The 144179-nt window shown below is 34.6% G+C and overlaps 6 protein-coding genes and 2 long non-coding RNA genes across 16 annotated transcripts; 4 read left to right on the plus strand and 4 right to left on the minus strand.

The window, feature by feature from the left end:
* Positions 1-27998: 27998 nt before the first annotated feature.
* Positions 27999-30326, minus strand: LOC130010282 (angiopoietin-related protein 1-like). The gene is made up of 3 exons (XM_050558410.2): positions 30146-30326; positions 29814-29908; positions 27999-28563 (listed from the first exon to the last, which is right to left on the minus strand). Exons 1-3 carry the CDS (start codon positions 30243-30245, stop codon positions 28015-28017), a joined length of 744 nt encoding a protein of 247 aa, XP_050414367.1. The 5' UTR covers positions 30246-30326; the 3' UTR covers positions 27999-28014.
* A 5543-nt stretch (positions 30327-35869) lies between these two features.
* LOC126828566 (angiopoietin-related protein 1) lies at positions 35870-38337 on the minus strand. The gene is made up of 3 exons (XM_050558411.2): positions 38169-38337; positions 37613-37707; positions 35870-36453 (listed from the first exon to the last, which is right to left on the minus strand). Exons 1-3 carry the CDS (start codon positions 38266-38268, stop codon positions 35905-35907), a joined length of 744 nt encoding a protein of 247 aa, XP_050414368.1. The 5' UTR covers positions 38269-38337; the 3' UTR covers positions 35870-35904.
* Positions 38338-44529: 6192 nt separating this feature from the next.
* LOC126828568 (uncharacterized) lies at positions 44530-49516 on the plus strand. 3 transcript variants are annotated; one of them, XR_008788900.1, is made up of 3 exons: positions 44530-44548; positions 48689-48762; positions 48998-49516. It is a non-coding gene; the product is annotated as an uncharacterized LOC126828568 (long non-coding RNA). The 3 variants fall into 3 exon arrangements; XR_007683152.2 differs by lacking the exon at positions 44530-44548 and adding an exon at positions 47415-47900; XR_008788899.1 differs by lacking the exon at positions 44530-44548 and adding an exon at positions 47912-47930.
* Positions 45006-51534, minus strand: LOC126828567 (protein CFAP276). 2 transcript variants are annotated; one of them, XM_050558415.2, is made up of 4 exons: positions 51317-51533; positions 50325-50557; positions 46916-47034; positions 45006-46684 (listed from the first exon to the last, which is right to left on the minus strand). In XM_050558415.2, exons 1-4 carry the CDS (start codon positions 51401-51403, stop codon positions 46614-46616), a joined length of 510 nt encoding a protein of 169 aa, XP_050414372.1. In that variant the 5' UTR covers positions 51404-51533; the 3' UTR covers positions 45006-46613. The 2 variants fall into 2 exon arrangements, with proteins under 2 accessions (XP_050414372.1, XP_050414373.1); XM_050558416.2 differs by having other exon boundaries at positions 45012-45885; positions 51317-51534.
* A 248-nt stretch (positions 51535-51782) lies between these two features.
* On the plus strand, positions 51783-86758 carry LOC126828561 (endosome/lysosome-associated apoptosis and autophagy regulator family member 2). 5 transcript variants are annotated; one of them, XM_050558404.2, is made up of 23 exons: positions 51783-52023; positions 54873-54996; positions 55198-55399; positions 67002-67149; positions 67643-67732; positions 68009-68120; positions 70088-70237; positions 70993-71078; positions 71401-71686; positions 72209-72426; positions 72752-72816; positions 73104-73298; positions 73745-73963; positions 74179-74317; positions 74672-74722; positions 75707-75810; positions 76650-76769; positions 77516-77758; positions 78349-78418; positions 78822-78904; positions 79867-80047; positions 80378-80436; positions 83008-86758. In XM_050558404.2, the coding sequence occupies exons 1-22, from the start codon at positions 51928-51930 to the stop codon at positions 80414-80416; spliced, it is 3021 nt and encodes a 1006-aa protein (XP_050414361.1). In that variant the 5' UTR covers positions 51783-51927; the 3' UTR covers positions 80417-80436; positions 83008-86758. The 5 variants fall into 5 exon arrangements, with proteins under 5 accessions (XP_050414361.1, XP_050414360.1, XP_050414358.1 ...); XM_050558403.2 differs by having other exon boundaries at positions 80378-80412; XM_050558401.2 differs by having other exon boundaries at positions 80378-80401.
* A 948-nt stretch (positions 86759-87706) lies between these two features.
* Positions 87707-98615, minus strand: LOC126828562 (uncharacterized). Of its 2 annotated transcripts, XM_050558407.2 has the most exons (5): positions 96644-98615; positions 96130-96178; positions 95018-95138; positions 94194-94488; positions 87707-93311 (listed from the first exon to the last, which is right to left on the minus strand). In XM_050558407.2, exons 1-4 carry the CDS (start codon positions 98513-98515, stop codon positions 94215-94217), a joined length of 2316 nt encoding a protein of 771 aa, XP_050414364.1. In that variant the 5' UTR covers positions 98516-98615; the 3' UTR covers positions 87707-93311; positions 94194-94214. The 2 variants fall into 2 exon arrangements, with proteins under 2 accessions (XP_050414364.1, XP_050414363.1); XM_050558406.2 differs by having other exon boundaries at positions 87708-94488.
* Positions 98616-109563: 10948 nt separating this feature from the next.
* Positions 109564-120301, plus strand: LOC126827373 (protein lifeguard 4). The gene is made up of 8 exons (XM_050556667.2): positions 109564-109668; positions 113644-113787; positions 114770-114878; positions 115225-115330; positions 115609-115642; positions 115909-116026; positions 116243-116288; positions 117249-120301. The coding sequence occupies exons 2-8, from the start codon at positions 113673-113675 to the stop codon at positions 117450-117452; spliced, it is 732 nt and encodes a 243-aa protein (XP_050412624.1). The 5' UTR covers positions 109564-109668; positions 113644-113672; the 3' UTR covers positions 117453-120301.
* Positions 120302-130061: 9760 nt separating this feature from the next.
* Positions 130062-131953, plus strand: LOC126827834 (uncharacterized). Its single transcript, XR_007682887.2, has 3 exons — positions 130062-130201; positions 131124-131204; positions 131771-131953. It is a non-coding gene; the product is annotated as an uncharacterized LOC126827834 (long non-coding RNA).
* Positions 131954-144179: the final 12226 nt, after the last annotated feature.

Raw genomic sequence — 144179 nt, forward strand, 5'->3', positions numbered from 1 at the left:
ACAGCGGAATTAATGGAAATAAACTTATTAAGAGCTAAATCAGCTAATTGCAGGTCTTTGTCTTGACTTCAAATGTTATGTAAATCATCTTCTACACATTTATCAACATGACAAGCCCATAATCAACTTGCTAGATCATCAGATGGTTGAGATTTAAATGGATTAAAACACCCACGAGATTTAAAAATTTAACGATAACCGAGACAGCTTGGGTTCTCAAGTACTGTTGCTACGATGATAAACAATCTACGCAATGTCTTCAAACGGTTATAACTTCGCTCAGATTAAAGTAATTTGAATGAAATTTTCAATATAATCATTTTTCATTATCTTTTTTGAACTATTATAACAAGAACGATCAGCTTATTATCTAAATCTTACATAATGCATCTTTAATTGGGGTAATTTCCAAGAATTAAATTTTATTTCTCAATAACAGTGTAGCAAGCTCTAAATGATTAAATTTTTGTTTGGATATATTAAGCGGTATTCAGTTTTTATTTCCTTATGGCCTACACTGTCGAGTGTGATACACAAAATCAGCTATATCTCGCTCTGGACTCATCCTAATGTGGCGTTTCTATACTCCCACTGAATGTAAAATCAGCAGTCACCACGCCCATGTTATCATTCCTACTCAAAATCCCGAATATGCACCAAAACATGCCAGAAAATTTAAATTAAAACAACTTTCCTTCCGTTTTAGATCAAAAACTTACGTAAAATTGCAATGGCAAAGGGATAAAAAGAGCAAAATGAGATAATTTCTATAGATGGCCGAACACCTTTCGCAATTTTTTTGTATACTCATTTTTTTGCGTGAAAATTGGCAAGAATATATATATAAGAGAGAGAGAGAGAGAGTGAGAGAGAGGGAGGGAGAGAGGGGTCAATAATCTTAATATTACTTCACACCTATTTTATTATTATTAAAACCAGTCCTGCACGAGTGATTCACGCGGTTATTGTTCGCTATTTTATAGTTATAAATCATGACTATAACGATATGATAAATCAGAAAGTAATACTGGTTGGGGTGGGAACGGTAGATTACAGCCAAACCATATTTTAGCTTTCCCGTCAGGCGAAAACCATTATTTATACATAGATCGAAGTCGTGATATCACGAAACAGCACTTGGTAGAACGGGTAGCAGTTAGTTATATTATAGTAGCCTAATATGCTAAACTTAGAAATTACTTATGATCCTCCCAAACTCGTTAAGAAATCTATTGACTATTCTTGTGTGAATGGTCTTAAGATGGATAAGAACAGCCTAGATAAGCTTAGTAATTGAGCAGCCACAATCAGAACATCTCTAACAATCAAAGAATCATTTACACCGAAGTAATAATTGCTACAAATCAAATTATTATAGATAGTTGTCAACTCGCCAAGCGTATTTTCTCACATATTTTCCTTAATATAGATTACTGTCTCTTTCTGCGTGACTACCAATCAACTAAGGTAGATTGATATTGAGGATGGAATCAGACAACAAGAACATGTTATTATTGTTATCAATGAATGGGGTCGATTGATGAATTAGATTGCATGGTTTCTTTTCTCTGATAGCTAGGTTGTTGATATACTTATACAAGTGTTTATAATATGTATAAAAGGTGCAGTTTATTTATACTGAAACGGGTAGTCTAGTGCGTGGGCTTTGGATCTTAAGGTCTGTCATTGAGTCAAAATTTAAATGGATTGGTTTCTATCCCAAGCTTGTACGTGACAAGGAGTAGTGCCGCCTGCCCAAACGCGTGGGTTTTCTCTGGGTTAAAAACATTTCTTTGAAGATATGTGATCTTGGTTTGAAATTAGTCGCACTAAACCAGATTTCTGTCTGTGATTGATGGGCCTGGTAAGCCAACTAACGTTTCAAGAACCATGTAAAAGTAAAAAGAAATACGACTAGTATATCCATTGTTGCCTACGGCACGTTCTTCGAATACAAGGACATTTCGTCATGTTTTGGCGTTTTATTGGCATACCTAAACCTTTCTTGGAGACCCGATGAAAACCGCCCCGTCCCACCCCCACCCTTGCCTTTCAGTAAATGAAAGATATGTAAAAATGTATTTCTAGAAGTAATAAAACCAAAGGTTTAGTTAAAACTTAACTAAATAATAAATAATTTATAACACAATTTAAAACATAAGGTTTATATGTAAGTACAAACTATCGATGTGTTCTTTTAAAATTATGTTGTGGACAACCGCCTACTGTTTTTCAAATGTCATGTATTCAAAAGTATCAAAGGAAGAAAAAAAACCTCGAGAGTTAAACATTTATCCAATGTAAATACGTTATTTATGGACTAACATACATATGACAATTATTTTTTTATGAAAATAATAGTTTCGGTGCAGAATACGCTAACTGTGTGTTTTGCAGTTAGGTGAACGTAAGAAAGTCTAGACATTCGGAGAGAGAAGAGAGAGAGAGAGAGTGTGTGTGTGTGTGTGTGTGTGTGAGAGAGAGAGAGAGAGAGAGATGGGTTTAACGTCCACTCGACACAAACTAGGTCATTCCGGGACTAATATATGGGGTCTTTAGCAGTGGGAGGAAACCAGAGAAGCAGGAGAAACCCCACGAGGTTGGATAGGCGTCCCAACTCCTTGTCACGTACAACTGAGGAATCGAAACCACGCCAGTTGACTCAATGACGGGCCTTATGATACAGCGCACACCTGCTAACCATTCGGCCATCCACCCACGCCTAGACATTCGAAAGACGACCTTGACATGTACAACCGACGGAACAAAACAGACAGTTGCCGAGATGGTGAGAAGAACTTGGAAAGAACACTACCGGTCTTTGCCCCTTTTTATTTTACGTTGATGGAAAACTGGTTAAATAAAGATGCACGAGAATTTATCGTGAAATAAATATTATAGACCTACTTTATACATCAGCAGACATGTTACTCAACAAAAACAAGATTCATTGCTTTCTCCCTTTTCTTATTTAAAGATAGCTTAACCGATATTATCAAAAAGAGATTTCGCTAAATTTTAAATAAATCTATTCAACAATTTAGTTGCAGTTCTTATTGATATACACGACTACATTAACATAAACTCTCCCCAGACGTACACAGCCAGACCAGTGGGTAATTGACAGAATTCCATCCAAATTCTTTAAAGTATATGTATATTTCTTCCTGGCATTAAATTCATGGCATTCAGAAATTGAAAACAGCTGAAATCAGAGTCCTAACTATCGCTTTAATCAGCACAGAGTCTCGTGCACGTTACATGATATGTTTGTTATACCGAAAACGTGTGATAACCATTAATGTATCTGGTATATTTATTTCTGAATGAAATTTAGCTGTTATTCTAGGTAGGGTGGATCAGGAGATAATTGTTTCTAATACTCTAAATATACCACACTAGAACATGACGCATGCAACACATTTGTAACAAAACACAAATTGTTATTGTTTCCGTCAATTGATTCCTGTAAATCTAAAGTACATCACAATATTTAATTATTCTGTTGATACCGTGTTAAGTTTATTTCAATAACGCAACTTTTCATGTTACGCTATAATTTCTGGATAAATCTAATTTTACACAGTAAATTGACATCGTGATTAATTTGATTCTTGTAGAGATTGACCTTTCTCTTGATTTTAACAATGAAAGGTCAGAAAGATGAAGAGAAACAGATTATGTGGTGTTTTCTACAGAATTGTGTGTTAATCTAGAGAATATGGTGTGGGGGCAATCTGGACTGTTTTTCTATATAATATAATTGATCGGTATGCCATAAAGAATTAATACGATATGAAACACAAAACTTAACAAAAAAGGAGTTAATCTGAACAATGGGACTCTGTGTGAGCTAAATATATTTGGCACTAAAGTTAGATTGTACTTCACATATATCGTTAGAATGTAGAAATGTATAGAATGTGATTTGTGTGTGTGTCTGTGTGTGTGTGTGTGAAAGAGAGAGAGAGGGAGCACGTTAATCCAAACTAGGTCATTTCGATACTAAGATCTGGTATAATTCTTATTTCAAAATGCGCCTGTGCGTAGGGGTGTTTAGCAGTGGGGGAAACCGGATGACCACCCGGTGATAAGCAGGCGACCCTACCCCTTGTACAGACAAATGTGGGATCGAAAGCACGCCACTTGACTCAATAGCAGGTCTTAAGATCAAAAGCGCACGCGTTAGACCATTCGGTCACCCAACCCCAAAGTCCTTACGTCTATATTAATATATTGTTTCATGTTAATTTCCCATTTTTCAGTACGTCAGTAAACCCTGTGCCCTTTGAATTGCTGTTAAAATAAACTGAAATGAAATGGGGGTTAACGTCCTACTGTTCCGCACAGACTTGGCTATGAGGGAAATTATAATAAGGTCCATGAACTTACTTAATTAAATATTCCCAAATTCTGTAATATAGACATATAATTAATTATAACCATCGTACGTGATTTACCATATATACTAAGCAGCAAAAGAAACGTCAGGTTGGTATGTTACTCTGAATAGACGCATTGCATAAAACTTTCCAAATGTTTTTATTGTATATTTGTGACCACATCTCCAACTTTACCTAAGCAATAAGGCTCCTTCCCAAACACAGAATTGAACCCAGGAAATATTCTCAAAAACGCAACCTGACTTCTGAGATGGTAATGTGTTCTCCATGATTTTCATGTAACTCATGCTGCAGGTGCTGTTCCCCAGCCCTATAAAATGCACCCCCATACCTAGATGAATCATTCACACTACAACGTCAGCAGCATGCCACGACTCACAACTCAGAGGAACCAGGCGCTTGGAAAACTCGACGCTGGCCACGCTGCCCAAGCAGAATCCCTTCACGTCTACAATTTGCCCAACAACATCAGAACTGGCTACACAGGCAATGGAGAACTGATCTATTCACAGATGAGAGTCGGTATTGCGTATCAACTGCAGATGGCAGGACCAGAATATGGCGTCGACGTGGCCAGCGTTATTCTGACCAGCATACTGGTTTGGGATGGAATCGGTCTGAACCAGAGAGTGGGTCCTGTGGTGTTCCAAAATTTTGGTCCAGGGAGAGGAGGCGGCATCAAAGCGGTGCGCTACATCGATCAAACTCTCAGACCCCACGTCATACCACATTTCGCACGTCATCGAAACAACGTTTTCCAGCATGACAACGCCCGTGCCCACACCGCCAGAGTTACTCGGGACATTCTACAGCAGAACGGCGTCAGCGTTATGCACTGGCCAGCCCTAGACCGAACTTAAACCTGATTGAACATCTTTGGGATGAAATTCAAAGGAGACTTAATAACGTCGTACGGAGACCAAACACAGCCGATGGATTAGGTTCCAATGGCGTTCATCAATCGTCTGGTCCACTCCATGTACAGACGCTGCGCTGCTGTTATTGACACTCGCGGTGGACACAAAAGATACTGATGTATAGATTGTGTACGGACTCTAAACCTTCTCGCAATGTCTTGGAATTGTGATGAATTAATCACTAATGTGTCAACATACTGTTCACAAAAAAATGCATTGATCCTTTTAATAAGTCGTTTTCTAGAATGATTTGATTAAAGTGCCTCTCTGATTTTGAAATCGTACTGACGTTGTTTTTTTTTTGCTGTTTAGTATATTAAATCTCTACATGTATGTATATATTGAATAATGTAAATTTGAACATTCATGAATTGATATCTCCCACTTCGGTTTAGTCAATTTAAAAAATCTTATTTCACCACATCTAGATTAAAAGAAAAAGAAAGCTTGTGCGTTTGTGGATGCGTGGGTTCGCTACAGGAAACCAAACGGACAAAATGATGTAATTGACAATTAATGACGTTAAAGCTTAGAAAAATTGTGGAATATATCATAATTACCTTCAAGAAAACTTTTTTTATTTTAAGGTAATATTCTTAACTTAAATTACAACACTCGTTTACAATAAAATATATTTAAGAAACTTAGATATAAGGTAAATATACCTTAAATGTTCTGGTTCAAAAAGAATATTAAGGAATTTATCCATTCATCTCTTTTTGCGTTGCTGTTTATCTAGTTGTTTATTATTTTATATAGTAAGTTGTGATTAGAAGAGTGGGTGGAGTAGATAGACCAGCAAGCGTCTAAATAACTTCAAGTCTTTCGTGTCTGTACAAAAGGTTCGCGTTTGCAATCGGATAAAGTTAAGAAGAAAAAGTTAATCGAAATGTTGGCAAGAAATATTCTCGTGTTATTATTGTGTAGTATTATCCAGACTAATGTAATAGATGTCGTGTTAATTATGATGATTTGATTATTACGTTTAATCTTTGACGTTTCCCCGGTAGAGATTACCATTACACTTAAGTTCGATAACTCTGTCTGGCTGGTTAACCTTTGATATTTAATGTTACTAGGGTATACATGTAGATTGGGATTATTTATTTCACGTTATCTTTTACGTTACCGATATGTTCAATTAATTAGGTTGCTATTTGATGCTCCTTTGTAAAATTGTAAGCGTTCATTTGTTGAAACTGAAGTCAATTTGCGGTCCAAATGCTCTCACTATAATGGCCAAAATAGAACATTTTAAGACTTCATGGGATATATTGTTACAACATAACTATGTTTCCTGTTCTTTATATATTTTAGATTTAGTTGATTAATATGTGCCATGTTCTTTGTATATTTTAGATTTAGTTAATTAATATATGCTATGGTCTTTGTAGATTTTAGTTGATTAATATGTGCTATGTTCTTTGTATATTTTAGATTTAGTTGATTAATATGTGCCATGTTCTTTGTATATTTTAGGTTTTAGTGGATTTATATATTAAGCATAATATATACATGTATGTGCCCTAATCGTTACATATATTAGATTTTAATTGATTAATAAATTATAGCGTGTATCCCATTCTTTGTATAATTCAGAAATGTGTAAGTTTGGGATTACTGCACCATAAAGAAATACACAGGGCCCTATTAAGGCCCAATAAGCTTAGCTTTAACTTCGCTTCTAATAAACAATAATTATATTCCATAGCTAAGAATGGACTTGGATTACAGAAGTTGAGATTACTTGTTAACTGGTAACCAAGAAGAAATGACCAGCAGCAATGTGATAACAACCAAACGATTCATAAAGAGAGAGAGAGGGAGAGAGAGAGAGAGAGAGAGAGAGAGAGAGAGAGAGAGATGGGTTTAACGTCCACTCGACAGACTAGGTCATTTCGGGACTACCATATGGTTTAATTTTATTTCAATAATTCGTTTTTAGGGGTCTTTAGCAGTGGGAGTAAACCGGAGGACCCGGACAAAACCCACGAGATTGGACAGGCAACCCTACTCCTTGACACGTACAACCGGGGATTCGAAACCACGCCAGTTGACTCAATGACAGGACTTATGATACAGCGCGCAAGTGCTAATTAGTCGGCAATTCACCCCCCCCCCCCAATTCATAAATATTAATGATAACAGGATGTAGACATGATTGTATATTATAGACACAGAGTAGATTTAATTATCTAAACATCAATATTAATAAACGTAATTCATATGAGATTCTATTTCACACTTAGTGGTAAGTAAAAACAAACATTATCAACAATTTGTTGGAAAATGATGGCGTGGTAATAATTTGAATAAAACACATGAAAATCAACATCAATCTCAAGAACCTTCAATCCTTTATCGGAAATAGTTGTCTGGATTTGGGGAAATTACACAAATCTTGGGGTAAACACCGCTTCAGATCGTCACGAGTATTAAACTATATGAAAAAGAGAAATGCTCATAAGAAAAACACGCCGATGGGGCCGTTTGCCAATATCTTTTTTCAGCGTCTAGACTTCATTTTGAATCATAACCAACTTCAGACCTAGCAAATTAATCAATTATTGCCGTTGATTAAATCTTACGGCCATGTTTCGTTTCATAATCTGTGTTCTATCATGTTGATGAGTCATAAAAAGGGGGTGAGTAGGCTTAGCCCTTGACATACCTCTAAAATCAAAACAGGTAAACACGAACCTTTACGTCAGACATACTCAAATTATATTGATGAACCAAACAAACATATTAGTTATAGAGCTTTCCAATCTATTTAATTTCGCAATTTAATTCTGATCTTAAAGATGCATTATGAAGATTATCATGGCAATGGTACTTGACAGTCGAGAATATAATCGTTCAATCGACAATCGTCCGAGACAATTTAGACTATAATTAACTATTGAGTCTTGTCAAATCTTCAAATATTCATAACTTCGATCAGAATAAAGATATTTGGCAGAAATGTTTTGAAAATGAATTTTTCAGTAAGAGTAAGAACAACCAAGGACAAAATGTGACACGGACAAATCGGACATGGTCAATTCTCAAGTTTTATACCAATACAAGGGTGTTTTACGTATTTCTAAAGGAATTAAAATTGTTGCATTAATCCCGACGCCCACCCCTACATCACATTTCTATTTATAAATTTACAAATTGGTGAGAGTGTACTGATGCACACCCCAGTTCTAAGTATAAATAGACGCATTGGTCGCAACGTCGATCCTTAACGATATAACACTATATCGATCCTTATATCACAATTCTGTCCATAATTATACGGATTGACCACATCTCCCATTCTCACATAGCAGTTTTTAGCAATTTCGCCCATCCCTATTCTATTGAAAATAGATTAGAGCTCTCCCATCCTTACAACACTAGTCTATCCATAATTAAAAGTATTGATCTTGATCACATCGTTCATCCTTGATCACATCATTCATTGAAGTTCCCGCTTTAAATAGAATCGATGCTCGCCAACAACTTGTCTGCGATATCACACCAACAACTTGTCTGAGATCACAGTTTTAGTTAGAAATAGACACAATGGTTTTAAGACATCTTAGTAAAAAGAAGATATTCGATTCAGTCTTCATTATAACGACTATGTCAATGCTTAGCAACATCTATTAGATCGTGGGAAGTTAGGAAGAGGTTATAGGTATAATTTACGTCCCCTGGGAAACATTTCCACGGTTTCTTCAAACCAGCATTGTCCCTTGCCAGTTGGGGAGTTCGTCTTTATTTCAATCAATGTGTGATAACTGTCTTCGTACCAGAATACAATAGGCTGAAATATCACCAGTCTAAAAGGAATTTTATCCAATACAATAAATTAATTTAAACCTTATGATTTTCTCACTGACGTATTCATGGTGGTTCAATGAATATGGTGCTGGTTCACTAACTGGAACGTCCCAGTTCGACCCTGTTGTGCATTGTTGTGCATTGTCAATATACTATATAGTTCTTAGTGAGGCGGCCGAGAAAGTTCATTCAGATTTTCCGGCGTGGTTCCCCCTTGTCAGTGGTGCAGGACGGAAGGCCTGACACGGACAGCTGTCTAGTCGTTCGGATGGGACGAAAAACCGGGGTCCCGTGTACACATTGACGTGCACGTAAAAGATCCCGTGACAGTTGGAATTCGATATAAGAGTAGGCCGTAGTGCCACTGTCCGGGCAAAATTGGTCCATGCGCAAATACGCCCGCGCATGGACCAAGCAGGCGTTGGCACAGTCAGGCGTACCTAGTCAAAAGTGTTGTCATAGTTATATTTAATGGTATCGTTTAGTGTAATTTTACCTTTACCTGCAATTTCCCAAATAGTATGCCATTTGCTAATTACCATACCTCAAAAAAAAGGAACGTCAACATTTAAGACTTTTCGGTTTCATGCAAAATAAACATGATGTTATTCTTATAAACGACAATGATTACTTATCTCACAATCATTGATGATTTTATAATGTCAAAAACATACTACTTTACAAAGAAGAATTCAAAATGTGTTAGTGTTCCAGTGCAATCGATAAAAAAGTCCTGTCATATTAGATAACGATATTGTCTGAGAATGTTGTAATATACTGTTCTGCCAATATCATACATCTGACGCGCATCAGGCGGGATGGGGCGAATGGTATTACTGTGATGCCACTATCTTTCCATTTGGCGTCGCGCATCTTTATTATCCTGGTCAATGGTCATCACCGTTGCCAGGAAAGCCGGTGATCAGGACGTATACTATACTGCACACTGGCGCAAAAGGGGTCACGAGAGTCTACAGATCCATCGTTTCGATTATGCTGAGTTAAACGGTTTCGAATATTTATAGTATGTCCTACATATGAACGTTGTGGCTAATTAGATAGACGAATCCAGTGATTTCATTGGCTGATAAGTAGGCCAGAAGTTATTTGCCAGTTGTCATCGCTGAATCCGCGACAAAATAAAATCCTAAAATAAGAAAATAATTTTGATATTTGTTTTGCAGGTTATTCGTAGGTATGAGCTCGTTTCGGCAAAATGGATGATACTTTATTGAATTTTTAAAAATAGTTTTAGCCGGAAGACTGATGGGTGGAACAAAAACATGGACAATGCTGTGAAGAACAAGAAATAACATTTCCTAATACAAACAAATCACTACACCCCAGGATGGACATAGGGTTTAATATCTAGACAACATAAACTCTCGGCTATTTTGAGACTAACAAATTATATGCTTATATGCTTGTACCATTGGAACGACTATAACAATTTCCCATTTCGCTCCACATTCGCCATCCCTGACTAATAGGAAACAGGCTTAAAAACATTCTGAATATTCTTCCTGGCCGCAACTTACAAGACTTGAGATAACCCAGACCACCATATCTGATTTTCAAAGTTAAAGAGCAATACTTATTGGAACAGCGTAGGCCTATATAGTGAAATAGTAGATTGTAATTCATTATTGTTAATCTTGTAGGATACAGTCATTGATATATCATAAATAACCATATTTTCCCTATAGACAATTACTAATGAAAGTTAATCACTGTGTCTATCCCGTCCATTATAATGATCATTAACACTAATACCCAAAAGGCGAACAATCCGTTTTGCCAACTTTCACCAATAGACATAAGAGACATATTATATTTTACTTTTAATGAAATCAGTAATAAATATAATACTCTAGGCATTTGACAACATTGTTCAAGTTAAAGTGAGTTATTCAGTAGATACAATTTTGATAATTAAAATTTCCTTTATTTTTTGTGGTTCTATTAAGACTATGGTAAATGTAGATCGTCGGGCACTATACATGATGTTATGCTTATATTATCCAATAAACCACCAATATCACTTTCCATTAATTTGGGGTGGGGTGGGTGGCTAAGTTGGTAGTCTGGAGGTCGCGTGTTCGATCCCTGCATTGGCCGAGAAAATTCATCGGGATTTTCCGACGTGGTTTCTCCTTGTCAGTGGAGCAGGAGGGAGAACCTGACAAGGACGGCTGCCTAGTCGTTCGGATATAAGAGTAGGCCATAGTGCCGCTGTCCGGGCAAAATGTCCCTCATAGCACACTGTATGGTCCAGTGGGATCAGAAAAGTCGTACGTCAAACCCCATTTCATTTCGTTTCATTTTTGCCCGGATCGGACAGCAGTATTTCAGGTTGCTCTTCGTTGAATTAGCCCTGTCAATGGTTCTTTTACGTGCAAGCCAACGGTTTTCCTGGCCAGACCCTCCGTTCTGCACCACTAACAAGGGGAAACACGTTGAAAAATCCAGAGGAACTATCTCGGTCAACGTGGCTCCTATATTAAATATAAGGACCCTATGAAGAGGAAATGTATTTGATTAGAAGTATGCATTTGACTGTGAATTAGTGCTGGGTATTGCGACTGCAGTCACGATACGGTATTGCGATTCATGTGCCACGATACGATACGTATCGCGATTCATAACTAGTTCATAGATTTATCAATAAAACAACAAATAAAATATGTGATTGTGTTTTTAATGAAGCTCGAACTTCACTGCAGGTTGAACTGGCCGTCTTCTTAATCTTAGCAGACGAACTAATAGACAGTCGCCACTATGGTGTCTTGTCAAGTGAGTGCTGAGATTGGTTGTATTACAACAATATTTTAGAATAGTTTTGCATATTCAACAAACAACTTTCGTTGTGTCACCTTTTAAAAAACCAAAGTTTTCCCAAAATTTAGATTCATATTTCGTTGGAGGATTTGTTATTGTGACTGTGTTTTCCGCCATTTTGATTTTTACAAGAGCTACTATCTATTATATTTACGTTCTAATTTTATAAAATTCTAGCGTAAAATTCCGTTTTATGTATTTAAATATGTGTGTTTTATTAGCTAAGCCTTATAACAAACTTTAAAATTCGGAAACAAAACGAAAAGGCGTTAAAATGTTGTTAATCTAAACCTACGAAACTAACGGTAATTACGGTAGTGCGCTATTTATTGTAACACACATGTCAAGACTACTGGACATCGTTTGCGAAGTGTCATTGTTTCAAATAAAATTTAGTGTATAATTTAAAGTTTTTAAAGTTCATAATATATTTGAGAAAACGCAAAAAAGAATCGTGAAAAATCGCTTCGGCATCCCGCGATTCAATACAGGTATCGTGAGACGGTGAATCGCGATACATCGATTCAACGATATATCGTGCCAGCACTACTGTGAATATTTATTTTACTTATCTATCATAGTTTTGTCTATTGTTATTGACGTTATTAGGAAGCATGTCTCTTCGTGGTATCTGTGGGGAATTTATGGGTAAAATTTGAACCCCTGGTGCTTTTAGTTGTTCGCAACTTAATAATATTAACGAGCCTTTAGAGATTTATTTAATGTTTATAAAACAGCTGAGTCGAATTTTAATTAATTGGTATTACACGACTAGGAATACTTCTAGTTTCTATTAAACCTAATGGTGAATACAAACCTGCACAATTTACATACATATATGTCGTACTTTGATACGAGTATCTAATATTAAAAAAATACATTGATTGGACTATACAAATTACAAATATGGTGGTCACGGATGTCTTTAATTAAAATATTATGCAGTCAAAATATTAATATCAGAGAGAGCGTGTCTTAAAGGCAATACATAATGGCAATAAATTTTACAATTAATTTTACCTCAATGGGTTGAGAATAAGTTGAGATAAACGTATTTCTAGAAAAGAGTATTCAGCGAATATTTTTGTTGCACTCGGACGTGAAGCTTTTATTTGAGTTATCGCTGCGAAAAACAACATGACAACAGTACAAGTTCTATGAACGAAAGTCTTTTAAGAAATATTCCACTCAGATCATTAAGGAATGTGTATGCGTTAAGCTTACTCTACAAAAATGTATTGCATCTAATTAGAATTCCCTGTGTAATTATCAGACAAATCATTATTCTTACAAACCATAAGGATATCTGGGATTTATCAATATTCACGTATGTATATATGGGAAACCCCCGTTGTCAATGTTCTCCTTTACCAACCATCTCTGCAGGAAAGAACCCCTCAACACTGTCCAACAACATTGACGTGCATTCGAGACTACACGTCGGATATCAAAAACGTTTAAGCCCTAACACCCATTGAAAATTTAATATATAGGACTATTATCTTTAATAAATAATGAACTTTTTTGTGTTAATCAGTTATACCGACGAATAAAAAGCGACCTGACTGAGTCCATCCCATGATTTAGAATCAATTTTCTTTTGATTTCCAAACAGATGTTTTACCGTTAGATGGCCCAATGAAGGACAGAAGTGAAAACTTAATTAATAGACGATGTTCATATTTGAGTATTCTATACACGACCACATATAATATCCGATCCTTCAAACGGTCAGTGGATTTTGACCCCGCATATATTCCGAAATCTTAATAGTCTTTCAATTTATTAATACGTATCTTACATACCTTACATACAAACTAAAATTCGTTGGTGTCAAAATGCGTGTAGTTTTTTGTACACTAAAAGTTTCGAGTACTTGAGTCTTTCTATTGACGAGCCCAAAGTACGCGGGTTCTAGACCATGACCTAAATGGTCCCATATGACGGTAAAGCTGCTGTTTTATTTCATTATCATCAAATGTTTTTGATTTATGCATGTCTAGCGTGGTTACCCAGAACAAGTTATTAATAAATAGTTCATTTCTAATCCAGTTGTTCAAAAATACTCCTGGTGCGACTGTTTGAAAATATATCATTTCTCCACTTTTATCCCAGGCTTGTCTTATTCTGTCCAACATCACCCAAACATAGCGTGATACAATTTAAAGATGCATATTTTCCCCAAGACGGGATTCATGACCGAGTTTACTTTTACTCATAAATACGTGGACCTGACTAATTACAGTCGTCTGTATAGTTGTAATTAAGCAAGTTGAAACGTCTAGTTCCCCAAGAATCCAATCAATCAAATAATTCCACGACGGGTCTTAACATCTACCTAATAATTAAACTATGGTGGAAACGGTCTCGGAAATGTCGAGAACACTCTATAATTAAAAACAATGTTCTTCAAAGTCAGTTAAGAAATATTAAAATGTCAATGAACACGAGAAACAAAGACAAAATAATAACATGGTTGTTGGATTCACAAGAATATATTGATTGTCTTTTCAACATTATATAACCTGCTCCTGATACATATGTTGGTTAGTATGGTAGTTGATAGCTGCTCTCTTGTTCTGATATTTCTCGATGGTGTTAAATAAATGGGGATTTTTTCCCACAATAGTTACAATGCAGCAAATCACAGAGGCGGTGTGGTGGAGGTGGGGTATGTCCACACAGATGTGTTCGTCTTGGTTTCTACAAATTTATGCTGTGTAGATATTCTCTACGCGTACACGGTGAGTTCACGATACACCGGTGTTTCTTGCGTTATTCACATGGTAGCCGTCAATCTGTATCACAGAGGTATTGCGGAAGCCCCCTTCTAACTCTGTATGAGATGAATGATCTTTATAAGTTCAGATGCCGTCTACACGACTTTGAACATTTGCTCGATGGCGCATGCACTGCTTACATACGACGTATGTGCCTTTTACTCATTTTATATACCCATTTATATACTCATTTTATCCAGTATACTGCAAACACCATCATTTATCCTTCAAATACTTTAGAAAAAAATTGACATAGAATTCAATTTGCAAAAGGAGAAAATGGAGAGAGAGAAATGGGGTTTAACGTCCACTCGACACAAACTAGGTCATTTCGGGACTAACATATGGTTTAATTTTATTTCAATAATTCGCTTGCGCGTAGGAGTCTTTAGCAGTGGGAGGAAACCGGAGGACCCGGAGAAAACCCACGAGGTTGGACAGACGACCCTACTCCTTGTCACGTGCAACCGGGGATTCGAAACCACGCCAGTTGACTTAATGACAGGCCTTATGATACAGCACGCTAACCATTCGACCATCCAACCCCCAGGAGAAAATGGTAATATTGCAACCTAATGTAATGGCCTAGTGAATATTCACTAACAGTGTGGCTAACCGTCACACTTAGTAGGATTAGGAGTCACTGAAATCGTTTCTATGTGCGTGATCGGGGGCTCTGCGTCACGAATACTGGCCATACCGACGTAAAAGGTATATATGGGACCCCTGGAGCTCCATGGGCCCGGGAGCGATCTACTGGCTGTACCCCCGTCTCCTCGGGCCTGCTCTTGATTAAGTGCGAACATGGCTTGACAAATCCTTTCGACCCATCCCGGTTTCACGATTTGATTGGGGGCTCGCTTTAATTCGGTTCCATTAAACTGCTACAAAGTAACGACCTTAACCTTGACATATTTTTGAGCAATATGGAAGATAACATACTTTATTAGACCCCGAGAGTAAGAAGTGCAAAACATTAAGATATAAATAAATAAGAAAAACAGCACGAAATCAAAGGTCTATACTAATAAAACAGCACTATAATAGATCTAGTAGAGAATAAACTAAAGATAATGAAAAAGGAAAACGAAGAAAGGAATAAATCAACGATCGGCTGCTATAGATATATGAAAACGCAACCGAGGAGATTTCCCTCGAGTCTCATGAACAAGAAACCCAGTCAAACTGTGACAATTATTCAAATTATCTAATTAAAATATGATTTTATTTTGTTTGACATATTTACGGGCACGTAAAAGAACCCATGGCAGTTGGAATTTTTTCATGAGTACGCGAAAACGGCGGAAAGTAAAAGTAAATGGAGTTTAACGTCCTACTTTTATTCAGAAATCGGACATAGACACTACGGCCTACCTTTATTTCGAATTCCAACTATCAAGGGTTCTTCTGCTAGCACGCCAATGTATATATGGGACCTTGTTTTGCATTCCAATCCGAACGGCTAAACACTGTTCCACTTGCCTACCCTCCCTACTGGCAAGGGGAAACCACGAACGTACCCGCGAACTCCTGCTTAGCGAACCAGCGCCTTACACATTGAGCTACCGCGGTCGGCCTACATTTATATACATTGTAGACACATAATTAAGAGCATACATCAATCTTATGATTTTATGTATATCAGAATGAAGAAGTAAAAGGGGGTGTATTTCTATTTATTTTAATTTTTATAATTACTATAATGCGGTAATGACATTGAATGGAAATATCGGTCTATTTCAAAGCGACTGTGAAAAGTGTATTTATAAACAGGTCTTCTCATTCATCACCTAAGTTTTTAATAATATTATTTTTGTTGCATTCCCAAATCCTAACATAAATAGTGTTGAACCTTTATTTGAAACTAGGAACTGGGCTCATGCTGAATATTCACTTTAGGCCTACTATTATTGGACAAAGAGTATGGTAAGTGAACATTCATTTCATTCTCTTTTTTTTAATAATATTGTTGTTCACTTATTTTAGTTAGATCGTGTCACGTATATATGTTACAAATGGAACAAATGATTATTTGAATTTTATCGATTGGTACGATCCAGATTCATCCATGACAATTAATGAGTTACTCGCGTTCGTGAATGACAGGAAAATGAGTTACTCACCTTTGCATATTTGAGGGGAGGTAACTCTCTAGTAACTTCCGGCAATAGTTGAAGTTTTGAATGAACGATAAAAAAAAAACTACAATTATTCAATTATTCGAATTAATTTATGTAATTTTATTACACCCGAACAGAGATTTCTCATTTCATCAAGGTTTGTAAAGTAATGTAAAATTTCTGCATCGATCGACAACGGATGGTAACTAGCTAGACTAGGCCTAGCCCTAAAACATTGTCATTAAACAAGAGAATCGACGTACAAACAATTACAATAATTATAACTTGAAATACAATACTCTGTCTCTAGACTAGAGTCTAGCCTAGTGTTTAGTAATACTAGTCTAGGCTACACGTACGTAGTCGAAAGGGAACGCAAAGGCCAAAGGTAAATGAAAAAAGTAACTTAGGGAGCGGCGAAGATGATAGTGTAGTTTGTAGACGCCGTACCATTTATGCGTATGGACTATAGTATATTTAAATCCAAAATGATAATTGCCCGTTGTTACGCCAGTAGTTACGGCCTCAACTCCAGTCAATATAATGGCGGTGTATCGAGTTCAAAATGCTATAATATAGATTAAAAAGTAGAAAATCAAAAGTAAAAAGGGGAAAAGTGTATTTTTATGATGGAAAATTATTATAAATTTGTATGCATTTAATGTGCAAAACCATAAAGGTTTTCAACTTTAAAGGCCTAATTATAATGGGCATGGCACATTTCACATGATCGATACATAATGTTCAAGGCAATATAAACATAGGGCCAATTTAAAACTAAATATATTTTACTAACCAAGGTTTTATTGCCTTTCTTTCCTGTTTGCATCATGATTTGATCTGCGGATGTCGAGCCCATCTCCTGTATTAGAATTTTAGACTACGTAAAATACAGTAGAAAAGTTATAACACGCGATTTAATATCCCTTGGTGCAGGGTAAAATCTACATGTTTTGTCTTAACATTATGTTTCTCATACAAACGCAATATGGTTATGGTTGACTTAGGTCTTGGTTACTATGCTAAAATCAAGGCACGCCAGTCGATGATAAATCATATTTTTAATTTTGAAATTCTTATCATTCAGAAATGTAGTTCTGTTTAACGTATCATTTCTGAATTGACAAACCCCTGTCTCCCATTTATTATTTTAATAATACCCCTTTAAGTAATATTTTTGTCATAATTTTGAAGTGATGTCTGATTTTTTTTTTTTTTTTTTTTTTAGAGATAACTGTGATTTTAGGACAGTTTTGAAGCATAATGACACCATATGAACTAATCGCAACGTATCTCCTTCTACAATTATATGTTTGTCACGGCCAAAGATGGCCATTGTCAGGATCATGTTACCCGTGTGATTGTAAAATTATCCAGAAGTCTTCTGGGCGTGTTAAATATGTGAACTGTTCAAATCTTTCACTGGAGAGGATACCCAGAAATCTTCCGCTAGATTTACATACATTAGACTTGTCACACAATGAACTTATACCACAAGATTTAAGACAATTGTGTACATTTAAATCTATGCAATATGGTTCTTTATCTTTCAATGGACTTACTGAAATCCCAAAGTATACATTTGATACATGCCACGACCTATTACACCTGAATCTAACAGGCAACGTCTTTAACAAACTTGAAAAGGGTAGTTTGGTTGGATTAGGAAATATAATAGGAATTTATGGTCTCGAAGTAAACGAAATGGCTGATGACGTTTTTAGAGAAATGACCAAACTAAAAACCCTAGAAGTAATTTATAATGGTCGCACATTATCCGATTCTATATTTAATGGATTGCCCATTAACGAAATGAAGCTAGTTGTAACGAATTTACAAACATTATCGAGCAATATGTTTCAGTTCGGAATCAAAACCCTAAACGACCTGAGTATCATTGGTCCAGAAATAACTTTCCTTTCAGAAAATTTATTACACGGGTTAGGAGTTTTGCGTAAAATTTATTTAGATTTCAAAAATTTATTAAGTCTTCCAGAAAAAATATTTCACAACAATGGAAAGTTAGATGTTGTTTCATCCAAACCGGAGAACCTTCAAGAAATATGGATCCTCAATGTGGCTGCTATCCCTCTCAATATTTTCAAAGATTTGGATAATCTGCATAAATTAATTCTACGCGGGATCCAATCAGTACCAACTGAGGGTTTATTTAATGACTTGTTAAATGTGGAATATTTAGATATAACTGACTGTAGTGTAAACCAAATATCTCAAATCTGGCTAGCTGAACTCTACAGTCTTAAAACACTGAAACTACGTCAGACTGGAATAAGGAACATAGAACCAGGAGTGTTTACGGGACTTGTAAATCTTCAGGAACTGGATCTATCGTACAACGTCTTGAGAGACGTGAAGCAAGAAAGTTTACAACCTTTGGTAAACTCTATTAAAAAGCTTAATTTAAATGGAAATATGCTGAATGAAATTGACAGTAACCTCTTTCAACGGATGTATAACCTTGTTTCATTGGATGTCAGCGACAACAAACTGGTTTCCATAGCAAAAGACGCATTTTCAGATCTTCGACAACTTGTATTTTTAAATATTAATGACAATAAATTATCCAATCTTCCACATGGTCTTTTCAACAGTCTTCGAAATCTGCAGACTTTGGATTTATCTATGAACACTTTTACTAAGTTTCCTGGTGCACTGGATAAGCCCGGCTACCTGTTGAAACTCAATTTATCCAGTAATCGTATTATCAAATTTCCGGAGAACTTCCTTGATAGTTTTCCATATTTGGAATATTTGAATCTATTAAATAATCAGTTATACTGCGACTGTGACAATTTAGAAATCAAATATCTTCGACCGAATCTGAAAATAATTGGGACGTGTTTCTTTCCCGATAAATATGCCAGGAAAAATATAGCTGATATTGAGGCAGTGGAGTGTTTCGGTCATACTGTGTCTACCTCCAGCGCCATGGTAACGACCCCTGTGTCACCCATTCTGCCAAATTCCACCTATTTGATAAATACTTCAAGCATAACAGCTGAGGTTCGTTCCACTTTGGTCATATTTAATTCAAGTGAAGGCTTCGAATCCCAAACGTTATTAACGCAAAGTGATTGGACAGATTTATATCCATCTACTACATTTCAATCAACGCCGCCATTAGAAAATGTCAACGGGTCACTGGTCGCGCCATCTATACATTTTAATGATTTAACCGAGACGGTATCGAAGGAAACAACATCATCCACCACCAGTGTTAACACCACGTCTCACGTTCCACCCATATATAAAGCGGAAACAAACGAAGAAAAATTCTATGACCATCTTATTTTTAGAATTACGATTGGAGTAGTATCTGGTGCCTTATTTGTGTGTGGTTTTATGGCCTTAGTTTTGTGGAGAAAACGAATGAAACGAAGAGAAAGATATGACGTTACTGGTACTAACTGCTAGTACCATTGTATAAATTGCCTTTTTTTTAAAAAAAAAAAAAGAGATATTTTATTCACTACAAATGAACGGGAGATGGGGAACAGGCAAAATGTCTATGTCAGACCTCATCCCTAAATTGTATTATAGTCTGCATGAATTTTATGACATTTAAATGAATAAGAAGCCATAGTAGGACATTAATTGTATTGGGCTATAATCTATGTTACTAACTGCTAGTACCGTTGTATAAATTGCATTTTTCTTTGAAAAGAGATATTTATTCACTATAAATGAACGGGAGATCGGGGAACGGGCAAACTGTCTGTCAGTCTTCATCCCTAAATTATATTATAGCCTGCACAAATTTTATGACATTTAAACAAATAAGAAGCCATAGTACTAGTAGGACGTTAATTGTAATCTATGTTACTCGGCTCAATCTTTACTTTTCAAATGGTAATCAGTGTGAAATTTTGAGGTTCTTACGACATGTATGACATTTAATCGAACACGAAGCGCTAGTAAAGAGAGCGATTGTATTTGGGCTGTAATTTATGAAATATGTAACTCGGTCGTTAATCTGTAAAAATTTGAGGTGTTTAGATTTATTAGTTTTTGCGGATATCGCCATCTGAATATCGGTTTGGTAATATAGTAAATACCACATGATAGTAATTCTTTTGCCACTAAGCACTAGTGAGTTACTAAAGAAATATCAACAAACGCCAGTATTATGTTCAATCAGTTTCTTAATATAAACAAATGAAAGCTACAAACGTATGGTCGGGGATCGAGACGGTCTGATTTAACATGATGCAGCTTCTTAAACATGCATTATGCAAGAGCTAAATCTGCCTATTGCAGGTCTTTCTTTAGGCCTGAAATGTTTTCTAAAGAATTAATTAGACATTAATTAAGTGATCCAGGCCTTAATCAACTCTCGATGGCATCAGATTTCTCCGATATTAAATAGATTAGAATGGTTCAGCGATACTTTGATTTAATCAAATATGGAGGACCGAGACTTAGCTTCGATCAACCAGTACGGTGGTTGAAATTATTGCACACGTCTGTCAAACCTTCAAAGGCTAATATCTTCGCTTGCAATGGAGTAATTTGAATGAAATTTTCAAATTATTCATTTTACATCATCTACTATCGAACTATTATAGCAAGAATGGCTAGTTCTTTATCTAAATCTTACATAATGTATCTTCAAAGATTGTCCATTTTATCGTTAAATGTTTAAATCTCGCGGGTGTTTTAATCCATTTAAATCTCGGCCTTCCGATGTTCTAGAAAGTTGATTATAAGCTTATCATGTGAATTGATGTCTAAAAAATAATTTACATAACATTTGAAGCTACATTTTGTCAAAACTTCAAACACTAATAAGTTCGAACAGAATAAAGTAATTTGACTGCAATTCTCAAGAACGGCCATCTCTCTATCTCAATCTTACATAATGCATCTTTAATATTAAAAAAAAAACATAGGAAAATCATATTTGTTCGTTTATCTATGAATGTAAAGTGTTGGTAGATGAGTTACCCTTTGATGTAATAATATATATATCTGTACATGTATATTATAGGCGTAATTAAATGATTGTTGGATAATGAATTTGTTAGATATTTTTATCAACTATTATTTAATATAGGTCAAATAGCCTTTTTTACATGTAGCTACATCACCTAATTCAAGCCAGCCAACAGTGACTATTATTTGTTGTACTTTTGTATATATTATATGTAATGAATTATTCAGTTATGTTAATTAACCAATTTTCCAGCAAGTATATACTGTACAACTGAATAGCATTTGTTACAATATAAGTAATCCCATGGCATATATTGAATTATCAGTCTTGCGTTTCGTTGATTTGCGAATTAAATAAGCATCCGAGCAATCTGAATTCGTCTAGCAAAAACACTTACGCTACCTTAGGTTTTAGTTGGATCTGGATGTGAGAGCGGATTATTTGTACAAGCGATGTAATAATATTAGTCTAATAACTCTTCGTACGCTGACCCACTCCCCTCCATAATAGAGAGTAAATAGTTTTAGGTAAGGCTAGCAAGAATCAAAGCTGATATACGCCAAGATCGATGAGACAATACATAGAAAATGTTTGAGCAGATAGCTGATACGGCCATTCAAATCAACACCAACTGTTTCACTTGACGTTTCTTTTTCAATTCAAGTAATTGATGACGTAATTACCGTCTGTCAGAGATAGATGGTTTGTTGATATTATCAATGATAAATAAACAGAAGAGCATAGGGGTTGCTCGACCAGGTCGTCCATGCTTAAAAAACTATCGGTCTATCTTTGTTCAATTGTGATGAATGTATCAATAAAGTGTTGTCTGGTCGTATTGATGTTTAAACCATGGAAGATTTCAAATATCAAATTGGCGCTGTCTCCCTTTGGAAAATCAACCGGTGGTATAATTAGGTCCGCGTTTTAATAATCTCACCAAAATATTCTTTGTTGCAGATGTATGTAGCCTTCGTTCAGTGGGTCGTAGCTGTGAAGCATTTAAAAATAAATGCAATATATTTGGCACCACTGCATGGGTTGTTTAATCCAGAAACCTGCGAGAAATCCCCATACTTTCCGTGTACATGAAAATGTGTTACATTAGCGGGGTTGTAATTGTAAAAAGCATTAGCCTGCAAACTGTTGATGTGTTTTTTAGTCACGATCATAGACCCACACCGTACTGTCCTTGCCCAGGGTATCAGACAGTGGGCCGAGGGGAAGGTCAATAATACACTTTTACTCTCTATATAGCACCGAGACAGTTTCAATGGCGTCGGTAATCCATGAATGTTCCAGGGAAATTGTCAGGTTCTAGTTGTGAACAGTTACCTCTCGTCAGTGGTGATATCAATCAGGTCTGTCAATAACAAATTTGAATAAAGCGCTCTAACAGAGTTACATAAGCTTCCAATAAACTGTTTTTGTGATAATAAATTTTCAAATGACATTGGGACAACACTTAGTGAACAACAAACGTTCTACTCGGCGATCAAGTGAAACCGATACTTCTCCTTTATGTTGTAATGGGATTCACGGTGGCTCAGTGGGTAGAACGCTGGCTCGCTAACCTGTAGGCCCCGTGTTCGTTCCCTGCCTTGGCCGAGAAAGTTCATCGGGATTTTCCGATGTGGTTCCCCCTTGTCAGTGGTGTTGGACGGATGGCCTGGCAAGGCACAACGTATAGTCGTTCGGATTGGACGAAAAACCGAGGCCCGATATACACATTGGCGTGCAGGTAAAAGAACCGCTGACAGTTGGAATTCGAAATAAGAGTAGACCGTAGCGCCACCGTACGGGCAAAATTTCCCTCATAGCACATTGTATGGCGCAAGCCCGTCTTCATTAGCCCAGTCTGAACAGAACAATAGGACGTTAATCCCCATTTCATTTTATTTCATTTTATGTTGTAAGTTGACAATAGATTACTACATGAAGATATGATATCATCAAGATGGCTGAAACATAAAACTTTGATAATTCGTTCTCTATGGCACTTTAAAATCTGATTATAACAATAATCTCCCACATCGTTTCGTATACACGATAGATGCTAAAAGTATAATACTGTAAGAAGTATGGCCAGAAACAGCTCAAAAGAGTAGACAATCAATATTTTCATCTGGTTCCATTCCTTCTTCTTTGATTCCAAATAATCTCAGAATGAAATCGACGTTATAGGAAAGCAAGAATTTTTATTTCACATTACTCATAACACCCAATATATGGTCGACTGAATATTTTTACAAAACGTGGGACGCACGGGAGACATTGGAGAGGATAGATTTGAAAGTAAGGGATTAGATTCCTATTTCAACGATATTAATCAAACGTTCCTACACTTGTGAAACAGATACCAGTTAGATTATATTAGTAATATTTGCCCTTTGAAAACATTCATTATCTTCTCTTTGCGCCCTGGGATCCAACGCGAGCAGAAGACCAGTTTTCAATTAATGAAGCTATCATTTTATCATTGCTTCGTGGCATCTGTGTGTTTAAATAACACAGTCAGTGAAACAAGCAATCTTAACTTGGAAGAATGAAAGTCTTCTCTTTAAACCTAACCCGAAAGTTCAAGCTTGGGTTTAGCTAATCAATGACAATTGTCGAAAAGCCCAAAAACTTGTTTCCCTGGTATCCAATTATACACAGTCTTGTTAATTGGAAGCAAAAATCTCGACGGTTAACATTGCTAACGGTTAACGCATTTTCTCGTTACGTTAGATGGTAGGCCTGTAGTGAAATTCAAATCGGATTCGTTTCAAACGTTTTCGAAAGGGGGTTAATTTTTATTATCTCGAAATGTATTTTATTAATTATAGAGGCATTATGCAAGAGCTAAATATGCCAGATTTCAGTTCTTTTTTTTTGGGGGGGGGGGTATTATTTTGACAGTTATTTACAAGACAATCCCATAATCTATTCTCTAGATCATCGGGTGCTTAAATTTTGAGTGGATTAGACAATGCCGATCATATCTGAGTTAAACAAATGATAATAAAGGCACTCATGGTGATGATCGATTGAAGGACTGAAAATCGAGACTTCGTTTATTATCGTTGCAATGGTACTTGACAATCGAATAAGAACTATCAATCGGCAATTTATCGTCGGACACGATTCGGGCGATTTCTTGTCACAACTTTAAACATTCATAACTTCGCTCAGAATAATGTAATTTGACTGAAACTTTCTATATATTCTTTTTTTCATTATCTATTTAAAACTATTATATCAAGAAAGGCCAGCTATTTATATAAATATTACATAGTGCCACTTTAACTAAGATCGAGTTATTGTTAAAGCGTATCACTGTTGCAAAACTAAAACTCTATGAACCTTAACTGGTGCTAAATTTTCATTATAATTAGGTTGCAAAATGATCCCGTATCAGTGTTGCAAAACTAATCCTCTATGAACCTTAATTGGTGCTAAATTTCCATTATAATTAGGTTGGAAAATGACCCCGTATTAAAGGCTCAATACCACTCTTGTTGTAACTGAATAATATGTCCCAATCTTTATTCTGGTCAACAAATTGCACTATTTTACAATATTCCAATTAATTGATGATACAAATTTCATCTTAACACACCTAATTTAAAACATTGGAAAAATTCAACTAAATGATTTGATAAGCCTGACGTAAAGCTTTTCAAATGTGACTTGGATTTAAAAATAGTTTTGAATAGGATTTAATGGATAATTTAAACAACAGGTAGGACACTAACACATCTAGTACTTAGAATAAGGCTATTTTTTTTATTTTTTGGAGCTGTCAAGCCATCAAGAGTGAAATTGTCCCTTTAACCACTATATACAAATTGTAATTAGAAACAATGCAACCTGAAAACATATTTTTGAAGCTGAACTCGAATTACACAACTACAGAAATAATTAAATAAAAAAGGAAAGTTAACACCCTAAACAGTCGCCATACTTGTTTTCGATTTGTAGAACAAACACGTCGACTGATTTGGGCGTATAAGAAGAGAGGCAGGCCACGCCCACATCCAGTATATGCCTTGTCAAGCACAGTGTCCACATCCGGCTAGCTATATTTCAACTACCAATTATCTACTACACGCTCGACTGACTGACGTTTTTTTCACTATCAGCTTACTGAAAATATTATTGCTGCACAATTATTATGTCTTATCAGGTACATATTATTTTGCTACTTAGATAAAATTGGTCAACCACGATGTACTTTTGCGCTACTCTTATATCGAATTTCAACTGACAAGGGATCTTTTACGTGCGCGCCAATGTGTACGCTGGACCTCGATTTTTCGTCCCATCCGAACGAACACATTCAGATGAGAGAATAAAACATCTTATTAAAATATAAACGATGTTGTGCTCTCATCGGGCTTTCAATTTTCATTTTTTTTTATTTTCCCTCAAACTTCATTTATTTGATATCTGAATCATATAAAAAGGATGATCCCTGGTGGCTCGATCGGTGCGTAAGAAGCTGGCTCGCTAACCAGGAGGTCATGTTTCGCTCCCTGTGTTTGCTCGTAATATTCCGTCGTGGTTTTCCAATAGCTTTGGTACAGGATGGAGAGACTGACAATGAACAGTGTCTAGTCGTTCGGATAGCACGGAAAACCGAGGTCCCGTGTACACACTGGCGTCAGTGCCGGATTAAGGCTCTGCTGGCCCTAAGGCATATTTTGATAGGTGGTTTGAAAATACAGATATTTTGGGTTCACCGATAAAAGGAAGAAAGTTAAATTTAACAACAGAAAATTTATTACAAAAAAATTCAGAATCATTTTTTGGGGGGACAGTAGGCTACTGTAATTACTATAAGATTACAGTAGCTAGATTACAATTTTTTTTTTTTTTTTTTTTTACTTTATTTTTTTTGTGGCCTGGATTTTTGGCTGGTCCTATAGCTCGTGCCTTATTTACCTAAATTTAATGGTGCACGTAAAAGAACCTTGACAGTTGGAATTCGCAATAAGAGTAGGCCGTAGCGCCGCTGTCTAGGCAAAATTTCCCTCATAGCGCACTGCATGGCATATGGCTGTCTACGAAATGTCTATTTGTTCCGATATCAGAGCATCAAAGTATTTAAAAATGTGCTATAAATTTCCCCTAATGAAACTCTAATAACCAATATTCTGTATCAAGGAAATGGCAAAAAAAGTTGAAAAATAAACGAATCGCTTCATTTAATCAAAGGATGTGCTTCAAATGAAATGAAAGAGTTTATGTTCAAACCAAAGGCAATCAAGGGGAGACAACTTCTTTTAGGTACTTTATATAATTCTAATAAGCTCTTGCGGTATACCGTCTAACGTATAGTAAATATTTGGGGTCGTAACACATATTCTTTCTTCATAGACTTTAATCCTAATACATTTTTTTTCCTATATCAAGTTTTAAAATTGATAAAACGATTATACTTTAGAAACATAAAAGAATACCCGTACCCGAGTTGAATATCCAGGTTGTAGACCAGGTGAAGTATAGAGCAATTATTGATTAAAATCAGATGTTTTTCCTTTGTGTTATATTTCGTATTTTCTATTTTACCGGAATCAATTTTAATTAACATCCAAGAAGTATAATCATTTTGTGTCGTGTTCTTGCCCATGTACTGTAAACAGACAATGAAAACGCAGCTGTTTCAAAACAGTAGACTGGTCAATTTCTTCTAAACTAACATAAGTCTTGTGGAGAACACACGTTAGTCTTCTAAACAAAACCAAACGAACCGTGATAATATTTCTCTTATGTATGATAAGGTACATTTCAGTAAAACTTTGATGGACAAAAGGGTATGGCAGATTATATCATCCATTTTGAAAATATCACTTTCGATCTTTTAACATACAGATGAATGCGCTAGTCTCGGTGAATTGCCGCAAACTTATGATTTGGGGTACTATGTGCATCAGAACTGTCCGGATTTTTGATGGCAATTATCTTTTTATATCATTTATAACCCATACACAAATCAAATAGTAAATATCTTTGTTATCATGATAATTGAATCTATAAGAATAAGACAACTACACATTAAACGAAATCGTGCTGCCTTGTAAACTCTGTTATCTTTCAATCAATTAATCATATAAAAAATAAGTTTCATACATAAAAAATAGTACATGATTTGTGTAACATTAAAGATGAATAAAATGAAATTTGTGAAATGTTTGGGTTGAATTTTTATTGATTAGATAAAGTCAAACTGATAAATTTTAAAGAATAACCATATCCTAACCAATCTTTCCAATAAATACCATCATAATATCCACCAGATGGCGTGTAAGGTCCTCCAGGATAATACACGCCATTAGGGAGAGCATAGGTACAGTAATTGTACCACCATCCACCTTTCTGATAGCTGGCACAATGATTGACATCAGGCTTGTCATATGTAGCAAATGCATAACCATTATTGAACGACAAGTCATCGGCGACATCAGTTGAATAAAATCCACCAATATTTAAGACAAAATGGATATTATCCATTAATCTAAAATATGAGTATCTAGCGTTTTTATTATTTCCACTCCAGTCCTGCATCTGTACAGTTAGAACATTATTACCAGTTGATGTCAGATGATATATGAGATTGAGCCCAGCCCAGTAATCTCCTTGTGGGTGACCAAAACCATTTACATAATCACTGAAAGTACGGTAAAAGTTTTCATTTCCATACATTCGCCTCTGTATGACCGTGTAAGCAGCATCACCTTTCATTTGACACTCGACCTTTGAATTAAATAAATGAATTATTATCTTAAAATATACATTTACATTGCATCTTCTTAGCCTATTACGGCTTTGCATGAAGAAAAACCGAAAAGGAGGTTTACAAAAAAAGGTTGAAATGAAGTGGGTTTAACGTCCTCCTGTATTGGATGTTATACCTACTTTCATTAGCCCAGTCGGAGCAGATTAGTTGGGCGTTTAATCCCCATTTCATTTCATTTCATTGTTATACCTACTACTGAAGCAATGATTTTCAGCATTATCTAGTCTCGATCATCCAGAAAAATATTCTACGAATATTAGTCTGGACAGGTTGCCAACATTTGAGAAAAATTAGCTAGATAATCCGGTCTTTCACATTATCATAAACAATGTCTAAGGGAGGTAACTCCTCTTAAAACAAGATGTTTACGCCCATGAAATTAATTTAAGAATGTCATTTCAAAAAATCCATTTGATTGCATGCGAGTTCAATATCTAACACTCTTAATTTTTTATTGTAAAATTTCTCTATTCATGGGCCATATCTATGCTTTTAAAATTAATCCTAATTCATGTTTGTTTATATTAATGCAAGAATTATGGGATTTATTGTGGGAAGGGGCGCAACTCTTACTTGACTTGGCTAAAGAGACTGGATAATCAACCACTTTAAAAACCAAACTCCCGGTTACGCATGGGCAATGGACTTTACGTCAAATATTGACACCGTTCCCAGACCCTCCGTATGTTGAAGACTAAGAGGTTCTGGGTGATCGAGACTAAGCATTATCGGGTGTTAGGTGGCCGAATGGTTTAAAATATAAGATCTGTCATTGTGTCAAGTGGCGTGTTTTCGATCCCACACGTGACAAGGAGTGGTGTCGCCTGCCCAACCACTTGGCTTTTCTGTGGGTCCTACGGTTTTCCCCCACTGCACAACACCCAAACGCGCAAGCAAATTATGTTAACCACTAAAACATTTGGGCGACTCGCATATTGGTAGTTGAAACATATTTAATCTCATCGATAAATCGGCAGATTTGTCTAAGATTTTGAATACAATCTAAATGATATATTTACTAACCGACAAAAACCCTATAGACAAAGTATCGACTATTTTGATTAGTCGACACGCGAACTCGGTATACCAATGTCAATGAAAGTACTCTATGCAACAGGTCGTTAGCATTGCTTTAGGAATTTTGTGGAACGGGGCCCAAGAAACGACCTTTCTCCGGTGTCAACTTTCTTTTACCCAATCTACTTACTGTAAATGGATGAAGGTTGGTATCGTTGGTTTTTGCGTACCATAATAAATATTGGCCTGTCTTCTTATATCCTGCATCATTAATCTTTTGACAATCTAAAATAAAAAAAACAACCCAAAAAACAAATTATTTGCCAATAGAACACTTAATTTCCTTATCGGATGTTAATCCTTATCTAGCAGTAGAAGTATTACGCCATCCATTTTGTCACACATAACAAGGATATACGGGTCTACGCCAACGTCTTACTCACTGAGCCACCGAGGTCCCACAGACAGTGTAGTGTAAATGCTGACACCGTTAACACAGATAATGAACAAAAGAATTATTACCTGTATATTGATGTTTATCAAGATGATTAAATAACAGAGGAGAAGCTAGCGTAGAAACCACAAATACAATTAGTAAAATCACTACCGACATGTTAACCATCTATAAATTACTGCACTCTGACTCACTCCAGATAGTATAAACTGTTGACAATGTGCTGACTTGAATAGTTTTATCTCTATTTATGTGCGTGGGTGAAAGGTTATTGAGAAATAGTCATGTGATAATTCATCTTGACCCGGATATAATTGAATAGTGTATATTATATGCTTCGTGACGGTTTTTTTTGGTTAATTCTTTAAAGAGACAGTACTGTAAATGATAAAATTATCGTACATTATTACGGGTTATTTATAATATGCGGTAGCCTGGTGACACTGGTGTACCTAGGTTGACCTAATTTACGCTTGATATGTTTACTAATGGGACTATGATGTTCTTAACCTCTCTCCCTCGATTTTGTTAATGTTATACTGTGTCGAAGAAAGCTGGCATCCTATTTAATATTTAATTTCAATGCTATACAAGTTGTGCAATTTTGGTAAGTCAGTGTACAAAATAAAGTATATCTCACCAGAAAACAGAAGTGCAAGAGCAAGTGTTACTTTACTTCACTGTTACCGTATTTCACCTTTCTTATAAACTTATAACTGTAGGTTATAGGTTGATATTCGGGGTATATTCTATGCCCGGAATAACTTGCGGTCTGAAAGTCCGGCGGCTTTTAATACATACAGGCGATTTTGGGGTTATTCTTCTGAAAGTTTTTCTTTAAACCTGTAACGGGTTATTTCCCCAAGGTAGTTTTTTTATTTTCCATAAGAAAACATGATATACGGGTTTTTCTTACGGAAATTCTGGGAAATCTCATTTTACGTACATGTAAACATAGACAGTTTATAAGCACGGTAAAGCTTTCGACTTCGATTATGCTGGGGAAGAAAGACTTCATAAAGAAAATTTAGGAATGAAATTTTACCGTAAAGGAATATCCGTGCTGTACATGAGAATAACACATAGAATATGTTATGAAGGTCAGTATAATGTTTTGTTCTATTTTATAGATTTTATGTAATAATTGTTCATGTATGTTGAATAAAAAAACTTTAGTTTATATTCTTTTTTTTTTCATTATCTATTTTTAAACTATTATATCAAGAAAGGTCAGCTATTTATATAAATCTTACATAGTGCCACTTTAACTAAGATCGAGTTATAGACGCTTAAAAGCGTCTCACTGTTGCAAAACTAAACCTCTATGAACCTTAATTGGTGCTAAATTTCCATTATAATTAGGTTGGAAAATGATCCGGTATTAACCACTGTAATTAGATACAACGCAACCTGAAAACATATTTTTAAAGCGGAACTCCGATTAGAAAACTACAGAAATAGTTCAATAATAAAAAAAAGTTAACGCCCTAAACAATCGCCATACTTGTTTTCAATTTGTAGAACAAACATGTCGACTGATTTGGGCGTATATGCCTTGTCAAGCACAGTGTCCACATCCGGCTAGCAATATTTCAACTACCAATTACCTACTACACGCTCGACTGACTGACGTTTTTTTTCACTATCAGCTCACTGAAAATATTATTGCTGCACAGTTAGTATGTCTGATCAGGTACACATTATTTTGCTACTTAGATACAATTGGTCAACCACGATGTACTTTTGCGCTACTCTTATATCGAATTCCAACTGACAAGGGATCTTTTACATGCGCGCCAATGTGTACGCGGGACCTCGATTTTTCGTCCCATCCCAACGAACACATTTAGATGAGAGAATAAAATTTTTTATTAAAATATAAACGATGTTGTGCTCTCATCGGGCTTTCATTTTTCGTTTTTTTTTTAATTTTCCCTCAAACTTCATTTATTTGATATCTGAATCATATAAAAAGGATGAGCCCCGGTGGTTCGATCGGTGCGTAAGAAGCTGGCTCGCTAACCAGGGGGTCATGTTTCGCTCCCTGTGTTTGCCGAGAAATTCCTCGTAATTTTCCGTCGTGGTTTTCCAATAGCTTTGGTACAGGATGGAGAGATTGGCTCGCTAACGAGGTCAAGTTTCACTCCTTGTGTTTCCCGATGGCTTTGGTACAGGATGGAGGGTCTGACAATGAACAGTGTCTCGTTCGGGTGGTACGAAAAACCGAGGTTTGTCGGATGAAGGCTCTGCTGTGCCTAAGGCACGTTTTGATAGGTGGTCTGAAAATACAGATATTTTGGGTTCACCGATAAAGGAAGAAAGTTAAATTTAACAACAGAAAATTTATTACAAAAGAATTCAGAACCATTTTTTTGACAGTACTATAATTTCTATAAAATTACAGTAGCTGGATTACAACCTTTTTTTTACTTTATTTTTTTTTTGTGGCCTGGATTTTTGGCTGGTCCTAAGGCACGTGCCTTATTGACCTATCGGTTAATCCGGCACTGATTAATGTGCACGTAAAAGAACCCGTGACAGTTGGAATTCGCAATAAGAGTAGGCCATAGCGCCGCTGTCTGGACAATATTTCCCTCATAGCACACTGTATGACGTATGGCTGTCTTCACTGGTCCAGTTGGCACAGAACAGTAGGATGCCAAACCCCATTTCCTTTCATTTTATATAAAAAGAGGAAATATGTCAGATATGTAGGCTACATGTGTTTTACGAAATTTTCCGATATCAGAGCATCAATGTATTTAAAAGCTGCTATAAATTTCCCCTAATGAAACTCTATTGACCAATGTTCCGTATCAAGGAAATTGCAAAAAATGTGTAAAATAAACGAATCGCTTCATTTAATCAAGCAAAGGATGGCATTAAATTATGAGACATTTTATGTTAAAAACCAAAGGCAGTCAAGGGGAGACAACTTCTTTTGAGAGCTTTTTATAATTCTAATAAGCTTTTATGGTATACCTTCTATGTATAGTAAATATTTGGAGTCGTAACACATATTCTTTCTTCATAGACTTTAATCTGAATATATCGTTGTTCTATATCATGATTTACAATTGATAAAACAGCTAGACTTTAGATGTCAACATACCAGATTACCCGTACCACAGTGAATATCGAGGTTGTAGACAAGTGAAGTGTAGAGCAATAATTGATTAAAATCAGATGTTTTTCCTTTGTGTTATATTTCGTATTTTCTATTTTACCGGAATCAATTTTAATTAACATCCGAGAAGTTTAATCATTTTGTGTCGTGTTCTTGCCCATGTACTGTAAACAGGCAATTAAAAGGCAGCTGTTTCAAAAGACGAAGTCGTAGACTGGTCATTTTTCTTAAGTCTTATGGAGAACACATCCGATGTTAGTCGTCTAAACAAAACCGCCCGAGCCTTGATAATATTTCTCTTATATGTGATAAGGTGTATTTCAGAAAACCTTTGATGGACGAAAGGGTATGGCAGAATATATCATCCATTTTGAAAATACCACCTTTCAACATACAGAAGAATTGCCGCTAGTGTATTATGTGCATCATATTTCAGAAATGTCAGCATTTATGATGGCAACTATCTTTGTATATCATTTATAACGCATAGACAAATCTATGGAAGCCTATAACTACCATTCATAATTTCTATTTTCGCCCCTTCAGAAGGCGAAAGTCGAAAAGTAGAAGTAACGACAAAATGGGAGGCGACAGCACGCTATACAAGCCAAAATCAACTCGAAAATAGGAAATTAAGAAATATCACACCGCGATAATAGCGCCCCTCGTTTTTTCTTAATTTCTAATTTTCGACTTGCATTTTGGCTTGTATACCGTCTTGTATTTATTGATGTCAGTAAGAAGGCGCCAACACGCATACCAAGCCAAAATGCAACTCGAAAAGTAGAAAAAAGAAAATAAACACAAGCGCTATTAGCGACCTATCATTTTGGCTTGCTGTCGTTTTGGCGACTTTTCGAGTTTCGCCTCGCTATTAGCGACCTATCATTTTGGCTTGCTGTCGTACTATCGACTTTTCGACTTTCGCCTCGGAAGTTGTTGTAGTCTCAATTTTCCAGGTCGCATTTGAATACGTGCAATCAGGGCTCACACTGTCTTTCACTTTTTTCCGTCAAAATGGATAATAATTTTTATATAAAAAAATTGTTTATATTTTTTTTTCCCGCCAACTGGAATATTTTATCTGCCAAAAATATCTGATAAAAAAAAAAACACCTTAGGCAACAACAATTTAATTTATTATGTAGGCCTATTATAAAACAAATTTCCCGTACCGGTATATACAATATACAACAACTTACAAAATCCGTCTTACATGGGTGTTGGGTGGTTTAGTGGTTTAACACGTTCGCGTGAAATCACAAGGTCTGTCATTGATTCAAGTTGTGTGGTTTCGACAAGGACAACTGTCTAGTTGTTCGTATGGGACGAAAACCCTTGTACGCATTGGCGTGCACGTAAAAGATCCCTTGACAGTTGTGATTCGCTTTAATAGTTGGCCGTATTGCCGCTGTCCGGACAAAATTTCCCTTATAGAACACTGTATAGCGTATGCCCGTCTTCATTAACCCAGTGCGGAGCAGAACAGTAGGACGTTAAACCCCAATTACATTTCACTTCATTTCTCTTTCTCTCTCTCATCGCCAATTTTTAAAATAAAATTGCACCATAGTCTCTGAATAACACTTAGTTTGTGTCGAGTGGACGTTACCCCCGCCTCTCTCTCTCTCTCCCTCTCCACAAAATACATTAAGGCCCGGTCCCACTGCACTTACGGATGCAAAGAGGATGTAAAACGGAGAAAAAACGTGCCCTCCGTTTGAAAACGCCATGCATCCGTTGTGTACTCATTGCATACGTGTTTCATACGCTCTATCCATCGAGCATCCGTTCATTTTGATTTCATCCGCGCAAATAAGTTTTGAGCTGCACAAAACTTTTATAACGGATGAACTTTCTGCCAAGTACGATGTAAATGCGCGACATATACGAGCACCAAACGTTCCATGTCCGTTATCATCCTTTAAACGTCCACTGTATCCTCTCTGCATCCTCGCAACTGACATCCGCTCCAGCTGAAAACGGAAATAGGGAGGAAAGATAAGGTACATGGAACGTCTGTACATCGTTAGTAGCACGTAAACAGAAAGGATGTAAGCGTATGCATCTCGTATATAAAGTTTTCAAAACGGACAAAGCGTTTGTATGTAGGATGTATCTAGTATATTGAAGGATGTCTGGAGTTTGCCGGAGCTGTCATCCACTTCCGTCCGCTTTCATCCGCTAGGCTTCCGATGAACATCCATTTAACATCCCCGCTACATACTTCCAACGTTTGTTCTTTTCCGTTCAGTTTTCGAAAGTCGACAAGACGGTATACAAGCCAAAATGCAAGTCGAAAATTAGAAATTAGGAAAAAACGAGGGGCGCTATTATCGCTGTGTACTATTTCTTAATTTCCTATTTTCGAATCGATTATGACTTGCCTAGCGTGCTGTCGCCTACCATTTTGTCGTAACTTCTACTTTTCGACTTTCGCCTTCTGAAGGGGCGAACAGTAGAAATTATGAATGGTAGTTATAGGCTTCCATACAAATCAACTAGTAAATAAAATTATTTTTATAATCATGAAAATTAAATCTATAAGGCGAATAAATGAAATCGTGCTGCTTTGTAAACTCTGTTATCTTTCAATCAATTGATCATATAAAAAATAAGTTTCATACATAAAAACAGTACATGATTTGTGTAACATTAAAGATGAATAAAATTAAATTTGTGAAATGTTTTGGACAATTTTTATTGATTAGATAAAGACAAACTGATAAATTTTAAAGAATAACCATATCCTAACCAATCTTTCCAATAAATACCATCGTAATATCCACTAGATGGCGTGTAAGGGCCTCCAGGATAATACACGCCATTAGGAAGGGCATAGGTACAGTAATTGTACCACCATCCACCTTTTTGATTAATGGCACAATGATTGACATCAGGCTTGTCATATGTAGCAAATGCATAACCATTATTGAACGACAAGTCATCGGCGACATCAGTTGAATAAAATCCACCAACATTTAAGACAAAATGGATATTATCAATCAATCTAAAATATGAGTATCTAGCATTTTTATTATTTCCACTCCAGTCCTGCATCTGTACAGTTAGAACATTATTACCAGTTGATGTCAGATGATATATGAGATTGAGCCCAGCCCAGTAATCTCCTTGTGGGTGACCAAAACCATTTACATAATCACTGAAAGTACGGTAAAAGTTTTCATTTCCATACATTCGCCTCTGTATGACCGTGTAAGCAGCATCACCTTTCATTTGACACTCGACCTTTGAATTAAATAAATGTATTATTATCTTAGAGTATACATTACATTATATCTTCTTAGCCTAATGCGGCTTTACATGAGGAAAAACCAAACAGGAAAATTATAAAATTGGAGGATCTTTCCCTGTACTTGCGTCTTTAGTTTACAAAAAAGGGTAGGGTGAAATGAAATGGGGTTTAACGTCATCCTGTTCTGCCCCGACTCGGATAATGAAGACGGGCATATTTACAGTGTGAAATGAGGAAAATTTTGCCCGGACAGTGGAGCTATGGCCCACTCTTACTCTGTCAAGGATTCTTTTATGTGCACGCCAATGTTTTACGTACACGCCAATGTGTACACGGGACCTCGGTTTTTCGTACCATCCGAACGACTATACATTGTCCCTTGCCAGACGCCCTGTCCTGCACCACTGACAAGGGGGAACCACGCCTCGATTGAACATAGAAACTCCACGTTTGCGAGCTATGCTCACTGAGCCACCTTGGCTCCTTTCACAAAAATAAAGACATCTTCTGAATAAAGCACACAAAATATCAGTCAGCATAATCTTACGTATTGGATGTTATACCTACCTTCATTAGCTCAGTCAGAGCATTAAACCCCATTTCATTTCATTGTTTACCTACTACTGAAGCGATGATTTTCAGCATTATCGGGTGTTAGGTGACCGAATGGTTTAAAATATAAGATCTGTCATTGTGTCAAGTGCCGTGTTTTCGATCCCACACGTGACAAGGAGCAGTGTCGCCTGCCTAACCTTTTCTGTGGGTCCTACGCCCCCCCCCCCACACACACACACACTGCACAATACCCTTAGCTGAAGCAAATTATGTTAGTCTAAATTACTAGAAAACCACTAAAACATTTAGACGACTCGCATATTGGTACATGTAGTTGAAACATTTATAATCTCATCGATAAATCGACAGATTTGTCTAAGATTTTGAATACAATCTAAATCATATATTTACTAACCGACAAAAACCCTATAGACAATGTATCGACTATTTAGATTAGTCGACAAATGAACTCAGTATACCAATGAAAGTACTCTCTGTAGCAGCTCGTTAGCATTGCTTTAGGAATTTTGTGAAACGGGGCCCAAGACACGACCTTTCTCCGGTGTCAACTTTCTTTAACCAAATCTATATACTTACTGTAAATGGATGAAGGTTGGTATCGTTGGTTTTTGCGTACCATAATAAATATTGGCCTGTCTTCTTATATCCTGCATCATTAATCTTTTGACAATCTAAAAACAAACACCCAAAACAAATTATTTGCCAATGGAACACCAGTTTAACAAGTAAATCATAAGGTCTGTCATTGAGTCTCTGTTCACCTTCTCTTTCTCGAATTCCAACTGTCAAGGGTTCTTTTTGTGCATGCGGGACCTCCGTTTTTCGTCCCATCCGAACAAATAGACGCTGCTTCTTGCCAGGTACTGCGCTCTGTACCACCGACAAGGGGAAACCACACTGAAATATCCAGAGGAACTTCTCTGCCAACACCCATGAGCCCCCCCCCCCCCCAACACACACACGGACACGCAGAAAAGAAATAAGATTTAACGTCTCATCGTGTTGCTCCACTGGGCTTATGAAGACGGGTCTACGCCAACGTCTTACTCACTGAGCCACCGAGGTGCCACACACAGACTGTAGTGTAAATGCTGACGCCGTTAAAGCAGATAATGAACAAAAGAATTATTACCTGTATATTGATGTTTATCAAGACGATTAAATAACAGAGGAGACGCTAACGTAGAAACCACAAATACAATTAGTAAAATCACTACCGACATGTTGGCCATCTCTATATTACTGCACTCTGGCTCACTCCAGATAGTACAAACTGTTGTGACAATGTGCTGACTTCAATAGTTGTATCTCTATTTATGTGCGTGGGTAAAAGGTTATTGAGAAATAGTCATGTGATAATTCATCTTGACCCGAGTATAATTGAATAGTGTATCTTAAACACTTTTAGTTGTAGTTTTCTTGGTGAATTCTTTAAAGAGACAGTACTGTAAATGATAAAATTATCGTACATTATTGCGGTCTGTTTATAATATCTGGTTGACCTAATTTATACTTGATAGGCTATAATTGAACAGTTGAAGATTTGGCTTATAGCCTTTCTAACATCCATCCCTTCGTAGAATTAATATAATACAAAAGATATATTTTAGCGAGTCAGTGCCCTACTGAGCCACCACGGCTTCGAATCAGGTTTAGATTTCTATGTAGTTTGCCATACCGCCACTTGAAGGGATTAAAACCAAGATTACTTGTGATCATACTGTGTTATATCTAGATTAAGTGATATATTTGAATATTATCTCCTAGACTATAACTTATAATAGATAGGTGACTGTTTTTGTTTACATCCTTAATAGAATGAGTTGTCAAAGCTAATACGCGACTCATATGCATAGTCTGTTAACCTGGGATTTGTAAGAGTCATATGTCAAGGTATTTTCTGTTTCTCTGCCAGACTTTTGTCATATTTCCTTTGTTATACTGCATGGGATGATAGATAGAATTTATCCGTGGCACTCTTTTACACTATGGTTAGCCTCAGAAAGTATATTGTAAATCTGCATCTCTGATGAGGAACCCAACTTCAGCTTTGTACGAAATTATATCGACATAGCTTCAACTTTGAATTGTTAATCTCTATGTTCGTTAAACGTTATAAACTCTGTGACGCAACTGTAATATTCTGACGTCATCTGATATAATAGTCATAGAAATATATAAATAGACTATTTATATATTTCTATGATAATAGTTGTCTTGCCATTATTTTAAGTTCTTCCATGGTTACTCCAGAGTTGTCGAATTGATGTATCCGCCCGCTGCTGCCATGATAGGGAAATAAAGGGACTTGGTGATAAAATATAATTATAAAATAAATAAATAAATAAAATCTGTTGTGACACTATACATGTACATGCAGATATGAGAATATCGTGAGAGAAAGAGAAATGGAATTCAACCTTAATTTAATACACACTAAGACATTTCGGGACTAACATGTGGTACAATATTATTTCAATATTGATTTTAGCAATGGAATATCATTAATGGGGTATGCATGTCTTACGACACGTCGGTTTAAGATTTCAAGGCAAACCGCTTGATAATAGTTAATTTTAATTTTTTTTATGGTTGTGTTAATTTTTATCGGTTGAAATGATAGTCTCTTTCCAATTATTCTGTACAAAAATAAACGCTTAACAGTATAGATACAACAATTGCTCAGTTTACGTTATAAATTATTGGCAAATATTATTATTATTTTTTTTTTTTTTATATTTTTCTCAAACATTATTTAATAACTAAAGTCCAGTCGTACGTGACAAAGGCTATTACTTGCAGGTCAAAATAGATGTTCTGAAAATAGTCACAATGAACAGTCTTCTACGATGGCATGTTCGCCTACCAAACGCATGAATACATTAAAGGTTATTTTAGGGTATGAACAGAGGCGGAAATCAAGGGGGGGGGGGCTTCCACTTTTAAACGAATTCTTGTTGTTTAGCTGACGGTGCCCTAATCCTATAAAGTGACTATAGGCAGACATCTTGTGGAATCGGCGGCGTGTACACTCGTGCCCATCACCGACGCGCATGTGTGCAACTTCATGTGTGGACAGTACAAAGTACAAGGCTTAAATAGTGAAGTGGCTAGGGAATAGATTCGTCATTTTTCCCATCATAATGCCTCGCTCGCCTTGACGATTTTCGAGTGGCATGTTCAACTGGCTTTTTTGCTCGATTTTAAGGCTCTTTTTCAACGATTTCCGAACGTTTACTTAGACGAAAATATCAGCCAAATAGCTCTTGGAATGGCTACAGATGTAAGGAAATGACGGATAATTTTCTCCGCGGTCAGTGCCCTCATTTTGCGACGCCCCCCCCCCCTTTTCAAAATTCCGAGATCCGCCCCTGATGAATGTCGATCGGCAAGATAATTTTGTTTGCTATAAGTCTTTTTATAAAGCACCATCTGAATAATATAACTGTTTACAAATTTATGGATTTGGAAATTTAAAAATATTGTCAATGTTTACCGCACAGAGAGATTTTTGCAATTATTTGTGGAACCCTTGTATGTAGGGGCGTAGTGGCCGCTGATTTTGCATGAGGAACAAGACTACGTAAGACCCTAAATCCCGATATTTCTATTGATCCATGGCAGAGATCCAGGAATTTTTGCAGGAAGGGGTTTGCCAAGTTTCTGGATAATAAAGATGCAGGACACCAAATGGAAAGATAGTGGCATCACAGGAATACCATTCGCCCTATTCCGCCAGATACGTGTCAGATATATGATATTGGCAGAACTTTTTATCGATTGCACTGGAACATTAACATATTTTGAATTCTTCTTTGTAAAGTGGTATGTTTTTGACATTATAAAATCATTAATTATGGTGAGAATAAAGTAATCATTATCGTTTATAACAATAACGTCATGCTTAGTTTGTATCAAACCTAAACGTCTTAAAAGCTGCCGTTTTTGTCTTTTGGGGTACATGGTATTAGCAAATGGCATACTACATGTATTTGGGAAATTGCAGGTAAAGTTACACTAACCGATATCATTGAATATAACTATGGCAACACTTTTGACTAGGAACGCCTGGCTGTCATCGCCTGCTTGGTCCTTGCGCGGGCGTATTTGCGCATGGACCAAGCAAGGGATGGCTTAATTCGCCGCCTCACTAAGAACTAGTATATTGACAATGCACAACACCAGTACGCCATTTTTACTGGATCCGCCCCTGCATGGATCAACTACATTTACACTAAATACTGATCAGTCTGCAATCAGCACTTTATAAAATAAGGGATCGCCTGGCAATCTTCAAATTACGAAATCTGAAATAAGTTGATGTGACATTAAACAATGATTAGATAAAGAAGGGACAAAGAGAAACCCATCCTTATAATAATCCTCTTCAACTGATAATAAACAAGTCAACACGTACACAGTCAGGCTATTTGATTTCTTCACAAATTGTGCAATTTGGTTTGGCCAATGTACAAATCAAAGTATCATCTGCAAGATCAAGTGTTGTCGTCCGACTAGTGAAAACCAAAGCAGCCCGTCCAAACGAAATTCATAAATACGAAGTGTAGGGGAGAGCGGGCAACATGCAGTGGCATGATTTCTTTTTTTTAGTGAATTGACCAGAAGTGAAATCCTACAGAGAATCAAACTGTGTACTCAGTTGCAGCCAGTCACATGTTCAATTTAACAGTGTTGTTACGGAGTTAATAAATTGAAACCATTTCTGTGTAGATATTGCAATACCGAAAAAGTTTTTGACCCATTATGCCCCATATGTGGGGTACACTTGGTCACACTATGGGACACAGTTGACCATCAAGTAAATGTATAGATAAACATATTGAAACTCATAAGAACTGTAAAAACATTTTTGTTTTAAGACTGGAACACAGATACGCATCTGAATATTTCAACAAACTGCTTAACATTGAATACAGAATTCTTAAACTGGAGAGAAAAAAAAAATCTATGACTTGTAAGTCAGGAAGGATTCGTAACCTTAGACCAATATTGCTTTAAAAAAACAAACCCTGATTCTGTCTAAAATGGACAGACGATTTTTAGCTGAACTAGAAATGCTTGTGCTCAGTGTGTCCCTCTGAAATTTGACCCACTGTACCGCATCAGCAACCACGACAATCAAAAATGACAGGGAGACAAGTGACGGTATTGGCCCCATGTATACAAAACAGAGTTGTTAATGTGGGAAATCCCATATAGATCCCATATTGCATTGGCCCCAGATACAAACACTATACGGTCAGATTATCGATGTAAAAAAGAAGTAACCATTATATCATTTGGCTTGTCTCTGTGATATTAATATATACACAACTAAAAGTATGGATTCAATAATGAACTCATACATAGACTAATAAGTAATCCCATATATATACCATGTTGGCCCCAGATATGCAAAAGTTATATGTAATCCCATACAGATACCGTATTATCCCCAGATACACACACGGGTAATCCCATATGGACACCATATTGGCCCCATGTATACAAAACAGAGTTGTTAATGTGGGAAATCCCATATAGATCCCATATTGCATTGGTCCCAGATACACACACTATACGGTCAGATTATCAATGTAAAAAAGAAGTAACCATTATATCATTTGGCTTATCTCTGTGATATTAATATATACACAACTAAAAGTATGGATTCAATAATGAACTCATACATAGACTAATAAGTAATCCCATATAGATACCATGTTGGCCCCAGATATGCAAAAGTTATATGTAATCCCATACAGATACCATATTATCCCCAGATACACACACGGGTAATCCCATATGGACACCATATTGGCCCCAAGTGTACAAAAACATAGTTGTTAATGTGGGAAATCCCACATTGGCCCCAGATACACAGATACGCATCTGAATATTTCAACAAACTGCTTAACATTGAATACAGAATTCTTAAACTGGAGAGAAAAAAAAAATCTATGACTTGTAAGTCAGGAAGGATTCGTAACCTTAGACCAATATTGCTTTAAAAAAACAAACCCTGATTCTGTCTAAAATGGACAGACGATTTTTAGCTGAACTAGAAATGCTTGTGCTCAGTGTGTCCCTCTGAAATTTGACCCACTGTACCGCATCAGCAACCACGACAATCAAAAATGACAGGGAGACAAGTGACGGTATTGGCCCCATGTATACAAAACAGAGTTGTTAATGTGGGAAATCCCATATAGATCCCATATTGCATTGGCCCCAGATACACACACTATACGGTCAGATTATCAATGTAAAAAAGAAGTAACCATTATATCATTTGGCTTGTCTCTGTGATATTAATATATACACAACTAAAAGTATGGATTCAATAATGAACTCATACATAGACTAATAAGTAATCCCATATATATACCATGTTGGCCCCAGATATGCAAAAGTTATATGTAATCCCATACAGATACCGTATTATCCCCAGATACACACACGGGTAATCCCATATGGACACCATATTGGCCCCATGTATACAAAACAGAGTTGTTAATGAGGGAAATCCCATATAGATCCCATATTGCATTGGTCCCAGATACACACACTATACGGTCAGATTATCAATGTAAAAAAGAAGTAACCATTATATCATTTGGCTTATCTCTGTGATATTAATATATACACAACTAAAAGTATGGATTCAATAATGAACTCATACATAGACTAATAAGTAATCCCATATAGATACCATGTTGGCCCCAGATATGCAAAAGTTATATGTAATCCCATACAGATACCATATTATCCCCAGATACACACACGGGTAATCCCATATTGGCCCCAAGTGTACAAAAACATAGTTGTTAATGTGAGAAATCCCACATTGGCCCCAGATACACACACTATACGGACAGAATATCATGCAGTGTAAAAAAGAAGTAACCATTTTATCATTTGGCTTGTCTCTGTGATATTAATATATATATGAAAATAAAGTGTATTTGCGTACATTTGTATGTGGTAAGATAATATGGGGACCTTGTATCATCTGGCCCCACAACCCATATGGTCCCCATGTGGCAATGTTTATGGGGTTACGTCAAGATTATTCTACTTAATTGGAATAATCGGTGCACGAGATGTCTGGACGATAGTACCCTACTTTCAGCAATTGATGATGGCAGGGACGATCTGTGAGTTGGTCTCAGAATCTTGCAAAATACATAGCTAGGCTACTTAGCCGAATTCTCGTCGTCACCAAATTTATTAAACTACGTCAATATATTAAACAGCGCACGTTTCATAGAACTAAAATAACCCCTATATAGTATTACAGCTCACGATTGTTTTATTTTACTAACATTTGATTACTATGTCCTAGACTATAACAAATAATTGAAGAGACCTGATGATCAAATATTATAATTAAGCAACCTTCCGTTTAAAATCTTCAAGTTTCAAGTGTCTGTAAATTCTGTGCCGAATCGACCCATTCTCGCTGGGAACGGCACTGTTCTGAGTGGAATTGTTTTAATTCGGGTGGGCAAGGTATAGCTATAAATACTATTTTGCTTTAAGAGATTATTGTAATTGCTCTGCAAGACGTCAAATGTCTATAGTAATCCAAATTTTGTCATAGTTTTTGGTACCCATCATAAGTCACGAAAGAATCCCTCGTCTCCCAGCTAATTCTTAGAATAATGGGCAAATAGTTTCCATGTTAGTACATTGTGTTTGAATCTAGGGTAAAGTCTTTGCAGACTGACCAATCAAGTAAATAGTAGGCTACCTGGTTAGTCTCAGGGTTCATTCTCAGACCCATATTAAACTATGGGCATAAAGAATCATGTGTGCCTCATATTGCAAAAGGGCCACATAATGCCTTCATTTGCACACAATTTTGTTTAAGTTGTATACTTTCTTCTGTTATATAGGTAACTGACTGATACTCAGACAAAAAAACCCAAAACAATTGAACATGTTTAATTAATGTATTTTTGATAATTTATTATGCATAATCAAGATAAATATGAATTATATATACATTAAATGTAAGAATATATATATCACAGTGAAAACTTGACAGCATCTACATTATGTAAATAACAACAATTACTAGATAAAATTACAACATCCATAATAGTGTTCTAAATATATAACCAGGGATAATGCTTAGGATTGAAAAATACTGTAGGTATAAAATAATTATTACTTTAAACATTAATTTACCTTTTGGAAGAACCAAGGTTTAATGTATACCGGTATTAAAATAGAAAATAAACAGGGATTCATATAATATGAAATATATATTACTTTAAACATTACATCAAATTGGAAGAAAAATAAGGACCGGAGAAAGGGTTAATGGCCAATAAACAGGGATCTATATATACATGTAATATCAAAAATGTATTTTAAATCAGCTCGTAATATATATATATATAATATAAACTAAATAAGTTCATAAATAAATCAACAATATAAATGTAAAAAATATTTTAAAACATAAATTTTATGAATCAAACTTTTAATACTATCAATTATAGAGAATAAGTTATTGCTTTGTACCCAGACAAAATTCACCATATTTTCTCAGTAAGTCGCAAACCGCAAGATCTTTACTTTTACAAAAAAGAAAACATTACAAATTATTCTCAACGCTCTTCTGATATCCATTTCATCAAAGGTTTCAGATATTTGAATTGGGAGCAGTCATTAAAAAATTATGTTGAAAATGTAATCTTCAGTTCAGAAAATTCTCCAAATAATGCAAAATTCTTCTCCGGTTCATTATAAAAGTTCTGTGAATAAATTTCAAATACTGTAACATCCACCATCATGCTTACGTGAATATCCACCATTTGTAGCAGCGCTGTGAGGACTTTCTGTTAATGGTTAGTAAAAAAAAAAAATAACTAGTTAAGTTAGTTGAACAAAAGAAGTTCTATTTAAAGAGTATCTACTAAAGAACTACTCGTCATTTGTTAAATTTTAATTTAGTTAATAGAAATATTTGAAGAACCACAAGTATTTATGAAAGAAATTCTACAAATGTATCAAAGTTCCAAAATGTATCTTCCAAAATGTTCTAAATGATGTTACTCATTAATATTAATATAACCAAGTATTTTGAGGCTGTTCTTTGTTGAATAGCACTCAGAGAAAGTTATCGCCATGAGTTATTTAGGGGTTAAGCGTTTTTGGTTAACCCTTTAACCAAATATGTATTCTTGTAATTTTACTGTGCATAAACTGATGATATGGAATTTTTCAATTACGATATACAGCGACCCCCTTCTGTCTGCCTAGTAGTCTATTATGGAACTAGACCCACTTCACTCGTCATAATGCATTCATATGTATGTTACATAGGTGTCACTAGGTTGTTATTCAAAAAAGAATAGCCCCAAAGCCTTTTAGTGATATTAACAAAAAGAGTTTGGCACATAGTCATATCATCTACTTACTAAACTCAATTGTCATCTAATTATTTTCATAAGCAGTCAATGTTAGATTGTTAATCTGTGCTCAAAGAATATGTAAATATTTACATAATGCATAATTGATGTGTTTAAAGTAGTTAAACTGTCAAGCTAGTTAAAACATCTAATAATTAAATATTAAAAAAGCCCCCATCTGGCTTTCGGGAATATCCTTTATTAGTTTGTTGTGAATGATGACTCTCTGAAAGTTAATGCAATACATTATATAATAAGTAAATCATGTAAATCTAATTTTTCTATTGTGCACAAATTTACTTAACACAATCACTGATAACATAGCTGTATATACATACAGCAAGTCCTACTGAACCATTTCCGCTATATGAAGCAATCATGGATTCCTTTTCCACAAAAAAGTTAAATACTGTTGAATAACATTTGAAATGCGTGTCAATCAAATTGTAATACATACCTATTGCGTTTTTAACACTATGTATACTATCTTTTTTGTTCTGTTCTGTGACACTAAGTGGGTGGTTCATTCTTAATGGTTCTTTTGGTATAATTACTTCACGATTTTTCAATGTACGACTGAAAAAATATTAAATCTTGCTTAGACTGCATGCATTGCTTCAAAAATCTGGTGTTGGCCCTATCAGTCCTTATTTCAATCAAAATTTTGAAATACAAAGCAGTTGTGGAAGCTTTAGAATCTCTTGTGGATGGTACAAATGAATTATTTATTTTTTGCAAAATAGTTTTTCTAGGCCAAGGTACTTCATTTAAAAAGAAATAGCTAATTACTGAATAAACTATATTTTTAGTACAATACTAAACTGACATACCACTCTAGTATAAAGTGGACAGGGGTTAAAGGGGGATAACTACAGTGAGATTGTTTGGACTAAGACTAGTAATTATTTCCCCTTATTTCATGATGGACGAATGTAGTGCGAGTTATAAATAGACAATTTTTCCCTTAATTTTTTTCTCCCCTCTTCCTGCATTTTTGGGTTGACTTTTTGGTCTAGAATTGGAGAAAAGGGATCAAATTTGCAATTTCATAGCAGTTTTGGGTAATACTAATGATATTACAGCGGAGAGATAGGGGGTGTAAAGTGTCTTTCTGCAGAGCAATCATTGTGTCGGAAGTGAGATTTTCACCCCTGTCAACTTCAAATCCGTGTAGCAAAAAATCTAAACGGTCAACCCCCTACAAAATTATGATGAGGAGATTGCCAAATGTTGTCCCCATTGTGCCTATAAAGATTGGAACCAACGGAATGTTGAGCAAAAAGCTACAGCCTGTGATGTTACAGTCATTTAACATTGAAGTCAATGGGCAAATAATTGCTAGTCTGAGACCTGATGATATAAAGAAGCATGGCCGACTCGGGATGTTGATATTTTTTCAACGGCTTATTTCCTGAAGTTTTGAATGGAAAGTGTCAGAAATGGTAAGAATACTGCTTTTTTATTGCCCAGCAGTAAGTTTTTTGACTATTTGGTATCAAAATAGCCATGATTGGGGGTATCCGTTGGTTAGGTCTAAATATTAAGGCCAACTCAACTCCAGATTTGGTCTAAAGTCACGAGATGTAAACAAGACTGACCCTAACCCTAACCCAAGACCCAGTCCTTACCCTAAACCCTAACCCACAATCTTGTCAAAAAGCATGTAGCCTAGGCCTAAGCCAAGACCTAGTTCTGACCCTAGCCCAAACCCACAATTGTGTCAAAAAATCATGTGCCCTAACCCTATTTACATGTTGTGACCTTGAACCAAGTCTGCAGTTGGCCTTAATATTTAGACCTAACATGTTTTTGACATCATACAATGAAATGTTAACATGTACACTCCAAAATTCACACCTGTGTGACTTTTGACCAAACATGCAGTTGGCCTTAACATTTAGACCTAACAAGTTTTTGACATACAATGAAATGTTAACATGTACACTCCAAAATTCACACCTGTGTGACTTTTGACCAAACATGCAGTTGGCCTTAATATTTAGACCGAACCTCAAAACATGGCATCTACCTTTGAGATTGGCTTAGACTTATGGGACACTCAAGGTTTACTTTTTTACTGATTGTTAACTGGTTTTTTTTGGAGGGCCAGTGACGGGCTGTTCGCGAGAAATAAAGAGGTTTATTTCTATTTCCAGTTGAAACCATATTTTTTTCTTATTTTCTCACTGTTTTTTATTGCATATTTATCCCCAGCCTCCTATCATTTCAGGTGCCAGGGCAATGTTTCATAGAGTGGAATGATTGACCTCAACACAAGTATTAAAAAAAAAAGAAGCAAAACAGGTGAGATAAATGTGCATTTCATACACTTTAAGAAGTACATCCAACCTCATCCCCACTTCTGCTCACTAATAGTAATGGGCTGGAAATTTGGTACTGCACAGGCCTGTCTTCTCCCCTTGACATTTAACTGAATGACAGAATTCCACATTTTGACCATTTTCTGGATGTCAATGACCATTTCCCTGGATAGTATTCGCCCCAGAATTCTCATTCTCATCCAAATTTAACATTTCAGGTCTACATCTCAAAACCTGATCTCTTCCTGGACTGGCTTTAGGAGAACGATGATGCATATCAATTTCATCCCTGATCTCTATGACACCTGTGGTGGAAGTGGAGGGCAAATCGTAATCAGTTTGGGTTCCAGCCCCGAGGACCTCTGTAAACTTTGCTTTTTGGTGATGACTTAATTTCCGAGCTTGAAAAGGACGCTTGTGTGTTTATCATGGCCTCTCATATTGGAAGATAACATTAATGGCTTGTGTTGATCGACGGTTGTGCATATCTCTTGGTCAGGAAAGTTGTAGGCACCATCGCCATTGTAAATCATTTGACAGGCCCGAGTGAACGGGGCGACCTATGATTGGTCAGCAATGTATCAGATTCCATACCGGGGGGTGGGGATGAAAAAACTGTTGTAGTGTTACATAATCAGATTATTTCAACTTACTTATCCTGTGGAAATACAGCTATATAGGAGATATTTTGAAATTCATAGGCACTGCATGTTTCAGCATTTTAGATTTGACCACAATTTGGCACTTGAAACTATGTTAACAGAGAAAAACTGTGTGGTTTTCGATGAAAGTGTTAAAAGTCTAATATTGCATCATGATTACTGTTTTAAAGTATTTTCATGTTTGATTTATATTGAATTCATCTCATCTTTTTGAAGAATGCATTTATGTTCAAAAATAAAAATGTTCTGTGGAATTATAGTGTTTGCAGAATGCCGCACAGCTCATCTGAAAATGCATAGATTTTCATATTCTTTGGCCAGGGAATTGCATATATGTTTGTTTATTAGATAACAACAGATTTGTTTAAACTGCAGAAACATGTGAGGTATATAGGACTAAGACTAGTAATTATTTCCCCTTATTTCATGATGGACGAATGTAGTGCGAGTAATAAATAGACAATTTTTCCCTTAATTTTTTTCTCCCCTCTTCCTGCATTTTTGGGTTGACTTTTTGGTCTAGAATTGGAGAAAAGGGATCAAATTTGCAATTTCATAGCAGTTTTGGGTAATACTGATGATATTACAGCGGAGGGATAGGGGGTGTAAAGTGTCTTTCTGCAGAGCAATCATTGTGTCGAAGTGAGATTTTCACCCCTGTCAACTTCAAATCCGTGTAGCAAAAAATCTAAATGGTCAACCCCCTACAAAATTATGATGAGGAGATTGCCAAATGTTGTCCCCATTGTGCCTATAAAGATTGGAACCAACGAAATGTTGAGCAAAAAGCTACAGCCTGTGATGTTACAGTCATTTAACATTGAAGTCAATGGGCAAATAATTGCTAGTCTGAGTCCGTTTGAGAAAAAGAAATGTTACTTACCCATGATCTAAGTTGAGGGTTTCAGGCTGTAATAAAGTTTCATTTCTATTTCTAAATAACTCAGCATGTTGATCATATTGTGTTTTTAAAATAAAATCAAGACTGTCTCTTGGTGCTGCAGGATCATTGTGATAAATTTCTCTCCGAGAACTACATAAAGTGTGTTTTGAATTTAATCTGTTCCATGGGTCAGCAGTTTGTGCAACATGAGTTGGTTCACTGTATGGTTCTACCTGGAAAATAACAGTTGGTTCACAGTCTTAGTCTGTTGCACATAATAATATTTATTAAATATATCAACAAACCTCAAACAAAAGTTAGAACTCATAAATAATCAAAGTTAATTTCTATATTTTAAACAATATTTTGACACATTTAAACCTAGACTAGAAAGTTTCCTGTATTTGTTGCTACAAGTCAAGGGGTCCAGCTAAGTTCATCAATGCTTTTTGTTCATTGCCGTCTAAACTCCTTACCAGCTTACCTGGGCTGGCTGGGATGCTATTATTACTGACTTGATTTTTACCCTTTGAAACAACCTTTGTGCCCATGTTGCCGTCAACTCCTTACCAGCTTGTAAACCTGGCTGGGATGCTATTATTACTGACTTGATTTTTACCCATTGTGCCTATCTTCACTACATTGTTGCCAGTAAAAAAGTAGTCCAGCATAAACACCACATTTCAAATCAAATCAGTGGTGACATGATTATGGTGCCATGTCATTGTGTGTAGCCTAATCCTTCCACTTCCAACAACAATTGATTAAAAAAAAGGCTAAAAATTAGATTGGCTTTAGGTCTTGTACAAACAATAGTAAAATAAAACAAACCAAAAGACCTAGTCCTGTCAGTAAAAATTTTATAAGGCAAACTAAGTCAATAAGAAAGAATATTCAGAAGAGACCAAGTTAGTAAGACACTCGTCTCAGTCTCACTCTGCCTAATCGAAATTTATTCTCTAGTCTAGTTATACATGTATTATTAGGCTTACCTGTGAAACTCCTGTTCCATAAAAGTTATCATCATTTTGCATTCTTGGAAATGGATAGGGGTCTCTTGTTGACATCATCTTGGCCATGGTAGATTTCTTTTACAGCGCTTTTCTGACCCGAAAAAGTAGAATGGCGTTTATTATTTAGTTAGTTGTCCGCTGTGGTCTTCTTTTATAACCACTTGCCTTCAGATTATTGACACAAATCCCATGGCAACATTAAGTCACGTGCATCCGAGAACAAAACTATTGTCTATTTTTACAGATATTTTCTTGAGTCATAAACCGTTTTTTTCACTTTTTATATTTAGATACAAAAAAATTTCATTTTCAACATGATTTCTTATAATTAAATAAAACCAATAATAGAAATGCCGTAGATTGGCGGAAGTACAGCGGAAATATTTATGCACCGATTGCGCATGCCATAGCACAAATCGTCTATTCATTTCTATTTTTAGAACAGTTTGGCAACAGACGGTCCAGAGAGCGCATTGTTTAATTTGTGAGGACCAAGCGATGAATATGATTGTGAATTGTAATTGATGTAAACACACAGAAAATATAAGAAAGATTGAAATAGAAATAGTGCTAAACAAATTTGATCTAAAATGCACACTCATTTTTTTACATTTTGCGTTGTTACTTTGTGTATCTTGGTGCCAGTGCCACACGTTTCATGCGACGATCTGCCAGCATGTCAACCTGTAAGTATAACACTTTACATTAAAAAGCAGGTGCAGCATTGCACTTGCAGAGATAAACTATAACACATACTTATGGAAAACAGCAACTGGTTAATTTAGGCGACGTTTTGCTTCACATGATTTTGTTATGTTGTATTACTAGCTTGATAACGTTGAGAGAATTCAATAAGCTTGCTCTTCGAAACACCGCCTTAGTAAATAAATCAGTAGCTGTTTTCAATAAACGGTATGTGTTATACTTATAGGCCTACTAATCTAGATGGCACTAAATGATTATTGTAGAGATACTGAATAACCTAGCTGTTTTGGAAAAAAGATTATTGTTTTGAATATTTTGATGCACGGAATAGATTAATACTACTAGTAGTAGGTATGTACAATGAATGCCAGTCAAGTCGTCCACACGAAAAAACGAAAAATCCCATTGGTGGAGTCGTCCACACCCAATGGTGGAGTCGTCCACACGACTTAGTTTAATTTCGGGATATAGTAATACGTTGATAAAGTCGTTTAATTTCGGGATATAGTAATACGTTGATAAAGTCGTCCACATGACATACATGTAGTTTACTTTCTGGACACATAAGGTATTCTTTTCTTAATTAGTATATTCTTTTTTGATTTTGTATATTATTACACCGCTACCATCGACGTCCTTTAAAAGCCCTGATACACTTTTTCCCCTGTTCATATAATTCCCATATTTTAAGAATTTCCCCTGCTGTCGTCTCGATTTTCTTCCTCTGTCGCCGCTTTAATTTGTTTTTTCCGAAACCAATCTTTATAGCTCTTCAGTTTTTGAGTCGTCATGTAGAACTTTAATAAGTAAATAGAATTGAAGATTATTCCTCGCGGCCTTGTGATTTATCCTGTGATGCCATCCTTCGACGTCGTTGTTGGTCCTGATTGGTTGCAAAAATACGCACCAGTTTTCGACCTCCCAGGAATCTATCCAAGTCTTCTGTATGTATGAAAAAAATTGCCTCAATAATTCTGTGGTCGCATATTTTTCCTGAAGTTTTATGAATGTGCTCTGCGGGAAGAAAGGGAAGTGCAAAGATTTTCCGAATGGTGCGGTATACATCATCCATTTCCACATCATTCATGCCACCTTTTTCACCCTCATCCATCTCCACACCACCATCGACCACATCATCCATTTTAACAGCTGCCTCTTGCCCTCTCACCTCGACATCAGTCTCCAGATCACTTGTGAAGGATGGAGCGTTGGGCAGTTCCATCGGACAGTCTTGAAAATAAAACTGCACACTCTCCACGATTTCAAACAGAGCTTATGATATATATCAGTAATAACTAATGAATGTTAAGTTTTACGGTCAATATATACCCAAACTTCAGATGAAGCCGTTTTGCAATTAATATGACAGTGAGTTAAATTTAGCTAATCTTCAAGGGGCGGAGTGTTTAAACTTCAGACAAATTGTGGCTAAAATCATTTTTACAAAAACATCGTTAATACTAATCAAACAATCAAAAATGCTAAAATCATAACGCCAATTTACAAAAAATACAAGTATACTTTATTACAAAATTTGATTATACTTTATTACAAAAACATTGTTAATACTTAACAAACAATCAAAAATGCTAAAACAATATTAGTATACTTCATTGCAAAAACATCGGCGAACAACAAAATAACAAAACAAACTAAAATCATAATGCCAATCTAACATCGGTGATTCGATCTGAAATCAAATAACATCAGTGATTCGATCTGAAATAAAATAACAAAACAGTCAAAGAGTAATAGCTATTTCTTCCATACGATTAAATTGTGTACGAGTCTTATTCTTAGTTGTTGTCAACTTGTGGATGATATCACCAATACATGTAGTTGTGGACGACATCACCAATGCCTTGTGGAGGACTCCATCAACGGGTGTGGACGACTTCACTGTTGACAACTTTGCTTGTGGATGACTTGACTGGCACCCCTTACAATAGCCTGACTTGTGATTATCTTTTGTTTTATTAATAATAGATCGAGCTGGGTTTAAAAAACCCCTGAAAACAGGTCGCATCATCCAACCAACCGGTTCACCCTGGGTATAGTTTATCCCAGGATGGGTGGTAAAGTATAAGATACAAATCTTATTACACTGTAACAAACATTTAATTAAAAGAGCCATCCCAGATTTCACATAGAGAAAGCTTTTACATTGTTAAGAATAAGATGATAAAAATGTGATTCTCAAAAGGCACTACATATACTTTGCCTTTGGAGATTTTTGCCAGTTATTGATATTACATGTATACACTAGTACATGTATTCACTCTACAGTATTTTATTCATGTATGGTGCCAGTATACATCAGGATATAAAGAAAAGCTTTGTATATTTGCTGTAGCATAGTCAAACTTTTGCTTGCCATATTAAATGAATAATAAATTTCATCAACAATCAAAACTTATATAGTCATAAATAGAGCTCTTTTGGGAAATATATTGATAATGTAGTTTTAAGTCAATAATTTCCCAGGGCTAAATCAATCAGATGATAAATGTAGCAATGTGTGTACTGTGGGTGTTACAGGACAGAATACCACAGAAAGGTAAGCTTATAAATGTACATCATATGTTACATGTATGACCACTTTTATTCTTTGAATTTTTATCACAAAAATTGAAAATTATTTGAAATAATTATTTTAGTTGTTTCTGACCAAATGTCCATGCACTACTGCACTAGTGCCTTACAATTTGAACTTCGTGCCGGATACGTATTTAATAATCAACAAAACTGGTTGGGTACATTTCCGAAATTTTCTTTCTTTTGCGCAGTTGATTAGCTTATCCAATTTTATTTTAAATTTTCAATATTACAGAAAGATTTTCATTATGAATACACAGAATGTGACAGTAATGGGGGAAGATGGAGGGTATCTGTACCAGATCCTGACAAATGCACAGGAGGAGCACCAAATGCTCCTATTAGAGGAAAAGATTGCTGTAAGTTTGTTCAGTTTCATGCATTTGAAGCATTCCTTGTGAAAACAATATTGCAACTGTACCATTGAAAAATAAAGCATAACCCTTTCAGTCAAATAATATTACAGTTTTTAATTATGTTTAACTGAAAATTATTTATTTTATTGATTGGCTACAATCTCTAGGTTTAGATTACAGAGAAAATTGATTTGTTATTTACAGCATTTACATGTAAGGAAGGAGAATTTTTAGACATTGCTAACGATCAAGAATGTCACACCTGTCCACCAGGAACTTACTCTCTTGGAGGTGGTGTTCGATTTGATGATTGGGAAACAATACCAACAGGATTTACTGTTTCAACAGAAGGATTTCAACATCATTTGCTATGGAGGAACAATGATCCAGAAACTAATTGTTCAAGGTAAGTGAAAGTCTATGAATTGGAGAGCACAGTCAATACACACATGTAGGCACTGTTATGGTGCTGGAACGCTGCTTAACAGCTGTTTTACTGATGTTGAGGTACATGTACAGTGGACACTCTTCACAGATTTCATTTATGAAAGCTAATAAGTATAAATTTACTTGCTTGATATGCTCACTGCATGTATTTACTTACTATTACTATTTTGTACGTCTATGTATGAATATTGTGCATTATAATAAATCATTATTATTATCTATACATGTGTATTAATACATATACATGTACATAATTTATATTGACTATAAAAAGTTGTACACACTTTGTAAACGTACATGTATGTATTTAAGGAAGCATTATGAAAGATTTTATTGAAAGACTGGCCATTTCCAAATAAGACTTTTTATATTATACTAGAGAGAGAGAGATGGGGTTTAACGTCCACTCGACACAAAGTAGGTCATTTCGGGACTAGCATGGTTTTTAATTTTATTTCAATAATTCGCTTGCACGTAGGGGTCTTTAGCAGTGGGAAGAAATCGGAGGACCCGGAGAAAACCTAAGTGGTTGGACATGCGACCCTACTCCTTGTCATGTACAACCGGGGAATCAAAATATTATAATAGAAGGCTGTGTATAACTTTATTATCAGAGCATTTATCGGCAGTCTCCGTGGGACATGTACATGTACGGAAAGTTTTGGCATGGTTGGTCATATTATTGTTTAATGCAGATATAGAGGGCATTGTCTAATCCACTCAATATCTAATCGATCCGATAGCCATCGGGAGAGTTGATTATGAGCTTGTCATGTGAATAATTGTCTAAATAATGATTTATAATATGTGAATCCAGAATAACGTCCTGTAGGCAATCTCGCATAATACCTCTTTAATTAAGTTTTCGAATAAATATACATGTATATATATATGTGCATTAAATCAGACATACACCAAGCCTATACTGTAGTTCATGAGCAGAAGTAGTGTCAAGAGAAAAGCTTGTGGAGAAAATTATTGATATCTACTTCAACTGATCCTTAAATTGCTAAGTTTATGGCTACTTTATTTGTAAATTGTTCATGACATGATTGTCTATTATAATAGTATTATTGGGGTGACGCATCAGTAACTTTATTTCACTTTCTGTGAATGACATTTACAGCTGGAAGCCAATTAAATAAACACAGTATTAGTCTGATAGAGGTTATTACTCACAGATCTACATGTATGTCACACTATGTACTGTATTTGAAGGGTACACCATTTGAAGACTGAGAAACCCAATCACTAAATCTTGCATACATGTATATGACGGTTATATTCATAATGATATACATCTATATGTACCTTTGTTATAATATACACATACACCGAGATTAAACAGACATATACACAAATCATTTTATTTATAAATAAATATATTACGCTTGTAAATATTTCGTCCCCTTCTATGATAATTCAACACATTATAATGTACTTTTCTCTTCAATTTTTGCTGTCGTCTTGTACTCAATATTAATCAATATTGTCTGTCATAATATTAATGTTTTATCATCAAAAGTTTATGTCTGTGTTTTTAACTTAGCTCTACTGTATTTCTGTCTTTGTGAATCTTGGATTGCAATTGATGGATTATTGATTAGAAAGAAGCAATAAATTGAAAACCCAGAGGCAAGCCATGCTATAATTAACAGTGTAGACTGAATGGGTTTATTCCCACGAAGGCGCAGTTATTGACCGTAACGGATTAAAAGCGAGCATTTTCGACGACTTCGTGGGAATCCAGTTCCTAGGGATTAAAATGGATTAAAATCGTAACAATGGTGTTATAGATTGTTATGATAAGAATTTACACTTTCCTAATCCCCAATGTAACTAATTAACCAACATTTTAGCATCATTTTTGGCATAAGAAATGAAAACATAACTACACTATAACAAAAATTAATTTAATTTCGCCAAATAAGACCTGTCTAAATACTCGACGAAAGTCAATTCCTCTTCCTCGTGTCTTCCTTTTAATTCCTGGGGCTGGCTTTGGAATTGAGCATATTTATATCTCTTCCTTGGTTGTTTGTAATATTTTGTTCTTGTTGTAAAAATGTGATCATTTCAAAAACATTCGGATGGGCTTTTCCAACTAGCTTCTTGATTCTTGCATGCCATCCTTTCAGATGCCATGCCTCTCTTCAAACGAAAGCCGACAAGTCGATATCTGCCCCTTCGTGGGAAGGATTAATTTTGGTCACGCTCTGTAACTGCGCCTTCGTGGGAATACACCACTGAATGATAATGTTACAACAACCGTTTCTTGGTTTTACCTACTGAAATATATTATATTTCTAGCTACATATATTATGTACTGTATGCAACATCCTTTAAAATTAAGATTATGGCATCTTAGGAAGATGTAATTTTGTACACAATTTTGTGAGACATATACAATGTACAAGTGGTTGGAGATCTGAGCTTTGGGATCATATTTTATTAACATCACCTTTGTAAGCAAGCTGTAATCAAAACAAAAGACAATTTTTAAATTGTTTTAAGTTTGATTAAACCAGTTGAGCATTCTGGTAGATCAGTTTTCACAGCTATGGTATGGTGATTACAACAGCTGTTGATGAAATCAGGTCTGCTACACATGTTCATGACTGCTACATGTATCTCAGTACATGTACCATACATTGAACTAAACACTGAAAATCAGTGGTGATTGTGAATAATAAAATAAAACTCAGACTATTCACTTCTTTAATTCCATGAATTTACACAAAGGTTGATCATCTTGACATGTAGTCAGTCTGGTAGCACAGGAAATACATGTACAAGCAAAATGCAAACTGAATCAAACTTTGTGGCATACATTGTACTGTAAATAAAGCGGGTACATCCTTGATATTTATGATTTTTCCATGACCAGGAAGTATTGCCATTTCAGCCATTGGCTAAATGTCTATGGTCACCAATAAAATATACTAAAAAAATAAATTCCATATACATGTATATTGCAAAAATGATGCTCATGGAACAAACAAATACATACATGTACATGTATTCATATGTCGGTCAAAACTTTCAAAACTCTGAGTGAGTAGCTTTTTAGTACCAGTATTTATAGCTGAATAGTTAAAGCATGCACATTTGATCATGTGTTTTCATTACCTCTATTCATTCTTTACTCTGGATAAGATTACCTTTTTAAAACTTTTTCATGATTGCTATTTTTATCATTTTTTCTTTCAAAGTATTATTTTCACCGTTATCATTTTACATGTATATCAACTTTATACTAAGCAGCAAAAGAAGCGTCAGGTTGGTATGTTACTCTGAATAGATGCATTGCATAAAACTTGACAAATGTTTTTATTGTATATTTGTGAACACATCTCAAACTTTACCTGAGCAATAAGGCTCCTTCCCAAACACAGAATTGAACCTGGGAAATGTTCTCAAAAACGCAACCTGACTTCTGAGATGGTAATGTGTTCTCCATGATTTTCATGTAACTCATGCTGCATGTGCTGTTCACCGTGACCAGCCCTATAAAGTGCACCCCCATACCTGGTTGAATCATTCACACTACAATGTCAGCAACATACCACGACGAACTAAAAGCTCAGAGGAACCAGGCGCTTGGACTAGTCGATGCTGGCCACACTGCCCAAGCTGTTGCCAATGTTTAGATCATCTACATAATTCAGCAACGCTTTCGGGCCACCAACACCACGGATGATCGCCCCTGAACTGGTAGACCAAGGGTTACCACAATGCAACAAGACCGCCATGTTGTGCGACAGCATATGCAGAATCCCTTCACACAGGCATTTGAGACAGCACGTCAGACAGGGGGAACGCACAGAAGACCCACCAGTACCGATACAGTGCGCCAACGTCTCACCAGAGAGAACATCCATTGCCGTAGACCGATCCTCACCCATCGCCATCGACGTGAACTTCTACAGTTTGCCCAACAACACAGATGAGGTGGTATTGCGTATCAACTGCAGATGGCATGACCAGAATATGGCGTCGAAGTGACTAGCATTATTCTGACCAATGTATCATGGATAGAGACTCATGGGGAGAGCAGGCGTCATCACAGCAGTGCGCTACATCGATCAAGCTCTCAGACCCCACATCATACCACATTTCGCACGTCACCGAAACAACATTTTCTTCCTGACAATGCCTGTGCCCACACCACCAGAGTTACTCGGGACTTTCTACAGCAGAACTGTGTCAACGTTATGCACTGGCCAGTCCTTAGTCCGGACTTAAACCTGATTGAACATCTTTGGGATGAAATTCAGAGGAGACTTAATAACATCGTACCAAGACCAAACACAGCTGATGAATTGCACCATGCTTTTCTGAGAGTGGTTAAAGGTGTCAGTGGCGTTCATCAATCGTCTGGTCCACTCCGTGTACAGACGCTGTGCTGCTGTTATTGACACTGACGGTGGACATACCAGATACTGATGAATAGACTGTGTACAGACTCTAAACCTTCTCATAATGTCTTGGAATTGTGATGAATTAATCACTAATGTGTCAACATACCGTTCACAAAGAATTGCTTTGATCCATTTAGTAAATCATTTTCAAGAATGATTTGATTAAAGTGCCTCTCTGATTTTGAAATCAGACTGACGTTTTTTTTGCTGTTTAGTATATTTATTACATCTAGATGATTTACTTTAGTCTTATTGGTTATTATTATATCACTGTAATGATAGTTCTTTTAAAGTTATGTAAAAATACTATTGTATATCATGTAGATTGTATTGTTGTTGCTATTCCATTTTGTCGGTAGTCTTGTATCCATCATAGCTTAACTTTACCCAATGGCTTCACTAATACATAGATAATTAGTTTTTGTAAATTATCATCCATTTCCTTTGATCTTGTTGTTGTTCTGTGTTGTTTCATAAATTGTTGTTACACCTTTTCTGTATATATTGGTTTCATATTTTTTTATTACTGTATTACAGTAGCTTGATAACTTTGAGAGAATAATCTTTGAAACATCACCCAAAATGAATAAGTAGCTGTTTTCCATAAGTATATGATAGTTATATTGTTATAGCCAAATCTCTCAAAGGAATATCAACCCAAAAATGGTTCAGTTCCATATTACCCTCCATATCTTCAATAATTTATGATTATTTCTTGTCAAGACACAAAACATTCAGAACTAAGTCACTCAGAGGGTAATTTGACTGAAATTTTCAATCAACATGTACTGTAGCCTATTCATTTTCTATTTTTGAAGTATTAGTATTATAGCAATAACTGTTCTTTCTCGGGGGGGGGGGGGGGGGGTTGGATGGCTGAATGGTTAGCATGTGCACTCTGTATCATAAAGTCTGTCATTTAGTCAACTGGCGTGGTTTCGATTCCCTGGTTGTACGTGACAAGGAGTAGGGTCGCCTGTCCAACCTTGTGAGTTTTCTCCGGGTCCTCAGGTTTCCTCCCACTGCTAAAGACCCCTACGCCTAAGCGAATTATGGAAATAAAATTGAACCATATGTTAGTCCCGAAATGACCTAGTTTGTGTCGAGTGAACGTTAAACCCCATTTCTCTATCTCTCTGTGTTCTTTCTCTAAATCTTACTTGTAATGTTTCTTTAATTAAATATTATATAATCAAATTTGATACATTTTAGCATGAATTAAGTAAGGAGTGAAAAATTAGATATTAGCCTATAAACTTTATTATAGTGTTGTTTATAATTTTGGAACTTTTAAAGCTAAAATTTAATATTGAGTCGTAATTCACATGCCCTTGTAAATGAAATAAATATTTCTGATCATTTCTTCCTGGTCAATATAACCTTTTTTTTTTTTATCTCAGATACTTATTAGTACAATGTATGGTTCATCTGAAATCTGTTCAGTTTTATTCTAAGCACGGAACACATTTAATCAAACTTCTGTACATCAGATATTGTCTGGGGTTCCACAAACAGGATACAAATTCAAACTAATATTCAAACTAATGTATTTTATTTAATGTTCCTATACATGAGATGTAGCCTGCTTTAACATTCTCAAGTTGGTCAAAACAAATGAACAGTGGCTAGTTTTCTGGCTCATATTTATGTTATATTTATATGTAGCACCTGTTGTCAAGTACATGTGTTAGTGTTATAGTTGATCTTATTGTTATCTTACATTGATTATATTATTATAGTGGATCAGCTGTCTCTCTCTCATTATACTTTTATCTAACACCAGTTCTATCTCACAGACTGTAATTGCTTGTTGCACTATTAAATCAATAACAATTATTTGTGTCTGTTTAGCATACAGTAGTCAATACTATATCCTGTTTTGTAAATTATCCAGAGTTGCAGAATAATTAATAACTTCTGCTGTGTAAACTAACATTTATTCAACTACATATTGCTTTGAGATTTAATATACAATGTACTAAATATATATAATAGTAACTGTTATATATTCAGAGCATCACATCGGAGAAAAAGAAATTCTTTGACAAACACATGATCTTTTTACAAGCATATTGAGGATCCCTAAATATAATAAGCATTCTGGTGAATAAGTTTTCTCCGTCAGAGCAGCTAAAATGTGGAATGATCTTCCAAAAACTTTTCAAGAGTCCTCTTCCATTCAGAGCTTTAAGACTAACTTAAAAACATACTTATTTCAAAAATGTTTTTGAACTGTTTTGTTGTGAATGCGCTTAGAAACACTAAAGTGTAATGAAGCGCTATATAAATCGAACAATAATAATAATAATAATTTTGCAGCACATTTTGTGAATGTTGACAAACATGTATAAAATAACGGTTCTGCAGTCAGTAACTACTGCAGTTGGTTACTTTGTCTATTTGTAATGGTATTAGTAATGATGTGCATTTACATGAATGACAAATCTGCTTGTTGTTGTTCTTAGTGTTTAACGTCCGATTCCACCAACGGTTGAGAAGGCGCCCCCTATCCCCAAGTCGCATACCCTCACACCAGGGATCGAAACCACAGCCACAAGCCAGAGGTGACCGGCCAGCTAGAGGTCGAAGCGCGGCACTCTAGACCACTAGGCCATCAAAACCTCCCTTACAAATCTGTTAGTGGACGTATGATGATATATTATATAGCCTATGTTTTCTCTTTTAATTGGAGATTAGTTTCCCAATTAACAAATGGAGTAGTGTCTGGATAACCATGTCAATATAATAAGCTTGCTGTAAAGTGTTCACTCATTTCACATCAATACTAGGGAAACCCAATTCATTAGGCAGTTTTGGCGACCATTTCAGAGAAGGCAAATCAGTCTACTTTTGTATACATGAACCCAAATTTATCATCAGATACAGCTTCCTTAGAGAAGAATACAGAAAAACTTTTTATTATCAAACTCAATTTGAATGATACATAAGCTTATATAAGCCAGTAGATAATCAAGTATTTGACAGATGGTACATAAAATCGTTAGAATATTTCTCCTTTTTTTATTGATCAATAAGACTTATATTGTTTATAAACAGATTTCACATACATAAAGCCAGAAACAAGACTTCAATCTGAATTAGATCCCTTATTTTGTTTGATGGATTTGTTAATGAGGTTATTATATTACAAATTACAGTCATAACAGAAATGATTTTGCAATCATTTTTATATGACTGTGAATTTTGTGGTATAATGTAATACATAGGTATATCTTTAACAATTCAAGACACTACATAAACATATCTAATCTTACAATCTATAAGTTTTAAAGTTATTACGGGTATGTGTTTGTAAGACAATGGCTAGATGGGTGCTAGTGCAACATGCAAGTACTGTATTAGGCTTGGAAATAATGATTTTATACCCAACAAAAGTTCAACAGTGCCTAATGTTGAACCTGACATTTTTAACTTTGTAGTACTAGTACATGTACCAAACTTATCCAAACTAATTCAGAAAATAGAAAAATTTGTTATTGACAAAATGGCAAACACCAGAGGAAAGCCTGAATTTGTTCCTGACAATGTCAGTGACAGAATATGGTTTATTTCCAGGCTTGCTATATCATTGTTGGAACACCCATTGACAATGTCTAAATTCAGCAAAGAAGATACATGTACATATATAATTGCTTGTGGGCTTAGAAGAACCAAGTTATATTTTAACTAGCCTCCAGAAATATACTTTCAAATAAAACTTAAGTTTTGATTGTGAAACAAGATGACCTAATTGCAGATAAATATAAATTATTATTTTCAAAGTCAATTAATAAATTCATCGTAATGACTTTGAATGGAATGACATAGCCCACATAATTTGATAGGCTTGAGTGTTATATTGTCAGCCTGTCCTAAATGTTGAATTTATTTCACAGATGTACAAGTTAAACAAAGCATGTCAATTTATGCTACAGCTGCCTGCTTACTAATTGTTAAAAATCAATAAGTTTACAGATGAAGGTATTGCTTTATGACCAAGACTAGTATAAACTCTGTATCATCTTTTTCAAAGTTAACCTGACATTCTGAAGTAAATGGCATGTATACAAGCATTTAGATCACATCAATAATCACAATCGATTTATTGTCATATAATATGACACAATTTGATAGGTTTCATATTTCATACATTTCTAATATTAGATTCCCAATAGATTAAATCAAGAGACATTAGAAGATTATAGAGAAAACATATAAAAACTCCTAAGATTTCAGTAATAATCTGTATTTATATTATACTGTTGCTAGTAGCTAGATCTGTATTTACATGTAGTAGCATGTCTGATCCCAAATTTAGTGGCAGCTTAAAATATTAGGAGTTTCTGAGTGAATAAAACCCGATTTTATAGCTAGCTTTGATTTACTGTTGAAAATTGTCCATCAACATTCTAATCTTGTTATTGATAAAATACAATTGTCTGACATGATATCGTCTTCCTGAATTTCCAATTCCATTCATCTATCAATTCATTTATATACTGGTACATGTACATGTATGTATAAAGGTCAATCTGATCATTTTAGGCCATATTGAATGTAGGAACAGTGCATTGTTTGGATAGAATTAGATAACTACATTTATGTAGCTTGTTTTGATACCTCTGATAAGCATTTGGAATTGTGCGGATTTTGAGGATATATTTTTATACGTCCACATTCATAATGTGGACGTACATGTATATTGCCGTCGCCTGTGTGTGTGTATGGGTGTGTTTGTGTGTGTGCCTGTGTGTCGCCTACAGGCTACAATTCTTAAGTGATAATCTTGAAACTTTACATACTTATTCCTTATACTCTAAGGATGATCCCTAATGTTTTTGGTGCATGCCCGACCCCCAGGGGCAGAGCCACGTCCATTTTTTGTATTTCTTTCTTTGTCATCTACAGGCCGCATTTCTTAAAGGGACTATCCCGATTTGAACAGAGACTCAAAAATAGATGTCCGAGTACGTATGAAATTTAAGCGCCAAAATATAGAGGAACTGGTGTATTTACCTTGTCTCAAAATTTCAGCTCAAAATATTGAGGTGTTTGGACGTGAACGTTAAAACTGCTTATCCGAGCACGTAACCCTTTTAAGATTTCGGGTCATTTTTTTCGTTGGGTGACTTGATGATCGATTCCCGTTCCTTGATAGGTCTATACAGTGCACGGCCCACGTGCTGTACTTGATAACGAAAGGTAAATTACACCAACACATTATTTATATAAAAAAATCTTATTTTATCCAGATACCACATAATACATCTTGAGACACTGGTCCCCATTTCCAGATGAAGACTGACGGGTTTAAGTTGTTTGAAAAGTATCACGAATATTGAGTTAGTTGCTCGGCCCTTAGGTAGACGATTTTAAGGGATTTTAACACAAAATTAAGCAGTTTTATTCTCCAAAAACTTATCGGGATTGGCCCTTTAACATATCATAATGAAACTTTGCATACTTATTCTTTGTACCCTAAGTACAATCCCTATCGTTTGGGGTGCATGCAGTACCCCCAGGGGCAGAGCCACGCCCATTTTATTTTTGTGTGTCTGTGTGTCGCCTAGAGGCCACAATTCTTAAGTGATCATCTTGAAACTTTACACACTTATTCCTTATACCCTATGGATGATCCCTATTGTTTTTGGTGCATGCCCGACCCCCTGCGACAGAGCCACGCAAATCTTAACAGATCATTTTGAAACTTTGCATACCTATTCCTTATACCCTAAGGATGCCCCCTATTGTTTTTTGGTGATTGCCCAACCCCCAGGGGCAGAGCCACACCCATTTGTTCTTTGTGTCTCTGGGAGTTGCCTACAGGCCACAATTCCTAATGGATTGTCTTTGAACTTGGGATATGTATCCCTTATGTTATAGCCTAAGGACGACAACTGCATGTCCTGCCCCCCCAGGGGCAGAGCCACGCCCAATTTTTGTGTTTATTGTTTACAGGTCGGAGTTCTGAATGGATCAACTTTGTACTTGGCATATGTATTCCTTATAGCCTAAGGGCGTCAAAAGCCGTCAACTATTGATTCAGGTGAATGCCCTGACCCCCAGGGGCAGAGCCACGCCCAATTTTTGCCTTGAGCGCCCGAAGGCCACAATTCTGAATGGATTATCTTGAAACTTGGAATGCTTATTCCTTATATACTAAGGACGGCACCTATTTATATTGTTCCATATTCAACCCCCAGGGGCAGAGCCACACCCATTTTTTGTATTTATCGTCTACAGGCTGCAATTCTGAAGTAGTAAAACTATATTATTGATTTTATCAAATTTCGTAAATGTATAACTTTTCATCTAGTTATCATATTTCTAAGCTAATATAAAGGGGTTTGCTGGTACATGTAGATATTATTTCAAAATGTTGTATAGAGGGCGTTCCATTATTGTTGACACTCTACTGTGTGAAATCTATGAATTTGAAGCAGGTAAAGGTGAATATCTTTGTTGTATAAAGTTGCAAAGAACTAACTTGCTTTCATTTCTTATTTCTGAACTCGATATTTAGCCAGATACTGTTTAAATGGCTACACATACAATTTTTACAGACATCTTTACAGATAAAATCATTTTTACACACAACATTTTGATGTGAAGTTTCTGTACATTTTGATTCTTAAGCTCTATGTGATTTTTAGCTCTCCTGGACAATTTCGCAAAACTAGATACAGCCTATTGACTCCCCACCAATGCAATGGGAAATACCTATTTTTTCTTTTCAAATAGACAACCACATATTTTTGAGACAAATTGATTATGACTGATTTGTGGTTTTGAAAATTTAATTTTATACCTCCCACGGCCATCAAATATGCCTTATTAAAACTTATGAAGGATACACAGTACATGTACATGCTTGAGCAGAAGGTCAAAGCTACAAAAGTTACAGCAAAAGTGTTGCTCCTCCATTCAAACTTATATAATGATGTGTTAGTTAGCTAAACCGTTTTTCTTTCAGACATACATGTGCTATAGAAATAAGATTCCACAACTTGCTCGAAAAGTTAACTGTATTCAACTGCAAATCCTTGAAATTGGGATCTTAATATGTACTTGTATGTAATTAGAAACTGAGATGTCAGAGATATCTTTAGTGATATTCACTGTTAATTTTATTTTTTTTAGGTCCACATGGCAACCAAAAGGAAATTATATAGCTGCATTACCAGGAGCATGTACAACAAGTCTAGTTTTCTCAACCAAATTAGTGACTGCTGGCATGGCCATGTTTGAATATCAATATACTGATCCTGATACAATATTTCATTTTCTGGTAATCTATCTGAGTTCTCTGTTGTAATTAAATGTTTCTGCTTTATGATTGAAAATGAACAAAGAATACAAAGTCACAATTGAAAAATTGTCGAGACATGGGTAGCTTTTTACATGTAGCTAGAATTACTTTATTATTTGATAATGGATTAAACAAATTTTCCACGGACCTGGAGCAAATTTAAATTGGAAATTATCTCTCTTTTAGTTCTGAGATATCATCATTGTTTGCTTTCAAAATAAAGATAAATGCTACCCCTAACACAATTGCTATGAATATATTTTTAATACATACATTAAAATCCATATTTTCAAATAGAACTGCTTTGTAAACTTTGAATGGTTAATTTTGAATACACAAATTAAAACGATTAAAGCATGATATCCACTGACATCTCAGATAAATAGTTTAGGGGAATAAACTAAATTGGGCTGCTTCCCAGTTCCTGATTGTTTTTTGTCTTTGATACAAAGCATTGTATTTCTTGTTTTAGGTACAAAATGATCAATGCCAAGCTGCTGGTGATGATGAATCTAGTCAGTGGCCAAAGATAACAGATGAAGGACAGTGGCACAAACAAACTGTAAGTTACAATCACATCGTGGATAAGAAAAAACATTAATAACAAAAACATCAACCTATTTTTACTGTTAAATTTATCTTTATTTTTTATATACTGCATACATTTGCTTTATTCAATAGGATTGCTGAAAAAACATTTCATTAAATACGAGACTTTAATTTGTATAAAGCTGCAACACAGATTTATTGAAAACCTGCTTTGGAAGAATTCATAATTTCTCCTATTTTAAAGTCTGTAAATTCTATAATATATACTTTGTTTGGGGTTTTTTTTAAGGTAAAATTGAAATCTGGTATGAATGTTTTACAATGGAGAACTATTGGTGTTATGAGTGATATGGCAAAATCTAAAACAGTTCCTATTTTAATCAGGAACATTGAAATATCAGGTATGTCATAAGCTAGGTTTGTCACAGTTAGTAAAACACGGCTTAAAGTTTCGTGCTACATGTATCTGTAAGATTACAACTATACAAGGCCTTTGGAATCCTTCTATAGTCTAAACACTGACCAGTGACAACTCAGATACAGGATTACCTGCCGCTGATCAGCAGATGATGTCTCTGGACTCACAAAGTACTAGTTGCCTTCATCATTAGTAAATCAGTAAACAATGTCATGGTTGGGAGAAAATATCTAATAAAATACTAAATATTGGAAATCCTTTAACTATACATGTACTAAAATAAATACATTTACGTATTTATTAGCCAATGGGAGACTATGTTTCATAACATGTCTTCAGGTCACTAGTACCAGCTTGTCGGTTTTGTTAAAAAAACGAACAGAAGTCGTTGTCAATGACTGGTCGTAGTTAAAGAACTAATCTTTCCGTTGATATTTTTACTGTTAAAGCTTGGGACAAAGTTTATACTTCACAGCCTTTTCCTTTTTTTTAAAACATGTCTTGAGGGATTTGTTGAGTGATTTTAAAATTAGCACAATGTTGCTGTTGGTGGGCATATTAAGTGACCCGAGAAGCTTCTCTCTGTCTTATTATCCCGCGCCGAACGAAGTTAGGGAGGGATATTGAAATGGAGTTCGTCTGTCCGTTTCCCGAGCATATCTCATAAACCGTTCAAGATATCTTTCTGAAACTTTGCACACATATCAACCTATTACAGTAGTTGTGCCTTTTGCTATTTAGGAATTTCTGGGATTTATATTTTTTTGTGTTGCCATGGAAACAAAAATGACTTAGTTTTTTGTGTACAATTTTGTTTCTGGAGCATATCTCATAAACCATTCAAGATATCTTTCTGAAACTTTGCACACACATCAACCTATTATAGTAGTCGTGCCTTTTTCTATTTAGGAATTTCTGGGATTTATATTTTTTGTGTTTCCATGGAAAAAAATTTGACTTAGTTTTTGGTGTACAATTTTGTTTCCAGAGCATATCTCATAAACCATTCAAGATATCTTTTTGAAACTTTGTACAGGCATCTACCCATTACAGTAGTTGTGCTATTTAGGAATTTCTGGGATTGATATTTTGTGTGTTTCCATGGAAACAAATTTGACTTAGTTTTTGGTGTACAATTTTGTTTCTGGAGCATATCTCATAAATCGTTCAAGATATCTTCATGGCACTTATTTTGAATTTCTCAGATTTGATAATTTTATGTGTTTCCATGGAAACACATTTGACTGTTCAAGATACCTTTAAAATAATTTAACCCTTTATTTTATTTTCTGAAATCCAGCCTTCCGTCCTGATTTTGTTTCTGGAGCACATTTTATTATCTGTTCAAGAAATCTTTTTGAAACTTTGTACAAACATTAACCTACATGTATTATAGTATTTTATTTTCTGATGTATAATAAGTTTATTGTTTAACATGCAGCAGCTAATTGAGGTAGGCAAAGGTTGTTGTGCAAACCGAACTACTGTGATCAGAGTATGAAATTCTGTGAATTGATATTCCAGTGTCGGAATATGAGATTTGTCTAAAGCTCCAGTTCCCTCCACTTGCAAAATATCTCTATTTTCTATGTAGTCATGTCTAATTTTTAAAACCAGAGCTTAATGTCATAAATTATCTCAAATCTTCTAGTAAATAGCAATCAGTCATTTGTTTTCAGAAATAGAGAGCAATAACTACTAAACAGGGCCACAATATTAGGACCAGTGACACTGTTTGCGAAATCTGATACATTTTTATATTGATTACCAATAGCATAAACAAGTTATTTTTCCTTACTTCTTCAAAACAAGTGCAAGGGCGCGGGATGTTGATGACTAGTCATCTTGTTTACATACAGTTGATGTTTATGGTTGGCTTGATATTTCAATTTTGAATAAACATATGTGACATACTGTATTTATTGTAATGCTTGTGATTGGTTGTTTCAGGTGTAGCATTTACATCTGAATGTACACGATGTAGAAATGGTACCTATAGTAGTGGTGGAACCAACTTCTGTACTTTGTGTCCTGAAAATACGTACTCAAGTAGAGGAGAGGGACAATGTCATAGTTGTGATACAACTAAAGAATATTCATGTAATTAAAACATAATTCTAGACTCTAAATCATCAAAATTTCATGAATGATGATCGCATAAAATCTTTGTACAAATTTATATAAATATGATATTATAGTGAAATCATCATTCTTTCTAATTTCTCTTCTTTTGAAAATGTTTATAAATTAGAAAGAATTAAACTGTAAAACAAGAAATATTTCTTTCATCAGATATGATTAATTCTAAAAATGCTAGGGACCTCATGTAACCAATCTGATTGAAGTCAGATATGTTTAAAATTGTTTTTTGTTTACTTTGATTTTCACTATTTTATATTTTACCAGACTTAGTTTGTTCAATGTCTGACAACTCATATTGTTGTGTCATGTTCTAAGTTATGTACTGTAAGCCAATCAAAACGGTGCTATTCCCGTCATGCCAAGCTTAGTCTATACATTAACTCACAAAAACCTTGTGCATCCTAACAGCAGCCGCTCTGAATATATATTAGAACTTATTTACTATGAACAATCAGACACAAAACATAATGATATAATTTTTAATTAGATTGCTCTTGTACCTATGACCTCAGCCAGAGCAGAACATGCAGCTATGATTTCATGAATACTTTAGGATCAACACATGAATTTTTATCCAAATTATCTGTTAATAATGTATAAGGCCTACTAATTGGTTCAAGTTCTGATAACTGTAATTTTATTCCTTGTGTACTAAAAGTTCACAGGGAAAAAAACAAACCAACGAAGTCAAACTATTTTTTGTATTATTTTAGTACCAGGATCCAGTCAATGTTTAAAGAAACCAGCATGTGTGGAATCAGATTACTTTGAACACCAGTCACCTTGTACCAATAAAAAGGTAGGCTGTTTATAAGCTTATTATAATGTTTGAAATATATTGCCTAATTCATTGTGTGGGAGGGTGAGTTACTGAAATCATTGAGTATCTACTTTTTCTCTGTGTACATGCTACTACTGATGTTGGCAGAGAGGTACTGATTTGTTCAAGGGTTGATTCTTTGCTTTCAAAACCACTTACAAATGTTTTATTTTAAATGTAAAGAATTTCAATATCTTTTTTTTGGTCAAATTTTGTTAAATTATATTTTAAAAGCATTTGTTTTGCAATTTAATAATGGGTGTAATATTTAATTTGACAATTAATTGGGTTTTTTTTACAGACAATGAAATCATACAGTTGGGTTAAACCTCAGATTTGTAATCCTCAAGATCCTAACTCGGTTACAATACCAGCAGATGGTAAACCAGAAGATTGTCCACCATGTAATCCTGGTATGCATCTAGTTAATGGTTCACACTGTGAGTTTTGTTCTGCTGATACGCACTCTGATGGTAAAGAAGAATGCAGTCAATGTCCTGTATCAACATCTCCATTATATAGTATAGATTATAGATGGTGGAACACTATGCCTCCTAATGTAACATCATCTTGTCTATCTATGACAGGTAATTATTATCTCTACTAAGTTCTATTCCTTTTTTAAAAATAATAAAGACTATTAGAATGTTTTATTCAATTGAACTGATTAATTTTGATTCTGTAAATCTTTTAAATCAATATAATTTCTTGTGAAATTAGATGTTTTCATTTAATTATTATTAGTAAATATTTAATTGGAGACAAAAGCAGATCAAATTTCATCAGTTTAATTGATAATGAATAGTAAATAATCGGTTCAAATAGTCTTGAACAATTATTTATATTCTAGTATTAGTGTTAGCACTAGCTAAGAAACCACAAGAATGGGAGAAATGTTTGTGGTATAATACTGTTAATATTGCTTGTACTAAATAAAATACATATTATATCTGATGAAAGAAACAGGAATAACCCCATTCATAGAGATTATATTCTTATCCTTGTGGCCATAATATATCTTATATTTTAAATGTAAATAACAGTTTTCATACAATAACAAATGAACATATTGTATTAAGAAAATTAATCATCTCTTTTTAAATTTACAGCTACTCAATGTTCTAAACAAGTTGGCTGGTTGACTGCTGGAGATCATATTAGAACTAACTTTGGTCGCGATAAAGAGATATTTATTATATTAACCATGCAAATATCTGGTTTAAGAGGCCATCCTGGTAGTGTTGATGGCAAAGCTACAGTACTTGGTAAAATCTCCTTCATGTTTGATATTGAATGTGTTGGAGATTGTGAACTTGTTTTTCTTTCTGTAAGTACAGTTCGTTAATATTCAAATACCTTTTTTTATCTCTTTAGTACAGTTCGTTAATATTCAAATACCTTTTTTTATCTCTTTATTAAGTAAAGACATTATGAACAATAAAATAAACTAAATTTCAATTTAAATTCTCCTGTTAATTTCCAAAGTTCAGAAGTACAGAAATGTCCAAAGTACCAAAATCTGTAGCTTATTATAATGTTGGTGCTGAATTTTAGTTGTAATATCGTGTATATAATAACATTATTTATGAAGGATGATGGAAGATTTTTTGTTGTGAATGATAAATATGGTAATGATGACTGTTTATTTACAGAATGAGTCCGGAAGAAATACTATTGTTAAAAGCTGGCAAGGTTCAACAATTAAAACTCCTTTTGTGTAAGTTTATTGATATAGCTTTTATATTTTGAAGACAACACGGGGACTGATATATCCTTCTCCATTGAGAATAATCTTCTAATGTATAAAAAAAGATAGGATTTTAAATTTATGCACCTCCTTTTTAGACAAAAAATATTATTTTATTTGGGGGGAGAGGGTGGTTATGCATAAACTTTTTTTGTTTTTCAAAATTTCAACAGTTACATATTATTAGGGCCTTCCCAAAAAACAATTTCAACTTGTTGTGCTTTTTATAAACTTAATGTTTGTTTATATAATTTTAGATATGAACTGCGACATAACTATTCCCAGACATTCACCTGGGCTTTTCAACCTGTTGATTGGGATTTTGTAGAAGAGGATAAAACAAAAGATTATTTAAATAATGTGGCTAGAATATATTCAATAGATGTTACTAATACACTATCAGGTGGAGCTACTGCATGTAAAGCATGTCCTAGAGGTTTACAAAAGGATGGGTAAGACATTTAATTATATACAGGTATTGTACATCCTATGCTATGGCTATCAGTTTGTAAAGATTTATCATGTAGTTTTGTTTCAAGCAATAGAATGAATTAATGTGGGGAATTTTTAGCCTGGAAATTTCTTTTCTGGATGTTTGTATTCTTTCTTATTGAGCATAATCTTTAATCAGTTGTTTTCATTGCAGATTGATAAGTTATGAATGTTCTAACATGTGCTCTTTAGATCATAAAGTCTGCCATTAAGTCAAATGGTGTGGTTTTGATCTCGCACTTGTACGTGGCACGGAGTAGGGTCACCTGTCTAAGCTCCTGTTTTTTTGGGGCGTCCTCCTTTTTACCTCCCACTGTTAGTCCCATAATGCCATCTCTTGCTATTGCTTTTTTTGTAATGTTTGTTGTTATGTTTGATTACAGTTATATTGTATATTTTATTGTAGGTGTATTCCATGTCCTGATGGACATTATATAGATCCTATATCTACAACATGTACACCCTGTCCACATGGTACTGTTATGTCCAGTAGTGATCCCTGGGGAATTAAAGCCTGCCACAAATGTGGTGATGGAATGAAAGCTGTTAATGGACATCACTGTGAATCTGATTGTAAGATAGTTGATAATCAGGGCAAATCTTACGACTTATCAGCACTAGATCGGTATGATATATTTAATATATTTCGCAAAAAGTTTGACAGTCTACGTCTGGGAGGCCGCATCTTAGAATGAATTATACAATCTGTACAATCTGAAATATGTAGTTAATGAAAGAAACACTATAATAATATTCAAGCTATGAGAATTCCAACTGAAACCTGTCTGGGTGATGTTTCTAACACAATATAATATATAGAGTTAATGTTATGATTTTCAGTCTACAGTTTGTAACTGGTACAAGATTATTTACATCTAGTGGTACAACCTATTACCATGGTTTTAATATTAGTCTATGTGGTCATAATACTAATACATTACCAACCTGTGTTAATAATGTTACTGCACAAGATGAAGATGTAAGTTATATTAATGTATCTTTTAGGCATATATTAAAATTATACTAGATCATAGTTGAAGAGTGTTTTATTTCCATTTGCATTGTGATCATGAGAAAACTGTGTTGGGTAATTTTAAACTAACAAAATAAATATAGAGATTTAGGTAACACAACTCAAATTTGGCAAACCAAAGATGGATATAGTGAAACTCTTTTCCTCAAATTCAGGTTGACACAATATAAAAGACGTATGATGTATGTACCGAAGACTAGTTCTAAGATCATAATGGGTGGTATTTTGATGTTTAGCTTTCAGCTTAAACAACTTTGCAATTTTGTGAAATATTTTAACAACAAAAAAATATATTTTAAGGGTGAAAAAGCGACGAAATCTGAGGAATTTGAAGTTATGACTCAGCAGACTGTAGGTTTATAGATGTTGGTGGCTGGTTACTTAAAAACAATTTTTCAAAAAACATTTTGACTGTCTTATTGAAGGGATTGACTTATAACTTAATTTTTTCTTCTAATTTTCTGTATTATTTTCTAATTTTCAAGAATAGATTTCCGTGTTTATTTTATCCTATGTATATTTTATGATTTTACTCTATTTTTCTCTTCTTTTTTTTGTTGGTATATACGATCACATTTAATATGAGAGTATATTGTTGTCAACCCTGTCAATCGGTCTGTCAGTTCACTATTCATGTAAATGCTCAACAGGTTTTTGCAATCTTTTCAAGCCTGCTGAGAAGTTTTTCTTGTTATTATAAGAACAAAATCTTTTGAAATTGTCTGGCGCTGATATTATTTGAAACATGCTATGATTTTTTGACTAGCCATAAAGAGGAGCTTAATTAAAATTAAGATGCACATATTGCCCGTCACTAAAACCTTGTAAACATTCTGCATTGTCAGAGTTTTGACAGCTTTTTTATTCGAATTTGCTTGAGTAGATCATAATATTTGAACATTTTTATTTGATCTTACTTGAAGTAATCGGCTATTTACATTGAGACATCCTATTAAAATTCAAAATTGTGCAGTTGTACAGAAGTTATGTCCCTGTCACAGAAACCCTTCGATTGCTCAAGATGTTTTGAGCTATTTTATAAATCACTGCTTACTATGATTTCTTTGCCTGCTATCACAAAGCTGCTGTGTATAATTGGTGTCCAGAAACACAATGATTTTATTTCTCTTCAATGGGATACACAAATAAATTCACATTTAATGTTCTTGAGAATTTAATATTTTCTATATATGTGTAAAATATAGTGTGTTAGATTATGTTACTGGTATATGTTTTAGATTTTCCTACAAACAAAAGAAATATATTTTTACATCTATTGATAGATCTGTTAATGACCAACCATTGTTATAATGTATGTTTGTCTCTATTTTACAGATGTTGAACATTCCAAGTAAAGTATCAGGAATGATCTGTAGATCTACTTTGGTTCCAGAGAAAGATTCTGTTCAAAATTCTGTTGTATCAACCCAGCCAGTCAGGTATGTTAACAGTAAATAATAATATAACAGTCTAACAGTACCAGGGGGCCGGTCAGACAAAAAACTGAAAAAAATAATTTTGTCCAATTCGTCTAAAAAAACCTTTTCTGCTGAACATTATATGGGGGGGGGGGGGGTATTGGACCGGTCATGGAGTGATGATGATCATGTTGTATGTTGCCGGTGTCTTTAACGGACCGCCACACCATCACTGGAGTCTGGAAGTTGCTGATATAATAGACTTTCTGGGCCGGGTGTGGGCCGGAATTCGGAATCCTGCATAATATTTCGATATGATGATTTCACAGGTTGATGATTGTAAATTACTTGCAGGTAGGGATTTTGGCCTAAATTAATTGATTTATGAGATATACTATTTGACAGAGATTATAATCAGATATGCCACCAAATCGCATATTTGGGGTTCATTTTTCAAAATTTTCACGGCTGAAAGCCCCCGGCCCCCGCGTCTCGGCTCCGCGGTCAGTAAAAAGGGGCCGCTTGGCTATAGAAGAATTTTAAAAGAAGAATGAAAGTATAACAATGCAATATGTATTGACTATTTTACTAGCTGGAAATTGAACTTGGTAGACCATTGAAACAATTACCCATAGTTGTTATCTATTGTAGCATTGCAGTGGCTATTGACTGAGTTGGTAATGCTTCTTACCTCTGCTTTAAAAAAATATGTGAGGTAGTCTACATGTTTACTATTGATCTGCTGATTATGCACAGAAATATGGCTTAATATGTACATGTAGGACTAATAATGGCATTTCACTTCTTTTGAAATTTGTTTGAATTTTTGTATAAAGAATTATTTTTCATTTCTTATTCAGTATTGGTGATCATCTTGTAAAAATAATAAATAATGCTAGTTTAAAGAAACAGTATGAAGAAGAAGGCTTCAGTGTTGATAAGATGCAGAATGATATTCACTTCTATTATAGAGCTGAAAGGTAAAATGAAAAAGATGATTACAAAGTCTCTCAGTCTATTCATTAATCTTCTGTGATCAGTGAGCTGTGACAGTCTGTAATCTGATAAAACTATCTTAGTAATAAATTTTTTATGATTTGCTTTTAATGGGTTAATTTTTCAACCCATATGACAAATAATAGAACAGATCATAATGGAACAGGTACATATATGAGTATGTAATATATAATATTGTGCTGATGTTTAAGAGGTTTTACCCTAATAAAGGCTTTGCATTTTCTACTCTAATAGACATTGTTTCTTCACTATATTTTATTAAACACTTTGCTCACTCATGTTTTCCATTAAAGATGTACTATGTAAGAGCTAAATCTGCCTATAACAGGTCTTTTTAGGGATTCAAATGTTATATTAATTATTATTTAGACATTTATTTACATGACAAGCCAATAATCAACACGTTAAATCAATGAATGGATGAGATATAGAGTGGATTAGACTATATACACCATATCTTTGTTAAACGTTAATATGCATGCCACCTAATAAAAGGACTGACAATCAAGACTTGGTTTATTATTATAATCAGCTATTTCATGTCGAACTTCAAACACTCGTAACCATGGTCGGAATAAAGTAATTTGACGGATATTTTCAATATATCCATTTTTTTTATAGCTCTTCATCTAAATCTTACATAATGCATCTTTAACAGTGATCAATTTACAGGTTCAGCATTTCATTTTTGAAAAATGATTTATTTCAGTGCTACAGCTGCCTGTCCTGATGGTCGTCAGACTATTATTAGTGTAAGATGTGAGGTAGATAAGAAACAGCAAGGTCAAATAGAGTTACCACCTAAATGTTCAGATGGAACATGTGATGGCTGTAATTTCCATTTCTTATGGCACACTCAGCATGCTTGTCCATTATGTCGTGATGAAGATTATGAGATTGTTAATGGTGAATGTATTAATGGAGAACAGACGATTCATTATTATCCTCCTAAGTAAGTTAAACAAATCTTTAAATGGGGATATACTCTTGGACAGTCTGAAATAAGATTCTCTCAGTGAGTGTCAAGTAAAGACCGATAATATCAAGTTGTAAAGTGCAGCCCAAACTATATAAGAAAATATCTACCAATTATTATAAATGAAACATGCATAAACATGCATTGATATATGGTCATGATGAAAATTTCTTAAGATTGATATATGTACTGATGGTCATAATGAATATTTATTGTGATTGATATATGGATGATCTGATCATTGTCATGTTTCCTTTACTTGATATATACACTTGTGATTTTTATGATTGATGGTTATAATTAAAATGAATGTGTATCATGATTGCTATTCTCTGATGGTCGTGTTCAAAGTTTATCATGATTGATATACTGATGGTCATGTTGAATGGGTATGATGGTTTATCATGATATACTGATGGTCATGATGAATGTGTATCATGATTGATGTACTGATGGTCATGTTGTTTCTTTAACTCAAAATGGTATATAATCATATTGTATTGAAAGTTTGTTCTTTGAATTTTTAATGCTTAAGGAACTGATTTGTAAATAACCGATGCTTTCAGAGATTGTTTGTTACCAAGTGTTACAAAACCAAAGAAGATGAAACAAAAATGCACAACCATCCCATTAGTGGTATGTCACATTTCAGTTAATAATCAAGAAGATACATTTGTTCTTGCACAAATAATTGAATGTTGGAATTTAAATAGTTGTTCAAGGCTTTTGGAACTGAATTTTCAGTGTCAAATAATGGAATGTGATTTCTTTTATGTCTATTATGGAATATATACTAATATTAATACAATGAAATCAACTAATGTTTATACAACAGAATCAAGTAATATTTTAAAAAAGGAAATAAACTAATATGAAAGATTTATAGTTTCCAGAAATCTGAAAGTTCACCAAAATTTGATCATGATGACTTTGATTTGACCACTAAGATACATGTATTCTGTGTGGATTATAATTACAAGGATGTGTATTTAGTGGATTTAATTGAAATATGCTAATCAAGAAATTGGTATATTTTTAGATTCAAATATCTATACCAGCAGCAATAGGTGTTGGTTTATTACTGATGATTTTACTTGTCTACTGCTGGAAGAGAAACAAGAAGTAAGTTTTCTCTAAATTAATTGATAAAATATTAAAATACTTGAATTTATCTATATTGTCCTATCTTTATTTCTTCAAATTTGCAGGGATTGCTCAATTGATCATATAAAAGCCCTGTCAAAATTCAAAATTTCATAGTGATCTCCCCATTTACATTCAGACTTATAAAATCATTTGATACAGGATCGATTTCTTTATAGAATACTAGCTCGCTACCCGGCTTCGCCTCAGATCTGCTTACTTGCCATCTTCCTTTCCTGCTAGCTTACATCAATTGTTACTATTATTAAACTTAATTACCATAATAACCGTTAATTGCATTAAAACAGTTTGTCTGCCGGCACAGCCCAACATTTATTTTTGGCTGTGTTAAATACTAAATGATCTTGACCTCCATATATTATCATAGCCTGAAACATTCACAGGATCATGCTGGTTGATACCACATAATATATGTGGGCGGGGAAGACCCCGATGAAGCCAGTGGGATTATTCATAAGTTTATAAAGGAAGAACCCTATCAAAATTTCAAACACATTTTGTGGAGTTATCTTTCCAGTCATAATTTGGCTTTTAGAGATTGTGAATGTGATTGAAATTGGGAAGCTCTCTCTCTCTCGTTCTCTCCTCCTCCCCCCCCCCCCCTACACACACCCATCCACACACATCTGTTGCACACAAGAACTGTACATAATAGCACTAAGATTAGACAAAAAAAGCCATTTTGCTATACGGTCAATATTGAGACATTAGTTGACCAGACTCTCTCTCTCTAAAGGTGGCTCTAGCATCTACTACTACTAATTTTATGCAATTATTCATCTAAAATGTTCTATTACATATAGTCTTAGAAAATTGGGTAGAATGAATGTTTTGAAAGTACAGTTATGTGTCTAATCGGATCTAGAGTTAATGATACATCGTTATATATTGAGGATTGCATAAGTTATTTTCTATTTCAGGTTAGAATATCGTTACATGAAACTTGTAGAGACTGCAGGTGGAAGAGAAGGCGAATTACCAGCTGCTGAATCATGTGGTTTAGATGATGAAGATGATGATGAAGCCGTTCATTTCTCGGAAAGCAAGGGTGTGAAACTCTTCCAAAAACTAAGAATTAAAATGGGAGGTGGTAGTAGTAAGGTAAATTATTTTCATTACCTTTAAGTAAAATTTAGAGATCTCCAGTGAAAGCATAATATATTCCAGACAAATCTGTTAAAAAATACTCTGTTATCTGAGAATCACAAAATGTGTTTGATAAGAATTACCATATATGGTCGTTTCAATCGGGAAAACTTTAATTTGCTGCTCTGTTGGTTCACATGGATTAAAAGACATGATACGAACCTGTAGAACCTGCCATGGAATTGAGTATAACTGTTGTTAAAAATACAGAGACTGTAGAGTTAAACTCAAGTATATAAAGTATAAATGTAAGGGACTATAAATATTATTGTATATAAATTGTAGAGTGAAGAAGATGCTATGTTTTCTGTAAGTAACTGGTAAAGAATATTTTACGTTTCTAGGTGAACTTTTTTATTTTACATCATGGTGATGGATTGCATTTCTACTTATCTCAATTATCTGGAATGTGATATCCTTCAAATTTTACTTTGATGAAAACAAACTTATATAATGTTGAATCTTAAATATATTCTTCTTCAGTTCTAAAGACTTGTTAAATTTGATTGTAAAAAAAGGATCAAAAAGGTAGAACAGGTGGTTTTGTTTTTTTTTGAAGTACTAAATTAGACTTATGATTCAGAAAAAATGGAGCAAATTATTTGTTATGTCTTTTAATTTGTTTTAAGTTCTATGTTAATTTTAACAGATTTGAAAAAGGAATGGTTTTGATGCATATTTAATTTTAATTGTTAAAAGTTAAAAGCATATTAATTATTTTTTTTTTTGAACTTTAATCTCATACATATAAATTGAATTATGTAAGTGAAATTTATGATAACATTCTGTATCATTTATATTACTAATAAGGTCTACTGGGGAAAATCTAATTTTTCAAATCGATCAGCAAAGAGTGTTGAACTTTTAAAAAAAATAATGTCTTTTGTAGTTTGCATAGATGAATTTCCAATTTCTTGTTGGCATTTGTTTTATCTCTACTATACTGATTTAATTTTCTTATAACCATCTTTGCATGCATGATAAAAGGTCATTTCACACTTCAAAAATCTCTTTTGAAATGAAGTTAAAGAAAATAAAACCATGGTTTAATTTCTTTTTACTTGCATCTTATCGATGCATGAGGTCAGAGTTGTTACTATGTATTTGTAACATCTATTTATATATATATCATAAATGATCAACATAAGACCATACAAAAATAATATTCTGGTTTTCAGACAATCCTTCCAAAAAATTTGATTGGGGGGGCAGGGTCAGGTTTACTTTGGTGTTTTTATTTGACAAAGGATCAAGTCACTACTGGACTAAATGAATTTTCACATCACATTTCAAGGCAATACATTTATCTCATCATGTCATTTATAGGAATGTATGATTATCTCTAGTGCCATTCATGATTGTCAGTAATATTTATCAGGTTGGATGCACTTCAAATGTTTGCTTTCTGTAACTAAGGGAAAAATATGTACATGAGGTAGTTAATGAGATTGTTTTTATGCAGCACATTTACTTTTCAGTGACACAAAAGTATCTGTATCTGAGAACCAGGATATTTTTTTTAATGGCCTAAATGATCAATTTTATGTTTGATACTATATCAGTATTTGTTTGAAGGATTTTGCCATTATTATTATTAATTGAATTGCAGTTTTCTGTATAGTTGTTGATATTGCTGGACTCTGACTTTCAGCTCAACAACTGTGAAATGATCTTTTGTGAATTGATAGGAAGGATTTCATTTTTATTCTTAATTTTTCCTCTCCTATGGCTATAATTCTATTATTTGAGTTATTGGGTTATCCTAAGTCAGTGTTGATAAGTGAATCGGTTGGGTGACATAGTTTTGTCATTGTTAATTAAATAGTAGCTGATTTATATAAAGATGTGTTCCATGAAGGTTAATTATATATATTGGAACAACCTATTTTGACACAATATCTGTAAAACCGCTTTTATCGGTATTAAAAAATAATTCGGATTCTGAACTGTTTCGGTTGAAACAAAGATTGTGGATAAATTTCATTCAATAGAATGTGGAGTAACATCATCTGTTGACAAATGATTCTTCATATGATATTTATTGTCCCCGCCTTTCGAAGAAAGCATGGGACTATTAAAATGTGTCTGTTCGTCTGTCTGTCTGTCACACTTTTTAGGACACAATAACTCAGCTTCTACTTGAGCTAGAATTTTCAAGTTTGGTGTAGGTGTTTATTAGGTGTATGTCTTGACTGAGTTCGATGATGACCATTTCCTGCTTAGGCTAAGCAGAGGTATGCAATTTGATTGGCCGATGCTTTGTGTCAGGTTAGAGTGATGAAACTTGGCGTATAGTTTCATTACATCAATATCTTGACTAAGCTCGATAATGAGCATTTTCGGCTCAGGTTAACAACTTTGTTTCTAATTGAATGAGAATGGTGAAACTTTGCATATATCATAACATCAATACCTTGACTAATTTCGATAATTGGCATTTCCTATAGTTTCATATTCATTACATCAGTACCTTGACTAAGTTCAATAATTAACATATTCTGCGTCAATGTTTTGGTACATGATAACTTTGATTTCAATTGAGTGAGAGTGGTGAAACTTAGTGTATAGTTTCATTACATCAAACTCGGTATAGTTTCAGTACATCAATGCCTTGACTAAGTTCGATGATGAGCAGTTTGATTGGTCGAGACTTTGAGATCTACAACTTTGATTCTAATTGAATGAGAATGCTGAAACTTGGCTTGTATCATTACATCAATACCTTGACTAAGTTTGATGATGAGCAATTTGATTGGTCGAGACTTTGGAATTGAACAACTTTGAATCAGTGCATTTTCTGCTCACATTTAGCTCTGATAAGCAAAATGTTTGATGCTTAATAAAAAGATAAATATACAATTAAAAAATGTGTGTCATCTAATTACTTTTTCAATTCGGCTTGTTTATTTTAACAGGACGATGACAACCCCTTTGTAGCTGTCAGAGTGCATGAAAAAGTGCCTTTAACTTAAAGGAATAAAAGCAAATCAACAGAAGATGATAATGATCAAGATTTTTCAATGGACAAGAAACAACTAAATCATAATATTAAAATGTTGTAAGCTTATAATGTGTTCTCTAGTCAAGTTTATTTAGAAGTAACTGTAGTAGCCTATATTGTTTATCATTATATTGCTTTACAGAGACCATGGCAGTGATAATATATTTAATAGAATTGTCAGTTCACTTGTTTAACATTCCATTGTTCATTTCCAATGTATACTTTATAGAACAAGGCTCCCCAAACTAGGGTAAATTTGCTTAATTTTGGATTTGTACATATTATTTATTCCAATTATAATATCAAAAAGTCTGAGACTTCAGAAAAATATAAATGAAATAACATTATAATGTGTTATTGTTGTTGTTATTTGAACATATGTTAAAAACAATATTTTAATATTTCCCTTAGTCAGTTGCTTTATTATGATAGAAGTGTAAACTCGTATAGGGTGAAAAAAGGGTGGAGGAAAATTTACTTTTGAAAGTTGTAAGCGGTTAACACTAATAACAGAACCACAAACATTGGGCACCCCTGTTCAAGAACATTCTAACCAATCATGGGTTCTTGTTCATTTCCAATGACAAAGTCTTTTTGTTTATGAAGAAAAAGGTTGGGCGTCCCTGCTCAAGAACATTTGAACCTATTGTAGGTTCTTGTTCATTTCCAATGTGTTTTTTGTTTATTTTTATATACTCATGCTTCATATTGAGATCTATAAAGATAGTCTTGTATTTGTACATATGCTGATATGTTGTATACTGTTAAAAATGGTTCCTTATTCAGTGTGCAAATGTTTTAATTTGATTCACAAATTATCTGTTTAATAATATTTCTACAATAAAAAATAGGAACACATTTTACTCAAGCAAATCTCTCCCAGGTAAATCTTATGCTACCAGTGTATTAATGTTGCCCCCACTTTACAGGGGAAGTAATATAATATAAAGTTACTTTGGGAATTTTAGTTCATTGTTTAATTTGTATGGCACAAAGCATTATGTCTGTATATCTCATATTTATGAAATTATTATGTTAAATATAACTAAATATACAAGTTGCATCAGTTTCAAAATGCATTTCTGACCTATTAATTATTAATAAAATATTTAGAAGAAAATCGGCAGTATCATCAACTGTAATCAGTGACAGTCTTAATTAGATGGTAATTAAGTAGCTATTATTGTTAAAATTAAAAGAGTAATTTCAAGAAACATCTATTTTCAGGCCTTGTTCTCCTATTAAATACACAAGTCATAAATTTATAGTTTTGCAGGGGTATGTGAGTCACTCGGCAAACCTCGGCAGATCCCAGAACCCTACATCTAACCTCGGCTGTATGATAGTAATTGATATGTACCTACGCCCATACATTTGCGATGCGGCTACCGGTTTACTTTAACAGGAAAACGTGCCGCTTTTACAAAAAAGTCCCAAAATAGCGTCGAGTGTATATAACTAAACGAGCAGAGATATTGTCTTAAGGCTGCTGGTTTGATATAATTCCCTGGTAATTCCCCAAACCCAATGCCAAACTTGACGTTTGTTGATATAATACACTCTCCACAGAAATCTCCATGGGCGCAGCCATTTTTCATCCGGGACCTTTAAAATAGTTCCAATATGGCGGAATTCGTCATACAGCCGAGATTAGATGCGTAGAATCTGTCGAGGTTTGCCGAATGGTATGTGAGTGTCTGAGTGGTCTTTAAATTATGATCACATGTTCAGTCATTGATTTCCAGACTTGACAACGCATTGTGTTGCTAGCCTAAACATAGGTTTTGTTTAGGTTCTTTATCTATACTCTGTTACACCTCATTTCTATATCTGTAGTTTGGCAGTAATTTCAACAGAAAACCAACAAAATTTCTTGATTTATTTATCTAGAATGTAAATAAAATCCTTTCAACTTTTATAATATAAAAATCAGTATTTATTGATTGCTATGATAAAGAGTATTGGTGTAAAGCTGTATTTATTATGTCACATGTCAGTTCGATATAATATCTGTAATAATTGTGTCTAATATCATTTTAAAGTATGTGCATAATTTTTACAAATTTTTATAGAAATCCATGAATTATAAAAGATACTCAAATTTGAGCTCAGTATATTTTTGTTTCTATATGGACAAGATAATTGAAAGGACTTAAGTAAATTAGAGATATGTGTTCTTTGTTTTGTACTTGGGGTAAGGACAAAAATGGTTAGATTTCATAATCACTAAGTATTTTTGATTCCATCATGTCATTTTATACCTCTAAGCTTCTACATTCTATAAACAACATAGCCTAACCTTTTTTCAGTGCAGGCACAATGTTAGTGTTCTATTGCCACTTGGTACAGAAAGTGGGACCTTAAACTCAATTTCAAGTATTCATTCTTTTGTTCAGCTATTATTTATATCAAAATGTCTATAGATTTATATATGTACAGGATCTCTAGTATTTAATATTGTGTGTGTCTGCTCTGTTTAACACCTCAATAAATACATGTTCTATTGATTTACGTTTTTCGCCAGTTTATATGTTGTATAGAATTTCTTTATTTCAGGTATTTATATTATTTAACATGTCTGCCATTTATTTATTTGTTTTATATTTCCAGGAAGTCCAATGTCTTTGAACACACCCATGATTTTGTTGGAAATAACTTGAAACATTCCTAATTAAACTGGAGTAGGATTCAAAATTATTACCAGTGTTTATTTATTTTTTTAACCAATCAAATAAATTCCATATTGTTTTTTGCAAACTCTCAGATGATAACTGTCGACATGGTGTTGTGTTGTATATCTCTGCTTTGGAACTTTTTTTTTCCTGGAAGTTGAATCATTTGTAGTTGTGATTTTGATCTGTGAATTTTTTTTTTATTGAATAATATTTATACTTTTGTGTTACATGCATTCATTTTTAACAAAGAAAATGCATTCCAGTTGTGTTGAACATAATTTAATATATTTACACATGACTATATTGTATTTCCCTGTAACCTCTGAGCACTTAAATCTGTGGATAAACTGAATTACAGCTCATTGACCGTATAGAGAACATAATTAATCATCAACATTTATTCATATACCACTTTCATTGTGTCATGTCTTTCACATACTATCATTCTTCAAACTCCTGAGCTCTCACAATTTTTGTCATACATTTGAATTCTATTGAATGGTTAGTCTGTGCTTGCAAATGTTACAATGTATGCATAGTAAAACAACGTGCTATTAATATAATTTATTAATGGTAGATCATCTTTCTACTGAAAATATTTTAATTTCAACCATTAAAACAAATTCCATTCAGTTTAACAGAGTTAAATAATAGTTTTTTTCAAATTTTTGGAAATTGTATTTTATGTGGCATAATGTCAGAATAACTATCACAGAATACAGTGCTTAACAACAAAAATCTGACCAAGGTGCATTAGTTTTATGTGATATAATACCCATGAATCTAATCTTGTCATTCATTTAAAAATAAAATATATGTATTAAATATTGTTGTACATGATCAATCTGATGGCCATATTGTTATTGAATTGTTGATTTTACTGTATATTGTTCAGTGGTGAGGTTTATATAATCCATGACATTGTGAATTCCAGTATTTCTTTACTCTGTGTTTTATTTTGTCAGTTGAAAATAAAGTTCTCTTATTATGTATGTTGAATTTTTTCTGAACTAAAAGAAGTACAACTGAATAAATATATACTCTTCAAAAAAAAAGTAGGAGATATTGAAATGAAAATACCTATGCAGGTTGTGATATGATAAATAGTCATGGACACTTGACATGCTTTGAGAGTATATTCACAGATGAAGAACTTATCGCCCCAACAGAACCACTGAGCTGCACATGCGACACGCAATAGCGCCATACACGTGGGAGGGGTTCATTGTGAAATTTGACACTTCAAGGAAGGGTTGATTAGGAGCATGCCACAACAAATTGCTGAATGTCTGAGGATTGGTGGAGCAATTACTCATTATTAAGACAAAAATCAAAAACGTCCATTTTCACTTTCGAGGTGTATCTCTTTGAGAGTGAAATGGGGCCGTCAGATAAGCCGCCCATATGAACTGTTCATGTGTAGGCAATTGGCTTGTTATTAACATACACTGGTTACCTCTAATAAAAACAGCAGTGCATTTCTGCAGTTTTATATTGTTTCAGAATATCCCCTACTCTTTTTGAAGAGTATATTTTGATCTTCATTTTTAGAAAAACAGATTATTCACAAAAGCTTGATTATATTATATTAGGGACGCAACCTTAAGAACAAAAGTTTGTGCTATGATTTTAACATTCATCCAATGAAAAGTATGTATCCTTAAAATATTTAGTTTTATCTTTTTGTGAATAAGATCCCGGTTGATAGTACATATACAATACAGATGTGGTTGGGGTTTTTTTTGTGGAAAACTCTCACTCAGGAGTGGATATGCAATTAATAACTGACACTGATATTTAGAATTAATTATGGGTAATAGTTAGTTTTATTAGAAAAATTTGTTATATTGTGGTTAAGTGTTTTTAACACAAATCATTAAAATTGTGGCATGGGGAGCAAGGGTTGAAGTTAAATCTGCAATGAATAACTTATAATAACATCTTTCATACATGTAGCACTATTTTGGGTCAGCTCCAGATATATGAAGTACTAATAAGTTTTGGGGCGTTACAGATAAAGGAAGTACTAAGTTTTGGGGAATTACAGATATATGAAGTACTAAGTTTTGGGGTGTTACTGATACCTCATGAAGTACTAAGTTTGGGGTGTTAGATAACAGGAAGTACTAAATTTTGGGGTGTTACAGATACATCATGTACTGGTACTATATGTTTTGAGGTTTTATAGATAGAGGGACAAAATTGTGGGTATACAGCAGAATCAAATAAACGTATGGACAATTGTACATATTTTGAATTGCTACTTAAACATGCATTATGCAAGAGCAAAATCTGCTTATTACAAGTCTTTCTTTAGGCCTGAAATGTTATCTAAATTATCAATTAGACATTAATTAACTTATCCAGACCATAATGAACTCTCGATGACAAGGCTAGGTTTTGATGTTGGCTGGATTAGATTCCTATATGCCGCTAACGGCTATTGATAATTAAATCAATAAAAGTGGATAATCGAGACTATGCTGTTTATATTAATGATTTTAGTAATGATGACCGAGACTATGCAAAAATTTCACACGCTTCTTTCTCGGCTCATAGTGGATCAATTTGACTGAAATTTTCAGCAAATTACCTTTACACTATCTAGTTTTTAACTATTATAGCGAGAACTGCCATCTCTTTATCTTATCTCCCATAATGTATCTTTAATAAAGGAAAATGAAACAAATTGGCATTTTAATTTTTTAAATACTACTGTTAATTTTACAAATAAACAGTACAGTTATATACAGGACAGAGAAACAATTTCTCTTCATGGTAATTTGTGCTTTGTCATAATTATATACATAAATAGGTGGTACAGTGAAACTTTACTCCAGCTTAAAAAGACTGGAAAATTGAAATAAGATTTAAAGCTGTTTTTTAAACAACTGTTTAAGTAAAAAGGTGTATAAAAATCAAATTACAATATCAAAATTAGCAATCTTAAATAGACTCAATGAAAATGTAACACTTTTATAACCATACAAGAGAATGATGTTTTCATGATCTCTTAAACGAACCACCGATGCTTTTAAAAAGCCAGGGTCAAGTCTGAACCTGAACTCTGAGAACGTGCCATAAGGGCATGAGTAATAAGAATGCGTTGATGGAAGTATATAACACAAAGAGGATTCAGGGGTTTATCTCCTTGATGCTGCAGTGTTGTATGGCATTTGTGTCCACCTCTAGCAATCACATATATTACAGACTTTGAGTCTACATTTCACTGTAAAGTAAAGCTGTATAATCTATATGGAATGTTGATTTTTCTGTCAGTAAATGTCCAGATTAAAGTCAGATAAATAAAATACATTTCAAATTGCAGCCGCATTATTTCTCACAAGAATTTCAGTAAAATCAGTGTAACTCAGCTGTGAAGACTCAAGATAATGTGAGAGAGAGAGAGAGAAATAGGGTTTAACGTCCACTCGACACAAACTAGGTCATTTCGGGACTAACACATGGTTCAATTGTATTTCTATAATTCGCGTGCGCGTAGGGGTCTTTAGCAGTGGGTGGAAACCGAAGGACCTGAAGAAAACCCACGAGGTTGGACAGGTGACCCTACTCCTTGTCACGTACAACCGGGGAATCGAAACCCCGCTAGTTGACTCAATGACAGACCGTATGATACTGCGCGCGAGTGCTAACCATTCGGCCATCCAACCCCCCTCAAATAATGTATGGGGGAAAATACTGCTATATGAAACCACATAATTAATGAAGAAAATACAGATAATTGGATTTTCTATTCTTTGGGAAAACCTGTAAAAAAAAATTTCATATTTATTCAGAAAAAAGGCTTATTTAAACAAAAGTACTTGGTTGTGCTGTTCAAAAGCTTTTAGTTTCAAATTTTTAAGTCCCAGAAGAATAGAAAATCAAATTGGTGTGGCCTAATTTGTAGTCTAAATTTAATGTAAACAGGTTATTTATCATGATATATATACCAGGACAAAACCTTTAATTAAAGCCTCATTAAATGTGTTCTTTATAATACGATAATCTAGACAACACTAAACACTAAACAACAAAACATAAATTAAGTGCCATTTTGGCTACAGTTGTTGGTGGATAGAAATAAATTATTGTTCAGCCAGTATAAATTTCAGAAAATAAAAAATCAATAGAGGTGTGCCTGTGCTGCAGTATTTTCATAGAACTTGTAATTATAGTACGAAAAACTTCTTACATAGAATAAAATATATTAAATGTATAAATAGAAATCCATACTGGTGATCACGGTACATCGATACAACTATTTACAGCATATATTTACAGCACATAAAATCAGCAAAGCATCTTTAGAAAAAAAGTAGTACGCTGCTTAGGCAAATATCACTGAAAATGAGAATTTCTTCATAGAGATTTATGATTTTTAAATACATGTACCGGTATTGTTTTGGAAGTACAGGGAGTTAAATTATTACCAACATTTATTTTCATTGCTCAACTTAATGCATGGACCCAAAACAAAATGAAACATCTGTTGTTGCCATGAAAAACAACACATGCTCACATGCAAAACAACACATGCTCACCAGCATGTTTAGTCATCTAAGATGTTTGTATTATTTATTACGATTTGATGGTTTGAAAAGTTAATCTCCAGATCCCAACAAGTTGGGAAAAGAAATCTCAAAAATTTACCATACTAATGAGGCCAAAGTTTAATGAAGATTTTGCTTTAAAAGAATATGAAAACCTTTTCCTGTACATGTATATGTGATATAATACCATGATTAAATGTGGACTATAAAAACAATAGAAATGAAATGAAATGGGGTTTAACGTCCTACTGTTCTTCTCTGACTGGGCTAATGAAGATGGGGAAAACAATAGAACAGTGTCAATATACCCATCAAATGAATAACTGTGGTAAATATTCACAAAGTCTGTTGATTTACTAAAACAAATTAAGGTCAATATTTGCATTAAAGAACACCTGCCTTAAATTGGAGAGTGGGTTTTACATAGGCTTAGTCTGTTCCTCAACCCACTTCAGATATCTGAAATAAAATATTATTCACAAAAAAAAAAAAAAAAAATATCTTGAATGGCAACTACCTACATATTTATTCTAAAGAACCTTTGGTTGATAAATGCTTCATGTAGTAATCAAATTGAAACAACGACATAGAGGCGCAGTGGACACTTACAGCCGGATTAGTTCAAATGATCTGATATTTGTTGTTTATTGTTTTCAATGTCTATGTAGTGTGTCTTATCTGCAGGCTTGTCTTTTCGGTTTTGTTTGTGTATAGTGTTGTCCCCCTGCCTTTACTATATATATATATATATATAACCAACTCTTTTGCCAGATGAGTTAACAAATATAGAGGTAATACAACATGAATGTAAACCCAGCATAACAACATACAAGTTAACAGCTGTAGAATAAAATATTATAGAAAAAAAACAGTAAAAAAAAATAAGCTTCAGGCACTTTAGCTTATGGTTCATAAAACTGAACTGATGTATAATTTATCTCCTTCAAAATATTATATCTTTGATTTTTGAAATCACTATACACTCAATAACCATCTACATTTGAGGTTTGAAAAATGTGGAAATGAAATTGATTTCACATACAATTGGAAATATGAATGATCTAATGAAGAGAATATAATCAATTTTAAAAAATTCCATACATGTAGGTGAAAGTTTAAAACCTGTCAGTAATGAATGTAAAAAGATATTTTCATTTATTGCATACTTGATGAAATGATTCAATATTTTGGCATTTATATAATAAAACTAGACCTATTATTTCTGATTTTTGATTACAGGTACTCACACTAATTTCATCAAAATGAACTTGGGATGACAAACTAAATAAAATGCAACCAGCTATTCACAAAATCAAATAAATCTAGTTTAATTGGTGTGTGACATAGGACTACACATTGATCTTAATAAATAGCTGAGATATTTAGCCCTGAAATTGGAATACACCTTATATCAATTTTAAGAATATAATGATTGAAACAAAGCAAGATTCCATAAATTTTTGCCTATGAACTCTGGGCAAATCAAATAAAGTCATTTTTAAAGACAAATATGTGGAAAACTAGAAATATTCTGAAAATATCTTTTATACCATATTTCACGGGGTCAGTAATCACTCAATACACTGTGGAAGATACAATGATATGACAAGATTGACACTTAGAATACTCCATTGCATTATTCTAGAGAGCAGGCCCAAAGTTAACAAAGGATTCTCAGACTTAGGCTAAGAATTTACTCAAAATTGTTCACTTTATTTTAACTCAAGTATAGTTCTTTATAAAATATTTGTTGTTTTAATGTATCAAATACATTAATAAGAAACTATGTGCAAAGCTTTGTGTTTCTGGATCAAAGATATTTCTCATAAACAGTGATTGAAAGTTGAGTAAATTCTTAACTTAAAAATACCTGTAAATACATGTATGTAGAGTTGCGTAAATATGTAAACAAATGAATGCAATTCCTCCCAAGAAGTACTTGTGAATTATTAAAAAACAAATTAAGAAGCTTAAATAACATTTAAATGGTCTCCATTATTCCTTATGCAAATATTCCTTTCTTATTATCTGCATGCTTAAAAAAAAATACGAAAAATTGCCTGGAATCAAGGTTGTTTAAATTAAACTAGTTGGATGCATTTACTAGACTGATAGAATAATAATTTTATTTTCTGATTATCTATAAATTTATCGCCAAGAAGACAGTTTATCTTATGTATTTAATAGTAAACATTATCTTGTATTAAAATATTATTTATCTTTCAAGACCTAGAAAATACAAAATTTTGGAAAATGTGAAATCCATTGTCTTAATTTCCCTTTTCAGATGTTTTTTGAATTTTTAAAATATGATTCCCTATAAAAATATTTAATAAATCAACTGTAATATATTGGATCAATAATTATTCATTTCAAATATGTATGGATTTATGTTTTTTTTTCCAAAGAACTAAATATAACGAACTTTTCCTTGTGCTGTAATGAGCTAAAGTTACAAAGCATATTTTCTTTGTCACATCTCCAATAACATTGAAAAATATCCAATGTGAATGGAAATATTTAACACACATTCTATGCAACATTTATTTGATAAAGTTTACATGAGATAACTTATTTGATCTTGTAAATAAACAAATGTGGCAAATTCTCTATGACAGTTTTGTGTTAAAATGACGCTCACAAATATGGCAAAAAAGAGCTCTTTTAATCTATTGGGTTACATCTTTTTCGGTATTGTCAGCAATATAGTGGCATAACTTCAAAAAGTCATAATGGTTGTCGATTATACTTTTGATGGCCTACACTACATGAAGATCTGACCAGTTGTAGTGTAAGGTCTCGTCAGGTGTCATATGAGCGACTTTTGAACTTATGACGTCAGACATTGATTAATCAATCAGCGTTGATGTTTCTAGTGGTTTCCCAAAATTCCGTGCACCTCATGCCAAAACCTCGCCACAACAGACCATTTCATTGGCTAATCCCTCACATCATCTAGTACAGGTGTTATATAACAACTTCTCCAGATCCTAGTGTAGAAAAGACCAGCAAAATAAAATTTTAAACAATAAAAAATAAAATTAAATAGTTTTAATCAGATTGAATTCTAGATAGCCACATGTTTATTACTGTGCTTCTAACCCACCATTTTGTTATATCAGTGAGAATTTCATATATAACAATGAACTATTTTGACCCTGCTGAAACCCACTTAAATGAAACAGAGCTATATATAGAGAGGTGTCACTTTAATTTCACCTTATTAAAATTTTCATTTTGACTTAAAGGCAAAATAATATGTTTACTTATCAAACCCAATAGGTACGAAAGGGTATGCTCTGTTGCCTACTTATCACATCATAAATTAGCAAATTGTCAGGACGACCAGTTACTGATCATGACTAGAAGCATGTTTTCCATCACCAAAAGGCTAAAATAGTAACTGTACGAATGTGTGTACAGTGAGTTAGATGTCTTATGAACGTATTCAACTGTTATTTTCACCGCATTGCTATTCATAATTTGGCAGTGAATCTGCATTGAATTTAGCATGTGTAAAAAGGTTGTTATATTCAGTTAAATATTGCCTTTTTTTATTACTTGTGCTTCCCAAATTGAAATGAAGTTAACAGAAATACCTACAATTTATAAATCGGTTTTCTACGAAATAAACAGAACATGTAATATTTGGTTTTGCTTAGAAGTTATGTGTCCATAAAAATATACCATGGTGTTATAACATCACTGTAAAGAAGTTTTGATAATCTGATGCCATTTGCAAGTTTTGAGTTCGGTAACTGAAGGGTTAAACTATATGTTTGGTAACTAAAGGGTTAAACTATATTTATAATGAAGAAGTATGATATATTATACAAGTTACAATGAATCACCACAATGATAAATATATACACCTAATATACATAGAGTAGTCTTCAACTGTCCAGTAACTTCTTAGCATATTGTATACTGTCTATTACGGCAGCCTTCATTTCACTATCAATATGTGGATGAGCAGATATTCGATTTTTTAATATGTTACACAGTTCAGCATTAGTAAAAAAGTCTGGATCACCGTTTTCAGCTTGTTTATATTTTTTACCAGTTCGTGGGCCCTTTTCCTTTTGATCACTAGGGCGATTTTTAAACATACTTGTTGAAAGACAGGCTGGATCACTTTCTGCCGTTTTCTGTTCTATTGTACGTTTTCTGAAAATAAAATATTAATCAACATTAACCAAAACTTGTCATAAAGCAGCTAAACTTCTTCAGTTTAGGTCAAAACAAAGTAGTGAATTGGGTTAATATGATGCATTAATTCAATTAGTGACGAGACAAGCTCTATGGTTTCGAATGATTACATGAAAATCTATTTGTTTACTTTATGATCTTTGTAATCATATTGGCAACTATTTCATTGATGTCATATTGTCAATCGTAATATATTATCTAATTAATTTACTAGTATTTCATTCCATTTACTAGTAATTAATTCCATTAACTAGTATTTCATTCCATTTACTAGTATTTCAGTCCATTTACTAGTATTTCATTCTATTTACTGATATTTCATTGGATTAATGTCAGTGGAAATAAAGCTTTTTACAATCAATTCATATATTTCCTTGACGAATATTGTCAAACTGATTGTGTGTCTGGAAATAAGGTATTCAGATTGATGAAAGACATTTATTTCTTGATAAAATCATAAATATATATATACATGTAATAATACTACCTTGTTACTGGTACATGAACTGGGGAGGGAGGTTTCTTTTCTACATCTAATCTCACATTAACGACAAAACCATTTGAATCAGCCATAGACATAAAACCATCTCCAAATAAACCTGATATAACTACAATAAAAAATAAAGGAGAAAAGAACATTATCAAGAGTGTAATCCACAAAATCCAAATAATAAATGTGAAATGTATAAATACTGAGTCGAAAATATATCTGAACTACCAATAAATATATATTTGTTGCTAAAACCATTTTGGCGGGATGGGGGGTGGGGGAGACTATTACAACCAGAGCCAGTTTAATATTATAAATATTTACATAGGTTCCATTATTATGCATAAGCTGGTTGCTATTTGACATTAGCACACCAGTGGTCAATAGTTTGCAATAATCTCTGCAATATCAATTTATTGTGGGCTCTTACTGTGTTTTATACAATGTGTGTTTGTACTTATAATGTTCCTGGTCATTTGAAATATCATAGTCATACTCAATTTCTACTTTCTTATGCTAAAATCTAAGCAAACTAAATCTATTCAGTAGTCAAATAGCAAAAAGTATTTTTATATAAAGTTGTCCCATCTATCTTTACATGGTCTGGAGGTATTCACAGGCATAGATATGCAATTTGCACCTAAATTACTGGTACATAACGGAATCCTATTTGACAAAAATAAAGTGGATAAAATCATATGTTAAACAGACATACAAGAGTTAAATCTGCCTATTGCAGGTCTTTCTTGAGGCCTTAAGTGTGATATAAACTATTAATTAGACATTAATTAACATGACAAGACCCTCTATGCCATTGGATAGGTCTGATTTTAAGTAGATTAGAACGGTTCAGCCATTTAATGATTTAATCTTAAAATGGTGAAGTGAGACTAAGCTTCGAACGACAAGTACGGTGGTTACAATTAGTGCACATATCTTGTTAAACCTTCAATGGTTAATATCTTTACTCAAACTAGAGTAATTTGAATGAAATTTTCAATATATTCATTTTGCATTATCTATTTTTGAACTATCATAGCAAGAATGGCCAGTTCTTTCTTACTCTTACTAAATGTATCTTTAAGCTGATCAAAAAACTTATTTCTTACCAGCACCAATATTTTTGACAACACCTTTCTTTTTATCAACAGGAGATTTCTGAAAAAAATAAATTCATTATTTTTATATAAAGTTACAATAGTCCTATGTTTAATCAAACTCCAATCAGCTCATCGACCTGTTGAGTGTCATAGTCTACTAAATAATTGCAAGTGCTATGTCAAGTGACATCGTCTGCTAAATAATAGCACTTGCAAAGGAGACATTGCCTGAATACAATGTATTTAACATGCAAGAGTCTACTACAAGGGCAGGTGCTGTTACACTGTCATTAAATTGCCATCCAATCGGAGTAATCCTATGTATGATGCGGACTCAGACCTCCATTTATTTCCCTTCTTGCAATGTCAATGGATGTTCTATCCCTAAAATTAGGTGAACTGAAATATTGGAATATTACAATTATATTTATATTAATAAGTAAGACAACTTAGTCCATATAAAATTTTTAGTTCCTGTGCAGAACAGTAAATTACTACACTTTTTTTTTTTGTACCCACTTACTTTTTCTTGACTGCTTATGCTTAGTTCTGATGTTGTTCTTTCTCTCCGTTTTGGCGTATATTTTGGTTCTAACTTAGAAGTGCTAGCAACAGCTGTATCTGCCTTAACAGGTACCTTTATTTTTACTTCTGGAAGTAAAGAATCACTGACAGATTCTGGTTTCTTTTCTTTATCTGCTTTAGGACTCTGTTTTGATCGTCCACGTCTTTTTACCGCACTACCAACATTATTTCTTTTGTTAACTTTTTTTCCAGATCTCAAAGGTGAGTTACCCTGTTCTGGGGACGTTATTGTCTTTGTGCTACGCGTGCGTCTTGAATGAAGTTTTGCTCTCCGAACGCTAGCTGATAAACTTTTGAATGTTTTAAAACGTTTCTCCTCAGACATTTTTTTATGGTGGATTCTTAGTGCTAAAGGTTTTGTTGTAACCGTATCATTATCACTGATTTTTTTATCTATTTCGAGTATGCTTGAAGTCTCTGCATTACAAACATCTTTTGCATTTGATTGTCTCTTATTAGCAATGGCTTCTTTTAGTCCCGCACTATCCAGAGCTTCCCTATTATCACTAGGATTTTGATTTGCTTCAACAAAACCAGGCTTGATATGAGGTGTTTGTTTGAATTTTGGTCTCACACGTTTTTTGGAACCAGGTGTATAGTCTTGATCAGTTTTATCAACATCAGGTACAGGAAAAGCAGATGATTGAATTGAAAGAGGAGTTATATTATTTTCAACTATATCAGATAATGGTGAACCCTCCCCTGTTTCCAGATTTTCGATGTAAATTTCTGGATGTTTTTTCTTTGGTCGTCCACGCCTTTTCTTTGATTCTGACGATTGAATGCTCCCATCATTGGAATTCTCTCTGCTATGCATGGAACCATCTTCTAACACAGTATTATTATCTCCGGTAGAATCACTTTTCTCAGAGTCTGTATTCTGCTGCTTCTTTCTTTTTTTAGATCTTCTTTTTAATAAATCGGCTTCACAGTTCAGAGATTTTTCATCTGATTTTTCAGGGTCTTTTTCATCTGATGTCTCTGTTTCTTCATCATCAGATTTTACTTTTTCAACTGTAATGTCTGGCTCTATTACAATAAGATCTGGAATTATCTCGTTGGGGATGTTTGCAATCTTCTCATTTTTTATTTTCACAGATTCATTAGAATTTGAATTTCCACTCTTCATTTTATCCCAAAGCTCTTCAGCACTTTGAATCAAACCTATTTCACCTGGGTCCTTATAACCTGAACTAACTGTAGTATTGGTCTTGATTGATTCAAGCTTAGTATCACTGTTTGGGCTTAGGGGAGATTCTGTAGGCGCATCACGGTTGGTAATCTTGTAGCTTGGTGAATTGGTTATCTGGTATCTACATGTTACTGACTGAACCGGTGCCACAGGATGATTTCTAACTGGTGACTGATTGATGTATCGAAATGGTTTTGAAGAATTAGGGGATATTTGTCCTTGCTGTCGAAAGGAGGGTGAGCGGGGGATTTGTTTAACATTTGGTGAAGTATTCATTCTAGGCTGTTGGAGTGTTCTAGGTACTGTGATCGGTGTAAAATTCCGTACTTGTAGAACAGGAACAGGTGATTGGTTAGGCACATTATGTTTCTGTTTACTGGGCGTTCTATTATTAATAGTTTCATAGTTATTAGGATAAGTCTGATTAGGATGTTGAAAATTCTGTCTTTGGTTTACATTCTGACCATTTAATGAAACAGGAGGAGGAGCTACAGAAGGTGGGGGACTAAGGAAACCTGGAGATTCTCCCATAAATACTATGTCTGAATCAGTTTCTACAAATGAATTTGTTACTTGTCCATTGACTAAACCCGCAGTATTATCCCCGTTCTGATTCATGATGTTTAAAGATGTAGAACTGCTTATTCCGTTATCCTAATTTAGTAAAATAATTTAGACATAATGTCAAGTTTCTTTCTTTCAACGGATCATATTGAGGATGTCTGAAATTAAAAAGAAAAAAAAATATGATTATGTTTATTCCACACTAGTTTATTTATACTGTACAGGTACTGTTAATAAGTATCGTTCTATTATACTTTGTACTCTTGCATAAATTTAAAGTCAATTGATATGATAATAACTTTAATCTCTAGATCATCCTTCACAACTTTTCAAAGTGATTAGGAGCCATACCTCTGGCAGTCATTATCGGATATTGTTGAAAATCAATTGGCTTCTCTAGATGAAGGCCAGGGGATGACAATGACAAGTTCCTGACAAGTTCCAAGAACATTGTATCGGTAATCGTATAATAAATATCAATAGTTTTAATCAAACAATATCCCAATGTTCTAATTTCCAATATCAAGCAACTTCTTTCTTTCCTAAATTTGTAATAAAATAATTAAAGCATTCTTTTAAAACTTCACAGATGGTCCTACCTGTTTCCATTTCAAATTTGAAGTTAAGGTCAAATTAAAGCAGTCGACATAGGAGAAGCTAGTACTACTAGTACTACACCGGTGGAGTCGTAACATATGATTATCATTACAAAGCTTTCTCGTAACCAGTATACATGCAATAATCTGGTGAATAATAACCGACTGATGTCATCTCATAATCAATAAAAGCTGTTGTAATAATAATATATGTAATTGATAATTGAAGCCAATCACACGTTAACATCACTATCGATATGTGCCGTTTTAATCATTGTAGCTGATGATTTAATTGAACCCAATCATACAGTAACATTACTTACTAAAAGAAATCATCTAATATATAAATAGTAACACTACCCTGTTGCCTTTCCATGGACCTGGTAGTGATATAAAGCTAACAGTAATGGAACAACCAATATGAAAAACTCAGGTTGTAATTGCATGATCTTTGCAAAGGAAGCTATAATTTTTTCAAACCTGACAAAATTAGTTGAAATTTCGCACAGTGGAATATTACAGAAACATCCCAAATGATGTAAATAGTTCTCTGAATTGTACGACCCAGTACTAACTAGTTCTTTGTAGATGCCACAACTTTTCAGAACACACAGCTAATACAATGTAGCTACAAGAACATATAGCTAAAAACGTTGAGATATACTGATGTGTTTGTTTTTAGCTACTATTGGATGCCTTTAGTTCCAAGTGGCAAACTCAGTTTCTTTATTTCTTTAAAAATAAGATAATGTTATACTATTATGACCAATTAAACTTACAGAGGCCAATGTAGTGGCACAAGTATTGCCTAACTCCAAATATTTGTGTTTAACTTAATGAAGCATTTTTATCCGACATACACCGTCATACATCTCCCGTTTAAAAACGTCATTCTTAGGTTCGGCTTAACGCCTCGATTTTAAATATGATGATTTATACCCATTCCAGATAGGATAATATGCTTAATTGTAGTTGGATGTGGCAGAAATATTATATATAAGAATAATCAATCATTGTTTTGATGAAAAATATTGTCAATTTTGCTTACTAATTCCCGATGCGATTCGTGTTGGGCTTTGCTACATGGAACTATATAGGTCCATCTCTTATCTCGAAACACGGAGGGTTGAGAGATGAGGTTTGTTATCTAACCAGCTAATAATAGTACGAGAAAGTGAACTGCACTACATACAAATAACAGAACCAACAAGACATTGCAAGAAATAAACAGAAAATATAAAATCAAGAGAATTGATCCAGGGGCCAGTTGTGAGCATCCACTACACTGTAAAAAGCACTTGATTCGGGGGGTCCAAATGTCACAAGGTTAAGATCAAACATATTATACCTTGGATCCTGGGGAAGAAACTGCTTGTCAAACTGTCAAATGGGGCATACATTTTTCTGTTCAACAGAACTCTTGATTGACCTTTGACATTGTGATGTTAAAATGTGGATGAAGTTGAATGGCAATATAAAAAATAAGCTTAAAGCTTATAATATCACCCTTCACGAGAATTGATATGTCAAGCAAATTTTTAACATACAAACTGAAATTTTATATTGAAATCTTTGTCTAGGCATGCCCCAATCTAATAATTTAATCTGCCAAGTAGTCTAAGTGGATTATTTATATTATTTAGTTCTTAAGGGTTATGTCCCTTTTGGCCATTAACAAAATTTTGCCTAAATGACTGTCTTCTCCAAATACAGAACATAGATCTACATTTAAAGGTAAAAGAACACTTTAAATTAAAGTAATTCAACAAATAAACAATGAAATCTAGGTCAGTTACAGTGTCTAAAACAAAAGGAGCAAAGCCTGGGTTGGTGAGGGCGATTCTGTCATTTAAAATCGAAGGATCCACTGCCCGACCACGCACGACACCTTATAAATTACGGGCTTTATCGAATCGCCATTCGTTATCGTTTGAAAGGTGCATTCAGAATATTGTCAATACCCACAGATAACATCGGTTTAATTGCAATAGTTATCGTTTTACAGAACGTTTATGATGAATACCGCGTCCAAACGAAATATAATAATACACCATGGGAAATTATTATTATCATACCTTTCTTGCCAGTTTATCAAGCGAAGGTGAAGGCCGTTGTGTAGGACAAAATTACTCCCCCTGAAATACAGCCCGAAGTGTTTTCCTAATTTCAGAACAAGATTGCGTTTCATAGAACTCCGCGCACCTCACGAGTTGAAAGCTTAAATCTGACTACAGCATGAGTAGGATATTAAACATACATTATGCAAGAGCTAAATCTGTCTATTGCAGGTCTTTCTTTAGGCCTGAAATGTTATCTAAATTATTAATTAGACATTAATTAACCTATCCAGACCATCATCAACCCTAGATGGCATCGCTAGCCTGCGATCTTTAGTGGATTGTGAGCCGATTTACTGCATAACTTTCCTTCGCGATTTAACGATTAATAGATAATCGATCCTATGCTGTTTATCGTACTGACTTTAGTAATGATGATGAAGGCTAGGCGGAAATTCAATCGCTTTGTTCTCGGTTCATAGTGGATCAAATTTGAATGAAATTTTCAGCAAATTGCCTTTGTATTATCTAGTTTTTAACTATTATATTGAGAACTGCTAACTCGTTATCGAATCTCCCATAATGTATCTTTAAGCTATTCATTTGATTTGATATTTGTTGTTTATTACTCACAATGTCTGAGTAGTTTGGGTCTTTTCCGCATGTTTTTCTTTCTCATAAGTTCAACTAAATAATTAATATTCCTTTCATAGAGAATGGGCACAATGAATTTGTGATAACAAGGAGCTTTTACGGGGTTCCCTTTGACGTCATTTTCGGTCACGCGCTGTGCCTGGCCTTATTTACTCACAGAGACATATAGGCCGTTACATGTTTTTGAGTAAAATACCAGCTCGTACAAATAGCATGTATTGCTTAAAATGGAACTGGCAACTATTTCCATTTAGGTAAGAGGTTTACCGACCAGTATGGCCTGCAGCCGAAATTTCTAGCTTGCTTAGAAACACAAATCCGCTACATGATCCTCCCAAATAAACAAACTATACATTTTTGGAAAGCTTATAACACCAGGAACACAAACCCAGAGAGTTCCAAGCAAAATGTTTGCAATAACTCGATTTAGGGCCAGATGAAAATTGTGATAATTTTCAAATAAATACTATATTTATACTAACAATTGTGAAGTTGACATAAAATTAAATATTGGCGAAAACAACCAATGCCTTCATCCTCGGCCAAAATGCAGAAAACCTAATGGACAAGGGAACATACAGAATTTTGGAAATCCATTAACGGTAATAGGGGGTTATCTCCATTCTGTCAAATGTCTGCAATTGATGTTCAGTATTTCAGGTGTGTGTTGACTGCTGATGCTGTATGACACACAAGACCATGTGTGAGCACACAAGCCCAATATTTATATCGTTAATGGGGTCCCAGGGACTGCAAGTGCTGGTGAGCGGGTGTTTACCCAGAAATTATGGGCGGAGCGCCTCGTCTGATGAGCAAGGAGATATGTTGACATTGGTTGAGCAATATGTCTATGAAGTAATGGAGACCGGACTCTGTCCGTAGTTTTGCAAATCGCATTGAAACCACGTGATTTTTTCCATTAAAACATAAAGCCACACCTACATATCCTTTCAATTAGACCCTACATTATTTTTACTACAGGTAGCTGTAAACCTCTTGTTCAGATATTTAAGGCTAAGTTACAAGCATTTAAACTGACCCCCCCCCCCCCAATTGTTTTTCGAGTGGGGGGGGGGGGGTCTGGATACACTTGCCACCCCCCATATTTACATAGTAGGCCTTAACTCCTATTTATTTACAACAATTATTAGGATTAGTTAAGATTCTATCTGTATAAAACAATGTACAAATTAAAACACAAACTATATTTACTTTTTGAAATCCATTTATAATACACAAAATGTACAAAATACTTTAAATATCTATACAACTTTCTTGTAAATGTCAATGTGTATATGTATATAGTATTGTAGTTAACAAGGTGATTGTCAAATATGCATCCTCATAAACTAAAGTTATGTGATCAAGTTTTGTTTCATTTGAATCCTCATAAAAATTCCCCTACTAAACTCCCTTTGACGCGTTGTTCATAACTCAAGCGTAACATTCAATATGTAAAAGTCAGGAAAAAATATGAATACGACACCCCCTGACTTAAACATGATAAACATTGCCAAAACAGTGTTTACAGAAGACTGATTCTCCCACACCCTAATAATCGCGCCTCAGGCGTCACAGATTGTCAACATTTTATATAATTTCATTTGCCCCCCCCCCCCACCAATATATATTTCACGGCTACGCCTCTGCCCTAGTTTGTAGTTAAATCCTATTTATTTTATCAAATAAATTCTTTAAACAAAATACTGTTATCAATGATTATTGATATTTTCCATAAAGGGAGATAACTCCTTTTACCATTAAATGGATTTCCGAAATTCTGTATGATCCCCTGTCCTTTATGGTTTCTGCATTTTGCTTTAAATCAAAATTTAACCAATAGCATATTCTTTGCATAGGATGGAGGTCTCTGGTGTTTTCACCAACATTTAATTTTATGTAAACTTCACAATTGTTAGTATAGCATTTGCTTGACAATTATCACAATTTTCATCCGGCCCTAAACCGAGTTAGTGCAAACTATTTGCTTGGAACTCTCTGGATTTGTGTTCCTGATGTTATAAGCTTTCCAAAAATGTATAGTTTGTTTATTTGGGAGGACCATGTAGCGGAACTTCATGCTAGAAATTTTGGCTGCAGGCCTAGAACCAGGAGTTGATATTTATGAGACTATTATTTTTTGTCCCCCGCCTTTCGAAGAAAGCAAGGAACTATTAAAATGGGTTCGTCCGTCTGTCCGTCTGTCTGTCTGTCCGTCACACTATTTGGGAAACAATAACTCTCCTTCTAATTGAGCTAGAATGTTCAAACTTTTTGTAGGTGTTTGTTAGGCCAATGCCTTGATGGGCATTTTCTGTTTACGGTAAGCAGAGATAAGCCTTTTGATTGGTTGATGCTTTGGGACACGAAAACTTTAGATCTAATTAAGTAAGAGTGAGGACACTTGGTGTATAGTTATATCATATTGTTACCTTGACTAAGTTTGATGATGAGAATTTTGTGTTTAGACTAAGGAGCGATAAGCAATTTGATTGGTCAAGACTTTGGAACATAACGACTCTGCTTTTAATTGAGGTAGAATGTTTAAACTTGATGTAGATGTTCATTAGGTGAATGTCTTGACTGAGTTCAATGATTAACATTTCGAGCTAGAGCTAAGCAGAGCTAAGCAATTTCATTGGTCGATGCTTTAGGACAAAATAACTTTGATTCTATCTGATAGATACGTGTCATCTATTTATCTTGGGATTCGGGCGGGGGACATCAGCCTCACTGTTGGTTTGTTTATCCTGGTGCTCTTTTTCCACGCATTTTACAAACAAATAGATGTTATCTATTAATTGCAAGACAATACAATATACACGTAAATGGTAAATCCTATTTACATTCATCGACTGACTGGGTACACGTGTGAGGGCGATTTATATATATCGTCTGCTACTACCGTACCCTATAGGCCCTACAGTACTCAATTGTACACGGTACTACAGGTTGGTCATTGATTATCGATCTAAAAATAATTCCAGCCAATAATACTATAAAGTATGAAGTATGCCAATAAGATTGTTTGCCTTCGTGATGCTGGTAATCCAATAGCTACTGTCAATTTTACCGCGTTTAGATAAAATAGTTAATGATAAAATAGTTGTATGGTTCACGGAGCGAAAATTCAACCATTTTTATAAAATTTCACCTTGGTGGAATATGAATAACAGACATAATAAAATGTTGATTATGTCGAATCAGTGAATAATTTTTTAAAAATCTTTTTGAGTTTTTTCTGCTAATTATTTGTAAACAATCGTCTTAATTGTTTCAGCTTTTGGCTCTCGGTGAAATTTTAATCCAAGAACAACACATTTTTGTGTCCCATTTTATCAAAATTTCAAATTCAGTATTTGGTTTAGAGATAGACTGTTGAATGAAACTATATAACTGACTCCGATGTATAAATAAAATAAAACCAAGTACGAACAATCCAAACCATAAGACAGAATTCGAAGTCCTAAAAAACGTGATTATATTTTGAAATTGTCTTGAATTCTTTCGTGGAACCACAGGTCACCTCTCTAACTCTAATGCTCTATTTCCTGGCATTTTACATCTAAACAGATTTATCTATTAACACAAAACTTATAAATCGGCTTCATACAGCAATGCATCTTGGTTTAAGCTTTTACATACAGCGGTTGACTGGACCGTGTGCGAAGTTGACATAATAACATCGTCTGCTACAGTACAGTATATCGTCATTAAAACAAGAAAAAATACTCTAGACATGATTTAAAATCAATAATTTGTTACGAATGCTATGTACAACTTACAACATAAGTGGCATTCAAGAATACGTATCCTATAAAAAAGCACTTAAAACCTCGTTTTCCCTAGCATTTACCATGTTACGACACGACGTGAAGAATACGACAAGCCTTCCAGAGCTAATAATAAACACCGGAAATACGTCATGCGTAAACGCTCCTATAGATAAATGTCATTTTAGATTGCGCAAAAGGAAAAGCAACAGTTAGCAGTTGTCATGCAAGATACGCCCACATTTTGCAAGAGATGGACAGAAACAGTCTGTGGCCATAATCTAGGATTTTAATACGGGATGAAGGTGGTACAAACAAATATTATAATAAAAAAGAAATTTCTTGCTAAAATTGCTGCATTCACTTAAAATACAGAGCAATATATTATCACGAACACGTGCAGCTATATAAAATGTTTTGTAAAACAACACTTTTTATGAGAAAGGTGTCACGGTTGTCCGCTTTATCCTTTATCATCAGCACTCTCCACACAAGTCTCGCTATCCAGCATTCGAGACTGCAAGGGAAGACAACTCTGTTTGGGAGATTGTATCATCAGATGCTGGAGTGGGATGGGCATTCAAAACGCGAGATAATGATATAAACATATGTGATATCACAATTAATGTTTGGATTCATCAAAAAACATCCACGCCGCTTAATCTCCCCATTTTATTTGGAGTCACAATTGTGAAAATTTCTATTTTAGGCGCTTGTTGAGTTATCTGTTCCCCGGCGTATTGGAATTAATAAACGAATAATTTATGTGATGAATTTTCTGGATATTTTTGTACGAGAAATGCTCAGTAGTCCGCGGGTTCACTAGTCCACCGATATATATTATTAGAGGTGGGTTAGGGTTAGGGTTCATTAGTCCACCGATACCTATCATTATTAGGGTTAGAGTTAGGATTAGGTTTATTGATACCCATATTTATAGTATTTCTTATAGCGGCGGAATAGTGAACCCCTCTCTTTCTGGACAGTTGCAGTCAGTTTTGTGTTTTTCTATTTTGCTTCCTTAAAGTTTCCTGCCAGAACTGATTTTATTGCATATGATAAAACTAAAACGTAGTTTATGTTTTTATGTAAAATCACAGTTTCTGTGTTTTGTTAAAGTGACATCTTGTTGCCACAGATATATGCCAAAATGACGATATTCTGAAAAATTTCCAAGGCAGAGGGGAGAGAACCCTTCCGCCCCCCCCCCCTAAAAATAAAAATGGATACGTTGTCTCAAGCCCCCTCCTGTAAAAATTCCTGGATCTGTCCTGGACTCCACTGTATCACTACCATGTGTTACAGTAGTTCCACAATGCTACAAAAATGCACTAAACCAGATTTGTAACACTATCCAGTGTTTGTCAGAAACACATCTATGGCTTCAATATGGACTTCACGACAGTCTTCAACATGACTCCACGAGTTGTGTTCTTTTAATACAAAACTCAGAAAATCCGTGCTGCTCTAAGTACGTCCTTATACAGCAGAATACATACCAATGCAATGTGTAGAACCAGCTGAATGGAACCACTGGCTGAATGGAAAAACTTTGACAAAATCCCACATCTCGGAATGAATGGTGTCTTCTCTAGGCGGAGTTCCTCGGAGCCTTGAACCCAGACCAAAATCTGAAACGATGAATGCTGTTGTTTCGCCAAAAGCCAAGATTCGGCTCTTTTAAAACCCTACGTACATGAATACGACAGTTTATTTTAATATATCTAGCATAGCAAAAAAAGAAACGGGGTCCACAAAAAGGGAACCACACAGTAACTAAAAAAATCATCTCCATGCGAAAAGTTCTAAGCCTAAAAGGGATAGATCAATCTGGTCGAAACAAACTTTTGTCACCAACAAGTACAATCATTGAATGAATCATAGACATAATAACTGCAACAGTAGTGTTATCATTGTCTTCGTACCAGACCATCTTGTGAACCCACCCATTGAAATCACCAGAAATGGACAAATTGGCTGTAGGACAGTCGTCGAGTACTTGTAACTGAAAGGACTAACCCCAACACAGATACATGCCGACATGGTCTCCACTTTAGGGGATGATGCCCCTTCCTTTCCCGCAATAAAGAAGTGGGCTGCGGGATTTAAGCGTGGCAGAGTGAACTTTAAGATGACCCGCGTCCTGGGAGGCCATCAACAACAGCCATTCAAGAAAACATTACCCGGGTGCATGACATGCTGCCAGTGGCGGCGCCAGAGGGGGGCAAGGGGGGGGCATTGCCCCCCCCCCCCATTAATCTTGTCTGCCCTCTGTTTGCCCCCCCCCCCCAATAATTTTAGAAAATAAAAAAAAGTATTTGTGATACGCTTCGGTAATCAATACCTTCTACGGTGAATAAATCCCACATCCCCACTCAGTCATAAACTTGCATGTTGTAGAGCATTTCCGACAGTTTATTTTTCAAAATTTTCTTGGCGAGGTCCCCAATGGACTCGCTACTTTGGCGTTCACAAGGAGAATTCGTTGAGGTTCGCAAGTCCGTTCGTTTGACATTTTGTTCTCTAGTCGGATAAACTAGCGATCAGGCGACGAACGGTATCTGGTCAGATCTATTTATCTCGACGATCGGTGCCTGGGAATAATGCAAGACAGCATTTCCGGCAATCTATTTTTCAAACTTTTCTGGGGGAGGACTCCCTACTTTGGACTTTGCCCCAGCTTTGCCCCTCTAATCACCGACGGCTGGCGCCGCCACTGCATGCTGCCTGTGTTGGCATCTCTCATCAGTGGGTTGACCACATCATCACCAACGAGTAAGGAATGACAAACATTTCTGCAAGATGGGTGTCAAAGCTATTGACTTCGAATCAGAAACGTGTCTGTTTAGGAACGTCCTGTGACAATCTGTGCCGTTTTGAAGCGGGTCTTGATAATTTTTGGGCCAGATTTGTATGAGATCTGTTTCTAAAAAAAAGGAACTAGCCGGTTGTCATGTCAGCTGTGAACGACTTTTTAGGGTGGCTGAAGAAAATTTCTCAATGACTAGTGGTATCCAGGCCGTGCAGACCTCGAAGGGACTGTGTAGAAAAATAAATGGTAACCATTGACTTTGTACCAGGTCTTTTACAGACAGGCTTAGAATTTTTCGGCTAGCCCTCGTATATATTATGAAGATCCCGGTGAAATGTTATTTTTGGCAGAAATAAGAAAATCAATAACAACCCACGGAGGCCCATAACAACTTTACGGTGAAACTCGGAGACAAGGAGTAAAAATTAAAAAAAAACCCAGTAATGTGTGTGCACATGTGTATCTCTGGCAGACACAAAAGCATGGTGGGCGAACAGTAGCAGCAGTATGGTATGGGGAAATATAGTGGGACCCTGCAGCTGTTGCCGGATAATGTGCCGGTCATCTCGAGGCGTTGTTACGCGTTGCCGTCCATGACCTTGGCCAATCTCTAGTGGACCCTGTGTGTTGGAAACAGTCGGCCATTCTGGGGATGGTAGTGTGATGACATCCAATCCTTCAAGCGATGTCGCTGGTACTCATGCCCTTTTGAATTTCCTCCTTCGCATCCTTCGCATGTCATCTTTGCGTCTTCCACAGAACTGTAGGCCTACGTAGTACCCGCCAACGTAGTACCCGCTGAGCCACCGTACGTGGCTCCTCAAAGTAGAATCGCAAAACAACTAATTTTTATTTAAATATGGTAGCCATTTAGAGCAGAAACCTGTAGATAGTTCTCTGTGTGCAGAATGTTTAACCCAGGTTAACTCGGGGAGATGGTCAGTTATTATCAGAAGTGTCCAAGTAAGCCCTAGGCCTATTCTGACGCCAGCCTTTTTGATGGCTTTTATGATAGTTGGCAGTTGGGGTAGTCAGAAATTATTTTATCATAATTATTGAAACCATTAATATAATGATAAAACGAATGGTTTTAAACACCTTTCACCATTCTCTGTACCGGCGTATATGTAGCTTACCCAGGGTAAATTTTGCTAACAGATCAGCAGTGTAGTTTGGGAGCGGGCAATTATAGTGGTAGGTTTAATTTCATCGGGACACCGCTCAGGGGCGACAACTCTAGGCCTCTATTTTCCGGTAGAAAAAAAAAGATCAAGAAGAAAATTTGTGACAGATTTTGGTGTTCTCAAGAATTCGGGTAAGAGGCGTTAAAGTAATTATATGATAAATGATCAGATAATATATTGCTTAGAAATTCTTATAACCACCGTGGAACCATTACCGTTTTGCTAAGGAAACTTGTGTTATCTGCTTGTGTCCAATTTCACTGCCGTGGAAGGAACACTCCGAACAGGATATAAAAATAATAGGCTAAAAATGCAAATAATTGACTGTTGAGCAGAGTCATCAACATTATGATGAAAATTTAAAAGGCGTAAAGCTGTAACTGAGTATTATCCACAGTCTTCGATATAACCACAGGAGTCTAAACTTCTATCCATATTCCATATATAATTAGTTCAACTCTGAATCATGAATGTTAAGTCTCATTACCCTCACCCCTGTGACAGTGTGAGATGGTTCCTGGTGTGTGTTTACCGTTTAGTGCATGCGCAGTTGTAGGAGTCAGCTCACACCGTTATCGACACGGTTTGCATTGACTCCCCGTGATAGGATTTCCCATAAGATTTTCTTGCGGTCAAATAGGTTTCTACACTATTATCTACCAATATTAAATTTTACAGTATTACTAATTTTTTTAATAATCAGTAGAGGGTGTCGAGTTTATCTAGTTTGTTTATTTCGATAAAAAGTAGAAATACAAATTCACCAATAAAGTGAGCCGTAGCAATTCGCGTTGATGGAAAATCTCTGGTAGCGTGACGTCGGAGCAATATTTTCTCGCGAGCGTCTGCCGTATTATAAAAGGTAAATTCGCTTACATTTCAATAATTTTTTGAGTCTGAATCTTTGCAGATATTGATATTGATATTAACCTATTACAACACAATTGCTATTAATACATTTAAATAAAATAGTAATTCAGAATCGTATATTAACGAGCTATAGTCACGTGACCTGAAACCCTTATTATGAGTAATGAAACAGATTGGCTATATTGTGAAGTTGTAAAAATTTTAATAAGACGTACAAATTAAAATAACAATGATACAGAGAAATCCCAATCATATAAAGGCCAATATCCAATGTACAAAATAGTTAATTATTAAAACATCAAAAAGTGTAACTACATGTAATCACTAAAAAAAAAAAAAACCCAAAACAACGGCAACAGATCACGGACGATAGAAATATCAATTTCAAGCCAATCAACTTATAATTAGAACCGTTGTTCATGTAACTAATGATCACAAAAACAACAGCTAATCACGATAACAAGTATGTTTATTAATGACAAAACTCTAATCAAACACGTAATACTTTTTTCTGAATTGATCAGTGGTCAGGAACTATCTCACACCGGAAGTAGATATAATTTGGTTGTTAACGATAATAATAGTTTCGGACGTGCGGAAGTGCCCAGGAGCAAACACACACTGGGAGTCAATTTAAACTGTCACACCGGCCTGTACGTTCAGGAACCATCCTATTGAATCCTTGTCGAAAAAGAATCGGCTCCCTGTAAATTTTACTGGGCAACTTTTTACTGCTAAACGATCGTTTGTCAGTCTCTGTGAATGCCTGAACAATGTAAAGGAACATTTTAGTGAGAATATAAGAGCTTGCTTACCTCACTAGTCACTATAGAGTCAGTATGTGCAACACAACATACTGTTAAACATATGTCCCCTTCTGCCAAAAGGCTTGGCAGAAGCCATTGAAATCTAAATATAGGGTAACACACAAATTTCTGTATCTATTCGAAATAATGTAATTTTAGATAATTCTATTTTTGAAAGCTTAAATTGAAAGGGGGCTTTAAAGATATAAAATACAAACTTAAATGATTCAACACTTCTTATGGTTTCATTTTTTGAATTTTATCCCGTTCTCAAAAATTATAATTTCTCAAAGTGTATTAAAAGATAATGGGTTTAAGTTTTGTAATTCGCATAGTAAAAGATTTGTCATTGTTTTTGTGCTGCATGTGTGTTCAAAAGAATATGACCTCATCCAAGTCTCTAATCAAATAAATAAAGTAGCTAAGTCTCTAACTCAATATCATCAAAAATCTTCGACATTGAAAACACGAATTATTTGTCAATTCAAATCAACATTGGTCTTGTGATCTTACAGGGAAAAGATGGGCTTCTGATATCCAATATTCAAGACAAAATAAACATTTTACCATTGGTACACGAATCGTGTACCAAAATGCGTTTCAGCGCCATTTGGAACAAGGGGCTCAAAGAACCCGGCTAGAAATATTCCACAAGTCATGTCAAATGGTGACGCTATATTCTTATCTGGAGAGCATGCGCAATAAATATCATCGGTGTAGACTGGAATAACCAGACATTAAAGATTGCCATTCAGTTGAGACTTCTGGCGTATTTCGCCGAACATACATGTAACTGATTAGAAATTACAGTAAAAATAGAAACGGTTGAATGTAAATCAGTTTATATATACATGTATTCACATTACATTATTATATGCGTTGTGACCCATTTGTGACAATTTCTAGGTCCCAAATATTAGCGATTTAGCTCCTTTAAAACAAAATATTTAAAAGGCAGCCTAAAACTATAAACTTTGCTGAGATTTTACTAGAATGAAAAAAACGGTAACAAAGTAAAGGAATACAGGCAGTTACAAATGTACGTGTGTGAACGCTCAAACTCAAACTTGAATTGTAAAAATACTGAAATCCATTTCGATATGGTATGCTGTTACCCCTTTATACGAAATGATATCTCCCAAAGAGTGACGTAATCATCTTCTAATTTGGTATTGCTCGCAGTTAAAAGTTTGTGGGATTTCAGTTTTTCAAGAGTATCTTTTGTAAGTAAATCACAAATAGGCAGTTCATTTTCATGTCTTTAGAATTATATCATATTTCAAACTTTTACAATGGTTTTCATGTAGAATGTTAATGACATATATAAAACCTTATCTTACAAAGTCTTATCACAGATTTTGGAGTAGTTGCTATCTACATTTTATTAATGCCACAAAATCAGTTTGAATTTCATTTCGCATTATTAAGAAAAAGTCGACACAATTAGCATATTAATTTATTTTCTCATGTGCCTTAAATTGTTGACAAAACCAGCTGTATCTCAACACCAGCTCCATCTCCGGATCTAAAATTTTAAACATACATGTACACAGATAACAACTTCACAGGGTAAATCAACATTAACCCTTTAGCACATGGTACCAGTAAATATTGACTACCCTGGCTCCTTGAAGAAAAGTAGAGAAAATTGACAGTCTGAAAACATGTTATTGTTATGTGAATAGTTCTTCAAATGTAAGACCATACATGTGACGTTGGTGGTTGGAGCTGTCCAAGGTGTAATATTTTTGGATAGTCTTAAGTGCTAAAGGGTTAAAATTAATCAAGTGATATTTTTAAAACAAATCAAAGGGGTACCGGTATATTGAAGCATATTTATTTCAAGTATTCTTTTGTTAATCATAATCCTCCATAGTCTTTGATGAAGACATTACACTGTACATGTACCTATTGGCAGTATTTGTCATGTATTGTTATCTTATCCTATATTTTTATAAGTTACCTTAAATAGTTCTTATTTGACTTCTAAGGCTGAGTAATGTGAAAATAGGTTTGTTTCATTTAAGAATTGACACACATACATTGTACATTCTAACTGCATTAATTGAAGTTGAAATAAACCCTCTATCAAAATTTGGTACATTAACCCAAAACAATAATTATACATGTATTCGCCAATTCTAATAATGTGATTATGAATATGATATCAGCACCAGAAATTTATTGTCTGAATACGAGCCATTTCACATTGAAGTTTAGATTATTTTTTTTTTTAGTTTATGGGGGCAAATTTGGATGCACATTCACTGTTAACCGCTTTGACTTTGCAAATTTTTTGGATTAGGAAACATTGCCCTAATACATGTATATTTTCACCAAGAAATGGTTTCCATATTGTTTTAATTTGTTTAATGGTTTATACTACAAAGGTAAATGTCAGTTTTTAATTTATTGTGATTTATTTTACAGGTTACTTAGTAGAACTATTATCGTAAAAGATGGCGTCTTCAAAAAGTCCTATGATGGAGGAGGTGAATCTAAATAAAAGTTCAATTGTGGACGATTTTATGTATGGTTCCAATGTTGCTGGAGCTCATATCTATATCCGCATGGGTAAGTGAAATAAATTATCCCAGAACAGCATTAAAATATGCCCACTTAACTTACCTTTATAATGACAAAATGAATTTTTCTGACTTTGCATTGTCCAGAATTTATTTGAAAATTGATTTACTAACAAACAGCCTTAAATGAAATGAAATGAGGTTTAACATCCTACTGTTCTGCTCTGACTGGGCTAATGAAGACGAAACAGCCGTAATAAGATTATATTTACTTTGATAGTCTTAAAAGCAAATTTGTCATCATTTTAATCATACTAAACAGTTTAAATATTCTAATACACATGTAGTTTAAAGATGCCTTCCCTTGTACAAACTGGGTGATTTGATGATATTTGGACTAAAAACATATTCAAACGAATTAATCTATCAAAAATTTGCTTCAAACCCCACTCAAAACATTGTATTTGCAAGGTAATATGCTTAGCAATAAAAAAAATCTATTTTTAGAAGCCATGTTTGTCCCATAACTCGATTGAGTGGGGGGGGGGGATTTTCAGAATATATTTGTCGTTTCTTACTGTTCATTTACCATACATATTGAAGCCTAAGTAAATTCTTGAATTATCTTCTGCCAACTTCTTTTTCAGCTGTTTAACGATGAAATAGATAGTCGAGACTAAGTCTTGCTTTTCCAGTACCGTTGCTACGATATTAAACGATCTAAGCAACATCTTCCGACACCCATAACTTCGCACAGAATAAATTAATTCAAATGAAATTTTCAATATATTAATTTTGAATTATTTGTTTTGGAACTATTATAGCAAGAACAGTGAACTCTTTATCTAAATCTTACATACAGTAATGCATTATCAAATAGTATGTTTTAAATCCATGCAAAGACTGGATATCATTTAAAATAAATATTGAATGTGAAACTTACCAGTAAATGTTGCTACATGTATCATGATAAGGATAGTTACATGTACATTTGTATTTAGAAAAGCTTACTAATTTATTCTTTTTTATAGGATTCCTGAGGAAAGTCTATGGAATTTTATCAACTCAGTTACTACTTACAGCAATTGTTGCTGCTGTTTTTATGATGAATGATTCACTGAAAGAATTTGTCCATAAAAGGTATAATTTCAAATTTTAACATTAATCTAATTATGTTGCTCCATATGAATTGCATGGTTCACCAATGATTTACTTATGACAGATTAAACTTGTACAGAGGTCATATGAAGTGATGTTTAAATTTTTATTCTAATAAATTAGAAATCATATGAGAACTTTAAATTATGGAAATGATAATCAGTGGTATTTTGAAATAATTTGACCCACAGAGAAATTGTAAATTCAGTGTGTATTTTATGGAGATTTTTTATCTATCATAGATATTATAGAATAATTACTGTATAATTAATTTTATTCTAAATTCAAATTATTAGATTGTCCTTCGTTGGTTTCTTCTTTTTGTTAGCCCATGGATGATGCTAGTTGCCTTCATTGGTACACTTGGCGTCCTATTTGCGCTAATGTGGAAAAGACAAGAAACCCCTACAAATTATATACTTCTTGCTGTTTTTGTAAGTAAAAATATTTCTTAATTAAAAAATATGTACATGTATTGTATGTTTTCTCAAAGTGATGAATTTAGCAACTGAACTTGTTAGTTGAAATTGCTAGTCTGTCGTTACTTTGGACAGTTTATAGATACATGATTCCTTCTTTGAGAATACCAGTCTTCAAGACCCCATAACCCTCTTTGTTTAACATTCTGATTACATGTAGTGCTATTCATCTTGATACTATGCTTATAGTTTGTTTGAAATTAAAACTGAATCTAGTTTTATTGTATTTGTAGACTGTATTTGAAGCCTATACTGTTGGTGTTGTAGGTAAGATTATGTTATTACTTCATTACATCTATCAACACCTTTTAGATCAGTCCTAGTCATATAATTTCATTTCATTGATTACAAGTTTGTTATTTCTGTGTGATATAGGTGTATGTCAAGACATGATGATGTTACTGTTAATTTTATCTTAGTAACAATGTTGTTGTCATGTAATGACAATGTTGATATTTTTCAATAACAATGTGTACTATCATTCTGTTATTGTTATGTATTGTGTGTCTAATAATAATGTTTATATTTTTCAGTAACAATGTATACTGTATCATCTGTTATTGAGGCAGCTGTGTTAACATTGGGTGTTACTGTAGCCTTAACTCTGTATACATTACAAAGTAAAAGAGATTTCAGTTCATGGGGTGCAGGGTAGGTTGATATTAATTTTTAAATGGGAGACAACTTCAGCTTTAGGTTTGAGTATAATGATGAATTTATTATGAAATAAAAAAATGTATTTTGAAATGAAATGGGGTATAACATAATGCTGTTCTACACCAACCGGGCTAAGATATTTTTTAGCTTCTTGCAATTATTTGTTTTCATTGCTTTAACATAACATATGAATTATTTTCTATCTTTCAGACTTTTTGCTTTCCTGTGGATCTTGATTTTAGCAGGTTTCTTACAGGTAAGATATTTATTTTAACCACTATGAGAATTTCAAATTTTATGGCATCTGTGGTTTTTGAGTGACAAAAACAATTGATATGAGAATTAGGTTTTCGTTTGTTAGATTTACTAAGAAAGTATGTCCAATTGTTTTGTGAAAAAGCAAGGCGTAATAGAACACTTAACAGAAGTTTTAACAAAAAGGTCACTGTCTGTTAGGGCAAAAATCTCCCAGTAAAATATGTTAAAATGTTAGTCTGAAAATGTCACAATGGAGAAAAGCTCAAGGTCCACTAGTTATGATCATGGCTAAATGAACCAAGCTTCATTCAGTTTAACTTGTGTATACATGTATAACTATCCAAAATAATATGTAAAATTTTGAAGTACATTGCTCATCAAAAACACACTAGTGCCATCTGCTAAAAAAGTAGTATATTCAGTTACATTTGAGGTGTTCAAATTTGATTTATGAAAAGTTGAGACAAATGTAAGCTATTCCTGTGGTATAAACGTTTTAACTTTCCAGTACATGGATTTCAATAATTAAGTGGGAATAAAGTTCTTTTACATATTGTTTAAAAGTCTTATGATTATTTCCTTGGTAACATAACACTTCTCTAAGTGAATACAGAGAGAGAGAGGTGGGGTTTAATGTCCACTTGACACAAACTAGGTCATTTCAGGACTAACACATGGTTCAATTTTATTTCAATAATTCGCTTGCGTGTAGTGGTCTTTAGCAGTGGGAGGAACCCGGAGGACCTGGAGAAAACCCACGAGGTTGAACAGGCGACCCTACTCCTTGTCACATACAACCAGCTAATCGAAACCATGCCAGTTGACTCAATGACAGGCCTTATGATACAGCGCGCACATGCTAACCATTCGGCCATCCTACCCCCCTGTAAGTGAATACAGATAAAATGTTGTATATTGATAAAAAATTTTCCTTATTTTATTTTTATTTATTTTTCAGATTATTTTCCCCAGTGTTATTATGGATAAAATGATTGCTATAGGGGGAGCCACTCTCTTCTCTATGTTTATTATATTTGATACTCATATGATGATGCACAAGTTATCACCTGAAGAATATATCCTGGCTTCTGTTAATCTCTATCTCGATATACTTAATCTCTTTTTTCATATTCTTCGTCTTGTTGGACAGAGAAATAATTAATTGGGATAAATAATGGATGAAAAAGAGGGTGTTCAGTGTGAGAATTTAATCATTTGTCTTATCTTGGTTTAACCATGGTCATCATCTTGTCACTACTATTTGTGGTTTGGTATAGCTGTATATATTATTGTTGGATCTCTTTTATACCCCCATGTTTTAATGTGGTCGTATATTGCAGTCACCCCTATTCATGCTTCTTCTTGTTAAGCTTAACATCCGCCTCCACCTTGTGTGATATGACAGATAATCAATATTCTTGTAAGCACACTAGAGGCTACAATAATACATATAACTTTTTCAAATTGATAAAGTTTTTCTTTTTCATTAAGATGATAAAGCCTATTGATTTTCTACGATTTTTGATAACTTAGAGTTATTTCCCTTCAATTATGATCCTGTCTTTCTTAAATTTATATTGGTTGTCTTTCTTATTGAAAGGAAAACTTTAATAGCACTGTAGAGGCTTTAATATATGATAAAGTCTTTCTGAAATTTGTATGGGTTGTAACTGCTACAAGGACTTAGCTGCTGATGGGCATATGCTTTTACACATTTTACTGGAGGAAAAGCAGACAGATACATGTAGCCATATAAAGAACCACGAATAGTTTAGATAAGTAAGGTTGTGGTTATGCCAAGATGTCTAGAATGGAAATATCAAAATATGCAGTAAAACTTAATCTATGTTTTTTCTGCTTAAAATTTAAATTGAATTTTACTGTGATAGTATTTGATTGATTTTACGTGTTCAACAAAATAAACGTAAAACCGTGCATCTCAAGTTTACAAATCTTATTCCATAAATTTGGTTATTGCAGCTTATCATGTATATTTTTTATGGCCAAAATAGATATTTAGATAATACAGAACCACTTTGTTTTATATACAAAAACCGAAATTATGGGTTTTTCTAGATGTAATAACCTAGAAAATTGATGCCTTCAGATTCTGTCAATTTTCAATTGTAGCCAAACATGTTTTCTTTTCATATTCAAAGTATAGAACAATGATTCTATAATTAATAACCTGTCTTCATTAGCCCAGTTGGTGCAGAAAAGTAAAAATTCCATTTCTTTACATATATAATTAATTATTGGGGGGGGGGGGGCATTTTCCAAGCCAGATTCTCATTTGTCTCATTATGTGACATGTTCTGATGGGACAAAGAATGAAGTCTGCCAATGAACACGTATATGTAAAAGCATCGTTGGCAATTGAAATTCAATTAACAGTTAACGCATACATAGCTATCTATGCAAACCCCCCCCCCCCTTCTGCAGTTCACTCATAACTATAGAAATAAAAATGACCATTTTAATCTGACTGTCAAAATAATCTGAGTATTGTGTTAACACCTCCATTCCATGTAATTGGGTGCATGCAGTGTTTACATAAACCTCCAATTTTTTTTTCATGAATAACTTACTTTAATGGCTGTGATTTTTACTATATGGAATAAGTGACCTATACACAAATCAAATCTATTTTGAATGTTTATTTTTCGGGGTACTGGTTCTGTGGGTAACATCCTAGTGTTGTTTGTCTATATGTGATTCCTGTATTTTGGGGAATAGGTTGTTTATTTGATTAAGCATAATGTATGTAATATATGTTTATATTGTTTTATTTGTTGGTATATTTTTATTGTATGGATTTAAAGGGATATTGTAATATAAGAATACCTATTGATTTATTAACCCTTTATCAATGGGATTGACTGAAACCACATGAAACTGCCTGAGTCATTGAATAGCTATGAACTGGCTGCTTGAGACCCTAGATGAAGCAGTAGTGTCAGGCTGTTTCAAAAATGAGCTACAAAAATGAATGTAAAAATAGATCACCTTTCTGAAAAAATTCAGAGAGAGTCAATATTTGCATGTACCAGGAGTTAATTAACTGGACAGTTTCGTTGTTAATAAATAAAGTAAAATAGAGAACATTGATTGCAGAATTATATCCTGTTAATTTGGTTATTAGGGAATCATTTATATATCTATTATTATGTTTTATCACATCTGTTCTCAGATATTTAGTATGTTCAATAACTTCAATGACTGAAATAACTATATTATCTCAAGTTTCTTCAAAGAGAAATTAATATAAAACCATAAACTGTGGGTTATAATTTCATTATGTTTCGATTGAGTAATTCCTTGATTGTGTAAAATTTAAATAATATTGTAATTTAAATTTAATTAAAACTTTTGACCGTAATTAAGTGAGTAACAAATTTTCTTTATAAATCTAAATACTGTAGATCTCATCTATAACATTTAGAAATTTCTACATTACTTTATTTCTAAATTTTGTAAATATTTTCTCAACTTGAAAAGATATAATAATATATGTACTAGAATTAATAAGCAGGTCTTTACCAGTATTTTTAAGAGGGATTAAAGATGCATATGTAAGATTTAGATGAAGAGCTGGCTGTTCTTGCTATAATAGTTCAAAAAACGATAATGAAAAATGAATATACATGTACATGTATTGAAAATTTCATTCAAATTACTTTATTCTGAGCAATGTAATGAGTGTTGGAGCATGTAGCATAGATTGTTTATTATCATAGCAAATGTACTGGACAAATGAGACTATGTCTCAATTATCCATTGTATTGTAGTCTTTAAAATCTTTAGAGCGTTGGTTTAATAAATAATAGTATACATTTGAAGCCAAAATAAAGATCTGCAATAGGCAGATTTAGCTCTTACATAATGCATCTTTAACTTTTTGTCACTTTGTTTTCTTAATAAATTCGCCAATGAAATAGTTTCTGCTATATATTGAATTTTGAATGCATTGTAATTAATTCTTTTTGTTGATTAAAATCTATGATCATGTTATATTTGTATGATTTATATTGATAAATTATCTTGGTTAGCAGACTGTGGCTTTTGTTATATTAGTCATTCAGGTACTGAATGGTAAAAGAAGATCCCCATTCACATATTCTGAAACAATTTTAGAGACAAATTTACAACAAATGAGTTTGGATGAAAGGAGTACAGATTTGCAGCTAATTAATATACTATTCAAAAAAAGTAGGGGATATTTGATTTTTAAGTGTTATTAAAGTCACCTAATGAAACTGACGAAGAAACAAATGACAAAATGAAATGAAGTTCACATTCATCGATTTATTCCAAATGATCGTTAGACTTAGTAAGGCACAGACTGACCATTATAAGGGTAAAATGATACCCGGGGTCAAACAGCAAAGTTACCACAGCATCACAACCAAGTCAGTAACGGGTAAATCCTCCTCTGTTTGCCAAACAAGCATTGATCCGACGTGGCATACTCCTAATGAGACGTCTAAGGTCATTTTGGTCCAGATTGTCCCATTCCTGTTGCAACGCAGCAGCAAGTTCTTGGACATTGGCAGGACGTTGTTGACGTTGACGTAACCTCTGTCCAAGCATGTCCCAGACATGCTCGATGGGGGAGAGGTCGGGACTCAGTGCTGGCCAAGGTAATGTGGTGATGTTCTGTTGTTGGAGGTAACCTGTAACGATCCTGGCCCTGTGACAGCTTGCGTTGTCATCCTGGAAGATGAAACGGCGGCCATGACGTCGTGCGAACGGCACAACATGGACTGCCAAGATGTTGTCCCGGTAATACTGGCCTGTAACACGCCCTGCAACAACATGTAAAGCCGTTCTTCCAGCAACAGTGATGCCTCCCCACACCATAACAGAACCACCCCCAAATCGATCATGTCTGATGACGTTAACGTCTTGGAAGCGCTCGTTTCGACGACGCCACACCCTACTACGTCTGTCCAAAAAATCAACAGTGAACCTTGACTCATCTGAAAACATCACATTGCTCCAGCGTCGATTATCCCAGTGTTGACGATCCCTACACCAACGACGTCTTGCCTGAATGTGATGATCTCTCAAACAAGGGATCACGCGAGGACGTCGGGCGCGAAGGTGACCCCTATGCAGTCGATTCCGAATCGTCTGGCCACTCACTCTCACACCAGTGTCTGTTTGAAGACGAGCGCTGATCTGATTTGCTGTGATGACACGATTTCTCAAGGCCAAGGTACGGATAAATCGATCCTGGGCTTGAGTTGTCGCCCTTGGTCGACCTGAGCGTGGTCTGTCCTGTACAGATTGTGTATCACGGTATCTGGACCATAGCCTGCTTATGACAGACTGAGAAACATTCATCGTCCGCGCCACAACCGCCTGTGTTGTGCCGATCTGTAGCATGCCAAGGGCACGTAACCTTTCATTTTGGGTAAGCCGACGCATATCAAAATTTGTTTTCTGGTCACTAAAACAATTAAACTGATGTTTCCACCCTGGAATTCAATGCCACAATGACTGTAACATTCAAAGTCAGAGTCGTGCAAATCTTGGGTTGGACCCCCATGATGATCCCAAGCATCACCTGCATTCCATGCGGTAGCTATTGATGCGTTTGGGCGTCACATGTAACTGGAAATGTTTCTTCTGTTAGGTTCTATAGTGACTTTTTTCGTAGTCATTTGCATATTTTAGTATTATGCCCCCAAAATCAAATATCCCCTACTTTTTTTGAATAGTATATTATATCTTTATTTCATTTTGGAGCCAAAGTGGCTCAGCGAGTAAGATATTGGTTCGCTAACCTGGAGGTCCCATGTTCGATGCCTGCATTGGCCGAGAAAGTTCGTTATCAGCTGATTACTGGTACATGTTTGTTTTATAATGACCGTTAGCAAAAGTTAGAACTAGAAGCCAATCCAATTTTAATGATTTCTGATAATTACTTCATGGGTTGTTACTATTAATCAGTTTTAGCGTCTCAAAATGCCCCAATTACCTACTAAGGAAGGACTTGGCTGTTGTAAGCGTATGTTTTATTGAATGGCAACCTATCGTTATGGTTTTGGTTTTCAGTACTACATAAGGTCTAACATGTATCCAGGGTGACTGCACCAGAATTCGTTGAGTTTATAATTATCTTTGGGTAATTGGAAGAGATGCATTTTCATTGGTTGTTTACGGTACACAAGCAAGAGCAAGACATAGTGATAAATTTTGTAGTCAGATGTTAAGTAAAATTGATTCTGGTAAAATATAAAATACAAAATATAAACAAAATGGAAAATTTTCTGAATAATCAGATTGATAAATATGCTAATAACAGAATTATCAAAAATGAATACAAAGTGTTTTCTCGGGAAGATTGGGTGTGGCAACAGTCGGGTGTGGTGAAGTCGTTTACAGGTGGTTTTTGGTTTCACCAGAAAACTCAGATCTTTCAGCACGAATAACAAGGCACACCTCCAAGCGTGTCTTTTGACATATTTGTTCTCATTCGCCCGCCTCTCTCTGGATATAGTCGAATTGGTACATCGTATCCATAAAATAAATAATCCCAATCTGATTCATAAATCTATACTAAGCATGTTACAAATTATATTTCTTGTAATTTTGGTGATCCCTGTTATCCCTTTGCATTGTTCTTGCAGGAATTGGTCATCTTGAAGCGACAATTTCTCAAAGAAGTTGGCTCAGTTCTTTGAAAAATCATAATTTCGTTTTCCTGCTTATCATATTCGAATTAATTGAAAATTGAACTTCCGTCTCGCAAGAGTCAAGGATATCTTAGCCAATTATTAATATAGGAAATCAACTGGATAAATTGTGATCTTGGACTAGGAACGGGGTTTTGTAGTGATACTCTATATTTGTGATGATGTATTCATAGTTTGAAATGTTGCGAAATACTCTCAAGAATAAAATATTATAAGAGGGAAGATGGTATAGCCGATAGAAACCTTAAACTAACCGAGTCAAACGAAAACGACAGTCATGTAGTCAAGAGATTACACAGTTAATCTAGACTAAAGACGAAAAGTCCATTATTGAAAACCCATTTTAAACTTGCATAATTAGTTAGTACTGTTTGAACTATTGTTCTGTAACGAAACGACGTTTCCTTATGAAATGAAATGAAATGAAATGAAATGGGGTTTAACGTCCTACTGTTCTGCTCCTAACCTGGGCTAATGAAGACGGGCATACGCCATACAGTGTGCTATGAGGGAAATTTTGCCCGGACAGCGGCACTACGGCCTACTCTTATATCGAATTCCAACTGCCAAGGGATCTTTTACGTGCACGCCAATTTGTACACGGGACCTCGGTTTTTCGTCCCATCCGAACGACTAGACAGCTTTCCTTGTCAGCCCCTCCGTCCTGCATCACTGACAAGGGAGAACCACGCCGGAAAATCTGGATGAACTTTCTCGGCCAATGCAGGGATCGAACACCCAACCTCCAGGCTAGCGAGCTAGCGTCTTACCCACTTAGCCACGTGATCCCCGTTTCCTTATGATCCAATCGGGATATACTATACCTCGTAGATTAACGGGGATTCAAACGTTTTAGTAGGGGGGGGGGGGGTAACGTGTAACCAAATCTGAGCTTGATAATTAAAGGTCGTTTGTGATTCTGCCATTTTTAATTACAATCACATTGTCTTGTGGGGTATGTTTTTCTTTGTTCATTACAAATGGCGATCGAAACTACAAAGTGCACGAGGTCATTTATTGATTTTAAAATGTTTAATATGTCTTAAATGTTCTATATTTGGATCCAATATTTTCACAGTAAGATAAGAACCTCGAAATTGATTGAAATGGACTAATATTGAATTCCAATTCGTGTTTTTGATTTAGAATATTATAAATAATACTGAGTTAGAGGTTCATAAAATACAGATGTTACTCCAAGATCATTTCCGCGTTGTTATTGTCATCAAATTATACCCAGCCAAGCAGAATGGATTTACTGCCAATTTCAGGCGTCGCCGCGCCGCGCCCCACCCAAGATCTTAATCCATTACTGATTCCATGTGATGAATGGTCAATTCCAATGTACCAGAGCATGTGCACGTTTCTGCATTGAATGGTACATAATTATGTCAATAATAGTTCATTAATATCTATTAATTAAATGTCAAACAATGTCATCTTTAAGGTGAATTAGTATAATATTGTATTGTATGTATATTTCTGATGGATGAAGAACATTTCTTTAAATAATATCTATGTATCAGTACATGTAGAACGCATTATATTCAATGTCATGTTCATTGTATATATATGAGCTGATCGCATGTCTCGACCTAATGTTCTACACCCCAACAATACGTTGTTAGACATTACCTTTATACAGTGGAAACTGTATTAGATTAATTAGTTGAGGGTAGCCTAATGATCAGCCATCGATTTCTCCAATGGTTACCATAAAATATATATGGATTAAGCGGCTTTTTGAAATAATAAGAGAATTAACCTGTCTAGTTTGTAAATAAGTATATTTACGTGGCATGTATAATCCTTTGTATAATACTTACATTGTCATCGAGTGCTTGAATGGGCCCTTAATATAATATAGGCTTTCTTACAAGAGCTTATAACAGCCAATGGATTTACGAATTACACACTTTATTGAATATGTTGATTAATATTTTAGTCTGTGTGTATGGGCCCTACTATTTTTTGGACACGGAAAATCATTTGTAGACTTCTGTTAGATCTCAAGTGACCATTGTAGGTGTTTTCTGAAGAAGGATTTGTACCACACCGTGGTCGACTAGATTTCTAGAGTGTCATTATTCAGAAAAAATCCGCCTTATAAAGGAATCAGAAAAGGTTTGGAATGAATAGTTCCGTATTTTCTTTTAAATAACCAACAGGTCAGTATAACTTTTGTGCTTTTTATTCAAATTCGGGCCACTTTTCTATTTTATCTAAATTCACAAGTGTTTCTTGGAGAGGAAGTTTATATACCATCGGTGTATGTCACATAATTTGTGATAAGGGTTTGAAATATAAAAATTTATCAGGATTTCGTTAATCTCACATAGACAGATCGGGAAGTCTTATCTATATTTATTTTTCTACCCCAAATTATAAAATAAAATCAGAAATCAAATAAAAAACCTAGCAGTTACTCTGATTTCTAAATAGACTTGTTTCTTTAAAACAAAAAATTTAAAAAATGGATATATATGGATGTATTAAGTACCCATCACTGATATTCATACTATTAATATATTATTTCTGTAATTCTAAATACATTAAAGAGCAACGACGTGATATGATATCAACTAAGCCCTTATAATGATTATTACATTCATAGATCGAAAAAGATATAAGTATCCAGTCGTCACGTTGAAATAGGAAGACGCTGCATCATGTTTTAAGCAGTTTAATGTTAATATAGAAAATCATATCCCAAGGTCAGAACGTGTATCACGTGCACGTGTTTATATCAGAAGATGGTTGACTGGAATACTGTACGCAAAGAAGATTTCTTAGGAGTATTTTGGCATTTTTTAGTAATAATAATTCACGAATCTTACTTGTGGGGGAACTGTAACCAAATGATGTTTACTTTTTTACGCGAGTCCTCTAGTCTTCCCAAAGCTTTTCAGACGGTTATATTCAGAAGCCACTTCTCTCAAATGTTCACGGGTTACCATTTTAAAGGTGGAGGTTGAAACAGAGTGTAGCCAAATAGACTTGAGAGCCCCGCGTTCCTTTAAATGTGTTAAAACACTATTTCACTAATTATAAATTAGTTATATAAGTCAAGGTAACACAAAAACAGCTTAGTGTACTTTTGGTCAAAACGGAATTATAAATTTGAAATACCGTCTGCATGCAATTTAATCATTAAGCAATGCCTGTTAATATGCTAGTATTGTTCTATTTAACTTGTCTTTATAATGTTTAAATAAGATAATACGTTAATAAGATTTAATATATTAAATAAATTCGTTTTATGTACAAGATGTTATTGAAAAAAGTTATATCGAATGTCCCTTTAAGCAAGCTGGTTCTCAAATATCCCCCAATACATATTATAATCTATATAATATATTACAACTGAATATAATATACATAACAAAAAAACTTTGTATAATGTATGGAATGGATATAGGAAAACTGAACTGATATTAGAATTATTATTAATTTAAATAACTAAAACGAAATGAAATGCGGTTTTCTGCACCAACGTAAAGAATGTTTTGACCCATTCCTTTGGCATAAAGCCACTTTAATAATAACGAAGTTAATCAGGGAATACGATCTAAATAGGTTACCTTAACACGGGTACTTGATATTATAAAATTACGTGATCTATTGTATTATTAATGCTGGGAACCTAATACCTACATATTCCCAGGTACACACAGTATTTAACCCATTATTTTACATTACCATCATTTTATAAATGTATTTTACGCGTGTCTTAAAGTGTAAATTGACCGTATTATAACATTTTGTTGCGGTAAATAAATTAATTAAATTAGAATTATATATTATACTATAAAAAAAGATAATCATTATTATTCAGCATTAAAGTTTCTGAACATTATTTGAGGGATAGATGAATCCCTTGTAAAATGTTTATCAAAGTTGTAAAAATAAAATCAGTCAAAACAATGTCCCAACTGTGATGGGTATTTACAATGATATAAAGTGAATTTAAAATATTTGTTAACATTCGGCAACCCTATTCAGAATACATAAACGGGATATGGTCAATAGCAGGAGACTTTAAAATAAGATTGTTTAGAATATAAATATATACTACAGGATTTGTCCAGCACTGACATTATCGATATTAAAACACCACAGCGTGCAGGGGTTGGGATAAGCCGTTAGGCGTATCTTGTGGACAGCTGATGAAATTGTTTCGAACAGAAGGAGCAATTTACAGCGTGACAGCAGAGACCATAATTTATAATATTATAATAGATAATACAATAGAAAAATACAAATATTTTTTTTAAAATGTTAATAATTAAATCTTTTCTATTGTTTTCAGTGTGAGACAACAAAAATCAATATTCCAAATTGAAGAAGCCGTTTTATCTTCTGCAATCGTATCATGAATATGTTGCATGCCGGAAAACATCTGTGAAATAAGGATAGAATGTCAAATTCTGAAAGAGATATATACCAAATAAAAGTCAAAAATGTCTAATTTATCGGCGTTTAAGAAAAGGTGGATTGAGAAATGGTGTTTGGCGGTGAACCCTTTTCTCCTAGATGGCAGCATGTGCACAATGACCGGAGTTTATCACGAGGAAGATCCACATCTTCTAGCTAAAAATGGCGCGACTTGCTGTGTCATGGGGCAGACTTCTAGGAATTTCGACGTGTTTGAGACTGGTAAACTGGCGGTAAATGGTGAAAGATTAGTGGACACTAAACTCGATTTGCTTCCATCCGTTAAACTTTCGTATAGCCATTTATCAAGAAGAAAGTTTGATCGTCTTATGAATGGGCTACCCGTTATATATAGTGGCGGTGGTGATACCCCGGATGAAAAACTTAGTCCCGTGATGTTAACTCAGCAGCCCCAGACTGACAATAGATCTCTGTATAGAAGACAAACGACGGATTCTCCAAATTTGAAGAGTTGTGAAATAAGTGTTATACATTCATCGTCGCCTGCTAGTAAACACAGAAACGCTTTCGCCCCAAACCGAACTGTATCACGGGCAAGACAAAAACTTTTACAGAAGTCAACGCCATCTTATAAGTCCCGGCAACTTGAAAACTATATCCCCATTCAAAACTGTTGGACACGGTGAAAACAATTATAGAACAGACTATATTTCATTTCGTTAAAACATCAAAACCAGTTATGATCTTCTGGTTTATTCTACCGACGTGAATTATTAGGGTATGCGTTCCAAATTTCTTTGGGGCATTGTTACCTCTATAAACTTTGATCATTGTAACATAACAGCCACAAGTTATGATTATATCGAGCAGGAAATACTGACTCTCTCCGGGACATCTAATACCACCCAGATGTTGTCCGGTAACAAAATAACGTAGATGACCGTTTTGTATCCATCTTGAAATTCATCCGTTTCTCTCCAATGTCGTACAAGAGTCGACCTTTAACCGTGTCATTGTATTGCAAATGTTGATCTATTCGTTACCTTGTGTGCTGTTTTGAAGTTGGAATATGTTGTCTATTAGACAATTCTATATAATAAGTAGACCTCAATGATTTGGGTCAAAAATAAAATTGTCGATTTCATATGCATTAATATGTTGATTTATTTGTAGGATGCCAATCAGCGTTCGTTGACAAATTTACTCCCAAAGGTCGTTATCCAGCCTCTGCCGCCAGATTGGAAAAAAAAGTTCCAAATATTATTATAACAAGACTTAAGATAGTTGAACGAGACACAGATAAACGTTCCGAATAATCTTTGAAAAGAATAAACCTTTTTTCATTCACTGAATTATATCCGAGTGATCTCCAGTCAGATTTTGTTTATTAACTAAAGTGGCGTTCTTGCTACATAAATGCTCATTGGTTCCAGTTTTCGTAGACCTGTGGTCGTTGCGTATCTGCGATTGTTTCACTATAGAGGCGACAATTCTTGCTGATTGTGTCTTTCATATATAAACATAAGAATGCTTTCTTAAATAGTTGTAATATTGAACTTACGAGTCAGTATGCGACCCAATGTGTCTAAACCCAAAAGTTGAGTACCCCTAGATGTCAAATAAATCATATGTACGAAAATAATTCATGGCTTATTGGGATAGACTAATTCAATGGTAACATGTGCAATGGGAAGGGGGTGGGAGTGGGGTGAATTTTAAATTCGAATTCCATCTGCAAATGGTTCTTTAATGCGCACTATAATATGTACACGAACGGTCCTTTTTTTCCCATCCGCTCAAATACGCATAGTTTGTTGTGCTCCACATACACCATCCATAACTAACACGTATCAACCATGCGTAGAGACTAGTTCCTTACGGACAGTGACTTACACCATTGTGTACTGCGGATGAACCTCTGATTATTTTACCATCCTATCGACTAGGCACACCCGACAAGTGACAACCGTGCTTGAAAAATCTACAAGTAACAAAGTGGTCCCCACCCCCTAATTTGTAACTGAGCCATCTTAGAGCCTCTGTAGCAATAAATTTGTCACATAGACCTGCTGCGAACGTTATAGGACATCCTACCGCCTTCCTCACGATGTACGGTTTGCCACTACCGTAGCAATATTCCATTCAGGAATATGTGCACACACTCACAGATACTTTTGTACTAAGGGGAGGGGGGGGGTACAAATGCCACATCTTGTTATTTAGTCTAGAATTCCATATAAGAACAGGCCGTAGTGTCACTGTGCGGGCAAACTTTCCCTTATAGCACACTGTATGGCGTATGCCCGTCTTTATTAGCCCAGTCGGAGCAGAACAATGGGACGTTAAACCCCCTTTCATTTCATGTAATATTATCTGACCAATGTTCAAATTCTATATAGTTTGTTTTCAGTAATTTCATATGCGCATTTTTTGTGTTAAACCGTCCATCTGTTGACGTGGTACTTATTATTTACAACTTATGTGTTTCATTAATAAATTGATGTTTTTCTCAAACCGACGATTAATACATCGTTTGGTTCATTCAAAATATGTTTTCTTCCTACATCATTGATTTTACTTATATACGCCTTGCTGCTGATTGGTCACCATGAAACATTACACTTGTCGAACCAACTAATGACCAAAATAATTGATTTAGCTTCCACATAGCTTCTAAATAGTTTTAAGAAAGGACAGTCAGGATTCCTTATTGTTGTTCGAAATGGGGAATTTATCAGTCTTTTGTATCATTTCTGTGGCACTAATCAGTTTAAATATATCCCCAGTATTTTCAGATGAGGAGGAACTGGTTACGGTATGTACAGTATTACCATTTTTTTTCATTTGCATCATAAAACCGTTCAGGTTAATCGATTGCTATGGAGTCATACTCACACTTGTCGGAAACAGTTTTCATTATTCTATACAAAAATACTTTCCGTGAAATAAATATAATCTAACTATTAAAAATCTGTTCATTTCTGAATATTACGGTGGAATTAACAAACTGGTTATTATTCAGACATGCTCAACTTATTTTCAAAAGTAACTCTTTTTAAAAGCAAGGATGTGTCAACGGTTTTTCAAACAATATTATAACAGTGGCATAATTAATTCCACACGTCCACACTGTAGACCGGAAGTGATTTAACATTCAAAAGTAACTCTTTTTAAAAGCAAGGATGTGTCAACGGTTTTTCAAACAATATTATAACAGTGGCATAATTAATTCCACACGTCTACACTGTAGACCGGAAGTGATTTAACATTCAATCTATAATGACTTTCGACTTTTGGTCTGACCAGGCACTTTTGTTGTTCTAGAAGATGACGCTCTCCAAAAAAAGCCCACGGGTTCACCAAGCAATGTACGACCATCTTTAAACTTAGTACGGTTGTTCCTTTGGACAATAAAATTGCGCATCGATTGAAGACTCCGAATTTGGATATGACGTCAGTTCACGGTACGATCGTACATGTACTTGTTTTCGCCTAGCCTTTTTAAACAGAAGAAAAACGAATGCAAAATTCGGTAATCTGAAAGCAGATTGACTAGCTTCTGTTGTATAGATGTATGTTTGTCTGGTGTTCTATAGAACTTTCAACGTCTAATATAAATATTTTATCTCCGAACTAATCTGACATACCGTCTTCGGTTCCTCTGCAGTTGAAAGTTTACGATGAATATCGTTAACAAAGTAGGGAATATTCATTGATACAAAATGTTGATATTGCAGTGTTTGTTTGTTGATCAATGGTTCGGACATGTTAGATGTGAAGATCCATTAGAAGATTTACATTGTGAAATGGGATTATCGGTATGTATTACAAATAAGTCAATACTTAAAGGGATAATACACCGAAGAAAATTTAATATTTCTGATAAACGCGACTATTCGATGTCGTTTGTGAACTTTGTAAAGAGTAATTACAACGCGGTAGTACCCTGGAGAATTCGATAATTCGAAAAAAGCTCCACTCAAACTCCTTCCCTAAGGAAACTAACAAAAAATTATTAAAAGAAAGAATCTGATTATCAACACAACAGGTTTATCCAGGCAAACGATGACTGGTAAAAAAAGACAAGGCCTCGCTTGAGGCTCGAATAAAGGGTTCCAATAAGAGCCCTCAACACAGAATTAACCAGTTTATCATGGATTTCTCCATTAATTTAAGCTCTTAGCTTGTTTGTTGTTTGTTTTGCCGAACAGTTATGCATTACGCTCCAAACGATTCCTCTCTTTCTTAAATATATGTCAGCTTTAGCAACAATTGTGTTCCTAGAGTTTTACATGTAATACTCACTATGCTTTTTTTCTAATAAAATCAAATAATATATAGATAATATGATTCCTATATTCATTACGATTTTTTTCTATTAAAGCTATGTAGATGTAGTCCAAATCAGGTTTGTTCTGCTAAATGTGTACACAATACAGAGACCTCAGGAGAGGTACCATGTAATTACATGTGTAAATCAAAGGCTAAGATATCAGTAGAAAAGAATAATAATGAACGTTTTAACCAAGGTTTACAGCTAGGAGGCTGAAATGAATTTTATTGGAAATAAAAGTCTTATCCAAACATTCATTACTTTGTTATGAATATTGTCACCTGCCATCAATTTTTGTGCTTTTGTAAAAGAATTATGTCCCTGTACCAGACTAAAGCGCGTGTTGATTAGTATCCGAGTCTGGATACCGTTATTAAACTTTCCGACATAGTGATGTCTGTATTATCAAGAAAATAATCATGACAACCATCTAATAACAACATAAAAATGACCTTTATTACAATGATAAGCAATATTGTGACAAATTATATTTATATATGATACGAAAGTTATACGAGATAAAACAAGCTAGTAAATAAATATGGCGCTTATCTCATCGGAAGCACCAAAATAAAATTCGTTACAAAGTATAATGAATAGAATAGTAAAATTTTTCATTTTAAAATTCATTCACCCCCCCCCCCCCACTTCCTTTTCTGAGAAAATGAGCATCCTTTAAGAAACAGGATTGTAAACTTTCTTTATGGTACATAACGACAAGTATTGGCGACCAGCGATTTATGTCTTCCATACAAGTATTGATATTATTCATTGAAGTCGCTATATATAACTAATTAACTCACACAGTTATCTTCGGCCAAAATGCAAAGGTGGTTTTTTAATCATATGCATGGAAGACATTTGAGTTCTTGATTCTAAGTGTTTAGTTCTAACTTATTCATTTGCTACCTACAATCCACATCTGTACACAAAAATCGATATATGTACGTCAAAATCAACATTTGTTGGGTAAATTCTACAATTGTCAAAGGATAATAAATATTTGTGTTTATTTGTGCTTCTAAAAAATCTTATACACATATAAATGACAATTAACATATCTTCAAAGGTCGATGTTTACATACAAATCTTACCCAAAGAGATTCTGCAACAAATATGGTACAAACGGAGAAATGTTGACGCTTGGCCAATTTTGATGGTCAAGATCTGTATCTGAACATGTTTGGAAAAATGAGTTTGACCATTTGTATGCCCAATTAAAAAACACACAGAATTTATGCCCATTTTGAAAAAATACATATTATGCAGCGCTGTAATCTTCTTTGACAGATGTAGAATGTTGATATTGGCGTGCAAAGGGTCGATGTGGTAACAAATAAAGAAGTTACTACTAAGGATTAAGAACCCTTAATAAATACCTTAAATGTATTCTATACAATCAAGCTTATATTGTTATTCATATCAATATTGTTAACAAAATGAACATGCAGAAAAATCTGAACGCAAAATAACACTTTTATTCATTTTGAATCTAAATTTTATATCCTTAGTCTAATGAGGACAGGTATACACCTTTTGATTTAAGACAAAATGGAATGGCATAGTGTGCAAGCTCTTTACGAACGGATGTAGGATTGACAGTACAATCTCAGCATCGACATCGTCTGCGGACTATCAAATTTTCAGTAGAATAAGATCTGCGTTGCATTTCGCAAAAAAATTAACTATCGGCTTTAATCAAATTAACACTTCCGATTCTACAAAAATCAAAGAGGTCCTGTCTATTTAATACGAAACTATCTAAACCTAATTTTAAAATAATTGGTTACATAACAATAAATAAATAATAAACATATGCAATTGAACCAACAAAACATAAACATAAATATTTATTAAGTTGTATTTATTAAGTTTTGCCATTTTTACAAAACTTGGAGTACATGTAATGTTTTTGGTAACCATGGCCATTTTTACAAAATTTGTAATGTTTTTGATAACCATGGCCATGACCCAAACGTCAACCTTGGTGGAAAACGGATATCATGATACTTTTTCCCGATAAAGGTTGAGTCGATTATGTGTCATTAATTACTGTTCCCAATATTTTGCAACATTGACATGTTCAATAAGTGTCGACAGCTGTTGCACCAAAATGTTTTCCACGGATGATGACTTCTGTGATTCGTTTTAATTCTTCTGAGAAAAGAAAGGAAAAAACCTCTAAATTCCAGAAATCCCTAATACAGACCGTCAATTAGAAGAGACAAGCACGATAGGTTCGCGTTCAGCCCACTGGAGTGAGATTCCTTGTGTCTCAAACGCGGCCATTACGAGCAGTAGTGTACGTAAAAGCATTTTGTTGGTCAACAATCGTGAACTAGCTTCAAGCTTTTTACCACGAGGTCCTTCGTTCAGTGAAATGGCATCTTGGATACCTTTTTGTTCAAATTTGAACAATATGGCGGAAGGGGGAATCTACAGTTTGAAAGCTGACATGGATGAAATACCAGTGTGCTTGCTAAGGTCTCTTCTGCCCTTAATGTCTAAATGTTCAAGGCTTTGACTTTCCATAAAGAGCATCCGCAAACTTAGAACAACCCATAACAGAATTAAATGGAATTTATAACAAGCGGTTGCCATGCAAGATACGCCCACATTTTGCAAGAGATGGACAGAAACAAGCTAAAAAAAAACGATTTTTCGTACAATCAGGGGATATAAAACAAGACGATATGTCCGATATGCGAGAATATCAAAAGGAATCGACATCTCTGGGATATAAACATATATTTAAGTTCCATTAAAATCAGATAGGAATTCTAACCTCTAGAGTGTCAACAACCTTGGTATTGCATACTTTTACACTATCGGCGTACAAAGAGCGGCCATTTTGTCGGACAGTTTCGGTCTGATTTTCACGAAATTCGAATTAAACCGTCATAAGGTTGTAACACTGATATATTTAAACCTTTTTTTTAAACTCGGATAAAAATTATCCGAGGGTGCACAACCTTGGTATTACATACTTTAACACTAGTTGCGTACATAGACCGGCTATTTTGCCCGACAATTTCGGTCCGATTTTCACGAAATTCGAACTCAATCACCATAATGGTGTAACTGATATATTTGAACGTTTTTTTAATCGGATAAAATTGTGTCCTCTCGGTGGACCACAAGCTAAAATGGCGATTTTTCGTACAATCAGGGTCCATAATGCGCGAATATCGAAAGGTATCGAGATCTTTGGATTATAAACATACATTTTAAGTTTCAACTAAATCGGATAAAAATAGTGATCTGTTGAGTGTCGCACAATCAGGGGCCATAATCCATGAAGTTTCATTACGATACATACCAATATCGGAACGAACCTAGACCTTTTAGAGATAAACCTATATTTTAAGTTTCGTCAAGATCGGATAAGAATTGTGACCTGCAGAATGTTCACAAACAAATTGTGGACGGACGGACGGACAGGGGCGACGATAATTTACGTCCACAGGAAAATGTGGGCGTATAAAAAACAATAATTTTTAGCTATATATATATTTAATTGTTTAACCGAGGTAGAAACATGTTGAATGCAAGATTGTGCCATCATGTTATTAAGTATATCAGCTAGCTGATAAATAGGTAGATGTATATTTATAATATTTTACATATTGAACAATGACTATAATTCTTTTAATGAATGAATTCACTATAGCATGCCTCAATAAAAACTCTGTTTTCAAACTTTTATAAATATTTTCTTAAGAGCTTATCAGTCAAGATTATTATGGCGATACTCATGATTAAGTTGTAAAAGTTACATCTGCATTGCATATGGCACTCTATAAAATACTAGTATTCAAATATAAACTAAAAGAAAATATTATGACTATTAAAATAAAAAATATTTACAAGTACATTTTAAAAAAAACATTATAAAAGCACTAGTAGCGAATATCAAAAACATTATTAAAAACGTAACTATTTACAGTAATGCTTAATTAGCACTTTTAGATATACATCTACATGGAGATCTATAAACATACTGTACGTCTATAGCTCCAAAATAATAAACAACTAAAATGGAAAAAATCCATTAAATGCATAAATCCTGTTATATACAAAATGTCATAGACTAAATAATTGAAATACAAAATAAAATGCAATAAGTATTTTAATCCTATTAAGTATTTAATCAGCGAGAAAAGTGAAAAACGACTTTTTGATTTCCCGCCCTACGTTCAAATTCAAGGACAAAGGGTCATTTTAAGTATTGTTAAACTGCATTCGTAACCATGGCAAATGAATTGACTATTAAAGGGAGAGAAATGAGGTTTAACGTCCACTTGACACAAACTAGGTCATTTCGGGACTAACGTATGGTTATTTAGCAGTGGGAGGAAACCGGAGGACCCGGAAAAAAACCCACGAGGTTGGAAAGGCGACCCTACTCCTTGTCACCTACAAGTGGAGAATCGAAACCACGCCACTTAACCCAATAACAGATCTTCTGATCCAACGCGCACGCGTTAGCCATTCGGCCACCCAACTCTCCCACTGACTTTTAATTCAATTGTGTCATAATGTTACACAGCATCGTTAGAGACGTAACTTTTAAGGGACAAAAGATCATATCTTTATCGAATTAAAAACTTTACATTCTAGTCTCATAATTTTAGCAACAAATATTAATAACTTACACGATCATAGGATATCGTTTCTAGCGATCTATTAGAAAAATTTTAAATGTTTAAGAAATTTGCAATCAAAACATATCTGACACCTTTAGTCTTGAATAGGGGAAACATTAGTGAATAAGAGTTACTCTTCGTGTTAAAAAGATTTTCCTTTTTAACTGCATCACACGATCTTTGACAACGTCAAATCGGATTTGAACAAAGTGGATATAACAAGCCAACAGTGAGGCTGATGTCCCCCGCCGAAATCCGCAAATAAATAGATGACACATATTAATTAATCGCACATCTATTTTTTTCAAAAGTATCGAGCAATCAAACTGTTTATCAACTATACACTAAATTTCATCACTCTCTATCAGACAGAATCAAAGTTATATTGTCCCAAAGCATCGACCAAGGAAATTGCTTATCTCTGCTTAGCTTGAGATCGATATGTTAATCATTGAACTCAGTCAAGACGAACATCTACATCAAGTTTAAACATTCTACCTCAATTAGAAGCAGTGTGAACATTTTAGCTCAATTAGAAGGAGAGTTATTGTGTTCCGAAGTCTCGGCCAATCAAATTGCTTATCGCTCTGCTTACCCTGAGCAGAAAATGCTCATCATCGAACTTAGTCAAGGTACTGATGTAATAAAACTATACACCAAGTTTCATCACTCTCACTTAATTAGAACTAAAGTTATCGTGTCCCAAAGCATCAACCAATCAAATTGCTTATCTCTGCTTACACTAAGCAGAAAATGCTCATCTTCGAACTCCATCAAAGCATTGACCTAATATACACCCACACCAAGTTTGAACATTCTAGGTCAATTAGAAGGAGAGTTATTGTGTCCCAAAAAGTGTGACGGACAGACAGACGGACGGACAGGCAGGCGGACAGACAGACAGACAGACGGACGAACCCATTTTAATAGTCCCCTGCTTTCTTCAAAAGGCGGGGGACAACTAAAGTTATCGTGTCCCAAAGCATCAACCAATCAAATTGCTTATCTCTGCTTACCCTAAGCGGAAAATGCTCATCTTCGAACTCCATCAAGGCATTGACCTAATCAACACATACACCAAGTTTGAACATTCTAGCTCAATTAGGAAGAGAGTTATCGTGCCCCAAAGTATCAACCAATCAAATTGCTTATCTCTGCTTACCCTAAGCGGAAAATGCTCATCTTCGAACTCCATCAAGGCATTGACCTAATAAACACATACACCAAGTTTGAACATTCTAGCTCAATTAAAAGTTATCGTGTCCCAAAGCATCAACCAATCAAATTGCTTATCTCTGCTTACCCTAAGCGGAAAATGCTCATCTTCGAACTCCATCAAGGCATTGACCTAATCAACACATACACCAAGTTTGAACATTCTAGCCCAATTAGGAAGAGAGTTATCGTGTCCCAAAGCATCAACCAATCAAATTGCTTATCTCTGCTTACCCTAAGCGGAAAATGCTCATCTTCGAACTCCATCAAGGCATTGACCTAATAAACACATACACCAAGTTTGAACATTCTAGCTCAATTAGGAAGAGAGTTATTGTGTCCCAAAAAGTGTGACGGACAGACAGACGGACAGACAGACAGACGGACGAACCCATTTTAATAGTCCCCTGCTTTCTTCGAAAGGCGGGGGACAATAAAGTCTCTTAATTGGAAGCAAAATACAAAAATTAACGCGTTCCTCTAAATAGTAGAATTCACTATATATAAATATTAAGTCCAGTGTGTCACTGAACGTGTAAGTTTAGCTTAAAAGAACCTGGGCTATACAATGTTTCATATAATTTCATATAGTTTAACGAAATGATATTAAACTAGTATGACGTCTGTCGGGGAGTATTAATTGGTACAACGATTGTTTTATATCTGTAAGCTTTTAAGCCGATCTGCTACCACAGTCCGTAGGACACGCTTACCCCTATTTTGATGGCTTCATTATTACCCCGCCATATATAATCATGATACAGCAACTGAAAAAAGTCGAACACTTCTTATTGCATAAATGCCAGTTAAATGAATATCAATATAAGGCACGCGTTCTCATTTTCACAGTCAATCACAAGAAATGGGGTTTACCCAATAGGCACAGCAACATTAAAAGTTTTAATCCAGTGTGTGAATTTGGTGCAATCGTGAGTGTCAACTATAATTGCACATCATTTTTTTCTTTTCTTTCTGAACAAAATTCACCGTTCACAAGGTTTCAACCCTCGTATCACATTCTAACTGAACACAATCTAACATGATCCAAAATGAAGATGACTGTTTACATCTGGATACAGTTTTGTACATATCACAGGTCAAAGTTCACTGGTCATAACATTGGTACCACGATTTAATTTAAAGGTCTCCATTTCCTTGTCTAGGTCATTAACAAAGAGGCGATCGTTTCGTAAATATTCAAACGATGGGTCAATAGGGGGATTTTTCTGTTTTCTCTCAAATAAACTGACGGGTCTAAAATACGTTGGTCTGGAATTGGGCTGAAAAATAAGAAAGAACATGAAATGGATAAAGCAGTAAGGATATACTCAAATGTTCCCAGTTGTCTAATTAAAACTGTACCGACATTTTATTTTCCGTTTTTATTTTTACTACACCCCCATTTAAAGACATTTCTGTATGACGCATTGGTCGACTCCAGTTCAATCTACCAAGCAAACAAAACCCGTAGCAGACAAAAAGTCGCTAGAAATCGTTTGAAAGGCTCTGAGTATCGTGACAATGGTATTATTATTCTGTAATACTTACAAAATTTCCTCTCCTTTGAACCGTATTCTTTTTCCTAAAACAAAGCAAAATAGTTTGCAGTCAAATATGTGCCTATACGTTTATTCTTTTAGCGAGAATTAACATAATGATTAAATAGTTTAGTTACACGGACAGAAAGATTAATAAAAAAAAATTTAGCGTTTTGTTTGTTGTTGTTTCTTCCGAAAATATATATACATTGTCATATATTTTTTATAACAATTTCTTTGAATTTTTTGTGTGTTTAAACCGTGAAATTTTTCCCGACCCCTTTTTACTATTTGGCGTGAGGTTGGTCTATAACATGAAATTGTTGCGCAATGCATTTATTACCAATCGTACATGATAGACATGATATAAATGATAAAAAAAGAAATGGGGTTTAACGTGCCACATTTCTGCGCCAAACGGTCTAAAGAAAAGGGCATAAGTACGAATTTTCTTATCAGGCCCTCCGTCCTGCACTAATGGCAAGGGGAACCTTGGGTGGCAAATCCCAAAAAAACCTTCTAGGATAAATCCTGGATCGAACATGGCACTTCCTGGTTAATGAGCCAGCACTATAATCACCGATCCATCGCGCCCTAACTCCCTTCCCCTCCCCTCACTTGGCTCTTCCACATGCTTTATAAATGACATTAACCGCAATATTATTACTGTATTTCTTACAGTAATATTTAATACATCATCTGTATTAAAATCCTTACCTCAGATACAAGATGGCAACAACACATACTATTGCCACAAAAATTATGCCTGTTAAACATCCTACACCTATCATTAATCTTTGGTTTTTAGCTTTTAGTTCTGAAACAATAAAAACCGAGATATTTGAAATACCAAGTTCAGTGGTGCAGTGAGACCGCACTACGCTCCGCAATCCCAAAGGACAATATCTTGTTCCATCAGTGGTGTGAGTAGGCCTACCAAAAACAAGCGAAAGTCGGATTGCTTACTAATATTAGGTGGGGTTTGGCTTAAAGATGCATTTTGTAAGGTTTAGATAAAGAGCTGGCCGGTCTTGTTATAATAGTTCCAAAATAAATAATTCAAAATTAATATATTGAAATTTTCATTCAAATTACTTTATTCTGAGCGAAGTTATCACTGTTTGAAGTTTGGACATAGATTGGTTATTAACGTTATTTGTTAATCGAGACTCAGACTCGCATCTCCATCTTTATATTAAATCATTAAAGGGAGATCGTATTTCAACCCGTTCACATCTGCGTCATCCGGTGGTCTAGAGGGTTGATTATCATAGGCTTACCATATGAATAAATGTCACAATAACAAATTATATATCATTTTAAGCCTAAATAGTCACCTTCAATAGGTAGATTTAGCTCTTACATAGTTTGATGTTTGATTTTTGTTTATTTGGTGCAATGTCTATTCTCTGTCTTGTCCGCGGGTTTATCTTGTAGATTTTTGTTTTGCGTGTAGTGCGGTCCTCCTGCACTTACTATAATGTATCTTTAATTGTCGGCAGTTGAACACAAAGTCAGTTATATCTCAACATTGGCTGTATCTCACAGTGTCACTTGATAAAGTCAATCAACCTACGAGCTTTAATTAAATCGACATTTACTTACCACTGATTGTAGAATAGAGTTTTCTATCATCTGGATTCCCGGAAGTTGCCGGGTCCCTGCCAATCGCTATTGGTTTTGTTATTGCAGTTGTCGTGGACTTGGTAGTCGTTGTTAGTGTTGTTGTTAATGTTGTTGTTGGAGTTGTTGTTGGAGTTATTGTTGGACTTGTCGTTGGAGATGTCGTTGGCGACGTAGTCGTTGGCGTTGTATTCGTTGTTGGTGTCGTTTTTGTTGGAGGTGTCGTGGGTGTCGCTGTTAGTACTTGTGTTGTTGTTGGAGTTGTTGTATGATTAGATGTTGTTGGAGTTGTTGTAAGAGTAGTTGTTGAAGTTGAGGTTGTTAGGGTCGTTGTTGTTGGGGTCGTTGTTGCGATCGTTGTCGAGGGCGGTAGTTTTGTTGTTTGTATCGTTGTGGTTGGTGGAGCTGTCGTTTGCTCCGACGTCGTGGCGCCATCAGAAGACGACACGGTGACTAACAACGCCAGCAGACCTTGTAGAAGAGAGATTGGTGTTACGCATTAAAGATTTCTCGTATCACATATATATATTTTGAAATGACAGCATAACATGTTAAAGGGGTGGTTATCATTATGCAAATATTAATATAATCACGTGATTATCGAGAGAGAGAGAGAGAGAGAGAGAGAGGGGGAGGTTTAACTTTAACGTCCGTCACACAAACTATGTCATTTCGGGAACAAGTGTACAATTTTATTTCAATAATACGCTTGTGCGTAGGGCCTTCGGAAGTGGGAGGAAACCGTAGGAGGACCCAGAGAAAATCCATGAGGTTAGACTACTAGTTACGTACAATTGTGGGATCTAAACCCCGCTAATTGACTCAATGGCAAACACATTGGCATGCACGTAAGAGAACCCTTGACAGTAGGAAATCAAAATAAAAGTAGGGCTTAGCACCGCTGTCCTGCCAAAATTTCCAGGACATTATAGGTAATTAGAGGGTAACTTTACACCGTGAATAATTCAATCGGACCACAACTTTAGACCCCAAAGCACCTACATGATTATTCAAATTGATCAATTGCGATGATTTCAACAGTAATTATCAGAAATTATTGGAAATCAATAGACATGGACGACCACATTTAACTATGCGCATAATTAAAGTAAATGGGACAAAAAAGACAAATCTCTAATCTGATAATACTGGATTAGGATTTGTAAAATTAAAATGATTATAATATCATACCAAAAATAATGTTTGCTAGTTTTCTATTTTTCATAATGTCAAAGTAATAATACTGTATTTAAACTGTTAATGACGTCATCTGCAGCAATACTCCTCTAATACTATCTTCTTCATCTCACTGGGTAAAACTAAAGAAATAGAAAAAATATAATGTAAACCTTTCATCATTGTTATGTACAGTACCTAATTTGGTTTTGGGATGAAATATTTCTATCAATATAATTGCGACTGATTATGATTAATTTATAATAGAGCATAAAAAATTGATAATAGCCCTAGTCTCAAAATCATAATTTCGTTATATTTTCGAATATCAGACGGCAGTTTGGCAGGACTTTTTAAAATTTTTGATTCTTATACCCTAGGTGGAAAGTGGTTCGAGCATAGATATCCTATAAAGATCTTTATAGGATATTTATGGGTTCGAGCGTTCATATTGGTGTTATTATTGTTAATTAGACTGAATAACCGAGCCCATCAGAGGCCGGATCATCCAGTCTAGCTAATGTAACGACAATCCATGCATAGGCCTACGTTGGGGTCGCGTTTTGTTTTATTTCGAATTCTTTCTATTCTAAACAAACAAATACGACGATACGATGCTTGTTTTCACGCTCAACAATCTTGATTATAATATAACAGACCCGAAATGATACCATAGTCATAACGTAGTCTGTTTTGGAACGGATGTTGATGTGCAATTCGTGTCACGTGACACGTCAGGTGATTTTTGTCTATAAAGTTAGTGCAGGGGGACTGCGCCGCACCACACGCAAAAAAAACCGACAAGGCAAACATGTCGATAAGACAATTTGTAGACGCAGAGGCAGATCCAGGATTTTTTGCAGGAGGGGGTTTGCCAGGTCCCTTTTAAGGAAATTTGACAGTTGACAATGCATGATGCCATCTTCAAATTACGTAGGCATACATAGGCCTACACACTGAGCTTTTTAAAGAGAGAAATCAATTTTTATTATGAATTAATGGGATCACATTGTGGTTCAAATTCATTGATGCAAAGCATTAATAGTGATATCACATATGTCTATATCATTATCTCGCGCTTTGAATGTCCATCCAATCCCACCATCTGATAATAAAGGATAAAGCACACGACCGTGACACTTCTCATAAAAGTGTTGTTTTACAATTTTTGTAGGCCTATTAGCTCTGGGCAAGTATGTGTGTGTGTGTGGGGGGGGGGGGGCGTACGTAACTAACGTTCGAAAACTGCATGCAGGGTAGGTCTGTTGTTCAGATTGACTATAGGCGTTGCAAGAAATAAACAACAAATATAAAATAGTAAGTATAAACTCCTGTGTTGCGGTTTGACTTGCTATCAGGTTGGGCTCGGCACCATATTAAATTATAATATATCTTTTCAGTTACTATTAAATCAACCTTAACGATGCCATTTTTGCTAACAAAAGGTTAGGCCTACATAATATAGAATACAATATTAAACAGAAATAATTAGGCTAGTAGGCCTAAACCTATAATAGAAATAAGTAAAAAAGGGAAACAAATGTAAATAAATAAGAAATGCAACACCATGTCAAAAATGAACACATTATATAGAATATAGTTGGATTGCGCTCTAGCAGAGTGCTGAATAATGACAATGAAATAAATGTGAAGTGAAATTTTCGGCTGTTATAAAATAATTTCCATATGAAAACAGGGAACGAAATAGATACGTTACTGATTGTGATGTCACTCAGGTTTCGTGCACTGTGAACCGACGCAACCCACAATCAGCACAAACATTTGAAGTTAGTTTATATTTCTATGTAAGTACAGTCAATGTGTAGGAAAGCCTGTTTCAAACCAGTCTCACTAGTTCAATATTCACATAATACATCATACTTTACGTGGCCTATATATCACGCTTGTAATTTATGTTTTAAATAAGTATGTCGTACTACAAACAACAGCCATTTTTACATAAATACACACCTGACCCGGCTCACGTTTGGATTATATTTAATGTGAAAGTAAAGTAACGCTAGTTTCGTATTTACGGATACGTGTCTATCAGTAGGCCTACAATAGGCCTAGTGATTGTGGCAAAGTACAACAGAAAGCCCACCCTTTGACCAGCAGACATTTTTAATTGTCAGTTAATTATGTCGATAAAAAGAACACCATGACCCCTACAGAGATCACTCTACTTCATACTTCGAGAATATAATATATGACCGACATATCGAAAAATTAGTATACTGTTTTGTAATGCGGCTCTACGAT

The sequence above is a fragment of the Patella vulgata genome, chromosome 7 (genome assembly GCF_932274485.2).
Source record: "Patella vulgata chromosome 7, xgPatVulg1.2, whole genome shotgun sequence".
Lineage (NCBI taxonomy): Eukaryota > Metazoa > Mollusca > Gastropoda > Patellidae > Patella > Patella vulgata.

Coding starts and splice junctions, on each gene's coding strand:
- LOC126828567 (XM_050558415.2), bottom strand. CDS start 51,403: ATGGCCAAGATGATGTCAACAAGAGACCCCTATCCATTTCCAAGAATG. Junction 50,558..51,316: donor ATGGAACAGGAGTTTCACAG/GTAAGCCTAATA, acceptor GTTATTTTCCAG/GTAGAACCATACAGTGAACC. Junction 46,685..46,915: donor TAGTGTTAAAAACGCAATAG/GTATGTATTACA, acceptor ATTAACTTTCAG/AGAGTCATCATTCACAACAA.
- LOC126828561 (XM_050558401.2), top strand. CDS start 51,928: ATGCACACTCATTTTTTTACATTTTGCGTTGTTACTTTGTGTATCTTG. Junction 71,687..72,208: donor ATCTTGTCTATCTATGACAG/GTAATTATTATC, acceptor TTAAATTTACAG/CTACTCAATGTTCTAAACAA. Junction 74,723..75,706: donor AAGTTATGACTCAGCAGACT/GTAGGTTTATAG, acceptor TCTATTTTACAG/ATGTTGAACATTCCAAGTAA.
- LOC126828562 (XM_050558407.2), bottom strand. CDS start 98,515: ATGAATCAGAACGGGGATAATACTGCGGGTTTAGTCAATGGACAAGTA. Junction 96,179..96,643: donor GCATAAGCAGTCAAGAAAAA/GTAAGTGGGTAC, acceptor TATTTTTTTCAG/AAATCTCCTGTTGATAAAAA. Junction 95,139..96,129: donor TGTCAAAAATATTGGTGCTG/GTAAGAAATAAG, acceptor TTTTTATTGTAG/TTATATCAGGTTTATTTGGA.
- LOC126828566 (XM_050558411.2), bottom strand. CDS start 38,268: ATGGCCAACATGTCGGTAGTGATTTTACTAATTGTATTTGTGGTTTCT. Junction 37,708..38,168: donor TGATAAACATCAATATACAG/GTAATAATTCTT, acceptor GTTTGTTTTTAG/ATTGTCAAAAGATTAATGAT. Junction 36,454..37,612: donor CCAACCTTCATCCATTTACA/GTAAGTATATAG, acceptor TTTAATTCAAAG/GTCGAGTGTCAAATGAAAGG.
- LOC126827373 (XM_050556667.2), top strand. CDS start 113,673: ATGGCGTCTTCAAAAAGTCCTATGATGGAGGAGGTGAATCTAAATAAA. Junction 115,643..115,908: donor CTATACTGTTGGTGTTGTAG/GTAAGATTATGT, acceptor TATATTTTTCAG/TAACAATGTATACTGTATCA. Junction 116,289..117,248: donor TTTTAGCAGGTTTCTTACAG/GTAAGATATTTA, acceptor TTTATTTTTCAG/ATTATTTTCCCCAGTGTTAT.
- LOC130010282 (XM_050558410.2), bottom strand. CDS start 30,245: ATGGTTAACATGTCGGTAGTGATTTTACTAATTGTATTTGTGGTTTCT. Junction 29,909..30,145: donor TGATAAACATCAATATACAG/GTAATAATTCTT, acceptor TTTTTATTTTAG/ATTGTCAAAAGATTAATGAT. Junction 28,564..29,813: donor CCAACCTTCATCCATTTACA/GTAAGTAGATTG, acceptor TTTAATTCAAAG/GTCGAGTGTCAAATGAAAGG.